Source organism: Mustela putorius, unplaced genomic scaffold (assembly GCF_011764305.1).
Source record: "Mustela putorius furo isolate JIRA1106 unplaced genomic scaffold, ASM1176430v1.1 tig00003858_pilon_pilon_pilon, whole genome shotgun sequence".
Lineage (NCBI taxonomy): Eukaryota > Metazoa > Chordata > Mammalia > Carnivora > Mustelidae > Mustela > Mustela putorius.
Window position 1 is genome coordinate 26,625,670 of NW_025422010.1, and position 144,179 is coordinate 26,769,848.

The 144,179-nt window shown below is 39.7% G+C and overlaps 2 protein-coding genes and 1 long non-coding RNA gene across 4 annotated transcripts; 2 read left to right on the forward strand and 1 right to left on the reverse strand.

The window, feature by feature from the left end:
- The first annotated feature begins 19,708 nt into the window (after positions 1 to 19,708).
- Positions 19,709 to 54,163, forward strand: DSG3 (desmoglein 3). Of its 2 annotated transcripts, none has more exons than XM_013051478.2 (16): positions 19,709 to 19,914; positions 31,869 to 31,904; positions 32,416 to 32,544; positions 33,925 to 34,080; positions 34,560 to 34,704; positions 35,585 to 35,751; positions 36,757 to 36,885; positions 37,147 to 37,332; positions 39,871 to 40,142; positions 40,978 to 41,117; positions 41,762 to 41,986; positions 43,571 to 43,831; positions 48,007 to 48,146; positions 48,457 to 48,520; positions 50,126 to 50,370; positions 51,556 to 54,163. In XM_013051478.2, the coding sequence occupies exons 1-16, from the start codon at positions 19,867 to 19,869 to the stop codon at positions 52,171 to 52,173; spliced, it is 2,961 nt and encodes a 986-aa protein (XP_012906932.1). In that variant the 5' UTR covers positions 19,709 to 19,866; the 3' UTR covers positions 52,174 to 54,163. The 2 variants fall into 2 exon arrangements, with proteins under 2 accessions (XP_012906932.1, XP_004742935.1); XM_004742878.3 differs by having other exon boundaries at positions 19,710 to 19,914; positions 50,123 to 50,370.
- A 5,694-nt stretch (positions 54,164 to 59,857) lies between these two features.
- LOC123387629 lies at positions 59,858 to 69,178 on the reverse strand. The gene is made up of 3 exons (XR_006602081.1): positions 69,059 to 69,178; positions 60,623 to 60,719; positions 59,858 to 60,529 (listed from the first exon to the last, which is right to left on the reverse strand). It is a non-coding gene; the product is annotated as an uncharacterized LOC123387629 (long non-coding RNA).
- A 71-nt stretch (positions 69,179 to 69,249) lies between these two features.
- On the forward strand, positions 69,250 to 113,813 carry DSG2 (desmoglein 2). Its single transcript, XM_045065486.1, has 15 exons — positions 69,250 to 69,320; positions 86,384 to 86,419; positions 88,010 to 88,144; positions 91,689 to 91,850; positions 91,984 to 92,128; positions 92,922 to 93,088; positions 95,072 to 95,209; positions 95,326 to 95,514; positions 99,548 to 99,813; positions 100,552 to 100,694; positions 101,286 to 101,513; positions 105,540 to 105,767; positions 107,613 to 107,734; positions 108,863 to 109,192; positions 111,016 to 113,813. Exons 1-15 carry the CDS (start codon positions 69,282 to 69,284, stop codon positions 112,024 to 112,026), a joined length of 3,339 nt encoding a protein of 1,112 aa, XP_044921421.1. The 5' UTR covers positions 69,250 to 69,281; the 3' UTR covers positions 112,027 to 113,813.
- Positions 113,814 to 144,179: the final 30,366 nt, after the last annotated feature.

Genomic DNA, 144,179 nt, shown 5'->3' on the forward strand with positions numbered 1-144,179 from the left:
TTTCACCTCAGGTCATGATCTCAGGGTCGGAAGATGAAGCCCTGTGTCGGTCTCAGTACTCAGTGCAGAGTCGGCTTGGGATTCTCACTGCTTCTCCCTCTGCGCCTCCCTCTGCCCCTCTCTCATCCCCCTCCCCTAAAAAAAATAAAATAAAATAGATAATAAATAAGTTAGTTAGTTAATTAATTCTATTTCATCTTATTTGAAATAACAGTAAGACTAAAGAAACGGAGTTCACACCGGGAAGGAATCCACTTTTTGTGGATTGCTAAGAAAATGAATAAACAAAAGATTGCGAGGTATCTTATCATTCTAAAAAATAATAAAGGAAAAGGCAATAAAAACCCTTCTCATAATTACACAAATAAATTCTCTTTTACAGATAAAGATAGCTTTTGTTTGGCACTCAGTCACCATGTGCTAACACAAAGGGCTTATGCATTAGCTCATATGCAGGTGGGACTGTGCTTAGACAGGCAATGTAAGGAAGGGTGGATTTTTTTTTTTTTTTTTTTTTTTTTTTTTTAAAGATTTTATTTATTTATTTGAGAGAGAATGAGTGAGAGAGAGCATGAAAGAGGAGAAGGTCAGAGGGAGAAGCAGACTCCCCAAAGAGCTGGGAGCCTGATGCGGGACTTGATCCTGGAAGTCCAGGATCATGACCTGAGCTGAAGGCAGTTGCCCAACCAACTGAGCCACCCAGGTGCCCAGGAAGGGTGGATTTTAAAAAAAGAGTTGAATAAAAGTGGAACAAATGAAAATTGAAGACTACTCGTATTTATTGTTGTTGGCATAAAAGATTAACTCTCAGCATCGAAAAAATTTTCTTAAAAAGAGGTTGGATTAGAAATCCATAAAGCTGAATTTCTCTGTGATTAGCAAGATGACTAAGTTAAAGGCAAGAGAGATACTGACTATGTGTTTAATAGGGAGGCAGTGACTATGCATGGTGAGTGACGGTGAGGTGTTGGTACAAAAGTCACAACACACACATGCGATCAGCATAAACACTGGTTGACTGGAAGTCGCATTATGTATTTAAATACAGAGGAGGTACTGACTGGGTGGGGACCTTGATATCAATGAGACATGAGCCATCAGGTGCAGGGAACATGAAACTACATAGGTATTGTAAAGAGAGAAGAATAAAGAACCGAATGTTTATTTATTATCATATGTAAAGGATTACACTAATTGCTTTTTCAAACATATTCTCATTTAATCCCCTTATGATCTCTCTTTCTAAATGGAGAAAATTGAGAAAAAGAAAACTTATGGGAACCACTGTGAGCTAGTGCCAAAGCTCATTCATTCATTCATTAAATGTTTTTTGATCATTTCACTATTTACTTGTGAACTAGCTGCTAGGGGCAGAGAGGTAAACTGAGGTCCTTGCCATCAAGGGCCTCACAGTCCAATGCAGGAAGAAGTAAAGAGTTAAAATGTAGTTTGGCAAGTGTTACCCAAGAGAATAAATAAGAGTGCTATAGGCAGAGACTGTGGGCATCCAGCCAAGTATGAAAGGCTTCCTAGAAGAAATGATCTTTCACTGAGACTGGAAGGACCCAATGGGAAAAAGCCAGATAAAGAAATGGGAAGGGCACTCAAAACTAGAAAGGATAGGAGAGAAGCACAGAAACTGAGAACATGGAAAAAGAGATTAGCTCCTCAGAAACCTGGAAGGAGTCTGGTAAGGCTGGGGAATGAAGGGAGACAATTGTAGAGACGAGAAGTCAGAAGCCTAAATATGTATGACATGCTAAGGAATTCTTATTTTAATCTGAAAGTTAAAAAGAGAACCATTGAAATACTTAAAGAAGAGTGAATTTGAAATCACTTGTAAAGTTTGCTCTGGTACAGATAGAAGGGGTGCTTGTCTATTGATAAGGAGATCAGTGAGGAAGCTGATTCAATGAACCAAGACAGTGAGGGAATGACTTGAGTTTCATCTACCAGTCATAATCCTTGAGATAATGGAACAATTAACTGCCCATATCACAAAATCATAGTATAAGTTTCATGGGGCGCATGGGTAGCTCAGTTGATTAAGTGTCCAACTCTTGTTTTTAGCTCAGGTCATGATCTCAGGGTCGTGGGATCAAGCCCCACATCAGGCTCCACGCTCAGCAGATAGTTTGCTGGAGAGTCTCTCTCTCTCTCTCTGTCTCTCCCGCTGTCCCACCCCATGCTCCCTCTCTCTAAAATAAATAAATCTTAAAAAAAAAAAATTGTGTATTTCACACCACTAAATGGTGGCCACAGTTATTATACCAGCCATGTCCCAAAGATGGCACTGTAACCTAAAACCACCAAGCCCAGTAAATGCCCTTGAAATAGTAACACTCTCCCTGGAGGACCATCAGCTAAAGGAGCAGAACATGGGCACTAAGACCCAAACTTTCACCTCAAGAATAATATGCTTTCTACATTTATAAAGGAGAGAAATGAAAAATTTTGGAACAGGTCAGTGTTAAGATTTTAAGGGCTTTTGTTTTTTGTTTTTTGTTTTTTTGTTGTTTGTTTGTTTGTTTGCTATTTGAGCAGCTTTCATTATTTTCCTAGTATAAGGCATGTGTAGTTATTGCAGAAAATTTAGAAAATACAAAAAGGTAATGGCAATCATATACCATCACCCAGAGACAACTACTGCTAACACCATGACAGTTTTCCTTTCAGTTAATCCTTTCCCAGCTCTACCCTTCAGTTGGCAGATTAATGCCCAAGAAATCCAAATTCGTGTCTGTTAAACTTTGTTTCTACAAAGTTTAGAAATAAGTGTGATCTCTACACCCTTATTTGTTGCATCTCACTTTAAAGTTGCAATTATTATTATAAGTTTGTTTCCATTTTTATATTTAAAATTATTTTATTTATTTATTTTTAGAGGGGGAGGAGCAGAGGGAGAGGCAGAGAGAGTCTCTTTTTTTTTAAGATTTTTAAAAAATTTATTTGTCAGAGAGAAAGAGAGAGAGTGCACAAGCAGGGGGAGCAGCAGGCAAAGAGTAGCAGGCTCCCCACTGAGCAAGGAGCCTGATGTGGGGCTCCATCACAGGACTCTGGGATCATGACCTGAGCTGAAGGCAGGCACTTAAATGACTAAGCCACCCAGGTGTCCCATATATATATATTTTTTTTAAGATTTTATTTATTTCTTTTAGAGAGAGAGAGAGCAGGGAGGAAGGGGCAGAGACGGAGAGAGAGAGAGAGAATCTCAAGCAGACTCCTTGCTGAGCACGGAGGCTGATGCAGGGCTCAGCCTCACGACCCTGAGATCATGACCTGAGCCAAAACTGAGTCGGGCGCTTAACCTACTGCACCACTAAGGTGCCCCTACTTAAAATTATTTATAAAAGTCTTTTAAGGGATATTCATGCTGTGAATGAACATTGAGGTTTCTTTCATTCCTTTTATATTGTAAATAATATGGGACTTTACATGCACTTTACATTATTTCCATTAGAATTGAAATGTCTGAGCCAAGACTATGCATATATTAAAGAATTTGTGTATTATGACACATTATTAACAAGGTAGTCCTGGATATTTCTGAAAATACCTTATATGCCAAAGTACAGCAATATATATATTTTTGACTTCTGGAATTCCAGTTTCCCCTTCCAGTACTCTAATGGAGACCATGGAATCTAACACATGTATTATAAAGTTATGAAGCTTATAGTTGTTTGTAAAGATGCCAACAATATGAAGGAATATTTGGATAGATGTGCCCTGCTATCAAGGCTTAAATTATCCTAGGTGCGGGGTGCCTGGGTGGTTTAGTCAGTTAAGCCTCTGACTCTTGATTTCAGCACAGGTATTGATCTCAGGGTCATGAGTTCACACCCTCCATTGGTCTCCACATTGGGTGAGGAGCCTACTTAAAGAAAAAAAAAATCCCAGGTTATTTTTATGGCCCTAAAACCTACTCATTTTTGAAGACAATATATCTAAGTATTCAGCCCTGATCAATGCACAGTATAATCCTAGAACCAGAGTTATAGGTAATAATTTTCTAAGAAAATACCAAATATTATCTAACAATTTGAGCCCAGGGGTGGGGGGGACAAAACAAAATGAAACAAAAAATGACTTTCCTCCCCAAAAGGTATGAGGAAACCTAAACCACAATGCCATACTGGCATCTCCCGAGTACTGCCTATAGGCTGGTTGATAGAACAAGGTTCATCATCCACCAAGAAAGATCCTTAGATTTAGGTATGAGCTTTAGAATAAAAGAACTACGCTCAGCAAAGATAGGACATGATCTGACATGATGATTGTAGATCCCATACTGAGATGGCACTTATTACTTATCTTTGTTCTTAATTTTAAAAAAAGAGATTTTTACACTGTCCAGAGTACAATTAAACTATGACTAATCTTCCACAATGTGTGGCTTTCAAGTATTAGCCTGTTCCTGACGTTTTCCATTTCCACAGTTTCAAAGCAACATTTCTCATCTGCCTCCCTTAACTTGGGAATTAACCTTCTCTGTGCCACCTGCACTGAGATTTTTCCAGGAGAGAAGTAACCATGACAAGGATGTTTTAAAAACTACCATAGGGCGCCTGGGTGGCTCAGTGGGTTAAGCCTCTGCCTTCAGCTCAGGTCATCGTCTCAGGGTCCTGGGATCCAGCCCTGCATCGGGCTCTCTGCTCAGCAAGAAGCCTGCTTCCCTTCCTCTCTCTCTGCCTGCCTCTCTGCCTACTTGTGATCTCTGTCTGTCAAATAAATAAATAAAATCTTAAAAAAAAAAAACTACCATAAAATATTTTGTTTTACCCTTGAACAGCGACGATAGAAGACCTGGACACTTAAGGGAACATCTGGCTTATTCAGTAACCACTGTCAAAACAAGTACAAGCCAACTTCCCCCCAAACAACGACCATAAGTTAATAAGATTTCATTAATTCCTGTTCACGGGTGTCCTCTATTTGACAGCAGCATACTCTCCCCGGCATGGCTAGAGCCAAGAGTTTTCACCAATTGCTGAAGTCAAGCAGTACCTTAGGACCATATCTCAAAGCAAGCACCACAAAAAGTCAACTGGAACCTTAACACTTTTTTCACCCACGGCAAATTCATAAAATGCGCCAGTGAAAAATAATTGATTATCGAAAGAAATGGAAAGGAAAATCCATTACCATATTTTGGTGATCAACTACTTTAGGTACTTAGTGCCTTCCTCCCTCGATCTTCAGATTTTCTGATTGGAAGACCCTCGGGCAGTCTTGCTTTCTGTTGGGAGGAAGCAAGCTGGAGAACCAGAGAGAGAGAGCTGCTCTTTAGTAGAACAAGACTACCCTCCTGAAATTCAAGCCTCTCCCAAGTCAACTGTGCCTTTCTGCCCTGCACCACAGGCTACCTCAGAAAGGAAAACTCAGCAGGTCAAGAAGAAAGCACACACTCCTCCCAGATTCCTCACTCCCCTAACAGAGCAAAAGAAAGGGAGGGGAAAAAAGACTACAGAAAACCCCACTGGGTTAGGAATTATGGTACCTGTAGCATTGAAAAGGGTGTCCTTTCTCTGAAATGAGGGTGTGTTCAGTTCATTGTATGTTTTGGCAGAGTACTTGTTAAGGTCTCTCAGCTAAGACAGAAAAGCATGTAGCTCAACAGGAAAAAGGCTGAGAAGTGAAATCTGACATTGGAACCACTAAGCTCATGATAGTCAGACTGATTAGCAGTGAATACATTGAAAACATCCATCATTTTGTCAACTGGAAAATCTGGCTAAAATTAAAAAATGCTTTATAATGAGTTTTGAAATTTGGAGCAGTTGGTGAATCTTAGGGTTGGGTGCATAATTAATAGTAAACTTACTTCCTGGATTTCCAGGACAGGTTCACAGTAATCACCATCCCTTTCAGACTTAGGTTAAAATCACCTACCTGTTATCCATTACCACTCCTTCTCGTTAGACAAGTTGAGTTTCAGAAAATGCAGTCACCATTGGAGGAATTCATTAAATATTTGTCAATTTCACATGAGTTAGTCACGTAAAATCCTTCACAGCATGAATTGAATTAGTCACTTTCTTCCTATGCAAATGGGCACACCCTGATCCAAGATTCTAACACGATCTCATTCATCTTTGTATCTCTAGGCCCAAACTGTACCTCGTATATACTAGACAGTAAATGACAGTGGGATGAGTACTTGTTGACTAAATCACCCTTCTTCGATTAATTTTTAATATCATTTAAAATATTATCTCTTCTACCAGCTGTAGATTATGGGAAAATCTATCTTTCTAAAAGAGAAATCATAAAAAGATACAAAAACAATTAGATAGTCACCTTCCACCTCTCAAGTCTTACCGCTTTGCCTAACTGGACTGAGAATTCTATTCATATTTGGGGCCAATTCTTGGATAAGTCATTTAAAGCTGTTCACCTTACTTTATTTGTAAAACTAGAGAACTGGATTACCAGTGTTCTTCACATTATGGTCACACTCCTAAATAACAGGTCTTTAAGTCAACTTTAAGTCAACTTAGTATACCTAGCTCGATGAATATTTTTAATGGAATTAAATAGAATATAAAAGGAAAGGTAATCGCAGAGTACTGCACACATAATAAGAGTATGTGTTTGTGCATGTGTGCACTGGTTGGTGACAAACTATATTTTTGACTTTGGTTAAAAGAAGTTTGAAAACCACGAGACTAGGTCATCTTGAGTTTCCTGAGGTTCTCAAAATGCTTGAATTTTTTTGAATAAGTTGAAAGAAATAAGAAGAGTTTTAGAGCTGGGAATAGGGAAGCCAGAAGGGGTGGTACCTCTTGGAGCAGAGCAAAAGGAATGCCGGCAAGAGATATTGTTGTGCCCTTAGGATTATTCACATGACATAAAAATAAGCACTAGGTAGATCTTTCATATAGAATATCTTTTCCTGGAAAGCACTAGGAAAACAAGGAAATTACCAAGCCCTGGAATACTAAGGAAGACTTTGCGAAACGAGCACTCGGTGATCCTCTCCTACCACAGACCTATTCTGATTGTAACTAAGGTAAGATCGATCATCTGCATGGAGAAAAGCCAGAGGGTTGTAAGTGCATCATATCTTTATTTAAACTGAGCCTAGCAACCTGCACTTTTGGCAATCTTTGCTTTGATCTTCAACTTTCAGGGTATGAAACAGATGGCGCTTTGTAGACGCTGAGGCACAAGCTCGTGATTCCTGCTCAGTGGCAATCTGTCATCCTAACCTGACCATGGGATGGGATTCTCGTCTACGCTGTCCCACTGATGAGCCATGAAACCGTAGGCAAGTCCCTTCCCTCTCCAGACTTCCCAGGAAGTTTCCCGCCTTCCAAATGGAAGTTTCTGGAAAAACGTATGTCCCTGGGTATGGAACTGTATAAACTGTTCCCGCTTAACCAGATAATCCCTATGACACATTACATCTTTCCTGAAATGAGAGTGACCCGAGGCACTCCAGGCATTTTGTTCAAAAACAAATCAGTTGTGGAGGATCCTCTGTGAGTAAAACTCCAGGTATGTAATCCCCAGATATTTTATGGTCAAGCGAGAAAATTAGGGATGAAGCCTCTTGGAGAGCAGTGAACTATAGTTTCCTGAGGATTAAGTCTTCCTAAGGAACCTCCAGAAATCCTTGAGATTTTGTTTCCCTTTCCCAGGGCCCCTCTTCTTGATGGGCAAGGGGGCTTCTGGGGGCTAACCTCAGTGTCTCCACTGCCTCCACCCCACCTTACCAGACATCCATGCTCTAACAGAGTGGCTTTCAATTAAATTTAAATGAGCAGTAAGCAATTTTATTCGTTGGATCTTTTTGTTGGTTTCTTTAGTTGGAGCTTCTTTTCAGAGTAAGAAAACAACGGGGGGATTAGTCTGACAAACAGAGTAAGACACATTTCAGATCTACCTTCTACCCAAAGGTGATGTATAGAGGGAAAAGAAAGAAGGGGGAAATAATAGAAAGAAAGGAAAGAATGGATTGGTGGCGGGGAGGGAGGGTACCCAAAGAAGCAGGAAGGAGAAGGATGAGAGGGAAAGAGAGGAACAAAAATGGAGAGAGCGCCCTGCACCCAGAGAAACAGTCTGGAGGCCTGGAGGAGGGACATATCCAGAAAGGGGATTCGGAACCTCTACTGGGCTCACAAGCCCTAAGATGCCCGCTGCACTTTGGAACCAGCTGCACCTGCCCAACCTGCTCTCTGACCTCACCAGGAAGCCCGCCCAAGGCAGAGCAGATAGAGCTCTTGTTCTAGGATAGACAGTCATTTCCTGGTTTGGAGCTGAACCTACTAGTTGCCTGTTCTGCTTCTTATTTTTAATTTGTACTCCATTGCTGCCATTGTTCTCAGGCTAATCCTAAATGCCAACTCAACTTTTATTCAGACCGCTTCTCTCTCCTACCTGACTTGGATTTCTGACTGCTAACATAACATAACAAGAACTTTTGCAGGCACTGAAACTTGCCTGCAACCTACGTGTGACCTGGAATCCCTGAACCTGCTCTTGACTCCCCCAGGACTCTCCGATCTGTTCTTGCAATGCAACATTCAGACGCATGATTCCCAGCCCACATTTTGCTGACTTCCAATCCACTGATCTCATTTTATTTCAACAAATATTTATTGAGTATCGGCCATGAACAGAGTAGGCACTGGGGCTACAGAGAGGAATAAGACATAGTTTGGCCCTTGGGGACGCTACTGAGTAGTAAGAGGGATCGACTCTTAAGCAAATACTTCAGTATAATCCTTAAGAAATCTCTACCCAAGTGCTACATATGGACATGGAGACACAAAGCCCCAGCTAGTCTGGGGGGTCAGATGTGGTACCTGAAGGGCAGGGGATGGATTCTGGATGAAAACGTGTGATTTGAATCTGACAAATCTGTAGATACAGCATATAAGGGATTATAAATACAAGGAGAGGGGGACGAGTTTAACACAAGACTGATACAAAAGTGGGACATTTTGAAGGATAACTGTCTCAGTCCTTTCAACAAGTTGGTGTCATTTTATTTATTTTTTTTAATATTTTTTTAAAGATTTTTATTTATTTGACAGACAGAGATTATAAGTAGGCAGAGAGGCAGGCAGAGAAAGAGGAGGAAGCAGGCTCCCCATTGAGCAGGCGCAGAGAGCATGATGTGGGGCTCGATCCCAGGACCCTGGGACCATGACCTGAGCTGAAGGCAGAGGCTTTAACCCACTGAGCCACCCAGGCACCCTGCTGGTGTCATTTTAAAAAGGGGGGTGGAGGGTAGTGCTAGAGTGAAATAAATTTAAGGTGGAGTTGTAGTCCCGAGTTAGATCTTAATTTGGAAAAATCACCTGTAAAAGCTTTTTTTTTTTGCCTACTTGAGGAAATTTGAATATGGACTAAATATTAGAAAAGATAAATGTTTATTGACATGAAAAGGCAGAGACTACATAGGGAAAAAACAAGTGATAAAAGAGCACGTACAGCAGAATCTCCTTTTGGCTAAAACAAAAAAATTGCAGATATGTAATTAGAAAAGTGAGTGGAAGAATTTCAAGCAGGAAAAGAGACTTGTATTTGCCTTCTAGGTATTTACATGTTATGCTAGGAATTTTCTTTTTATCAGGTATTTATTCTCCCAAACACCCTGCAAAGAAAATGAAATTAGCCTCATTTTCCGGATGAGACATGTATTTGAAAGGTGTGACTAGAACTAATCTGTGGGTGATTGAAATGTGGTGCCTTTATTTTCTTTTTGCTTGCTTGTATTTTCTAACTTTCCATAATGTATGTTTACTACTCACGTAATAATCAAAATATCAAGGTAATCAAAAGTAAACCATGTATGTTTACTACTCACATAATAATCAAAAGAAGAAAATGAAAACAAAATAGGCAAATGCAGTAGTTTTCAGCTTTGGTGAACACACATCTCTTTGGGTCCGTGTTTTTAGAGTCACTGGGGTTGTGGGAAAGACCATAAACTTTGAAGACAGGCCGATCTGGTTCAAATCCAGCTACAGCACTTACCAGAATCATCATCTTGAAAGAATTACTGAGTCTTGGTTGTCTGTCTCATCTGCAAAACAGGGTTCATAATATCCTCCTTGCAAAGTGTTTGGTGAAAATAAGTAAATAAATGATGTAAAGAATATACTTCATGCCACAATTAAGTATACAGGGGGTACTCAGTAGATATCAGTTCCCTTGGTCCCTGAAATGAGAAGTGTGTTTGGGTGTTCAATGAGTTTGGAGCTCCAGCCTCCTTAGGGGAGCCCTACTACGTATGAGCCATTCATTCCCCTTCCAGGTCCTCTGCTGCACCTGCCTCTCATCTACTTGGCTTTCTTGCTCAATCTGGAGCCCAGCTAGACATGACAAACCAATTCCCTTCATCACTACCTCCTCATCCAATCATTTATCCATCCACTTATTACTGAACAAGTGGCTGTTGAGAGCCAAGCGTGGACCATGTAGAGTAAGGACTCCTGCCCTTTCAAAGCTTGTGGTCTAGACCTTGTGAAGCAGGTGATAACTCTCTTGAACCATGTGTTGCTTCCTGCATTGCTTGTATTAAATTCAGGACTGCCTCGATTTACGATGGAGTCATCCACCTGAAGCCAGTGCCTCAGGGCTCTACCATCTGCCCTTGTGAACCACTGGATAGAGATACTGGCTCACAGCTGACTAGACTCTCCAAGAGTGTCCCCTTGGATCTGGTGATGAGGGCAGCTTCTCCCACTCTCACCTGTTAGGAGCCATCTACCTACTACAGGCCAACCCTATGACCAGGACATCAAGGATCAAGTTTTAAAACCTCTCATGCTTCTAGAAATTTCCAGCAAATGCCAGTGTAACTAGTGACATTACTTTTTTATTAATACTCCTTGCCGAAACAGTAATCCTCAGCCTCCATCTTCAGCATGAAAATGCTATATCTAAAATAATAAAATATGGGGTGCTTGGGTGGCTCAGTGGGTTAAAGTCTCTGCCTTTGGCTCAGGTCATGATCTCAGGGTCCTGGGATTGAGCCCCACATTGGACTCCCTGCATGGCAGGGAGCCTGCTCCCCGCCCCCAGCCAGCCTCCCTGCCTATTTGTGATCTGTCTGTCAAATAAATAAATAAATAAATCTTTAAATAAATAAATAAATAATAAAATAATGCTGCTTGGGTTTTTCATGCAAAGTGCCACAAAAAATCCATTATTTTGGCCCTATCTTTCCCAGTTCAAGTGCACATCTCTCCCAGTCATACCAGAAAACAGTGCACACCCTTGGTCACTATGCCACACCTTCGGCAGCATGGACACAGTTGATTAATGTGTTTTCAAACCACACTGTTCTTATTTAGGGCAAAACACATGACTCAAAGAAATTCAATAGTTCAGTATTTTATGCTAATTTTGTTACCAGATAAAGCCCTAAAATAATAATTATATATAACTCCTCCTGGTTTTGGCCAGGTTTATCTTTTTCCAAATGGTTTAAACATCAAATTGTAAAATCTCTGTTTTCTCAATAGCTAATGCTTTGAAAGGAAAAATATTAAACGTATAATTAATCAAAATATTTTTAAATGGAATGTTACATATATATTTAGTCTGACATAAATTAACAAATGTAATGTTACAATACATTTTCAGTGCATTTTTTTACACTTCCTCCTCAGCTTAATTACCCTTCCCACCCCTAAACACATAGTAGTGGCATTCTCTTGCTTGAAAACCTATGCTAACAGTGTCATATTGTGCTTCAGGCTTTTCTCTATGTTCAACTAATCATTTATAGTAAAACATACATACACACACACATAGACACACACACATACATGCATATTATACAAAATAATCTATATCTTGCTTTTTTTCACTCAATAGTACCTCATACAACTATCTCTAAGTCAACTGGTATATATAGAATTAATAATTAATTCTTTCTATTTTCTGCAGAATATTCCGTTTTCTGTGTTCTATTTATCTATTCCTAGACCAATACCATATTTGTTAGGATGTTAGAGAACCAATTTTGTCACCTCCTTATATCTAAAGCAATTGAGAAGTAAGGATAGGAGATACACACACAAAAATAAGCACGAGTTTTTATTATTTGTAGTAAAATAGATGTGGATGATGTGGTTGAGATGGACAGCCATAATAAGCACCCTTATATTTATTCCAGAATTAGACTCACCCACCCAGTCACAGACAACCCCCACTACCCGGACCAAAGGACAGAGCCTGCCCCAGAGAGCCTATAGCTAGAAGAAACAGAAAACGTGCCTTCTCAACAGGCTGGCTCCAAAAGAGAAAATCCTGCTGGAAACTGAGGGGTAGGAGCAGTAGGCTGAATCCACTGCCCATAATTCCTTTTCACAAGTTCATTATTCAGACAGTTTGTTCTCCATATAGATGGTTTGTTCCATATAGACTTTAAGATTTTTTGGTAACCTCCTCTGTCTCTATCCCTCCCATAAACTAAGGGTCAAATCTGAGGACTGCATTAAAATTTTTTTTTTCTTTGAGAAACTGACATTTTATAATAGTATTTCTTTTCATCCAGATAACATAATAATATCTTTTTATTTTCCTAGATCTTATTTTATGTCCTTCATTTTTTTAAAAGATTTTATTTATTTGACAGAGAAAGAGCACAAGTAGGCAGAGTGGCAGGCAGAGGGGGAAGGACAAGGGAGCAGGGACCTGATGTAGGGCTCAATCCCAGGACACTGAGATCATGAACTGAGCTGAAGGCAGACGCTTAACCCACTGAGCCACCCAGATGTCCCATTATTTTATGCCCTTCATTAATATTCTTCTGTGCATTTTTAAGAAAGTTACTTCCATATATCTTATAGGTGGTTTTTTTTTTTCATTTATTTATTTATTTATTTATTTATTTGACAGACAGAGATCACAAGTAGGCAGAGAGACAGGCAGAGAGAGGGGAAGGGAAGCAGGCTCCCGGCTGAGCAGAGAGCCCAATGCGGGCCTCGATCCCAGGATCCTGGGATCATGACCTGAGCCGAAGGCAGAGGCTTTAACCCACCCCACCCAGGCACCCATATATCTTATAGTTCTTAAATGAGACTGTGAAAGGATTCTTAATCTCGTTTCACTCTGTAGATCCTTACCATTAAGGTAAAAAATAGTTACTGATTTATTCTATAAAAATCCACTTTCAAATTTCTTTTAAAAAAGAAGTGCTATGTGAAAATGCATGTTAGTAAACTTGAAAACTGGAAGACAGAATCTCCTCTCCAAATGTAAATTAACAAAATGTAGCTCTGCAAAAATGGAAAACCTCAACAGACCAACTGAATATTGGGGAGCTTCAGACTAGTGAAATTTGGAGTAACTGGAGATAAATTTCATAAGCTCAAATCACTTCCTTCAAGTGTAGGCTAACCAGCCCAAATTATTAGGAATTGCATCACTTCCAAGTCTAAAGGAATAAAAAGGTGTTTCGAGACTCTGTCAATCCTGACTTTACATGGAAGATTGGCGATTAACGTTAAATCACCAAGTTACACAAGTTAATCGGCATGCACAAACATCTGTAAAATTGCCATTGTGTTTAACACATCAAAAATGAAGCCCAAAGTGACTCATGGATGTGCTGTACTAACAGGGAGAATAGAGTTTTCTCTACCTTTAATCTCTTATTAGGTGTAACCTTCCAGAAATGGACCAAATATGTTGCAGCTGTGCCAGTACTGGATCAAAGAATATAAACTCACACTGCAAAGATTGTGCTTTGAGAAATGTTCCGTGTAAAGGCACCCATAGGTATTTTCAGAGGTTTCACTAAAGGAAAGTAAATTGAATGATGTTCAAAAAAGTTAATGTAAATTGAAACGATGTTCAAAAAATTTAATGTGATACAACATAAAAAATAGAAAAAATTCTATAAGCTAGACATTGTTCTGTATGACATGGATTTATGACCAGTTCAGGTAGGTAATGGATTTGGATCCTCTTCTTAGGAATGTCAGTGAATAGAATAATGGCGTTTACTCAAAGGAAGGCCAATTAGACATGCCCAAAACTGAAGGAAAAAAAAAACATGTTTATGTGTTTGAACGGAAAGTTCAGTGCTCCCCTAAGTACTATGTGAATACAAAACTGACCCCCATGATATGAAAGTTATTCTGCCCCCAATAAGCAGCAGCAAGAAAATAAACTTGAAATTTCTGTTCTCTTTAGTTAATTGTTTCAGAAGGTTTTGTGGCTCCTCATCAGGACACGAATTGTAAAAGGACGGGACAATAAATTTGTATGAGTTTTACAGGTTTGCCAAACTTACCTGGAACTTACTAATCATAGAAGTATCCCTGCACGATGGCTCACTCGGTAAAAAGCTGGTAACACATGAGTCTGGTAGAGAAATGCAGAGCCCCCAAAGAGTAAAGAACAACCAGTTGCTCGTTTTTATTTTTTTTTTAATTTTATTTATTTTATTTGACAGAGAGAGAGAGATCACAAGTAGGCAGAGAGGCAAGCAGAGACGGTGGGGGGGGGGGAGTAGGCTCCCTGCTGAGCAGAGAGCCCGAGGCGGGGCTCAATCCAAGGACACTGAGATCATGACCTGAGCCCAAGGCAGCTGCTTAATCCACTGAGCCACCCAGGTGCCTCAGTTGCTCGTTTTTAGAAGCATCCCCTTTCCTTACCACCCAAGAGCTAGTAGTTCTCAACTGCAGTCTTTCCTGAAATCCTTGGAGATCATTTTTTTAAAGTGTTCCATGCCGTTTTCAGATTCCATCTTTCTACAGTTTGGTGTTGGCAGCAAAGCTGGGAGCAGGAAGGCAGTGTATCCATATCCACTGGCAGTCACACCCCGGGTGTGCCACGTGGTTTGAGAAGCTGGTGGGTCATTCCACGTATTTCTTCCCACGGGTGGCGTCGTGGGTTGAAATTTAAATGAAAACAACCACCATTTTTTTCCTCCTTAGGATTTACCAATAAGACCAGCACAATTTGATTACTAGAAAAACAGAAGATGTGGCTCCCGTGATACTTAAAAATACTTGAGAACATATGTGAAATGTACTATTTATCATCAAAAGGAAGATTAAAATGTATAAATAAAGGGACCGTAATCATAGCAACAGAGTATAGCAAATTACTATTTGACTGCATGTTTGTTTTCTCCTATCTTTTCCTATCCCATCATCATATCACCTGAAATGGTGAAAAGACCAGGATGATGTTAGATCCAGGAAGGATGCCAGGTCCTTGGGATCTAACCAAGGTCCAGAACTTGCTTAGCTCTGAGTCAAATACCTTAGATTACTATACTCGGAATCTTAACTTTATTTCAATTTATTAGAATCCAGTAAATTATTAGCATTTAAATACACATTTAAATCTCTCTCTTTAAAAAGATTTTATTTATTTATTTTAGAGAGAGAGCACAAGTAAGGGGAACAGCAGGCAGAGGGAGAAGCAGGCTCCCTGACATGCAAGGAGTCGATGCAGGACTCGATCACAACACCTGAGCCAAAGCAGGCCCTTCACCGACTAAGCCACCTAGGTGTCCCCACAACATTTAAATCTCTAACAGAGTTAATTTTTTTTTCCATAAAGGTACTATTTTCTCATAAAAAAAGCAGAAAAGATTTATCTGTGACAAGCGTTATGACTGGCATTTTCTTACACTATCCATGGGAATGCAAATTGGTATAGCCTTTTGGATGACAATCTATTAAGACTTTGAACTGTATGTGCCCTTTGTTCCAGCAGGTAATATCTGTACAAAATTCTTAAAGATATATTCATTTGTTCACTCTGCAAAGTCCTAGGAATATGCTATTAAATGAAACAGACATAATTTCTCCCTGATAGAACTCACAGTCTAAGAAATCCAACTAAGAAAAAGCAGCTGATACATGGTACTAGGCCTGATAGGCAAAGCAAATTGGGATGACTGATAAAGAGATATGAGGAAAAGAGTGCCCAACTGTGGGGAGAAGGTAGTAGAAGCTACCACCTGATGAGTGAGAAGAAGCTAGCCAGGAGAGAAAGAAACCGAGTGAACCTAAGGTAGGAAAGGAGCTGAGGGTTTCTAGAGAACAAAAGAAGACATATATGAGAGGGATGGAGTGTGGGATGTGGTTGGAAAGGAAAGCAGAGTCAATCAAGCAGTTCCTTGTAGGCCTTGCCAGGCAGATTTGCTTCTGGTCCAAGCACGCTGGAAGCCATGACCCTTTTACAGGTAGCAGTCAGGGTGCTGAGTAAGGGGTGAACTGGGTGAGAAGAAAAAGGAACAAGAGCTCAGTCATTGTCCATCGCCTGGTCTACATGAGAGATGTTAGGGGTCTGGCTAGTGCAAAAACCCAAGGAGGTAGGAACTACATGGATTCCAAATACACTTTGCAAATAGATCCCAGCTATTCAATTTGATCTCCAGCAAATCACAAGAACCAAATCAAAACGATTCCTAAAGAATAGTGGAGTGAGCACGATGTTCATTTGAAAAATCCCTCCTTCATGCTTATTACCTGACAAAAATACTCCCACAAAGAAGCAATTGCCTAATCAGATTAAATCCAAGCAAAAAGATATTGACCCTGGTCCGCAGCTTATGCAAACATTTTTTAGATATGCAGTCACCCATAATCACTCTTCTGAAGTTTGGACTTCAACCAATATATGGTAAGAATCACACCCATCCTTTTAAAGAAATAATCCCAGGAATTGCAGAAACATGGTGGACTATGTTACACACCATCTAAGAGCAAATTCGATTAACAGCTCTATTTTCACTAATTATTAAAGTGCAGACTCTTCTCTGCTGGTGCACAGTTATTAAATTCCCTGACATTTCTGCATGCCTGCAGGTATGATTGTAATGGAAGAGGTCTGATTTCCATGACCTTGAACAACGAAGGGTGATGGGTCACAACTTTTGCAGGTCATTTCAAGATGTATGTGTAATTCTGTTAATGCACGATTTATGAACTAGTATCTTAATTTCATGAATTTGTAGATATTCAAGAACAAATTAAATATCAGAAAGTAGTAATGTCTGACATATAAAATAAATTACATACACATTTCCAGTCAAAACAAACAAACCAGTGAAGGCTTGCCAGTGAAGGCAAAGTCTCATTAACATTCTCTACTTGGTGAATAATAGAACTGCTCTAGATAATGAGTGTTTAGAAACATCACAGAAACCTCAGAAGCTACTGCCCAGTTGAATAAATATTCATTCTAATTGCTTCACCTCTTAGGCCATGGTTCAATTTTTAGCAAACTGAGAAATGGTTTCTTTAACTTTTTAAACCTGTGATGTGTCCTACTATCCAACTGTTAAATTTTCAATATGGTGCCTCAGTTGAACCATAACATACACATACAATGAGCTCCCTTCTAATGATTATGATTATTATTGTTATTATCTTCATTTTTATTTCAGCCTCTGGAATAACAGCCAGTGTCAAGTTGGGCTTGGGTTTCCAAAGCCATTATTCAGAGAGTAATAACATAATCATGTGACGGAAACCCCTGGAAAATGTTCCCATATTTCCTTTTCACAAACAAATGAAATGGCAAGAGAAAACCCTTCTTAGTCTGAAGGTATTATGCAAATGCAGTCCCCAGCTGAAGTAACCACCACTCCCTTCCCAACACTATGCAAATCAGGCCCCAACAACATATTTTATTACTTTCTTGAGGTCCCAAATCTCCAAACAAACAAACAAAAAAGTTGTTGGCTTAAATCATTGTCAAGAGCACATGTAAGATCAGAGAGCACCATTTGCCTGTAGAATGCACAATGGGACTTGTCATGGATTTCTCCAGTCCTCCTTGACTGGGACATATGTGGAGCCTACATTGGCTGCAATGGGCCAAGTCTGGTATATTACTTCCTACAAGGATGTCCACAGTTTTTAGAAACCACGTGTAACTGGTATTTTAACCTGTACCTGGTATTTTAAAGTACTAAAGTAAAACACTTCCTTATCTCTGAAGAAGGAGTGGAAGCCCCTAATTAATTAAAGTTGTCAAAGAACTGGAATTTTAGAAAGGGTAAATCAGAACAAAGTAAGTCGTATCTAGAATCTAGATTCAGTGCAACTTATGGGTATGCCCAGGAATATCATAACTCACTGCTATCATCTTTTTAATCTCTTTTATCTTTATTAAGATTTTATTTATTTATTTGAGAGAGACAGAACCTAAGCAGGGGGAGGAAGCAGAGGGAGAGGAAGAAGCAGACTCCCTGCTGAGTCCCTAACCCAAGACTCTAAGATCAAGACCTGAGCCAAAAGCTAACTGACTGAGCCACCTAGGCACCCCTCTTTTGTCTTGAGTACAATATTTTGAAGGATTACAGGATGTTAAATTATGGAAAAGGAAAGAATTCATTAAGTCTTGCTCTTCTTTCCTGCCCCGAAGTTTACAGTGTTATTCATAAAAGGCTCCGCTCAACTCTTCATTGTACCACGAAAGCGGTCACTTATAATGCATAAATGGGCATGTCTATGTTCCAATAAAACTTATCTGCACAAACTTTATTACAAAAACATTTTTCTGGAGGTGGATGGTGGTGATGTTTGCACAGCAATATGAGCATACCACTAATGCCATTCAGTCTTACACTTAAAAATGGTTAAAATAGTCAATTTTGTTATGCATATTTCACCACAATTGTTTTTAAAACCACAAGATTTTGTCCACCCCCCCTAACTTTCAGATTACAAAATCCTTTCTGTCTAAAATACTCTGTGATTCATCAAAAAACTAATGATGTACTATGTGTTGACTAATTGAATTCAAATTTTAAAAATTCAAAAATAAAATAAAATAAAACACTCTGTGATTAAATGGTTTTCCTGAAACTAAAAAGCTTCCAAAACCTGATGCATAAATACTTATAAAGATAAAATTGTTCTTCTATCAAAGAAAAATTTCTTTAAATACTCTGGAATGTTTAAAAGTGTTTTTAACTCTAGTGTTAAAAGCTAACTAAAGTGGTGTTAGTAGATTTTCCCCCATCCTCTAACTTGAGTTGGCAACCACATATTTAGAAGTGCATAAATATATGACAGCAAGGTGGTTGACTTCTCCAGAGGAAATGTTTTGACTAATTAAAAGTGCACAAAGATAACCTTCTTCACTAGGCAACCTATCATTGAACAAACTTATAAATGAAAAGGAATACAAGAGGAAAGATGTCATCTGATTATTATCAGGGATCTGGTTTTGCAATGCATTATTTATATATTTCAAATATCCAAGGCACTAGGTAACTGTTTACTACAATTTTATTCCTAATTATTTTCAATTATTTCTACTTTCCCCCCCCAAAATCTGTATTAATAATTGCTTAATGTGATGATTTTCTTCTCCAAATTTGAATTACTTTCAATAAAATATATCATTACTTCACACTGACATTTCGCTTAACTTTCAATCCGCCCACATATACTCAGACTAAAAACAAATGCTCTTCTACAAGTTAGGTTTTGGGGGATTTTTGTATGTTTTGTTTTGCTTTTCAGTTTTTAATTGTAACCCTGAAGAAAAGCCAACTAGATTCTTTTTCAGGGTAGTCAGGACAAGCTTTTGCACTTCCACACAATGATGAATTTATTATTCATCTGGGACCTTCCTATTAAACCTGTCTTCAGCCTGTGAACTTTTCTTTCAGCCTCCAACAAAGGATTTCATTGCTTTTGGAATTGAGGTGTGTCTAAGTTTTTACCTGGGAGCAAAAGTGATGCAAGCGTTTCTGGTAAAACCAATCCTTGGTTTAGGGTGGGGAGGAGCTGCATAACAGACCATCTGTAAACTCCAGAAAGCAGAGACGCGACCGAAAAGCTTTTCTTAGACATCATATGCAGACAGTTGGAAGGACTGAAGCAGCAGCTTCCTTGGATTTGTCCACCAGGGAAGTCAGAGAAAATGACTTGGTTCCTTTTCAGAACACCAGGGGCTCTGGCCATTTTAATGGTAAGTCCATTTTTTTCTTTTTTTCAAATAATTCCAATTTTTCCCTGCTCCTTTCCGTGTTTTTTAATACTATACTTGATTGCTGAATCCCTCTTATAAGTTCTAAAAGGAGTGAAATGGAAATAAACATTTTAGAATAAAACCATAAAGGTTACCAATTTCCGCTTTTTGGTGGTTTTTAATGTACTTTACATAGAAAAATAAATCAGAGAAGTAGAATTTGAAAGTTGATACTTAACATTTCTTTGGTTAATGAATTTAGTAATCTTGATCTTAGATCTATTATCCACAACATCCTCACTTTCTTCAAAGTAATGTTTTTATCCATCTTTCCAATACACAAACTAAAACACATGAAAGAGAGCCAGGTCTATTTTCCAAGGTTACATATCTCTTAAGCATACAGCTAAGAACTGTACGTGCCTGGTCTTGATACCTGACGTGTTTTTAAAATAGACCGTTGAATTAAAATCAAAGCAATGTTTGACTCTAGCAAAGTTGAAAGGGGTATTAAGAAAACTATGTTTCGCCATTATGTGCAAAAAATATCCTGACTTTGCGGGGAAAAGACATAAAACATTTTAGAAGCCATTTTTTTTTTCAGAAGCATAATACTTCTGTTGGTTGAGAAAGATGTATACCATGTTACCTAAAAGAGAAGTGAGATCTGAAGCGCAAAGCACCAGTCTTTATGTCACAGACTAGTTTGTTCCTTAACTATGCTGTTTTAGTGAAGAAAAAAAAGGCCACAATTTTATCAGTTACATTAGGATATCAAAGTAGTGACATATACCATAAATTAATATTAAAGAAAATTCCTAATACTAATTCTCACTTCATAATAAACCGAATTGTCCAAGGCCCCAGTTTCCCTCACCTCCCCATCTCAAAAAGTTGAGATGATAATTGGACTTCAAGAAGTTGCAGAGAGGGGCGCCTGGGTGGCTCAGTGGGTTAAAGCCTCTGCTTTCAGCTCAGGTCATGATCCTAGGGTCCTGGGATCAAGCCCCACATCGGGCTCTCTGCTCAGCAGGGAGCCTGCTTCCTCCTCTCTCTCTGTCTGCCTCTCTGCCTGCTTGTGATCTCTGTCTGTCATATAAATAAATAAATCTTAAAAAAAAAAAAGAAGTTGCAGAGAAATAGATCTTTAGAAAGAACTTTCTAAAAATTAAAGGTGTCCAAAATTAGAATAGGCTGCCTTATGAGCGGGAGTTTCCCAGCTTTCCCTTTTAGGACAATGTCCAAGCAGAAAATTGTTATTGTCCCTTCTTTTAGAGTCTATTTTTTTAAGTCCTTTTTTTTTTTTTTAAGATTTTATTTATTTACTTGACACACAGAGAGAGAGAGAGAGAGAGCAAGCAGGAGGAAGCAGAGGGAGAGGGAGAAGCAGGCTCTCTGAGGGAGCCCGATACAGGGCTCAATCCCACAGCCCCAGGAGCCCAGGAGCATGACCTGAGCCGAAAGCAGATGCTTAACTGACTGAGCCACCCAGGCACCTCAATGTTAGAGTCTATTTTTGTTATAACAATGGAACAAATTGTTTTGGTTCTCCAAGGAGTCTGACCCAAGAATGCTGTAAAGAGAAATGAGACAGCTGTATGATGTTCCTACCTTTCCAAATGGTCATTTCTAGACTAAACCTCAGGTAGCCTGATAATCTCCATGTTCAAACCAATGACCAACTCAGGAGGCTATAGGAAAAAGTGGCAGGGGTGCCAGAAGGTGTCACAAGAACACAGAATTGGACGACCACAAGTGCAGGGGAGCTCTTTTCCCTGCGTTGACATAAACCATTCTCAAAAATCCCTCTAGTCCTAAAATAACAGTAAAATTGTTATATTAAGGGGTGTTCCATTCATCTTTATATTCCTAATGGCTCCTATAATATCTCTCTTACAGTGGACACACATTGTTTGAAAAATAGATAGATGAACATTTAAATGAGGCCTCTAAACTGTAGCCTCCCAGAGTGCCTCTATAATGCTGGTCATGAAGGAAACTATGAAAAGTAAAACGTTTTCTTCCCCTTAGAAAAATTTTACACACACACACACACACACAACCTATTTAAACAACACTATAACTTCATACGTAATTATTAAATTGAATAGTCTAGACCTGCTCTGTCCAATATGGCAGCCAGTGGACACATGTAGCTAATAACCACTTAAAATGTGGTTGTCTGAACTGAGATGTGCTGTTAAATGTAAAACACCCAACATATTTGAAGACTTTGTATGAGAAAAAGAATGTAAAATGTCAACTTTTATATTGAATACAATTAAAAATTACAGTATTTTAGATATATTAGATAAAAGATATATTGCTAAAATTAGTTTCACCCTTTTAAGCTTTTTAAATATATGAATATTTAGGGACATCTGGGTGGCTCAGTTGGTTAAGTATGCGCCTTTGGCTCTCAGATCATGATCCCAGGGTCCTGGGATGGAGTCCTGCATCGGGCTTGCTGCTCAGTGGAAAGCCTGCTTCTCCCTCTCTGCCACTCTCCCTGCTCACTCTCTCTCTGACAAATAAGACCTTTAACAACAAATAAATAAATATTAGAACATTTAAAATTGTATATTTAGCTCATATTTGTGTTCTTATTAAATTTCTATCAGTCAGAGCTTGTCTTTTATTAATGCTGTTAGTGGAATGCTGTATCAGTCAAGAGTGAGGTCAGCAAACAAGGTTCCATGGACTAGGTGAGATCTGAGCTGTTTTTTGAATAGTATAGATGGGCCAAAGGGGGATATCCTATACCCTTAGTTGTCAGACCAGCAGGAGCAAAGGAATTACAGCATTTACCTAGGGGCAATGGACATACTGGTTTGGCTAGAATGACAGTATGCATTGGACATGAATTGGAAAGGTAAATGAGGGTCAGATTGAAAGTCCACTCAGTGAAGCTTAATGGAATCCATTTAGAAGTGGGGAGCCACCCCACGTTTTGAAATAGTGTGGTAAGAGGAAAAAAAAACAAGTTTTTCAAAGCACTGTGGAGTGGGACTGCCCATCTTTTGTTGTTGAAGGGTGAGGTCTGGAAGTGGGAAGACATATTTGGAAGGCTGAATTAATTCCACCATCCTATGACCATAGAAGATTGCCTAGAGAAGTGAGATAGGATAGCAAAGTCATGGGCTTCAGTCTATGCCTGTAATGACTGACTCACTTTAGGCTTTGTTCCCTCAATTGTCATATGACAATAATCACAGTCCTCTGCCACAGTAAGAATAAAGCAACAACATGGATGTTGGGGCACCGTTGGTTTCACTCAGGTCATGATCTCAGGGTTCATGAGATCAAGCTCTGCATCTGGGTCCCCACTCAGCAGGGAGTCTGCTTCTCTTCCTCTCCCCTGGCCCCTCCCCATGCTCCCATTCTCTCTCTCTCTCTCTCAAATAAATAAATATGTCACTTACTTAAAAAAAAGCAGCAAAACATGCAAACAACTGCTCTGGAAAATACAAAGTGCTTTGTAAGACTCCTATCATTTGCAATGTTCACATTAGTAACACAAGTGATTCTTGATAACTTCTTAAAAGACTGCCTTACCATTTTAAATAACCACCAACACCAGTTTTAGTAAGTCCAGAAAGGACCTCGATTTTTCTTGAGTGAAAGAGCACATCAAACTATATCTTACATTCGTGTAATAGTGGGTATGAGAAAATAACATTTTCAAACTTGGAGCATTACTCAAAATTTCAGCTGTCCAGTCTTCTAATTATTTGAGAGGTGAAGGCATGGGGAACACCTGCCTATAGTCAAAGAAAAACGTAATAGTTATCAGCTTCCTGTGCATGTTTGATCCATTTCTCAAATAGAAAATAAACACTTGGGGAAAAATTTATGATTGAAAATACTTAGCTTCAGAGATTTAACCTTTTATTTATTTACTTATTTATTTATTTAAAGATTTTTTTATTTATTATTTATCAGAGAGAGAGGGGGAGAGAGCGAGCACAGGCAGACAGAATGGCAGGCAGAGGCAGAGGGAGAAGCAGGCTCCCTGCTGAGCAAGGAGCCCGATGTGGGACTCGATCCCAGGATGCTGGGATCATGACCTGAGCCGAAGGCAGCTGCTCAACCAACTGAGCCACCCAGGCGTCCCTAACCTTTTATTTATTTTTTTAAAGATTTTATTTATTTATTTGACAGATCATAAGTAGGCAGAGAGGCAGGCAGAGGGAGAGAGAGAGAAGCAGGCTCCCTGTTGAGCAGAGAGCCCGATGTGGGGCTCTATCCCAGGATCCTGGGATCATGACCTGAGCCAAAGGCAGAGGCTCTAACCCACTGAGCTACCCAGGCGCCCTGAAATTTAACCTTTTAAAAATAATGTCTATCTTCAAAGGAGACCACTGTTCAGTGTTTTATAGTCCACAAAACCTGCAACACAGTTCATCATCTAAAACATCTATTAGGGGTGCCTGGGTGGCTCAGAGGGTTAAAGCCTCTGCCTTCGGCTCAGGTCATGATCCCAGGGTCCTGGGATCGAGCCCCGCATCGGGCTCTCTGCTCCGTGGAGAGCCTGCTTCCTCCTGTCTCTCTGCCTATCTCTCTGCCTGCCTCTCTGCCTACTTGTCATCTCTGTCTATCAAATAAATAAATAAAATCTTTAAAAAAAATTAAAACATCTATTAGCATCTGGAAAAAAAGCTATTTAATTCCATGCCACTATATTATGTAAAACTTTACTCAATACAAAGCTAATAGTGATGCTGGAAATCCAAAGATTTTTAAAGCACAAAGTTTTAAAGAAATTAGTAGTGTTGGTGCTGTAAAAAAGAGAGTCATTTAAATATCAAGTTTGGCATTAGAATGTGTTCTAAACATAGCAGAACTATTTCAACCACCTTCTTCTATAGAACACACTAAAAGTAAAATTTTAGAAAAATTATTGTAAATAAATGGTCCAATTTTTTACTACTGAAATGTAATAGACATACAATATACTACTAGCTTTGGGTGTACCTCATAGTAATTCAATATTTTTATGCATCACAAAATGATCTCCATGATGAGTCTTAGTACCATATGAAGTTGTTACAACATCATTGACTATATTCCTTATGCTGTACATTATATTCCTATGACTTATTTATTTTATAGCTGGAAGTCTATACCTCTTAATATCCTTCACCTATTTCACCTGTCCTCCAACCCCTCATCTCTCTGGTCATCAACAGGTTGTTTTCTGTATCTATGTTTCTTTTCAGTTTTATTTTGTCTGCTTATTTGTTTTGCTTTTTAGATTCCACATATAAGTGAAATCACATGGTATTTTTCTTTCTCTGTCTGACTTATTTCACTTAGCATAATACCTTTTGGTCCATCCCTGTTGTCACAAATAGCAAGATTTCATTCTTTTTTATGGCTGAAATCAGGGAGTATGATATCCTTTATATATATATCTACATATATACACATATATATGTATATATCACATCTTCTTTATATATTCATCTATTGAGAGACACTTAGGTTGATTCCATATCTTGGTTATTGTAAATAATGCTGCAATGATTATAGAGGTGCATTTATTTCTTTGAGTTTATGTTTTCTTCTTCCTTGGATAAATATACAGAAATGGAATTACTGATCATATAGTAATAGTTCTATTTTTAATTTTTTGAGAAATGTCCACACTGTTTTCCATAGTAGTTGTACCAATTTATATGCCCACCAGCGTGAGAGTTTCCTTTTCCCCCACACCTTTGTCAACTCTTGTCATTTTTTGTCTTTTTGTTTATAGCCAGTCTGTTGTGTGTGAGGTATGAGATGGTATCTCATGCATTTCCCGGATGATTAGTGATTTTAGCATCTTTTCATGCCTCTTGGCTATCCGGATGTCTTTTTAGAAAATGTCTATTCAAATCTTCTGTGTGTTTTTTAATTGGGTTTTTTCTTATACTAAGTTGCCTGAGTTCTTTATATATTTTTTAATATTAACCCCTTATCAGATACATGACTTGCAAATGTCTTCCTGCATCCAGTAGGCTAACTTTTTGTTTCATTGGTGGTTTCCTTTGCTGTGCAAAAGCTTTTTAGTTTGATGTAGTCCCACTTATCTTAGTTTTTGTTGCCCTGGCCTGAGGAGACTGCTCCAAAGAAATATTACAAAGAGCAATGTCAAAGAGCTCACTCCCTTTGTTTTCTTTTAGGAGTTCTGTGTTTTCAGTTCTCACATTCAAGTCTTTAATCCATTTGAATTTATTTTTGTATATGGTATAAATTGGTGGTCCAGTTTCATTCTTTTGCATATAGCTGTCCAATTTGCCCCACACCATTTATGAAAGAGACTGTCTTTTCCACACTGTATATTCTTGCCTCTTCATTACGGATTAATTGACCATAAATGTGTGGGTTTGTTTCTGAGCTCTATTCTATTTGATCTATGTGTCTGTTTTCATGCTCAAGATTGCTTTGGCTATTTGGAGTCTTTTTGTGGTTCCCTACAAATTCCAGGATTCTTTGCTCTAGTTCTGTGGAAAAGGCAATGGCCCAAATTTTTAACAGAAGGAAAATCTTTGAGGTATCTTTCCTTCTCTTGATCAATGAAACAATCTAGTTTCCAGTGCTAATAAATACATGGAAATAAATTTGCTCCTGAACCTCTCCAAAATTTAAGATTCTAAATTCAGAATAAACTTGCCAAGCAATTCTGGCCAGTCCTGCCTGACTTGAGCAAATGTCAGGAAAGATGTAATTACATCTACCAATTATCACTCTCACTTGCTTAATACCTGAAACTGGTTTTCATTTGGAGCCTTTGGCTCTTCCTTTCTGGTTAAGATAGCCTAAGGTAAGGGCTTGTTTTGGGAAGTTCATTACAAGAAAATTATATGGACAACTGGTTACTATCCATAATTATACTATGAATAATTGAATCCATCTAATATGCACATTTTTCTTACATGGCCACTGCACTGTTGGCTAGGCTAAACACTGCACAACTCCAGGAGACACATTCACATAAACTACAATGTGAACAGTACCCCCCTGAAATTGTGCAAGGGGGAACCCACACAGTTGTATAGTGGAACACTGGTTCTTGATTCTTCCCGATGCTCAAAAAGAGAAATTCCAGTGTAGTTAACATACAGTGTCCTATTAGTTTCAGTCGTACAATATATGATTCAACAATTCTACACATTACTCAGCGCTCATCATGTCATGGTAAGTGTACACTTTAATCCCCATCACCTATTTCACCCTCCACCCCACCCACTCCCCTCTGGTAACCATCAGTTTGTTCTCTATAGTGAGGAGTCTGTTCTTTGTTTTCTTTCTCTCTCTCTCTCCCTCTTTCTCTTTTCCCTTTGCCCACTCATTTATTTAAAAAGAAAACACTCTTTTCTATCTTGACGTGAATAATAATAATAAAAGGTCACTTCATAGTAAAGTGGTTCTCTTACATCTTTTTTTTTTTTTAAGATTTTATTTATTTATTTGATAGAGATCACAAGTAATCAGAGAGGCAGGCAGAAAGGAGGAAGGAGGCTCACCGCTGAGCAGAGAGCCTGGTGCGGGGTTTGATCCAGGACCCTGAAGCCATGACCGGAGCTGAAAGCAGAGGTTTTAACCCACTAAGCCACCCAGGTGCCCCATCTCTTACACCTTTTAAAAAAAATTTGTTGACAGTGCTCGCTTTGGCAGCACATACATTAAAGTCTGATGAAAGAAATGATTGATACTTGGTAAGCACTTACTGTGGACTAGTGCTCTCATCTATGTGCTTTAGACTTACTAATTCATTTAATCCTCAAAACAAATACATAAAGTAAGTAGAATTATTATCTCTATTTTACAGATGAGGAAATTGAAAGATTAAGTAATGTTCCCAAGTTATACAACCAGTAAATGTTGAGACTGGGATTTAAATTCAAGATTCAAGATTTGGTGTCCAGTTTCATATTACTACACTTGACTGTTTCCTACACAGCATTCAAAATAAGTATTTGAGAATATCCAGTTTGTTGAGAATATCTAGTATTTGTTTTTCTTAGCATCTCTACCATGAGATGAGGCTTAACTTTTTAAATTGAGTTTACTCTTAAATCAGCTATTGAAAATTAAATTGTCTAAAATTAAATTTTAATCTCTAAGTAATTAAACATATGTCTTTTTTTTCAATTATGGGTTTGTCCTGATAAATACAAAGCTTATTAGAATGTTCTGGGGGTTTTACATTTTAAGTTTAAAAGGTCTATAAATATGTATGTATATATATAGAGTACATACACATACATATATGCTGTGAGATATAAAAGACAGACTGCTCATATTTTCTGCATTATACATATGAAATGTATTCTTCAAACATGTATTGAATGACCTCTATGATTGAACTCATTAATAATCACTGTATCTAACCAATTATAAAAATAATATCACCAGCTTATATTATGTTTCCCAAAAAAATTAATTAAAAAAATCACATTTAAAACATATAATGATTTCTTTGAATCATCTAATTCATTTTACAAATTTCCCAGAGGAGAGTGGATGTGATCTACTCCTATCCCATTCTAGAGATGAGGGAGAGCTACTCTAAGCCAGCCAGGTCTACCTCACTGGATAAATGCATAGTTTAACAGTCCATCTATCCCCACACAAAAGTTTGAGGTAACTCTACACAAAATCTTGGCGAAACTCAGGAAATAGTAGTTGTTATTATAAATGACTTTTCAAAAAACTGGTCACCCATGTCCTCAAAATATATGTATTATATATGTATTATATTCAATAGAAACCATAAGAATATAAATATATATATTTAATTAGCAAATAGGGTATACAGACATTAAATTACTTTATTCCATGTGTTATTTTATTAGTTTACTAGTCTGATTTGCTTTTAATAAAATATTTCTGATTCTTATCTACACAAGAGTACTCAGGTCACATCAATGCTTTAAATATCATATAACTAAAATTATCAAAATAACCAGGAGACCAGAGGAAGGAAGAAAAAAGTATAGGAATTCTCAAGATAAGGAGTGTTTTCTCCTCATTTGTATTTGCAATCAAAAGGCTATCAAAAAAGCCAACTTAGTTGATTTATATGGTCAGGAAACTATTGAAATATTTATTAAATACTCAAAAGAAGTATGTTAAAATAACTAAAACAACTAAGTAACTAATATACATATTAATTATCTTAAATAATACATTTTTTTAAGAAACATCATTCTAAATAACATAAGGCTATGATTATATTTCTAAATATTTAAAAAATATTGTAATATCTCAGAAGTGTTTCTTATTAACCTTCCCATATTCTTAGAAGCACAATTAACCACCACATTGCATTATATTCCCTAAAATTAGAGAACATTCTTGGTGGTCTGACTTTAAAAAAGAGGATGAGAAAGAGTGTAGGTCTGACTGAATAACTTGTAAGGGCTCTGATTCAGTGAAAAGACTGAACAAGTAAGAAACGACCATCTGCAATGTTCATTCTCCACAGTTTAGAGTTTGTCCTTTCTTTGCTTCCCAGGAAAACAGAAATTATCCCTTACTGTCTATTCGAAGAACCCTTCTCTGTCAGACTAGTGCAAACATGATTCATATTTTCTGGATGACTCTTTCCAGTTTTCCTGTAAAGGGAAGGGTGCCTGGCCCAACCCTCCCCTCACATGTAGCTGAGTCGTCCTTACGAATTGAGAAATTAGTGAGATAATGACAGTGCTCGAGTTTTCTCTCTCAGGTAACTCATGACAACATTTAATAAAGAGAAGCAAAGCTATAAAATCACTTTGAGACAGGTTATAACGATATGCAATGGTCCCTTTTCACAACAATTTGCAGACCCTTTGAAATAAGGATTTCAGTGAAAGTTTTAGAATGCAAGGGTCCTGGCATCCTATGTCTGTTGTAGTTACTTCTTTAATTCAGAGTTCCACCTGCCTCTTTATTATGGCCTTACAAAGTAAACAATTTAATAAATCTACATGTTTCAGCAGTAACTTTCACTGTTGCCAGGAAGAAATCTAAATTGAGTATCATATAACTTTCTCTCTACCACTAGTTTTACCTACTGACATATGCCAACTTTGGCTAAAATCTAGTTTAGTGATGATGTATACACTTTGGAGTCAGGGTGCAGAAGTTCAAATCCTGGCTCAATTAGAGCTGTTGGAGGAGACAAAGTTCTCATTGTCTCCTGGCTCCATTTCTTCATCCATAAAATAGACTATAATAATAGTATCTCCATCAGATGGCTACTATAAGTATTACATGAGATAATAAATATAAAGATCTGTAAATTGCAACTAACACAAAAACCATAATAAACATTAACTCCAACAGTTTCATGGCAATTGCTGAAACTTGAACTGATCATTACCAGTTAGAATGGCTAAAATCAAAGTGACAAGAAATAAAAAGTGTTGGCAAAGATGTGGGGGCAGGGGGAAGTCCTTGTACACTGTTGGTGGAGACTGAAATTGATACAGCCTCTGTGGAAAACAGTATGGAGATTCCTCAAAAAATTAAAAATAGAATTACCATATGGGTATGATCCAATATGATCCAATAATTCCACCACTGGATAATTACCCAAAGAAAACAAAACACCATATCACCATATCACAAAGACATATCCATCCCTATACTTATTTCAGCATTGTTTATAATAGCCAAGATATGGACACAACCTAAGTGTCCATCAACAGATGAATGGACAAGGATGCTGTAACGGAAAATTATGCAGCCATAAGAAGGCTGATATCAGGAAATCTGAGATGATATGGATGGACCCAGAGGGTATTCTGCTAAGTGAAATAAGTCAGACTGAGAGAACCCAATATGATTCCACTTATAAGATTCTTTTGAAATCCAAAAGAAAAAGAAAGGGAAAGAGAAAGGGAAAGGAAGGGGAAGGAAAGGAAAGGAAAGGAAAGGAAAGGAAAGGAAAGGAAAGGAAAGGAAAGGAAAGGAAAGGAAAGGAAAGGAAAACAAAAAGTAGAATCAGACCTATCGATACAGAGAACAAACTGATGGTTGCCAGGGGGGAGAATGGTGGGGGGCTGAACAAAATGAGTGAAGAGGGGTGGAAGATAAAGGCTTCTAGGTATGGAATGAATTAAGTCACAGGAATAGAAAGCACAGCAAAAGGAATAGTAATATTGTAACACTGATGTAACAAGACACATAGCAGCTACACTTGTGGTGAGCACAGCATAATGTATGAACTTCTCAAATCACTAAATTGTACACCTGAAACTAACATAACATTGTGTGTTAACTATATTCAAGTTAAAAAAAAATGCATTCTAGGTAAAAAAAAAAAAAAAAAAAAAAACAAGATGGAATGTGACACAAAAGAAGATCCCATATTCTTAAGAAAGTAAAGACCCTAGACTGCCTGACTTCATTTTATCCTCTTTTAATTTTTTCAGATCAGTGTGAAAATTAAGCTCAACATTTAAGCTGAAATAACAGGGCAGGGATTAGCAGGTACATATCCCACATACACCGTACTTATGATTGGAACAGCATATCCCCAACTTTTATGTTCCACTCTCTAAACCTGACTAGTTCTATTCCATCCTCTCCACTGTCATTCAACAAAAAAGTGCAACTGATAGCTTATCACAATGATGCTCACCACTGTTTCCCAAAGCAGTATCTCCCAGAGTTCTTAGAAAGTCTTTATAGAACAGACAGGTAAAATATGTCTGGTGTTGCAACTGTTTGGCACAGTTTTGCATAATTCAGTAGATTGTTCTGTATACCATTAAAACTCTAAAGTCAGATTAAAAAACTGTAAGAACTTATTTATACTGAGAATATTTTCTTTTTCCTGAGAGGATTTTACCCTTTGAATACTGCTTCAACAAATCCACTTCTTTTGAAATAGAAACAAACTACAGTATGAACAGGATTATCTTTGTAATTATTTATTAGAAAAATACACATTTAACTTGATTTTATTTAAATGTCTACAGGTGCTCATATTGGTTCATGGAGAACTGCGAATAGAGGTAAAGTATGAAAAAGTTTTTTGTAACTAAAATAATAGTTTAGTTCAAAAAATTAAAATTGTATTGGGAAAAGTAAATGTTTCTTTAATGTTTAAAACTATTAAATAACTGTGAAAATAAAATTAAAACCAGCCCAATTTTAAATACCAAGAATGTATAAATGTCATTATTGTACTTTATCTTATGTGTTCTTTCTTATCTTAAACAAATCAACAGGTTTTTATTAAACACATCCTAGGTACCCAGAGCAGTGAGATATTATGGAATATATAAAGGAAATACAAAATATGATTCAATGCCAGTATTAAAAATCATATGGTTCTGTAATTGTTTTAGATATTAAATGTTCTCTTTTTGCTTGACAAAGTGTGAGGTCAAGCAAAGTAGACTTTCGACAGTCCTAGATACTATGAAACAGCGAGGGCTCCTCAACCTAGGTGTTGATAAGCAATACTCAAATCAAAACTTTTTAACAATGTGCATAATAAAATGGGATGCCTTTTCACATAAGACAAAGGATCAACACGGAGAAGATGATACTGCTGTACAAGGCAAAAGGAGATACAAACGTGAATGGGTGAAATTTGCAAAACCCTGCCGAGAAAGAGAAGACAACTCGAAAAGAAATCCAATTGCCAAAGTAAGTCACATCAGCAGGGGCGATATGCAGTTTCAGAATAAATGTAATAGATATACATTAAAATGATATGGCAATCCATTTATCAAAATGCAGACTGGGGAGTCCATAGAACAAATAACCTGGTATCTTCAACCACATTAAAAAAAAAAACTAATAATAATAATAATATAGAATGAGATGAAGGCACTATGGCTTCTAGAGTAATAAAAAATAATTAAGAGACAGGGGGACCAAGTTCAATGAATATGCCTTGCTTAGATCTGGATTCTAGCAAACAAATAGAAAAAAATATATGATGAGGAATTTGAGAGGCAGGGCAGGGGGTCATGGGGGGAAGGGAGGGAAAAATGAAACAAGATGGGAATGGGGAGGGAGACAAACCATAAGAGAATCTTAATCTCAGGAAACAAACCGAGGGCAGCTGGGGGCCTGGGGGGCGAGAGGGAGGGATGGAGTGGTTGGGTGATGGACACTGGGGAGGATATGTGCTATGGTGAGTGCTGTGAATTGTGTAAGACTGATGATTCACATACCTGTACCCCTGGAGAAATAATACATTATATGCTAACAAAAATAAATATATGGATAAGACAATAAGATAAGTGGTTGGGGGTCCTTGTATTCATAATGATTAAGACTGGGTGATGAGATATATCAAGTTCATTATACTAATCTAACTTTATATATATTTGAAATTTTCCATATTAAAAAGCTTGAAAATTATAATAATAAAAATAAAATAATAATAAATAATTTATTTTAATAAACATGTTTAACACTTACTGTATAAGTAAGTGTTTCCCCTTTTTCTCTCCAGCTCCCTCTATTTAAACTAAAATAAATGTCTTTTTTTTAAGGATTTTTATTTATTTAATTGACAGAGAGAGCGAGAGAGGGAACACAAGCAGGAGGACTGGGAGATCGAGAAGCAGGCTTTCTGCTGATCCCAGAACCCTGGGATCATGGCCTGAGCCGAAGGCAGACTCTTAATGACTGAGCCACCCAGGCGCCCTTAATTAAATGTCTTTTTCTCAAAAAATGTTCTCTGCTAAGGAAAGGAGCATTCAGAAGTAGTCTTTTCAATATTAAGTATCCATGACTTTCTCTCAACATTTTAACATCGCCATGGTGGCCACAATCTGAGCAAACATTCTAGAGCCAAAATGATTAATGTGTGTTGGTCCATGCTGGTCAATAGATGCAACAGTTTGAAATACTTCACATTCCCAGTATTCATCAAGGCAAAAAGTAACCATCACAGGGTCAGAAAGAGTGAATAAAATAAAAAAAAAAAAGACTTAAGACTGTGAAGGTGGAGAAATAGGAAGGAAAAGTCCTGACTGATGATCACATTCACATTTTGGGTGTTTGGGGCTTCAGATTACTTCAGATTTCCAAGCAACCCAGAAAATTACCTACCGAATTTCTGGAATGGGAATTGATCAACCCCCTTTTGGAATCTTTGTTGTTGACAAAAACACTGGAGAAATTAACATAACAGCCATAGTTGATCGAGAGGAAACTCCAAGCTTCCTGGTAAGTTTGTGTCCTCAATATTGGGCACCCTTATGTTTGTGCCTGTTGGCTTTAGAATGTGCTACTCTTCTACTGGTTAATTTAGAAGAGAGATCAATGCATGAAAAATTCCACCACCAAATAACCATGTTCATCCCTCTTACAAAGAGCCTTCACTTCTGGATGTGCCCCTGAAGGAATTTACTAGGAGGGTGCATGAGTAAGCATTGAAGTCCAACATGCATCCTGCAAAGAGTTTCACACTCTTTGTATCACATGACAGTACCAGCCTGGAAGAAGAGGCAGCTTGCCTAACTGGCCTGCCCACTGTGGGTACTTTTACTTCCTTTGTCTAGTTTTGGGGGGAACATTTTTCTTCTGTGCAAAAAAAAAAAAAAAAAAAATCTGTATATGCTAGTAGGGGCTTTATTTCTACAAGTTTTAGTAGTATGCAAACTGAGTTTGTAGAGTATTAAGTAACATTTCCATCCTTTTTCTAGATCACGTGTCATGCTCTAAATGCCCTAGGACAAGACGTAGAGAAACCACTTATACTAACGGTTAAAATTTTAGATGTCAATGACAATCCTCCAGTATTTTCACAAAGTATATTTGTGGGAGAAATTGAAGAAAATAGTGCTTCAAGTAAGTCCCTTACAGTATCTACCACTTCTAATTTTTTTTATTTTAAAATATAGGCATCACTATAGTCATCATTTTATAAGCTAATTTATTTTCCTAGTTTTATCAGTAGTCTTGCAGAAAAATTTATCCAAATAACCTGGGTCTTACTTTCTAATATTTTTATTTGAGCTAATTATCCACTGCCATTGTATCTCTAGGTCATGGTCCTGTTATGAACTTAATAGTATCTTACTCTCTATACATAAGTCACATGAGTACCTGGTAGTCATAAAGCCACAGGGGTGGCTTTAGGTAGCCTGGATGCATCAGCTAGACTTTTTAGATTATAAAGGAGACACACTAAGTTACTTGGATAATCTGGGGAAAAGGGAGAAAGACAATGCCATCCATCAAGGGAAGAAATTAAGACAGAAAATAGTCTCAACTCCTACACAGCCAAGGCTTAAGGACAACAGGAAGTTGTTGTTGTTGTTTTTTTAAGGCTTTATTTATTTATTTATTTGACAGACAGAGATCACAAGTAGGCAGAGAGGCAGGCAGAGAGAGAGGAAGGGAAGCAGGTTCCCCGCTGAGCAGAGAGCCCCATGTGGGGCTCTATCCCAGGACCCTGAGATCATGACCTGAGCTGAAGGCAGAATCTTTAACCCACTGAGCCACCCAGGTGCCCCAACAGGAAGATTTTTATAGAAGGCAGCACAGTTCCACCTGATTAAGAAAGACAGTAAGAGACACTGCAACTGACATTTAATTCATTTTTGAGCATACAGATAGATTTAAGATTTTAAAAAACAAAGGTCAATTTGAAATTGTGTTGAATATATAATGTGAAAAGAATGTCAATTCTTACATATTCTTTCATGAGATTCTTCTGTATTTCTAGACTCACTGGTGATGATACTAAATGCCACGGACGCAGATGAACCAAACCACCTGAACTCTAAAATAGCCTTCAAAATTGTCTCTCAGGAACCTGCAGGCATACCCATGTTCCTCCTAAGCAGACACACTGGGGAAGTCCGTACTTTAACCAATTCTCTTGATCGAGAGGTAAAGCAAGGCATTTGGGAACATTCGATAATAAAAGATTTGATTGTAGGAAAGCTGAGAGAGGTGACCCCACTTTACCTGAGGATGAAAGGCGAAAGGAAAAGACGTTCTCCGTACTCAACTGGGCCAATCTAGGGAAACTGTTTGCATTTCAATATGATTCTAGTGGGGTGAGATGTGTACCTAAGAACTATACAATCAGTTGTACCCTAAACAAACAAATATCAGCTTATCAGTGGGAGGTCAAGTGGAGAGTAAAAGAAGGCATGGAAGCATACATGGACAAAGACTGAACTGTGACTAATTCCTTATTAGGTGGAAGAAAAATAAATTTCTTAGATGATACAAGAAATTTCTTTCTGGAAGAAATCCTTCTCTGATGTTACTTTTTTTTTTTTCTACTGACTAGTTTTAATTTTATCCCTGCTTCCAGAACACTAAAGAATCCTTGCTCTCTCTTCCCCATTATCCTACCACTATAACTACCATCACCACCACCACGGCCATCCTGATCACATACAATATCCTGTCAGACTTTATATTACTTATGCAAATGATTCTCAAATAGACCAAACACTAAAGAATCCTTGCTCTCTCTTCCCCATTATCCTACCACTATAACTACCATCACCACCACCACGGCCATCTTGATCACATACAATATCCTGTCAGACTTTATATTACTTATGCAAATGATTCTCAAATAGACCAATGGGAAAGCTCTATTAGTGAACTTCCCTCAAATAAGCATCCTACCAGTCTCACTGCCCATTTTTGCTCCAAGTGTAACTTTCTTGTCCTAAGAAGCTTACAAAAGAGAAACCTGGCTTCCAGGGGCCCACATGCCTCCTCCATGCTGGACAATGAAACAACTCATGTGATCCTTCTACAGAATAAACCAGGAGATTGAATATTTTCACCTCTTTACCCATAGGAAGCAGGTAGTTTTCTTTGTATTCTTGGCACTGGAGATAATTACTTTTCTTTGTTTTTCTCCAAATTTAGCAAGTTAGCAGCTATCGGCTGGTTGTGAGTGGTGCCGACAAAGATGGAGAAGGGCTATCAACTCAATGTGAATGTAGTATCAAAGTGAAAGATGTTAATGATAATTTCCCAATGTTCCGAGAATCTCAGGTACACCTTGTCCTCCTTGAAGAATAATGATATATATATTTTTTATTTTTCATTTTGTCATTCTAATTCATTATTTATTTCCCTGTTGGCTTCTATTCAAGTTCTCTGCACTTTTCTTTAAAATAAGCTTTTGTAAAATATAAGAATTTAGTAACCAGCAAGAGGCAACACATAATGTGAGAATTAATGATTAATTCTATTCAGAATCTCTTTAGATAAAACCTGACAATAACTCTAAAACTCTGCTTCTCTCCTTTTTAGTATTCAGCAGTTATTAAGGAAAATACTTTAAGTTCTGAGTTGCTTCGATTTCAAGTTATAGATTGGGACGAAGAATTCACAGATAATTGGCTTGCAGTGTATTTCTTCACCTCTGGAAATGAAGGGAATTGGTTTGAAATACAAACTGATCCGAGAACGAACGAAGGCATCCTGAAGGTGGTTAAGGTAAGGCCTATTTCCCTTCCACAGTAAAAATATTCCATATTAGCCCAACTATCATTTCTGCAGATAAACTTAATTCACTTATTAATAATAATAAGTAGATAGAATTTTTTAAAGACATGCATAGCCCCATTACCTAAGGGTAGCTTTTTAAAAAAATTTATTTCCTTCCAGGAAGAATGATTTATTTCCTTCCAAGCTATCATAGTAAACACAAATACACTAATTTATGTATATTTATAGGTGCACTTGCTTAACGCACAAGAATGTAAAACCCATTTCTTGACTTAATCTCGTTTTCTCTCTACAACTGAAGATGGGAAAGGACAAGAATACATGATAGTGTGGCTTGTGAATTTGTCACCTTGCTTTAAGTGGATTAGTTACAGTCATAAGAGGGGGAAAATACAAGTTTTTGGAAATTGGGCATATATAATTAAATCTGCAATACAAAAAAAAGAGCAATTGAGTAAACCTTCCATTTAACATGCTTGACTGTAACAGTCACCCCCCACCCACACACACACACATACACACAAATACAGAATCCAACCTTCAATAACATAAGGATATTTCTGCCTGGACACGATATAGACTAGAAAAAATAACCACTATTTGAAGACATTCCTTGGCACATACTGAACTCTACAGAACTTTCTTTATTTCCTTGAGTCCTGTAGAGTGACAGACCCATAAGAGATCCTTAACAAGGAAACTGCTGGAATCCCTGAATGCAGGAAGCCATGTGAACAGTTCTTATTACTCTGCTTTTCAGAGAGAAAGCTATAACCAACACTTGCAAGGGTGTGTTACAAACTCCCAGCAACTCCTTAAAATGAGGTCTTCCCTCTCTCCTGTCTTGGTGTCATCTAGTCTTCTAAACTAGATGAGAATCAGAGAAATTAGGCCTTATTATTCCATCATATCATTTCCTCACAACAAACAGCCAGTCATCCAATTCTGCCCTAGAAATTGTCCTTAAAGTCTGGCTCTGGTCTTCCTTTCTATGGCCTGTGATCTACAGGGCCTTGCCTTTTTGCTCCTACATGACTGTAATCACTCCTGAAAGATCTCCTTACCTCCTGTTTCTACTTCCCTTCATCCTCTGACTGCCACTAGTCTACTGCCATGTTTTTCTTAAAACCAATGTGAATTACTCTGTTCTTTAAAACCTTTCCTTGTTCTCCATTGGCTGTGAAAGTGGTCCTCCATTCATTGCTCATTTGCATCACCAGTGGGAATATAGGAATAATTGGTTCAGTTGGTCTATGAGGCAGCCCAGAAGACAGGAATTAATGGCTCCACAGAGAACTCTAATTGCAGCCAGGACTGATGACCAGCTTCTGGCCTTGAAAATGACCTTCAGCCTCCTCAGAACTGTGGACAAGGCCTCTCACCCTGTCACCTTCTGTAACTCTGGGCATTTGCAAATGTTTCACCTCTGCCTGAAAATCTCCTCCTCAACCTTCAACCTTCAACACTCAACTCCCTTGAAACGTCTCAGAAGATTTCCTAACTGTCCCCAGCAGAAGTGTTGACCCATTTTTGCACATAGACTCTATAATTTCTTCTGTCACTTACTCATTGTATTATAATTACCTATTTATATTTTCTCTTTCACTTACTCTTTCTCTTCCATATCACTGGAAGAGCTCACAAAACTAGTCATTGCAAACTTAAAAACTCAAATCCAGATCCCTTACCTTATTTATTTTCAGTAATATACAAATGTAACACAAATGAACATTTTCTTATCTCATCACACTCAGAAAAATATATTAGTGAAAGGAAAAAGCCCTCCCAGGATTCCTCAGGATTTGACTTGGACCACCCCAATTAAAGGGTCAAACAAATAGTTATCATACAAGACCATCTAAAAATGGTTCTACAAAGAGTTGGGGGGCCACCCCTCCCCACTGCTTTGCAGAGGCATATTTGCCAACTAAATTTATTACGATAGTTTGCCTTTGCCACCAAGGAATTTCCAGTCAGGAAAGACACTATTACACATGAATATAATAGCTATTCTGGAAATGGCTATAATTGCCATTTATAGGAATGTATTATGGGGCTAAATTTGTGCAGTCCTCACAACGATCTGATGAGGTGAAGTTTTGCAGTTTTTTTTTTCAAAATGAAAATTTGAGAATCACAGAAATTAAGTATTGTGCCATGAGTCACACCACTATGAGGCAGCAAAACTAGTATTCAAGCCATGCTATCGTAGCAAATTTGGGATTCTTTCCATTGTACCACACAGCCTAAAGAAACTATAATGATGTTTTAGTAGTCTAAAAAAAGAGGTCTGCCATTTTGTAAGTATCAGTTACCAAGCTGAGGTCTTATGAGTTAAGAATTTCAATGGTTTCTCCATCTCCACATTATAATGGCTTCTGAGGCTGTTTTGGTATATAGAAATAAAAGGGTCATTCATAGCATGGGACATAAGAGTTCTCTTGTCCTATTCTGGGTTTGCTGGATTGTATCTCTGTGATACTTCTTTCCTTCTAATTTTATTTATTTATTTATTTTTTACTCTAGGCTCTAGATTATGAACAAATACAAAATGTAAAACTTGGTATTGCTGTCAAAAACAAAGCTGAATTTCACCAATCAATAATTTCTCAGTATCGGGTGCAGTCAACCCCAGTCACAATCCAAATAGCCAACGTGAAAGAAGGAATTACATTCCGTCCTGCTTCCAAGACATTTACTGTGCAGAAAGGCATAAGTAGTAAAAAACTGGTCAATTATGTTCTGGGAATGTATCAAGCCATTGATGAGGATACTAACAAACCTGCCTCATATGTCAAGTAAGACTGTTTTTACATTATCCCTTGATGTGGTTTTAATTTATAAGCTACTACAAAATAATATAAACTTTTATATGCCAAGAATACAAAGAGACACAAAGCAGCCAACTCAAGGAAATGGCTAACTCAAGAAGAGACTTATAACCAAATCATTGGAACATCCTGGGCTATGAGCAAAGAAAACACAAGCATAAGTTAAAGTGGAAACTAAGAGAAGAATGCCTTAGCCTATGGAGAGGAATCAGGAAAAGATCTTACAGAAATTTTCAGTTGAGTTTAAAAAGAGTAGTTCTGGGTGCCTGGGTGGCTCAGTGGGTTAAAGCCTCTGCCTTCGGCTCAGGTCATGATCCCAGGGTCCTGGAATGGAGCACTGCATCGGGCTCTCTGCTCAGCTGGGAGCCTGCTTCTCTGTCTCTCTGTGCCTGCCTCTCTGCCTAGTTGTGATCTCTGTCTGTCAAATATATAAATAAAAATCATTTAAATAAATAAATAAATAGAAATAAAAAGAGTAGTTCACCAGAAGACTATGGTGCAATCAAATAAAACATCACATACGAAACAAATATGCCCCAAATATAAGAACACCAGGCAGAGTAGATACTGTAAGAGCAAGAAAGAAATTATGTTATTGCAAAGAGTAGAAAATTGAAAAATCAGGCTAATACTTAGGGATTATGAAATACTGCTTGTCCATGCTAATATGCTGATTTTCTGCCACTGTATATTTCCATGTCTTAAATTAAGTATAAGTACATTAAACATAAAATCAGCTATTTTCATTAAGTAGGTAAACATTCCATATTTGAAAAAAAAATTTTTTTTCTGTCATAAACAGGTATATCATGGGACGTAATGATGGTGGTTTACTATTTATTGATTCAAAAACTGCTCAGATCAAATTTGTCAAAAACATTGATCGGGATTCTACTTTCATAGTTAACAGGACAATCACAGCTGAGGTTCTGGCCATAGACGGTAAGAGAAATATTTCAAAATGGGGCTCCTGGCAATGCTCAGGCAATAAGCAAACATAAGAAAATAAAACAAAAGAATAAACACCAAAAATGATATCACCTGAGGAAAGAGCAAAAAGTACTAAGGGAAACAACAGCAATTATTCATAATCCTACAATAGAGAAATTTTTACTTTATTGCTTTATTATTTTTAATTGTCAACACTGAAAAAATTTTCTTCAATAAGCTTTTGTATCTTGGATAGTAAAAATAAATCATTGTTTATTCCAAATACTTTGGCTCAAGCCTTAGGAGCAAAAATCTTACACACAGTGCTGGGTTCATGCAGTAGGATACATTTAAGAAAACTTGTTTTTATGTTGATTTCATCTGTAATCATTGAATTCGTCACCTTACAGGTCTTGGTTCGAAGCATATTAAATTAATAGCCTATGCTACTAGAGACACCAGCCAAGTTAATAAATTTAAGCTTGCCCTTTATAAGATGTAGAAACAAAATGACATCTTTTCACTTGTAAGAATAACGAATATAATTTCTCACAAGAAGACATACTAAGTTGGCTGCATGCAAGTGACATGTAAAAGGTTTTTGGGGGTACAACGTATTCTATATATGTCCTTACCTCTAAAATGCTATCTTACAGAAAACACAGGTAAAACATCTACAGGCACCATATATGTTGAGGTACCTGGTTTTAATGAAAATTGTCCAACAATCGTCCTGGAAAAGAAAACAATTTGTAGTTCACAACCTTCTGTGGTTGTCTCAGCTAGAGCACTAGACAATAAGTATTCTGGTCCCTACACGTTTTCTCTGGAGGAGCAACCACTAAAATTACCAGTTGTCTGGAGTATCACAACACTCAATGGTGAGTAATAGTAAACTTGTTTTGTAAATGAAAAAGTTGCTGCTTCTTTATATTTTCAGAGGGATAAAAGAGTTCATTTGGGAGCAAGTCTTTTCCAAGAGTAACTGAAAAAGTTCTTTGCAATGAAGATGTGGTCTAGCGTCATGAATTTCTTCTTTCTTCAAAAGAGAAGAGGAACGATACAATATGTTCATTCTATTTAATATTTTTTTATGTGCAATCTAATTGTTTTGTATTTTTAATGTCTTATTTCTGCCTCCACAGCACCCCATAAAAAGAATAGAGTCAGCCATCAATTTTATTGCAGAGCTGTTTAAATTTCTAACTATACAAACTTTTCCTAACCGGGCAGACTGTGAACAGACATGAAGCACAGGAGGGGTCGCCTGTTCAAGGCTCATAGGAAGTGCTACTTAGTCTGTCACTAGTTAGGAATCTTGACAGCATGGCAGACTGAAATTCCTATTAGCCAGTGGTTAAGAGTTCATCATCCATCCTTCCCTTTCTTCTCACTTTTATCGTGCTAATTTTACATTTTTTTATGTTTTCTAGGTGCCTCCTAGAAATAGCCTTTGGACTTAATAAGAATCTTCTCACTTGTCTCTAGATCTTTGCTGAACCAATCTTGATTCCCTCCATGAATCTGCTCTCTTGTTCCCTAGTCATTTGCTAGAGTCACCAAAGCATTCTTGTTCTCTCTGGTCTTCCTTCCTAAGCCCTTACTGATCTAGGCGGAAGTCCCTAGTTTCAAAATATCCATGTAGCTTTTGGCTCCAAATGGGCTTACCAGCACATGACCAATGAAAAACCTGCAAAAAAAACATCAGACATAGACAGGACCTAGCATTGGACATGGCTGCTTGAGTGAAGCAGGACAAGGCAACAGTGGTTAGACTGAGTGGATCAGACATAACATCAAAGGGGTTAAGATGTTAAGAGTGGTTTAGTTGACACAGCTCTGCAGCTTACAAGAGCTGCTAAGGGAGCCCACTTAGAAAGGGACAACATAGGAATGGAGAAAGGAGAATAATCCATATTCACGAGTCAGGTGGGCCACAGGCTGTCACCTCAAAACATCCTATACCACTGGCCTTTGCGCACATGGATGAAAACTATCAGGATCAGCGGAGGTAGTGGAAGCCAAAGTAGAAGCTCAGTCTTAATAAGTCAGGCACAAAAACATGGACGTAGAGGGAAAGCATATGTCCAGAGGGCCACAGAAGCATTCAGGAGGTTGGTGCAGACATACAGGAGATTGGCTAAGTCCCAGGGGAGGGGGCTTGATATTGAAATGTTACCTGCCTTCCATCACCTTTCAGGAGGAAAACTGGGGTAGAACTGAGTCTTCATGGGAAGCTCTAACAGTCCCATGTGGGGCAGAAAGGACATGATGGAAGTGCAGCCCTGTTTACCCAACTGAACCCCAAATTCTCATTCCCAGAACTCCTCCAGCCTCACCTTATCAGCCTCCCTATTTGGGACAACAATGTTTAAGGCAACTCTGGGTCTGTTAATACAAATAAGTAGTTTTAAGGGCAAATGATGCCTGTCCTGCTGATAATTTGTGTGATTGTTTGTCCTCAGCTACTTCCGCACTCCTAAATGCCCAGCAACCGCTATCTCCTGGATCGCACAGTATCTCCCTCACAGTTACCGACAGTCAGGACAGACAGTGCGAGACACCAGAGAGCTTGACTCTGGAAGTCTGCCAGTGTGACAACAGGGACACCTGCAGAAGTTCGGAGAAGGATAAAGACCCTGGATACAAAGCTGGAAACAGAACATCAGGGAGGCTGGGGCCTGCTGCCATCGGCCTGCTACTCCTTGGTCTTTTGCTGTTGCTATGTGAGTATGCCAAAGCTGACTTCTGTTTTTGATAGGGAATCAGGCCTTCGGGCTGCATGGTAAATACCATCTTTGCAATGTACAACCATTCCTTAATGGTGTTACAGGCAAAGATGGGGGTAACATTTTCAGGAAGAACTGGAAATGTTGAAAGTTAATATGTCGCTTGCCAATAATCTATACTCATAATGCAACAAGGCAAGTCATATATATGTTAGACAGGTAGAAAACAGCCCAAGAGAATCAACAAGAAAAAAATTTAAGCATGAACACTTTCTATACACCGCCAGTAATGTTCATTCATCCTCAGAAAAAGGCTTTTACCCACAATGCAGCATCTTCTAAGATGTCTTCTCTGTAGACATAAAATAGAAAAAGAACCCTTGCCAAGTAAATCTAGAGAAAAATATAAAGGATATAGGCTTTGAACTTTATAATGAACATTATTAATACATCATAGGCTCTGAAAGTTATTGCTTAATCCAGCGCTTCTTGAAAATAGCTTACCACTACAAATACACCCTCTTAAAGGCTCTCACTTAATAAGATTAAGCTTATTAAACACATTTAAGGAATGTGGTTTTTATATATTTTTTTAAAAGATTTTGTTTATTTATTTGACAGAGAGAGATAACAAGTAGGGAGAGGCAGGCAGAGAGAGAGAGAGAGGAGGAAGCAGGCTCCCTGATGAGCAGAGAGCCAGATGCGGGCCCTGGGATCATGACGTGAGCCAAAGGCAGAGGCTCTAACCCACTGAGCCACCCAGGTGCCCCTTTATTTTTTTTATTTTTAAAATAAAACGCTTTATTTTTCAATAAAAGTAAAATTTAGTTATTCAATGGATAGGTTTCTAAAATGCTTCAATTAAATCAAAGTCTTGTGATCAAATAGAATTTTTAATGTAATAGGTCTCTATTTTAAGGAAATTCATGGCAAATTCTTATAAATAAGAAAAATCCTTGATAAACTCATATTCACTTCCCAAATTTATTATAGAACTGTAGGCTTTTCTTCACGATAAACAAGTCTATGCCAGCCCCTTCACTTAAATTTTTCTTAAATTTGCGCAGCATTTTTAAACCACAAAGTGCAGAAAATTACATGACGAGCACTCATATAACCAACCGTCATTCAGATTTAACAGATCTTAATATTCGCCATATCTGTTCAGATCTCTTTTTACAAAAAAGAAAGAAAAAGAAAGAAGTTGTTATTCATACACCTAGTAACCTCCCACACATGCCATATATTCTTCTTCTGCCTTCCCCCAAAATGTTTACTCTTCTGCAATTAACATGCATTGTTTCATTTCACAGCTGAAATTGACGCATCTTTCAGTTTTTCAATATTATATTAGTCAATTTCAAAACCAAAGATTTGTCAAGTACATGGATGTGAGTCTTAACACAAACAGCCAGCTGGAAAGGGAACTTGATTCTGGTTTTCATGTAGTTCACAGGTTTATGCATGTCTAACTCTATGGAAAAAACAATACTATGATGCAACTATAATAGAAATGAATACAAAAGGGTATTATGCAGGCTTTGTGGAGTAGGTGAATCATCAATCTGAGCGCTGGAAAGTGAGGAGGATATAGAAAAAAAGAGGGAAATTTGTTCCCAAAGGGTAACAGCATGGGCCAAAGCCAGAAATGCTTTGCATGTTTTAGGAATCACACCTTGGGAGGCTAACGCATAGGGAGACTGTGGACAGTCAAGGAGATGAAACTGGAGATGCACTGATACCAATTTGAAAGGGCTTACGTACATATGTTACAGTGTTTGTGCTTTAAGCTATGAGAAAAAAAGAGTTGCTATGAGAAAAAAGCCTAGCATGTTCATATTTATGTTTTAGAAAGATAACATTGGCCGAGCTGTGTACCATAAATTAGAAAGGAAATAACAGTTAGGAGATACTTCTACTAGTTTCAAAGAGATGATAGAAGCCTAATTCAAACATGAGACTAAAAAGGAAAGAAGAAGTGTGTAAGGCATTACACATGGCAAAGATTTGGAGACTAACAAATACGAAGAGTGGTTAAGAAATCCAGATGAACCATTGAATTCACTTGTCACTTAAACCATTAAATGAAACTGCAAATACTAGAGGCAGCACAGATACATGGTAGTAGGGATGAGTTTCATTTTGAAATACTGACTTTTAGGATGTTGAGATAACCTGAGGCAAGCCATTGTACATTTGGGACTGTGGCTCAGGATAGTAATCTGAGAAAGTACACCGTGTTAATCCCACAATCATATTTGCTTCCTGTGCTCCTACCATTTGAAAAAATGCCAGGCTTTGATTTTTGGCATGACAAAACATATATTTTTTAGTCTGCACAAATACACTCAAGACTTTGAAAAAGTTTCTCTGGATACATATATAAAAACCAAATATATATTGTAGATAACAATGATAGCAACATCTCTAAAAGATGATTTATGCCCATCTAAAAATACTCACCATACAGGTGTACATCCATCACCTTAAAAACTAATTTGTCAATGAGTAACATTCAATTCTTCCCATACACTTAACAAAGTCATAGAATTGAGAATGGTAATAAATTTTAAAAAACATGTAGAAGTATCATTTATATGAACATTACATAAATTTTTAAAAATACATCAATTATATGCAACCTATTTTATTTATAATATAGGACCAACCTAATTTGTATAACTGATATAGCCCTTCCAGACAATACTAGCAAATCCTCATCCCACTCACTACTGTCCTTTACTTATACTAACTCATTTAATCCTCATAACAGCTGGTGATGTATATAATATTTATTCTCCCATTCTCTGGATGAATTACGAGAGGCAAGAAAGGATAATATAACTTACCCAGCAGGTGAGAGGTGGAGCCAAAATTCAAACCCTTCAACCCCTAACTAAACTCCCTCTGGGTGGACAGAATTCAACACACGAGGATTCAATAGACCCTGATGAGCCAGAGGTGGGGGTGGGGGTCACTAAACTACCTAGCTTTCCAGAACTTCCTTTCAAGGGAGAGTTTAGTATTTTCCTCTTGATGCATTAGCATAAAAATGATGTTAATCTTTATTGCTGAGATGTGACAGATCTTGCAGATATGCACAGAAGAATGAAAATTACTCAGACAGGAAAGCCCCTCCGAGCTAGGGATTCTCGAGTCATAATTAAGAGTGCAATGGTATTAGCTCATCACTCTAGTTGCGGAGGGAGTTTGCTGGTTAATTGCTGTTTACTAAGAGATGACTAGAGTCCAGATTACAGGATTATCCTGCCCACCTAAAATCCTGACCATCCAGGTATGTATTCCCCTGACATAATACACATTGCTCAAAATGTTCAAATAAATTATATATATAATTTATATATATATATAATTTATAAATTATAAATTTATTATATATATAATTTATAAATTATATATATAAATTATATATATAATTTATTTGAACATATATCTATTTATATATATAATTTATAAATTATATATATAATAAATTTATAATTTATAAATTATATATATAATTTATTTGAACATTTAATTAATTTATTTGAACATTTATAATTTATAAATTATATATATAAGTTATATATAATTTATTTGAACATTTAATTATATATAATTATAATTTATAACATATAAATTATATATATAATTTATTTGAACATTTTGAGCAATGTTCAAAATGTTATATATATATAACAGAAAAGGATTGAGGAACTGAAAGACCATCTTTATCATTCAACAAACAGTGACTTTTTTTTTTTTTTTTGAGAGAGATACAGTGAGAGAGAACATGAGAGGGGGAAAAGGTCAGAGGGAGAAGCTGACTCCCCATGTGGGACTTGATCCTGGGACTCCGGGATCGTGACCTGAGCGGAAGACAGCTAGCTGCTTAACCAACTGAGCCACCCAGGCACCCCAAACAGTGACTATTTTAAGAAAATACACATATCACAAGAATGATCAGATCTGTATCCTCCAGTTCACAATCATATGAAATTTTAGGATGCTTAATTTACACTTTATTTTGTAGAAACTAGTTTTGCTTTCTATTAGATTTTCCATGAGTCCTGAAATATTGTATTTTCTTTGTAACGTTTCAGACAATTGTCATGTCTCATTGTTTCCAAATGATTCAAGTGTTCTGATATTTTGTTTTCCTTTATAACTAGTGGCCCCCCTTCTGCTGCTGACCTGTGACTGTGGGATGGGTCCTATCCGGGGAGTGACAGGAGGATTTATTCCAGTTCCTGATGGTTCAGAAGGAACAATTCATCCATGGGGAATTGAAGGAGCCCATCCTGAAGACAAGGTGAGGACCTAGTTTCTAAAACGTTTTTTTCAATCACATAGAACAAAATTAGATTTATATTCAGATAGGAAAGGGGGTGATAGGGTATAAAAATAAGACACTTCATGACCTTTAAAGGCCTTTGTGAGGGCTGAAATAAATGGAGCCTTTTAGAATCACAGCTCTTCAGATGTCCAACCATAAAAATGGTTACTCCTGTTAAGAATTTGGACTTCTTCTAAAGTCATCTTTTGCAAAGAGCCACATTTCACCCATAGTACCATGAAACTGGTTCATTTGTAAACATCTATTTCTTTAACATGGTTTACAGGAAATCTCAAATATTCGCGTGCCACCTATTACGGCCAACGGAGCTGATTTCATGGAAAATTCTGGTAAGTAAACATCAAATGGATTTTTTTTTTAAGATTTTATTTATTTATTTGTAAGAGAGAGAGAGTGAGAGCGAGCACAGGCAGACAGAGTGGAAGGCAGAGTCAGAGGGAGAAGCAGGCTCCCTGCGGAGCAAGTAGCCCGATGTGGGACTCGATCCCAGGACGCTGGGATCATGACCTGAGCCGAAGGCAGCTGCTTAACCAACTGAGCCACCCAGGCGTCCCTCAAATGGATTTTTGAAGGCAATACTGGGTTAAATAAGCAATACTGAAAAATAGGAAGTGTTCTAAATCATTTTTTAATAATTTGCATATATATATACACACACGCTGGGAGATGTTACCACTAAAATAGGGTTTCAATGAAATGATTTACTATTAGTGTATTAGTCAATTCCAGGGCCAAGCTTGGGTTTCAATAAGTTCATTGAAATTCATTGCCCACTGATGCCACATTTTTAATATCCAAAGATTTGTTATACATTTTCTAAACTTTAATAAACTTAAGTAGAGCTCTCAGTCACTTACTAATTTTTTAATTAAAAAAGATTTCACACGTGTAGAAAAATGTAAAGGAAAATATACTAAATACTATGTGCCTACCACTCAACTCTGACTATTTTTACCATTGGTAATATTTGCAGTTAAACCTCATATGTGCACATTCTCAATCTTATTGCCCTTCTTCCTACCCCAAAACTAACAATACCTAGATTTGAGTTCACGTATCAGTTTTATATTCAGTCATAATGGGACAAGATCATTTATGCTCTCATATAGGTGAACTTATTCATTTCTTTGGTTTACCAAATAATTATTTTATTCATCTTGTCTCAGTGCCACAATTAAGGCATAAACTACAGGAACAATATGACCTAGTGCCTATTACTAAAGTTTATCTTAACCCCATACCTAGCAATAGATTGTTTTTAAATGTCTAGCCTACAAAATCTGCATGAGATCACTGCAAAATGTCTGCCTTTATCAGCTAGCCCAATCCTCACCTGGTTCTCTGATTATAATTACATAGCAAAAACTATACTCAGAATTCTCTAGAAAAAAATTAACTTTCCATGAAAGTGTAATGTAAAGGTGATAAGGAGAATAGTCATAACTCTTTAAATTGTGTTCAGACACCAAGACACTAAATTAGCATCTGCTAATTTGCATGATTACATTATGGATATTTCCTCTTTGGTTTCCATATTGAAAGCAATGATAGCTTAATTTTTATTTCTTCTTTTTCCTGAAAACAAATAAGCATTGCATTACAAGTTTTCCATGGCTGTGTGCTGAATATTCTGTTTTTACTTTTCTATTTCTGGCTATTGTCACTGAAAATCTATTTCCTGTGTATATTTTTTAATTAGTATGTTTCCAGAGCTATTCCATCTGCGAAGATCCTCTGTACAGACTCACCTCCTCTGTTACTCTCTCATAACAGACCCTAGAATGTTCTTATCACCTCTAGTCATATAATTGTAATCTCTCCTACTTATTTGCTTTACTGGGTATCTGCCCATTGATACCAATAAACAGTAAAAGAAAAAAAAAAAACAATTACAGCATAAGATGCTCCAGAATTTTCTTCCCTGTTTTTAGAAGTTTGTACAAATACATATGCTGGAGGGACAGTGGTAGAAGGAACCTCGGGAATGGAACTGACCACCAAACTTGGAGCAGCTACAGGATCTGGAGCCGCTGGAGGATTTGGAGGAGTCACTGGACTTGGCATTGGTTCTGCAGGACAGTCTGGAACAATGAGAACAAGGCATTCTACGGGAGGAACCAATAAAGACTATGGTGAAGGAGCAGTAAGCATGAATTTCCTGGACTCCTACTTTTCTCAGGTAATGTGGTAGAAAACTCTGTGGCTTTGTTATCTTATGTACATTAGAGATCTTTTTTCTTTGCAATTCGTTGTTGTACTTACAGCTTGTTAAAATGTAAGAAAAAAATAGGGTTCTCTGCCAAAATAATGCAGATAACCTACGGTGATGGCCAAAATTGGGCCACTAGTCAAAAGGAAAAATGGTAGGTAGACACAAAGGGAAAGAATATAACAAGGGGCACCTCCTCCCTCTGACTGGAATAACAATGGAAAGCAAAATCTTTTGTGTGTCAGGATCAGCAGCATCCTCTGCAGAAATATACAAAGCAGCCTCTTTTGTGTTCCCTGTACCATAAAGTATGTCAAATGTGCATATTTTTCTGAGACAGAAAAGTATCCTTCACATTTTCAAAAGAGTCCATGCCCCAAAATGCTGAAGAACCATTAAATTAATGACCCAGAAATAAAAGTGGGAAAAAAGGGATGTGATCAAAGGTCAGAAGAAGTGTCAGGAAGCATAGAACTGAAACGAAAACGGTTTCAAGAACAGAGAGGACTTTAAGAGGCAGGTCTTGCCTCTTGGTTGGTGCATCAGTAGAAGAGATTTCCTATGGAGTTTTGGTATCAGACCTGGTAAATTCTGGGATCAGAACTGTTGCTGAGAAGGTATTGTCTTACACTGACTGGCAGGGAGAGCTTGTTTGGGATGGGTCTCTTGGGATATTCTGAGATGTGGTGTGGGCCCTCGTTATGGGTCAGGCTCCCGCATGGGTCAGGAAATCTAGACCAAGGCCCCAGTCTGGCTGAGAACTGGCTTAGATGGTGTAAGTGGGATGCCTGTCCCCACCCCTAAACACAAAGACATGCATTTACAGTAGCACATACAGGGACCCCCACACTGGGCCCAGTGAATAACCTCCAGGTTTTGAACACGTTGGTTTTGTAGGTCCAAATCCATGCCAGTGCCTTCAAAACCCAGACTTAAAACGTGAGCCTAGGCTAGATTCAATTCCAAAGGAATGACAGCTACACTGTTCTCCAACAAGTTTCTCTTACAAGATTGCTGATACCCAGAGTTTGGCTTTGTTTCTGTGGATTACCTAAATTAGGCATTCATGATAATTCTTGAGTTCTATGAACAGTGTTGCATTCTTCAGCTGAGACTCTTTGAAAATTCATTTTTTCCACTTTTCTCCCCCTTTAGAAAGCATTTGCCTGTGCAGAGGAAGACGATGCCCAGGAAGCAAATGACTGCTTGCTGATCTATGATAATGAAGGAATGGGTGCCCCAGGTTCTCCCGTGGGCTCCTTGGGTTGTTGCAGTTTTATTGCCGATGAGCTGGATGACAGCTTCTTGGACTCGCTCGGCCCCAAATTTAAAAAGCTTGCAGAAATAAGCCTCGGGATCGATGAAGAAGCCCAACAATTTCAGCCACCTTCCAAAGACAGCCATTTGGGCATGGAATCCTGTGGCTATTCCCTAGGAGTCCAACAGCCAGAATCTGTTAGGGGCCAGACTTTGTCAGGCAGTCAAGGAACCTCTGCTTTGTCTGCTTCCAGCTCTGTTCTGCAGCCAGCTGTTTCCATCCCTGACCCTCTGCAGCATGGTAGCTATTTGGTAACAGAGACTTACTCGGCCTCTGGTTCTCTCGTGCAACCTTCCACTACAGTCTCTGAGCCACTTCTCACGCAAAATGTAATAGTGACAGAAAGGGTGATTGGTCCCATTTCCAATGTTCCTGGCAACCTACAGACTCCGATGGAGATAAGGGGGTCACGTAATATGATCTGTATAGAAGATCCTTGTTCCCGTCTGATATGACCAGAATGAACTGGAATAACATATTGGCTGAATGTATTATTTGGACCAAATTGTTCAAAGGAGCATAGCAAAGCTCACAGTATTAGTCTAACTGGGCACTTATTTTGCAATCTCCTAAACCGAGCTTGATCAGTTTAAATTTTCTAGTTAATATCCCCAAACTGGGTCATGTTGTCACTCTCACTTCTCAAATACCATTCAAGTGGTAGTAAATCTGGATGTTTTTCCAAAAATCTTGAGATCATATTTAGTGGGAAAATTCCAATTAATAATTAACAACTTTTAAACTTCTCTTTTTGCAGTACCAAAGAAATGTATTTGTCCCTATAACTAAAATGCAGCGTGTTTTATTGGATTAAGCACTTGGAGTCAAGAGCCCGAGTTCTTGTCTCTGTCACCTTTTCTTATGTCACTAATAATGACGTAAGAGTCATAAGGTCTTTGCTAAAGCATTTTGAGCTGCTTGGAAAAGGGAAATAGTTGCAGCTGAGTTGTCATCTTCTCGGTGTTGGGAGACCCTAAGTGCATCTTTTGCTCAAGCTCAGGGCTACTGGCTTATGCATTAAACTTGCTATATCTATATCCTTCCATTCTCAAAATACAGTTTGATAAGAAAATATCATAGAGCATTTAGGAAAGTTTAGTATGGTGTAAATAATATTTTGTGTTTTTCTAAATTACTTTGAAAGGATCTATCCAAGGAAAATATCTTACTTTGAGCTCCTTGGTATACATTTCTCAGTACAAATCCTGTGTTAATAGTTCTTGAAAATTACTTTCTATTTTGTAAATGTCAGTGAGTAGATGTAATTTGCAGATGACAGATAGTGATGTTTATTACGTTAACAATGTCTACAGACTTTGTGAGAATACAAACATGGTTTTTCTCATAAGGAAAAGAGGCCTCTGACTAGATTAACATAGGGTGAAATTTTTGAATATGTATTATAAGCCCCGTTTCAAGTCAAAAAGGGAGATGGAAAGGGATTATCATTAACCTCTATTTTATTAAGCCTCCGTACTTTGAAACAGCTACAACAACTAAATTCTCTAGCAAAACAATAAAGATTTTGAATTCATTATTTCATATGCACCGATAGCAGTGCAGCTCTTCAAATCATTTCAAGTCATTCATCTTCAGCCTTTAGCCCCTAGAGAACACCCTACCTTCTTATCAAGATTCTTGTTTTAGCTGAGTCTTTACAAGGTCATTGTCCAGCTCCACTATCTCTAATTGTATATAAAAGACTTCTCCCTGTTTTGTTGCCAGCCATATTCAAAATCTATTTGTTTTTCCAGATGGAATGCAAAGTAATAAAGTATCTTTTAACACAGAAGGATACAATCCTAAGCTTCGCTGGGAGGAAAGAGACCTCCTAAATGTCCCTACATCTAACATCCTTCCCTCCCCCTGGTGCCATGCATGACTACCAGGAAGGTATGTGCTAGGATGGCCAAAAAGAGTGGGCAATCTGTTCTTTTAAGATAATCCCACTGTTTCAACAACACCTGCAGTGTGCCCATCTTGAGGTGAGGGGACTTAGATCCTGTGGAGCGGCTGCCAGGTCCTGAGGAAGCTGCCTTGCTATTATCACTGTGGCCTCTTCTCAACAGAAGCTTGTCCTGTAGTCTAGATCACACATGGTTGATGTGTGCCTCTGTGATGCATGAGAATTAAATTAATAATCATAATAATCCTTATTTCAAGTTCAAAAGTGTCTTCAGGATCCTGAAGAATTTTGGCGTTGCCTCTTAAAACCCAACTTATGATGAAATGGGAATTTCGCTGCATTGCCAAACTACAGAGGAAACTATGTCACTGTCGTAAAGGCTCTCTAAGGGAAAAATTGAAATTAAATGTGTTTTAAAATAAAAATAGACTCATCTTGTCTAGAAGGACCTTGAATTGCCATGTAAAAGTAAATTCAAAGCAAAAATGTATCTGTATTTTTTCACCAAAAATAAAAATTGTTTTAAGCAAAAAAAAAAAGAAAAATGTTTAAAACTCTCTTTTTACTTGATGTATTATAAATTTTAAACAGTATATGCTGAAACTTCAACAGTATAACACTGAGATAATAAAACCGTTGGCAACAAACATGAGTACTTCCTTAACCATTTAGTAAAAGGTGAGCTACTCTCTAGAATTAACAGTTACTAAGAAATATAAGGTAAGAAACTGACTTACATATGTATTTTTATCAGTATTTTATATATTTTTTCTAGCTAATACCTTTTGCCCATCCTCCCACGCAGGAAGTACCTGGGGACTCAGGATCTCTTCTTCAGGTGGAAATAGTGCTGGATGAGGTCAGAGCAGTCTTTTATTAACGAGATGTTTTAAGTCATTTATTATTTGTTTGGTAGTTTGGAATGATCTTTCAGGCAAAAGTTCTGACATGCAATGATGCCTCAGAGACAAAAGCTGAAGTAAAAAGAAGGTAAGGTTTCCAGCCTAACATGATGAAAAATGTACCATGGATCTGGGGACAGCTGTCAGCCCCAGCAGCTTGGATGTGTCTCCCAATAAATGTCTGTTATTTTTATGTCTTTCTTTAAAGGGATGCCACAAAAAGTCCCTTTGGAACTTCAAATCTTGCCTTGGCTGACCGTCCTTATTCTTTAATCCATACAGTTCAACTGGGATCTGGTGTATGAGAAGCAGAAACTGGGTTAGAGTGGGCGTAGAGTGAAGGAAAGGGGATGATTTGATTCTGACATTCCGAATCAAACCCAGGAAAAAATGAAGCCCCTGTAGGTAAATTCCAAAAATATCCCCTCATCCTCCAATTTATAGAAAGTTTGAAGAATAAAAACAGCAAGATCAATGTATCTTAATTGTCAAAATTCAAGGAAGAGCATGAAAAAAAAACACACTCAACTCTCAAGCTTCAATGCAACTAACAATTAAGAAACAAGTAAACGTTAAGGATCTCTCCTTCCTGTTATTGGCAATTCAGTGTTTTCTGCACGGAAAATACTGAGTATATTCAGACTCCTGCACTGGGTCTACAAATAACTCTGAGTCAGAGATTATATGGCTTAATACTTGTTCAACAGCACAGTCTGAGATCATTATTAAGTGGGAGGGGGGAATTGATAAAGAAAAGAAGATAATTGTTTGATTTACAGGTGCCAGAAGCAACACATTTTCCACAATGAAGACTGAGATTCCTTCTGCTCTGCTTGATCCCTCCGTGACAAGACATGGGCCCTTCAAGGTTGGTGTCTTTACTTTCTTTTTCCTTTATACATAGACTTTCTTTTCAACAAATGCAAAACAGAATAATCTAAACACAATGCAGATACAGTTAAAACTCAAGAGAATGATGGTCTAAAAGAACAAGTGCAAATGGATACATTTACCAGAGCAGGAAGAAACTAGACACAGGTAAGCCCCACCAGCTGGCCAAGACTGTTAGTTACATATTCTAATTTAATTCTTACAGTAACTCTAATTATAATGAGGCAAACAGAGATCCAGAGAAGCAAATTACTACCTCAAAGTCATTCAGTAAAGTGACATAAATGTAAAGGTTTATCTACAGTTATTCACAATAGAAAGCAATAATAATATATAACCATTACTCTGTCAAAATAATCTGCTTCCTTTCAGCCCTAAGACTTGAGTAGAGCATGAAAAATTGGAAATACAAAGAAAACAATGAAAATAATTTTTAAAAAACCAGAAATCTAGATATAATTCTAAAGATTAAAGAAGCAGTACATTGTAGACAAATATATCTATTTGGACATAGAGGACAGGGCAATCTATATATTTCTATATGTATCTAAGAATGAAAGATAGAGAAAAAGGTAGAGACAAAGGAATGGATAGAAAGAAACAAGTATATGATTTGTTGCTATTTTGAGGTATATGTGAGTTTATTTTTCAGGGCACAATGAACATCTCTTTCACATTAATAAGGAAAATAAACTCCCCAAAAGTCATGGAATCTTTTTTCTGGTCAACTCCTTAAGGATTACTTTGATAGCACACTATTTAGAAGGGGTCATGTGTGACATGTAGCTAGATGTAAAAGTAACTTTATATGGAGAGATTCTGATTCAATATTAATACATATTGAGAAATGATCAACACAATAAGTCTAGGTAACATCCATCACCATACATAGTTATAAAAATTTTTTTTCTTGTGATAAGGACTTGTAAGATCTACCCTCTTCACAACTTTCAAATATGCAATTCAGTATTGTTAATGATAGTGCCGTGCTGTATATTATATCCCCATGACTTATTTATAACCAAGTTTGTACTTTTTGAACCCTTTCACCCATTTTCCCCACCTCCCATGCCCCACGTTTGGCAATCACCAGTCTGTTCTCTGTATCTAAGACCCTGATTTTTGTTTTATTCCATTTCATTTTTTTATATGATAACTTTAAATGGGTCCCTCCACCTCAGTGTTTCCATGATTTGTAGAAAACAACACAACTGAACAACGACAAGTACTATTTTACGCCTTAATGCTATCTCTCCTTCCACATTTATTTCATGAAGTACCATCATATTTTTAAGTTTATGCCTTGGTACATCTCTGATGTTTTCTGTGCACTGAATTTGTCATTATTAAGTTAGCAAACAGTAAAAGTTGTGTGAAAACACAGAGTATGAAATCCTAATATAAGCAAAACACTCAGATTGAAAGAACATGTATGTCTTCCTTTCCTCAGAAGGCAAAGGAAGTATTTATATTCTTTCATAACCAAAAGAGGATTGCAAAGAACTCTCTTAATTATAAAGCAGCACAGAATCAGGTAATCTTGTATTTATTTAAATGGGATAATGACATGGTTTCCACTCCTGCAAAAAGGCATTGTAACTAAGCCAAATATGAGTATTTAAACACAAAAAGTGAGATTAACTTCAGTCATGTCTTCCCACGTCCAACTGACCATGTTGATAGTAAGAATTATGTGGTCCTAACCTGGGAGTAACACACACACACACACACACCCTCAGGTAAGCAAGTAGCTCGGTGTAGCTGAAGCAGTATCTTTCCATCATCAGACCCATGGAACAGACAGTGACGCTTGGTTTGTGTTGCAGATAGAAAGTTTCTGCATGCAGAGTCTGCTCTCCAGATTTATTAAAAAGAAAAGAACCACCCAGATTTTCCACCTAATTTTTCTTCAGGTAAAGCATAATGAAAAGACCTTGTTTGACCAAACTCTTAATTATTCTCATGTAGGGCTGACATCCTCAACTTTAGATTAGTAGGCAACTGTGTCATAGGAAGTGGAAGTATTAGTCAAAGAGCACAAAGTTTCATTTAGATAAAATGAATAACTTCGAGAGATCTACTGTACATCATAGAACCTATAGTTAGCAATAATGTATTGTATACATAAATTTTGCTAAAAGGGTAAATCTTGTATTCAGTCTTCTTGTCATTAATAATAAGAATAAGAATAATAGGGCGCCTGGGTGGCTCAGTGGGTTAAGCCGCTGCCTTCGGCTCAGGTCATGATCTCAGGGTCCTGGGATCGAGTCCCGCATCGGGCTCTCTGCTCAGCGGGGAGCCTGCTTCCTCCTCTCTCTCTCTGCCTGCCTCTCTGCCTACTTGTGATCTCTCTCTGTCGAATAAATAAATAAAATCTTTAAAAAAAAAAAAAAAAAAGAATAAGAATAATAAATAAGAGAGAGGGAGGAAACTTTTGGAGGGAATGAATAGTTTCATGGCATAGACCGTGGTGATGGTTTCATAGGTGTATACTTACCACCAAACTCATCAAGTTAAACACATTCATTATATACAACTTCTTATATGACAAAAAATTTAATATGTAATAAACAGTCTAATAAGTTCTGACAATATTCCTTCCTGCATCTTCCCTCTTCCTCTCCACTGTTATAAATTGCTATTAATTTTTCCTCACAAGTTATGGTTGCTACAGTTGAAATATAAGTTCATCTTCTAACTCGCTACTCTTCCTCCTTACACTTTCTCAGACTCTGCAACAGAAGGGTCTGTTGTACTGATCTTTGGAAATTCTGTCAAAGAGGCAAACCAGCCACATAGACATTTGCTGCCAAGATGATAGAAGCTCTTCTATTCTATGCAAACCTATTTCACACCAAAGCCTCCAGAACAAGCCAACACATGTTCTTGCTACTTCTGCCAGCTCTGGCTGGGAAAGGATGTCTCCACTGAAAGAACAAGTCAGGAGATGTTTTTGAATATTTTGATAGGAAACATGGATTTGTTGGGCAAAGGAAGCCTGCTAAACTTTGTACAAAATCAAAGTTACTACTCCAGGGCCCATGAGAAAATTCTAAAATGTCATTCTATTAGTCAATCAAAACAACTGTATTATGTTTTAATGATTAACAAAAGATAAATTTGAATTTTTTTAATGTGGTTTGTTTTTTTAATTGTGTGTTTTAAGTTAACAGTTAAGAGGTTAAGCTTTGTAGACAACTATTTGAGTTCAAACCCTAGCTTCACCACTTACTAGCTGTGTGTCCTTGGGCACGTTACTTAATCACTCTGCACCTCCCTGGACTTTTATTATGGAAATAATAGTCCTTACCTACATCAGGAGGTTTTTGTAAAGAGGTTACAAGCGTGCACTGAGGACAGAGTAAGTGCTCGTAAAGATTGTTATTTTTTATTGTTTTTATCATTATAATTTAAATCTTCAAAATGAACTCAACATAGAGTTAAGAGTACTGACATGCAAAGTATTAAAACCATACAAACTCTAAACATCTATATTATCTGATCCAAAACCTTGTTTTACAGATGTTCAAACATGCTGAAAAGCAACTTGTTTATCAAGGGCAGAGTTAGGAATTGACTAGGTTAATTCTCTTCCTGCAACTCCAAACTGCCACTACAATATTTCTTTTTCACTAATCTTTTGCCTCATTCACATAGGCCACTCCACACTGGAAACTCCTTTGAACACTTAAGCAAAGAGAGACGAATTTATTCATACCAAATTTTTATCATAGATAGCCAACATGATTAAAATCACCAGATGATTATAAGTTTTCAGTTGGGCTTCCTTGGAAAGGGCAGAGTGGAGAGGTTTTTCCTCTCCACTCTGAGTTTTGTTGTTGTTGTTTCAGTAGTCACCACACCCAGCGTGAAACCCAAGGCAGGGCTCAAACTCAGGACCCTGAGATCAAGACCTGAGCTGAGATCAAGAGTTAGACCGACCCAGTGAGCCCTCTAAGACCTCTAAGACTTTTAATTACATCATTTCCACCAAATAGAATAGGGCAGCCAGGTGGCTTTGGGGGAAAAAAGTTACTTGAAAATTAGCGTGAAAGGAATGATGCTCTTAACCCAACCTTCTGTAGTATCCATATGTTAGATAACACCAACAGAATAGCAATTACAACACACACAGAAGAGACCACACTTTATATTCAGTTTCTATGATATACGGTGCCAAGTTGCTAGCCACATGAAAAAGAGTTTCATTTGCAAAAACTAGTTGACCCAACATAAAATTGAAGGAAATGAAATTTATTTTCCTTTGCATGTTTTTTTACCTTATTTCTCAAACATGCTATGCCTAATGTTTTGAGAATCACTACCTCCTGATTCCTTTAAAAAACTGACCATAACTAGTTGATAAGTTTTTAATAATTAATAAAATAAGTAATAATTAATTAAACAAATTAATAATTAATAAAACAATTGATAGTTGTTTTGGTAATTTAATTCAAGATAAAGTATCAATCACAGCAGCACTTTGTTATTCCTCCTTGGAATAGATATCTTTAATACTCAATATCTGTTTACTTAGAAAACAAAGTGATTTCCATTATCATTAAGTCATAGGTCAGGAGGTGAGGTGTTTTAGGCATAAACACTTTCCAGGGTCCCTCAAATCACATATTTGGCATCTGTCCATGTAGGGCCACAGAGCATACCTGGGACTCAGGTTTCACATTCTGACAAACAGACCTCAGGCATCTAGTCTCTAAGAAATAAAAGTAAATGACATGTTCCATAGACGTCCCACCATCTTATTATTCCTGAAAACCTAGAAGCCCCAATCTTCCTCTGATTTTTTTGTTTATTTCGGATGGCTTATCCATACTCCTGAGGTGAAAATCAAAGGTATAATAAACATAAACCACACTCTGTAGACTTACGATTCCAACTACTGAAAATTCCACCATGTAGACGGATTCTCCCACAGTGCCAAACAATGGAAACTCAGAATGGCACTTTAATGAACCATAAATCAATCCTTTAACATGAGCTTTCACATGGGTTTTACTTTGTTCACCTCTAAGTCTTCCCTGTAATACTGCTCTGCTTAATTTGTTGACTTGTCATCAAATGTCCTGATTACTTCAGATGCATGCTCTAATCCTAAAATTAAGAAAGAAGTATGATGATACACTCTCTTCCTCTTTCAAACCCAGAGAAGAATTAGTCACAAGAAGTCTTTGTTGAATGACTTACCTCTATTGTAGCTGAGTCTACATGAAACGGGTGTGACTTTCCCAAAATGTATGACATCACTCAGTTATTGTTTCAGTAAACATTAAGAGAGGTCCGCCTAGAAAAAAAAAGTGTCATGGTAAATTAGCAGATAACTGCCCAGTCAAACAAGAGATCTGCTTTCAAGGCATATAGTAATGTTCATAATGATCTTTATGAATTAAAAAAAGTCTTTAACCACAAATGTACTTACAGAAGCTAGTATGGGTCACTGTGATATTTAAAGTTAAATTATCAAGAGAAATTTTTTCCCGTTGCCTTCTTTGAATCAGTGTTTTGCTTAACTGGTTTGCTTAGCATTTAAACATATTTCTGTCTAGTAAAATCTCTATGTGGGAACTAGAGAGGGGGATGAAATTCAAAATCAGTCCACTGCCAAAACAGATAGAAAAAGAAAAAAAAAAGTACAGCTCAAACAAATCAGGTTTAAAAACGAACATCTTCCTAAAATCCTCAGGCACTAGAGAAATTTTGAATCTCTTTTCTTATATTTGAAAGACCACTTTAATTCTCCAATTCCCTGGGTGTGTATAGATGTACCTGAGTTAATTAAATTATTATTTATCATATTAAGATATTTTCAATTACTTTTGTTACAAAAGTGAAGTTACTACACAGATATAATCTGCCATTCACAAAAAAATAATTTGGGACTCAAGAATTACATTATAACTTTTAGTCAGTACAGCTCATGTAAACGTGTTCCAAAACAGTGGTTCCCCATATTTTTTTTTCCCCTTCATGACACAGGTTACAGATGATATTCACAAGCTCACATCCTCCTGTGGACAAGATCCCCTAGAGGCTGCAAAGGCCTTCCCGGGGAAATAAACTCTCTCCACCCGAGATGGATGTCAAAATGCAAGTAAGTAACATCATTACTGAATAACTTTAGATGTGCTCTAATCATTTTAATAAGTAAGCCATTCACAAATTACAGAGCTTGATTATTAACAGATTATTACATTGACTGGTATGGTGCTGAAATAAAACACCACCATCACCAAGATGAATTCTGAAAGATAAATAAAAGAAATTTCATTTCCTCCAATCCTTGTTTTTTTCATTAAAATGAAAATCGTTCACTGTTTTTGAGATTCTGCCTCTCTCTACTAGAGTACTTATAATTATTACTCCCTACTATTTGGAAAGATCTTTAACAATCAATATGATACGTCCAAGTGTTCTTTCCAAAACTACTGAATCGCTTCTCTTTCACTTTTTCCTTAAATATAAGAACATTCCTTGTCTACGTGCAAAAGAATGAAATAACTGCCAAGAAACCAATAGTCTTTTCTGTCTTCTGAGGGTTTTTTCCTGTGTGTCTCTGTAGGCTCATTACTCACATTGAGTCAGCGTGATGATTTCTGCCTGACACCCTCAGTAAACTCTCCCAGGCCTGCCTGCAAGCCCGGCATGTCCTGTCACGTTGGGGATGGATTACAGTCCAGAGCTGTGGTTAAATACCAAGTACTCTCCCCCCATCTTCCTAGCCATGGCTATTTCCCTTATCTTTCCAAGAATTCCCATAAACAAATCAAACAAATCTTGGGGTAAACACCAAGCCCAGAAACTTATTCTGAAAATTTCTTTTTCAGAAACTATAGTTGCCGGGGGGACCTGGCTGGCTCAGTGGGTAGAGCATGCAACTCTTGATCTCAAGGTTCTGAGTTCAAGCCCCACATTGGGTGTGGAGCCTACTAAAAAAAAAAAACGAAAAAAAAAAACAAAACAAAACAAAACAGAAAATGTAGTTGAGGAGATAAAATCAACGTTCCCAACAATCCTGTTAATGAATGCTTGCTTTGTTCACCTCCAGAAGGAAAGATATTTTCCATATGGTTTATGGCTTTGCACTTTGTCATCCCTGAAAGAAAGGGAGTCTTTTTTTTTTTAAAGATTTTATTTATTTATTTGACAGAGATCACAAGTAGGCAGAGAGGCAGGCAGAGAGAGAGAGAGGGAAGCAGGCTCCCAGCTGAGCAGAGAGCCTGATGCGGGACTCAATCCCAGAACCCTGAGATCATGACCTGAGCCAAAGGCAGAGGCTTTAACCCACTGAGCCACCCAGGCGCCCAAGAAAGGGCGTCTTAACACAGCAATGTTCTCCACTGGCCTCTGAACTTCACTTTACACTGTTCAGCCAGGCTTAGCAAGGTCCATCCTTAAAAAAATGGTGAGGAAGAGTGATTTTTGTCCACCTTATTTTGGAGACATTTACTGACATCTTTCCAGGAATATAATTGTCTCTTATCCTTTCCCCTTTACTCTCACTTTAAAGGCACACCCACATATGCATGCATACACCCACACCCCAGCCTCCAAAATAACCTCAAAGATGTACTCACTTATTCATTCATGCATGTACTCAACTTACATTTACTGAAGACCTACAAGGGTTCAGGCAAAGTTCTAGGTGCTGGATACAGAGCAGTTCACAGAGAAAACTTTCAGCCCTTACAAAGTTTATGTTCTAGTAAATGGCAACAGATAATATATAAATGCGTAGTCTTTAGATTGCAATGTGCCAAGAAGAAAAAATGAAGCAGGGAAGGGGCATGGGGAGCTCTGGGGCTGGGAGTATTTTGATTTGTAAATGAGTGTTCGGAGAAGGCCTCACTGATAAGGTCTTATTTGTGGGGCACAAAAAGTAAAGAGTGAGGGAGTAAACACTGTACCGGTCTAGAACAGAACCTTTTAGGGAAAGGGAATGGAGAGTGCCAAGACTCAGAGGTGGAGCATACCTGTTCAATCTGTGGTGTCTGTTACGGTGTAAATGACTGACGAGAGATTAACATGCTGCCCTCCCAGTATGATGCATGTAACAGCTAAGGGCACCTTCAGCTAGAGGATTCCGGACGTTAGTCATTGGCAGGGAGGGGCTTCTGATGGGACACCAGCAGCTTGCTGAGCCTTTCTAGACACCACGTATTTGGGCACACTGTGATCCGGCATTATTATAGTCCTATCACATTTTTAAACTAGTGTGATTCATTAAAAAAAAAAATCTCTTGGGGCACCTGGGTGGCTCAGGGGGTTAAGCCTCTGCCTTTGGCTCAGGTCATGATTTCAGTGTCCTGGGATGGAGCCCTGCATCGAGCTCTCTGCTCAGTGGGGAGCCTGTTTCCCCCTCTCTCTCTGCCTACTTCTGATCTCTCTATCTCTGTCAAATAAATAAAATCTTAAAAAAAAAAAAAAGAAAAAAGAATTTCTTAAGATAACGTCAGTACTTGGGGCACCTGGGTGGTTCAGTGGGTTAAGCAGCTGCCTTTGGCTCAGGTTTTGATTCCAGGGTCCTGGGATCGGGCCCCTCATTGGGCTCCCTGCTCAGCAGAGAGCCTGCTTCTCTCTCTCCCTCTGCCCGCTGCTCTGCTTACCTGTGCTCTCTATCTCTCTGTCAAGTGAATAAATAAAATCTTAAAAAAAAAAAAAAAAGAATCATCAATACTCTACTTAGACCCAAGAGTGGGCAATTTTGGTTTTCTGGCTGAGCCAAATAGCATTTTGCAATTGCACCAATTGCAAATCCACCAATTCTCCTCTGCCCTGTGAACAATGTTAAGGATCTCCTTCCGCCTTTGCCTCCAGCCAGTCCCAAATATTGACTCACAAGGAGGAGCCTGGGGGGATCAGCTGTTAGACACTGTGCTTCTCACTGCATGGGGCTCTCACTCTTTCAGGGTGTTGGTGCCAGCAGCTGTGCTCTCAGGGCTGACTGCTCCTGCCCCAGAGTGTGGTGACTGTTCATTAAGGACATGCTGGCTTCTCCGTGCTAGACCACAGGGCTTGCAGTCTGCTAGGCTTTGATTATTATTCTGTTAGTTCTAGTTCAGAAAGGCAATAAAGCCATCCTCCACTCCAAGTTGGCCAGTTCCTGTCTCTCCCTGCCCAAGGTGTTGGTGGCTCTTGATCCATCTAACTGGGAAGTCCATGAGAATCTCAACATTCTGACTCTAGTGTCTGTGATGCCACTCCTGCCTTGTCTTCTGTGGAAAAGGACCAGGCCTCCTTCCCCAGGATTAAGGGACAGCGGGATCCTCTCCCATTTCTCCATATCCAATGTAACACACTGTCTTCTCAACTGTCCCCTAAACTCCTCCAGCTTCATCCTGTCCATCCCCTAGTGCCACACTCAGTTCCATGTGTATACTGACACACGTCTTCACTATCAGCCAGGCCACTCTGTAGCCCTAACTCACATCACCACCTGCCATCCTTCTCCTGTTCTTGAGCTGCAGTGTGTTTGGGGAAAACACACATACATAGACCAACACACATGTGTGTATCTGTGTGCATGCATCTATGCCTGTGCACATCACACACACACACACACAGAATCCCAGACCAACGTTTTCTGACCAGATCCACCATTAATTTGTTCACAGTGCATTCTTCAAAAACCTTCCCTTATAATCCTGCTTTTTACTTATAATCAGTTCCTTCTACTATGTGGGCTTAGTTAAACAAATCTTTATTGATCACTAAATATTTGCTGGATATGAGGGGTTGGGTCCACTATGAATAAGATATGACCTCTGCTTTCTAAGTACTAACAGTCTTGAGAGAAAGAGAAACACGCGGAGTAGCAGACATGGGTGAAATCAACAGGAGCCACAGTGTGATCGCTGCTGCAAAGATTGTATGAATCATTTCAAACAGCAGCCCAGAAAATGAAGGGAAAGGTAACTAACTGCAGATGGAGAGTATGGAAAAGGTTGAATTGGGAATGACTCTCGTGTTCTTGGCTTGGGTGGCCAAGCTGACAAAGCATGTGAGAGGCATATAAGGAAGTCATGGGCTTGAACTGGAGAGGTGTAGAGGGATTGCCAAAAATTTTTTTGGTCAGTATGTTAGTTTGACATCCCTACAAAATTATTATGGTACTTTGAGGTCCCCATGAAATATCCAGATGGTAATATTCCCATGTTAGAAGGTCAGGAGTGAAAGCTTGCACAGAGAGAGTGCCTATAGAATCATCTCAGTACCAAGTAAGAAGGAAAGGAAAGAACTCAAAAGCTATAGCATTTAACAGGGGGACAGACAATAAGAAAAGGATGGAGAAAGAAAGAAAATTAGGTGACTGTTTCTGCCTCCTAAATCTACCTGCAATTGCATTTTCCTTCTCATTTCAAACTACTTGCTAGTCTTTTCTAATCAGATATTGCTTTAATATCTCATACAATTTTCACTGGGGGAAAAAAAAAAGGTTTTACTTCTGACTCCCTTGTTTGTGTTAATGTGGTTAAAAGAATGGTTTCTTCCCACCAACAGTGCCTATGTTTTGAGTTACTCTGTCCTGGTGAGTTCAGTGCCTCCTCACAATTACTCATCCTTTAAGAATCACCTCACCACACCACCCCCACAGTTCCTACTGAAAACCTTCTCTAATATCATGGTTGTCAGTGTGAATTTGGGACTATGCAAATCCTAGGTTTGCATTATAACCTGCATATAGTTTGACCACTGCGTTTATAATAGTTTATAAGTTCTGCAGTTATATTATTTCATAAGTACTTATTTTTGCTTCTTGGGATGAAGAAATACTTATTTATCTTCCCAACTTATTTTATTCCCAATAAAATGCAAATGAAATGTTTGGTAAACTGGGACAAACTAAATGTTGAATAAATTGACAAATAAATGAGTGGAGTGATGCCAGGAAAGGGATTCCTTCTTTTTCTGCTCTTTTCACATTATGTAGCGGTATTTCATATTTTCTCTTATATCTACATAACTTTTATCTATAGATGTCCTGTTAGTAAGCCTCCTGATCATAAGGACTATTTTTATGTTGTAATGGCCATACATTATAATTTAGAAATCAGAAATTACCCAATTTAGCTTTCATCTTTTTGACATGAATTCTAATACATGCACTGAGATTTTCAGTAGATTTAAAGGGTCAGCCATCTGTCAAACTATTTCCCAAGAACGCCTGATGCATAAAGTGTTCTTTGATGCTACAACGTGTCGGGAGTAAAGAGCTAGTGATAGTAGATAAAGGACACATTAGTTTTTGTTTCTACAAAATTTTTATGTTTTAGGTAATATTAAGAGATGACTCTAATAAGCCAATCACTTGAAACTTATTCTCATCTCTGTGTGTGTGTAAACCAAAGTATTATGGGAAGCATAACTCAGGTAGGTATTTTGAGTATCTCTAGACATTAATTATTTGCACAAAGTATAATTCAAACTGATGCATTGTAAGTACATGTTTTTGTTATTTTTTTAATAAGTACATGTTTTAAGAAAAGTACATTTACTATATAATGTTCAACTAATTTAGGGGGAAAACCCTGTAAGTTAAATCTTTCACGCCTTGTTAACACTCAATTTATTTTAAGGCACTCAAGTGCTTTGTCGGTAATGATTATTTGCTCCTGTGTACAGAGATTTATGAAATAGATTTACTCTCATGCCAGGAGAAAGAAGTCAGGAGCTAGAGTACTAGCTGTGTTTGACTCTGAACAACTGCCTTTAACTCAATGAGTCATAAGTTTCAGAATTTTTAAAGGGGAACGATTTTAAGAATGACATACAATAGTACTGGATAATGCATGTAGTCACACTTTCTCTCAAAGCCTTGGAATAAATGTCTTAAAAAGAATACAATATTGAAACTGACTTTGTCGGTCTCTGAGGGAGCTGAACAATCCAACAGAAATAAAATTTGCTTTAGCTATTTCTTATTCTGGAAGCTACAGTTATGTTCATTACTAAACAGAAACCAAACTCTCAATACTTGCCTATAGGACTCAGGTACAAGAGCACTAATTTTAGGTAGGATTTATATACAGTCTCCAGGGTTGATTTGTGAAAGTGTTTCGGTAAAGCCTGCCTTGTTTATTTAGGAGTTTTCCCAGAGTTCTGGGGAATGAGAATTATCACCAAAGTGCTACCACCCACATCTAGCTCAAGAGAAAGGAATGGAAACTAGAAGATATAACTTCTCTCCTGATTTAATTATGCGCCCAATGCTTAAGAGTCTCCCTGGCACTTAGCACTGTTCTAGGCACTGGAAACACAGTGGAAAACTAAACACACTCTTCCTAGAAAGTTAGTCCTCTGCTAACTTAGTCACTAACACTTAAATAATACTATGAGAGAAGTCACTCAACAGTTAAGCCCTAACCAAACAGAGGAGAGTATGGTTTTCTCCATTCAAAGACGGAGTGGTCCTTGGCAGCTAGGGAAGAAAGGGAATAACGAGATGCCAAATCTCCTGAAAAACTGGCAAGAGAGGTCTGGGGAGAGAAGGGTAGGATAAACTGGGAGAGAAACAGGAGGGCACTTTTGACCACAGAAGGAACTCTGCTATTGTGTTCAAACGGAATGCCAAACTTCTTTCTAGCAGCATACCACATCCTTTATACTTTTATAGGCTCTTCCACTATGCCAACTGCAATAGTTAACCTTTCTTAGATGTTTCCTAGCCCAGTGCTGATTCCATTGTCTCTGTTTAATTAAGAAGAGTTCAACTTAACATTTACACTTGCAATTACATTACTAAAAACTACATTTATTGAACCTGATGTACTAAACACCACAGAAGGCTTCCCATGGATTTTCTGGTTTAATCTTCACAACAGTTTCTGCGTTGGGTGCTATTATTAATCCCATTAAACATATCTGGAACTAAGGCACAGAAAGATTGTCCAGGTCAAACGCTTAGTAACTACTGGAGAAGGATTCTGACCTCTAGTTATTTTTTGTGTAAGAGATTTTGTAAAACACATCGAAGTCTATCTTCCCCTTAACACCCCTAGAATATTCTCCTACCTGTGTCTAGTTAACAAGGAGTCAAAGGACTGTCCCTTTAGATCACCTGTGATTTTTCTGTTTCTCCCCTAACCAGATAAACTGCAAACCTGTTGAAACCAATGAAGGGGCATTGGGAAGAACAGAGAAGCCTTCTCGGAGCCAGCCACCTAAATCCTGCTCCAGAACCCGAGCTCTCTGAAAGCAGGCCCAGGCTCCCTTGGCTGCAGTGAGGACACAGGTGCCCGCGCTACAGTCTCCCTGGCGCCACCTGAGCTCCGGGCCCGCGCACTTTCACAAAGCGCTGGACCCCTGAGCGGCCTCGGGCGGCCGGGGGCGCGCGCTGGACACCGCAGGTCTGGCTGCGGAGAGCCGGCTTTGCCCTTGGGCCGGGGCCGGGGCCGGGGTCGCGTGGCCCGCGCTGCTCTGGGGCTGCTCAGGCCGAGTCCCACCGGGTGACCCAGAGCCTCCCCTAGTCCCGGCCACTCTCCTGAGAGGAAGGAACCGGGACGGACAGGACGGCGGGGCGGGGCCTGCCACCCAAAGTCCCCAGCCCCGGGACGTCACGGTCCCAGGTGCGTGTGCGACGAGGGGCGGGAGTCCACCGCGCGCCTCCCTCCTCTAAGGAATTCCCACCTCGGGCGCCAGCAGCTCGGGCGGGCTCACGGTTCCATTTTCCTCGCGGCGGCCGCACCTGGCACCGCGCCTCTGGGTAGGGCGGCGCGGCGGCCGCGGAGAGCGGCCCTCGGGGCGGGAGCTTCGGGGCGGGGCCGGGGGCGCGCCGGCGGGGACGCGGGGGAGCGGCGGTGAGAGCCGGGCGAGCGGCCGGAGGCGAGGGCGCGGCGGAGGCGGGGGCGCGATGGCGCGGAGTGCGGAGGGCGCCGCGCTGCTTCTCCTGGTAAGTGCGGGCAGCGGGGACGCGGCGCCCCGGGCGGGCGAGGACGAATACGCGGGCGGGCGCCGGGCTCGCGCCCTGACCTGTCCGCCTGCGCCTGAGCGGAGCCCGGCGCCGGGCGCTCCTTCTTTGCGCCCCGAGGTGGGGAAGGGCTGGGCAGGCTGTGGCGAGCCCGAACCTCGAGGCTTTGGAAAAGTCGCTGGGTCTCCGCGGGCGTGTGGGAACCCGCCTGAGGTTCTGCTTTGCTGGCCGCCACCCTCCGGCCCTAGCGCCTCTTCTGGCTGTGGTCCGTCGGTGTCGTGGGCCCGGAGCACCTTCCCTGGAGATCCGGGCTTTGTCTGCAGTCTTCTCCCTCCGACGGACAACATGGACGCAGGGGAGAGCGCGGCGGTGCCTTCGTGCGGCGTCGGGCGGTTCTGCACCGCCCGGTCCGCGGCAGTGAGCCGGAGAACCCGAGAAAGGCCCGGATTCCTAGACGGCTACAAAGGGCCCAAATAGGGTTTTCTAAAAACGCATCTTACGGAGTTTAATTTGTTGTTGTTGTTGTTGTTAAAGCCACGTTACTGTCAAAATCACCCACATAAAGGTAGTTTTAACCTAAAGTTCACAAAGTGGGTGTTCTAAAGCTGTTTCCGGGAGTTAAAGATAATGAACATATGTAATAGTTCGAAGATTTTTTTTTCTTCATTTTAAAAGGTGACAAACCGAAGTGCGGCGGCACAGTCACGTTAGATTTTCAGACTTTATTAACGAAAAGGGCTTGAACCACTGGAAAAGGTCTCTAGAGCTACATTTCTTATGCTTGGTTTCAGTGCTCCTATTAAGTTTTAAGTTTCTTTTCTCTGTTTGGTAAGGAATTGCACAGGGCTAAGAAATGTGTGGGGCTTTGCTAAATGGGTTTTGATAAACTGAGTTATTCTCCTGATGTAAGTCCTGAGACTTAAATGTTCAGAGAGATTAGATACAAAGCCATACTCAGTTTTCTTATATAATGGTTAAAATTCATTAAAAACAACACAAGTTCATTCTCTGTATTTAAATTTCTAACTTCCGGGGCACCTGTGGGCTCAGTGGGTTAAGCGTTTGCCGTGGGCTAAGGTCATAGGTCATGATCCCAGGGTCCCGGGACCCAGCCCCCAGTCGGGCTCACTGCTAAGCTGAGAGTCAGCTTCTCCTGCTGCCTGCGGCTCCAGACTGCTCATGCTCTCACACTCTGTCTCCCTCTTCCTCTCACAGAAATAAAATCTTTTACAAAGTAATTAATTAATTAATTAAAGTTCCAACTTCCGGAAAAGTATCTTCTCTCTCTCCCAGAATTGCAAATGGAGGGGGAAAAGAAAAAATACACACACACACACACGCACACACACACATATTTATTTAGTAGTATTAATACTAGTTAATTATGTTAATATATATTTTTTCCTGTTTTGTGTATGTGTGTATATCACAGAAAAAAAAAGATAACTAATCCAATCCAGGAATTTTAGTGAAGTCTCACTGGAATAACATAATTAAGACCTCCAGACCTTTGGCACACCAGTTCATTTTCAAGCTCTGTTTATCCATTTCATTTTGCTGAAGTCATTGAGGTAATTTTCAGTCAAGTTCATTTTGTTAATAAAACTTTACTGTGACTGGCCTCTGGAATAATAGAGCAACTAATTTTCTCCTTGTGATACCTCTTGGCTAGATAGAATACCAACCTAACATAGCACCTGGCTTACCCTGAGGGTTAAATATTAAATTCCTTTCACATAGGAAAAGAACTGCCTTAGTTCTCAAATGGTATACCAAGCAGGCCAAGTCATGTATATTTTTGGAGAAATAGCTCATAATTTATGCATATTTTCTGTTTCAGCAATCCAGTATTTTTACTCTATCAGGCAATAATTGACTTCTTTATGAAGTGATTATAACTAACTGAACTGGAACAGATTCTAGACTATTATTTGTATTTTCTGCCATTTTTAAAAAGATTTTATTTATTTGATGGACAGAGATCACAAGTAGGCAGAGAGGCAGGCAGAGAGAAGGGAGGAAGCAGGCTCCCTGCTGAGCAGAGAGTCTGATTCAGCCTCCATCATGACCTGAGCCAAAGGCAGAGGCTTAACCCACTGAGCCACCCAGGTGCCCCTGTTATGCTTTTTGTGATATAAATTTGAGTATGTTTACCTTTGGTCAAAGAACAATGGACAGTTCTCCCCACACCCCCACACCCCCAGCCCTGCCCCCGGGTGTTTGAAGTTGAAAGTTTACTCTTTGGTAAAGAATGGAAAGCAACTCATCTGTCAGAAGGAGTTCTTGAGAAAATGAGTCATTTATAGAAGGGAATATAAATTGTATTCTGTACGGGTCAGAGTTCAGTTACAGATAACAGAATTCATTCTAGCTAGTTAAAGCAAGAAGGGATATATTTCAGGGCACTAAGTTGATTGCGTGAGTATAGAAAGGATTGAGGAAATAGACTTCATTTTGAGTTGTCAGTAATGACTTCCAAGCCACACAGCCAAACCCGAGTACTTAGGGAGTTGCCGTCTCTCTTGTGATCAGAAACCACCAACTGCCAATCCCACAATGCAGAAATTGCCATGATCTGGATGCTACCTTTGCTGCCAGGTCCAGAACCATGCGTATTTACTAGGAGGCATGCCAACTAAATGTCCCAGGACCCTGCCTCTTGGCACCCATTAATCTAATGGTAGACACTGAGATAGTAATAAGATTGGGGCAAAAACCCAACTGCGTCCTACATACTAGGCTTGCCAGTATGCATATAGCTTCTACTTCACTTCCTTCTTTCAGATCTTATGTAAAAGCTGATTGGTTGAACCTAATCACGTTGAGAACTTTGTAGCTGCAAGGGAATCTAACCTGTGGTCTTTAGCTTTCCTTTGCAGTTCAGGGAGACACACAAGGAAGGAGACACTGAGTGGCCCCACACAACTATCACACAGTCATTTAGGCCAACTCTATCAAAATGGAAAATAGAAACAATTGCATGACAGTCTTTCCTCTTCGAAAGTGTTTTACCTGAGATCTACCCACTACCAAATGCTCCACAGATAGAATTCAGAGGGTCCTTAGACATGGCTGGGAATAAATTACATATCTATGTTTACTAATCTCTATCTGAAATTTAGCATTTCTTTAAATCATGAGTATAAGAAAGACCCTGCCTTAGCATTAGCAGTACCTGTGACTTTGTCACAAATATTGTCATATCGTACTATAGTTACCTGAAAATACCATTTGTTCTCATCACTAATAGACTTCTAAATCTTATTGTTAATGTATTGATAATGAAGAATGATGTCACTACATTGCAAATTGATGTTTCTTAAATTCTGACCATTTCAGTGTAATGGAATTCATTCATAATCCAATGGGTTTTTTTTTATTTTATAAATTTCAAAATATTATTCTGAAAAAGGGTCCATAGGCTTCACCAGACTGCTAAAGAGGGTAGACTGCTAAAGAGGGGGAGATTTTCTGATGGTTGCCTCCGTTTTGCCTTTGACTAATTAAGCTTGTTTTTAAAAACCAAACTACATTTTAAGGATTCGGTGATAAATTGTATTATGAACAGTCATATCTACTGGTGTATTAGTTTGCTAGGGCTGCTGTAACAAGGTACCAAAAATTGGGTGGCTTAAAACGGTAGACATTTATTGTCTCACACTTCTAGATGTTAGAGGTCTGAAGTCAAGGTGTCAGCAGAGCTATGTTCCCTCTGAAATCTATAGATTTCCTTCCTTGCCTCTTCCTAGTGTTTGGCGGTTTGCCAGCTATCTCTGGCATTCCTTGCCTTTTAGACACCTCACTGCCATCCTCCAGCTTCATGTCACATTCTTCTTCTATCTCTTCTTACCACCTTACCTATGCACATTCATTTGGCCTAATTCTCCCCAATCTTAGACATGCTTAATGAGCTAAATTAAAATCCCCATGGTTGAGGTCCAGAAATATGTATTGATAGAAACTTTGCAGCTAATCTAATTATTAGATAGGTATAAGAGTGGGAATTACTGGTCTAAGTTTTACAAAACAGTTTAATCATGAATGAGGCATACAAATATTTATATGGAAAAAAATTACACATTGACTGGGGATTTTTTTAAACTGCCAAATTATAGAAAAATCAGAAACCTTAACTAAAATCATAAATGAGCTTTAGATAAATTTGAGCATTTCTTAATCATAGCTTTTTCCCCCCTGTTTTTTAAAGTGCTACAAATTAAGAGCTGAATAACACTTTCCAAACATATTGTCCATATATAAGAGATTATTTTCTTAGTTAAGGTTATCTTAAAATAACAATTGTATACCACATATGACATTGTACTATTTTTGTTTACTTCAAATTATTAAAAATTATTGAGATTGTTATTAGATGCAAAGCTTAATGATTAAAGTAAAATAAGCTAAGAATATCAGGATTTATATTGTAGTCTAAATGGGAATATGGTAGTGCTCATAAGAAGAGGAACTATGTAGAAACTAACCATATAGGACCACTGTTGAGTAATGCCTTGCTCAATTTTAAGCATACTAGACATTGGGAGACCATGAAAAAGCCAGACATGTTCTGCCATCATGGTGTTTATGGTCTAGTAAACAAGTAAATGGCTAAATTCCAATTGGGTTATAGTAAGGAGAGTAATGATAAAACAACAGATAATACCAGGAAGCCTACAGAAGGAACTCCAACACTGAATATCCCACCAATATCTGAGAATACTTATAAATTAGTGAGAAGATGACATGAAGAGAAGAAAGGGGAAGAATTCTAGGTAGAGAAAAGAGTATATGCAAATATACTGAAGACATGGGTGCATGGTTCTTTGGAAGAAGAGAAGGAGTTCATTGTAGGTGGAACATACAATGTGAGACAAAACCCATGCAGAAAGATGAGTGCAGCCTTCTTGATACCAAGGGAAGCCACAGAAGGCAAATATACATATTTAGGGAGGCTAATAAGGCTAATAATGCTAGTAAACATATTTAGGGAGATGTTCAAATCATTAAGAAAATAAAACACAGATTTTGGTTGAGTTGGTCAGAAAAAGGTCAAGAAAGAAGTGATAGTAGTTGACTAGTTAGAAACAGTTTTTCCTTATTTTTCTTTTTTTTTTTTAAAGAGATGTTCCAAAATTTGGGGTGTTGTGATCCAAAACAGGCAGAAAAGTCCAGAGAGTACAGTGGAGGGAGGGTTTAGCCTGGCAGGAGGGTTGGCTTGGGAACAATGATTCTCAAGAAAAATTTGGGGGACAGGGGTTTGGAAGGTGCATTTTGGTTGTCACAAGGCCCAGGATTATATTGATGTTTAATACCCAAATCCAGGGATGCTAAGCCTCCAGCGTTCTTCAGAACCGTCAAGGAGAATTGGCTGCTCATAAATATTTTTTCTTCCTGGAAATGCCAATAGCACCCCCATTGAGAAGTGGTGATAGACAAATAGTGAGCTTCTAATGAGGGATTCATCTTACTTATCTCTATTCTCTTTTGAAAATCCAAATACTCTCTTATCAGTCAAGTGGGTACTGCCTGGCTGATTGGAGAATGAGAGGGGAGATTTGGGTAGAAATGAAATGAGAAAAGAGTTCAGATTCTCCCTATCCTAAACTACCTCCATCCCATTATTCTTTCAAGTTCCCTACAAAGCAAACCAATTAATCAGTCAATCAATCAATAAATAAAACTGGGAGGTGGCAGTGTAGGAAGATCCTGATCTCACCTCCTCCCACAGACACAACAAATCTGCGACTGTATAGGAAATAATTCCCTGTGAAGGGGGCCTAGAAATTAGGTCAACGGAGCCTCCACAACAGGGGACAGCAACAAGATAGGTAGAAGAGGACAACCGTAGTACAATCAGTCATATCTGTAATAGTTAGTTAATGAAAGTACAAAATAAGAATATCACATCAAAAACATAAAACAAGGGGGCGCCCGGGTGGCTCAGTGGGTTGGGCCGCTGCCTTCGGCACAGGTCATGATCTCAGGGTCCTGGAATCGAGTCCTGCGTCAGGATCTCTGCTCAGCGGCGAGTCTGTTTCCCCCTCTCTCTCTGCCTGCCTTTCTGCGTACTTGTGATCTCTGTCAAATAAATAAATAAAATCTTAGGGAAAAAAAAAAATAAAACAAGGAGGGGTGCAAAAGTGTAGTGCTTTTAGAAAGCATTTAAACTTAAGTGACCACCAACTTAAAATAGATGGCTATGTACATAGGTTGTTATATATGAACCTCATAGTAACCATAAACCAAAACCTATAATAGATACACAAAAAATAAAGTGAAAGGATTCCAAACAACACTAAAGAAAATTGCAAATCACAAGAGAACAAGAAAAGAAAGGAACAAAGAATTACAAAAACAAGAAAACAACAGAATGGCAATAAATACATACCTATCAATAATTACTTTAAATGTAAATGGACTAAATGCCCAATCCAAAGACAAGGAGTAGCTAAATGGATAAAAAAAAATACCAGTGCCTGCCCATATGCTGCCTACAGAAGACTGATTCACTTTAGATCTGAAGACACACACAGACTGAAAGTGAAGAGACAGAAAAACATATTCAATGTAAATGGAAGCAGAAAGCAAGCTGGGGTAGCAATACTTGTATCAGACAAAATAGACTGGTGTAACAAGAGAGAGAGGTGTAGCAAGGTGTAACAAGAGAGAGAGAAGGGTGTCACATAAAGGGGTCAATTCAACGAGAAGACGTATTGCTTGTAAATATGCATCCAACACAGGAGTACCTACATATTTAAAGCAAATGTTAACAGACACAGATTGGGAAATTGACAGTAATACAATAACAGTAGGGGATTTTAACACCCCACTTACATCAATGGATAGATCATCTAGACCCAAAATTAATAAGGAGACATTGACCTGGAATGATGCATTAAACCAGATGGACTTAATAGATTATTACAGAACATTGCATTCAAAAACAGCAGAAGACACATTCTTCTCCAGTGCACATGGTACCATTCTCCAGGGTGGACCACAAGGTAGGCCACAAAACAAGTCTCAGTAAATTTAAAGTTGAAATCCTATTAAGTATTTTTTTCTGACCACAGTGGTATGAAACTAGACATCAATGGCAAGAAGAAAACTGGGGAAGACACAAACACATAAACACTAAAACATGTCACTAAACAAGCATTGGGCCAATTAAGAAATCAAAGAGGAAATCAAAAAGTACCTTGGGACAAATGAACATGAAAACACAATGTTCCAAAATGCAGCAAAAGCAATTCTAAGAGGGAGTTTTACGACAATAGAAGCCCACCTCAGGAACAAGAGACATTTCAAATAGACAATTTAACCTTATACCTAAAGGAACTAAAAAAAGAGGGGCACGTGGTTGGCTCAGTCAGTTAAACATCTGACTTTGATTTTGGCTCAACTCATGATCTCAGAATTGTGAAATCGAGTCCTGCTTCAGCCTCTGAGCTGGGCACATAGTCAGCTTAAGATTTCTGTCTTCCCTAACCCCCTCTTCAAATAAATAAATAATTCTTTTAAAAAAGGAGGGGGAGGGGAAACTAGAAAAAGATCAGAGCCCAAAGTTAGTAGAAGGAAGGAAATAATAAAGATGAGGGCAGAAAAATAAAATAGAGATTAAAAAAAAAATAGAAACTGAGAGCTGGACCTCTGAAAAGAGAAACAAAATTGACAAACTCTCAGCCAGACTCATCAAGAAAAATAGAAAAAGGGTCCACATAGAATCAGAAATGAAAGAGATGTTAAAACCAGAAATACAAATGCTCACAAGAGACTACATGAACAATTCATATGCCAACAAATAGACAACCTAGAAGAAATGGATAAATTCCTGGAAACATACAGTCCTCCAAGACTGAGAATGTAAATTGGTACAGCCACTATGGAAAACAGTATGAAGGTTCCTCAAAAAATTAAAAATAGAATTAACTATGTGATCTGGCAATTCCTCTTCTAGGTATTTATCCCAAAATATATATGCACCCCAATGTTCATTGCAAGCCAAGGAATGGAGGCAGCCTAAATGTCCATCAATAAATGGATGCAGTGTGTGTGTGTGTGTGTGTGTGTGTGTAATGAAATATTACTCAGCCATACAAAAGAATGAAAGCTTGCCATTTGCAACAACTTGGATGGACTAGAGGATATTATGCTAAGTGAAATAAGTCAGACAGGTTAAGACAAATACCATATGGTCTCACATATATGTAGAATCTAAAAAATGAAACAGAAGCACTCTTAAAGAGAAAAACTGATGGTTGCCAGAGGAGGCTGGGAGGTTAAATGAAATAGGTAAGGGGAGGATTAAGAAGTACAGTCTTCTGGTTACAAAATACATAAGACTATATTCTCTACCCTGTACATAGAGAATATAGTCAATAATATTGTAACAACTTGTATGATGAGAGCTCCTAATTGCCTAGGCTTGTGATGATCATTTCATAATGTATATAAATACCAAATCACTATGCTGTATACATGAAACTAATAAAATATTATATTATCCATTATTCTTCAGTGAACATACTTTAAAAGCTAAAAATAAAAACATTAAATTAAATTGCCCTTATCCACTCTCTCATCTTAGAGATCTACTCTCTTTAGCCCCTGAAGGTGCTAGCTGAAAAGTTATGCAAGATACCTAAGTCAATCATCATATTTTAATACTGTAAATCATCTCTTCTTTCAAATATCTCCTTTCTTTGCTTCCATAATACTCTACTAGGAGTTCTGTCACCTCTAGGAAGCTGCAGTGGCTCTCAGCTCCATTTCTAGCCCGGCACTTTAGAGGGGCATGCTGTACACACATTACCGGTAACATATCAGATATGAGTGGGAGACAGGGGAGGTGCAGAGTGGGTGGTAACAGCTGAGGCTGGGAGAGTGCTGCCTTTAGGAGAGAGTGAGTGTAACCCTTGCCACCCTTTGAGCCATAGTGCTTTACTCTTTATTGTCTAATATCTTTCCCCAGGATCTAAGCCTAGCATGTCTACAAGCTATGCTCTGAAAATTGCATCCCTCTAGCCACTCAGACTTAAAATTTCAGTATCTCTGACACCTTCCCCTATCCTCCACACATAGGGCATTGCCAAGGATTAGTTGGGTCCTCTGGAATGTTTGGCTTTACCCATCCATCCTCCTGCCATTACCCTATGCTTGTCCTCATGCTATCTCCTCTGGCTTATTACTTTAATGTTCAGACTGTCTTTCATCTTACACAGTACTGCCAGAAAACTTTCTAGAGCTCTAGTGTTAGAGCATCCCTAATCAGCAGCTGTCGTGAATCGTAGTATAGGGGCTCCTGGGTGGCTCAGTGCGTTAAGCCTCTGCCTTCGGCTGGGGTCATGATCCCAGGGTCCTGGGTTCAAGTCCCATATTGGGCTCTCTGCTCAGCAGGGAGCCTGCTTCCCCTCCTCTCTCTCTGCCTGCCTCTCTGCCTACTTGAGATCTCTGTCAAATAAATAAATAAAATATTAAAAAAAAAAACATTGGAAAAGCAGGTAAATGGTTATGACAAATCATATAATGTATTGCATTCAGACTTAAAGTATGTAGTTTACCTAAAATTCAAATTCAGAATTGAAAAATTAAAGTTCAAAATACTGTTTTTCTTGGCTATTGAGGGTTTTTTAAGTATCAACTGTGAAAACAAATGCAGTTATATATTTAGTTTTTGAATAAAGCTACTCTAGGAATTGTGCTTACATATCAGTCATATATAAGTTGAATAAAATATCAACCAGTATGTTGTATATAAATATTTTAGCTGGGATTGTCTAAATAAAGCATAATATTTAACCATTAAAAAAGAAATTTTAGGGACGCCTGGGTGGCTCAGTGGGTTAAGCCACTGTCTTCGGCTCGGGTCATGGTCCCAGAGTCCTGGGATCGAGCCCCAAATCAGGCTCTCTGCTCAGCAGGGAGCCTGCTTCCTCCTCTCTCTCTGCCTGCCTCTCTGCCTGCTTGTCATCTCTCTCTGTCAAATAAATAAATAAAATCTTAAAAAAAAAAAAGAAATTTTATAAAGACTACCTCCCCTCAAGAATAAAAAATTTAGAAAAAAAGAAGATTAAGAGTATGGTAGGTGAAACTGTAACCTAAATCTAACCTACATCAGGTTGATCAGGGAAGTTCACCAAAATCACTGGTCCACTCTTATTGCACTGTGTCATTTAAACTTTTCTGAATTTATAAGTTTCTGCCACTACAGAGGCTCTGCCATGACTTTCTTGGGCCTACAAAGGCTGTACTATGAACCAGACCTCTAGCTTTAGTTTATATGAATAGAAAAGTCAGGGTATGGGGTCAGTGGAAATAAGCAAGTAGCATCCATGACCCTCATCTCTTTTTATTTCTTTTGGATTATTTTAGCTAAAGCTGCAAACACTTTAGGAATGGATTGGGGATAAACCAAGGATCCTTAGGGCAGTTTCTGATTTTGGCTTCCATATAGTAAAATGGAGAAATGAAGAATTTTAAAACATTTTTGCTTCATGGGAAGAGTGGGTGAGAAAGGGAAATAACACAGTTGTTTCTGTGGTTATCCAGGGGGTGGGCAAGAGTTTGAAGAACAACAGCAGATGCATGAGAGATCATCTCTATTTGAGTCCTAAAGATTGTCTACTGACCTCTAAAGTTAATTCTGGCTGAGCGAAAGTAATAAGCCATTAGACTGTCCCAGAGTTGAAAAAGCTTTTAAACTACTTTGTAGGGGCACCTGGGTGACTCAGTGGGTTGAAGCCTCTGCCTTCGGCTCAGGTCATGATCCTGGGGTCCTGGGATCAAGCCCCACATAGGGCTCTCTGCTCAGCGGGGAGTCTGCCTCCCCCCACTCTCTCTGCCTGCCTCTCTGCCTACTTGTGATCTCTGTCTATCAAATAAATAAAATCTTAAAAAATAATAATAAATGAACTACTTTGTATCCCTCTACAGTTCATCTGTAGTAAAATATTTATTGGTCTGAGTTATTAAAGCTTAAGGGGTCACCTCACCATTGACTTGGAAACATGGAAGAAAGCTTCAAGATCATCTCCTCCAGATCAAAAACATAGCAGTCAGGGGGAGCTGTCATCCCAGGACTCATAAGTCCTCCTGGATTCTGCTTATTATATCATCAAGGTGATTCAGAGCAGGAAGTCTTCTCTAAAAGTGCAAGTCTTGAGAACAAAAGTACATTGATTGATAGTATTTTTGCAGTGATGTTTGACTTTCCCTCGTCTCTGCCAAAAAAAAAAAAATTTCTTGCCAGATACCAGGTAGACCAGTTTTAACAAGTTGCACAGCATCCAATGGTAAAAATAAAAACTTGTTTTTAACTTCACTAAATTGTATTGGAGGATTTTTCTGTTTCATCTAAAAACACTAATTCTTCGGGTAGAGAAACTAGAAATTAATTTTTCATCTTCAGTCTTAAAGGCATGTTGCATATGACACTTTCCTGTCACCAAGTTCCTGTGAGAAAAAAAGCTATAGATTTCATACTTGGGAGAAACCATAATGATCATCTTGTCCAGACATTCTTCCAATGTTTGAAACCCTTTTATGACATCCCCACAGGACGTCACTCAAACTTACAGAGCTGGAAATGTTCAAAGTGAAGTAGGAAGGAGTGGGGATGGAGGACAGAAGTCAGAAAATGTCAGTTATTCCATTTATGTTCTCAGCAATATGCTACCAGTTGAGAAATTTACATAAATCTACAGTGCTCTGAAATTTGTAAAACTTTCTTGACTCGAGTATTAAGATAACTTCCAATCAGAGACCCAAGTTCTAAATCAGGGTTTCTGAACCTCAGTACTTTGTCATTTGGAGCCAGATAATGTGTTGGGAGAAGCTGTCCTGTGCCTTAGAGGATGTTTAGCTACATCTCCGGTCTCTACCCACTAAATGCCAGTAGCAGCTCACTCTCGTTTGACAATCTCTCCACCCTCCACAGGAGTTTGATGGCAGAAAATTGTCATGTGCTTGACTTCAAGGTGCACATCAGTTTCTGTAACTTTTTAGTGTAACCCATGGAAAAGTGTACATATCACAAATGTATTGAATTTTCACAAACTGAACACAGCGAGTGATCAGCAATCAGATCAAGAAACAAGATTACCAGCACCCCAGAAGCTCTGATATAATCTCCACTGACTCACTCCCCTCTTACAGCACCAGCCTTGATCACCAAAACCATTCCCACCTCATGCTTGGCTCTTCCATTTGCAGGAAAGTTGGCCTAACTTGCTCCCCCATTCTATTCAATCTCTATGAAGATAAAACCTCTTCTGAGTTCCTCCTCACAGTCCTAAATCACTCCACCACCCTGTTCCAGCTTTAATTTTCTTTACAGTTGTCACAACGGATTCTTGTCTATTTCTCCATCAAGTAAGAATCCAAGAGGATAAGAACATTGTATTAGCATATTATAGGAGCTCAAGAAATTGAAGGCATGAGTGAATCCAAATTTCAGAAATTTTAAGATGAGGAGAATGCAAGTCATAGAATTAAGGAAATCCCGTCATAGTATGCCAGTCACTGCAATAATTATAGTCCTATATTATTTCTTTTAGTAATGCACTATAAGCCTGCAACCTGGCTATATCATGTTGCTTTCAGATTCAAGTAAAAAAACCCAACTGAAAGTAGATTAAACAAAAAGAATATTTAATATAATAAAAAGTGGTGCAGAATTGGGGTGGCTCTGATTTTGACCAATTTTGTACCTCAAAGATATTACAGTGTCAGTCTCATTTCTCTGTCATTTTATCAGCCCTCTCCATGTAGTCACAGATGGCTCCATTCCAAATGTCATGAGATTGCTCAACAATCTCCAGAAGCAGGTAAAAAGAGAGGCTGTGCATTTGCATCTCTTCGCATCAATGAGGAAAGCCTTTTCCAGACTCTCCAGTTATTTCATTGGCCAGAATTCTATCACACATTGTTATAGGTTGAATGTTCTCCCCCTGCCTCCTCCCTGCCCTGAAGTCCTGTATTGATGCCCTACCTCCCAAGGTGATGGGATTAGTGCCCTTATAAGAAGAGACATGAGAGTTCAAGTTCAAGCTCTTGCTCCTTGTGTGAAGACATAGCAAGAAAGCTGCTCTCCACAAGTCAGAAGGGACCCCTCACTGGGAATTGACCCAACCAGTACCTTATCTTGGACTTTCCAGCCTCCATGACTATAAGAAACCAATTTCTGTTGTTTAAGCCACGCAATCCATAGTATTTTGTTATGGCAGCCTTAACTGATTCATACACACATTTACGCCTAGTCACCATCAAAGTGAATGAGACTGATGCTTTGGCATATACCAGTCATTACTCAGCTAGCAGGGGCTACTTGCTACCTGAACAAAATGGGGTTCAGTCAATGCTAAAATGGCAGGAAATGGCAATTAGCCATACAATTGAAAATGTCTGCCACCCATGTATTATGTTACAGATAAGGAAACAGATTAAAGCAATTTATTGATCAGAATTGGGATTTTAATCTAGGTATGACTATTTCCAAAGTCATGCACTTTCCACCAAGTGACACCACTTCCCAAAGATAATTAAAATAGTCACTTTTGTAATAACCAAGTTAAGAAAAGCTCTATCTTTATGATTCCCCTGATAAAAGTAACAGAGACAGGAAACAATTTTGTAATGTGTGTGCTACATCTGTATCCAGATCGTGGCTTCTCAATACCGTCCTCCCATATTAGAAATCAGGACTTCTTGGAGAAACGGCTCATTATAAAGCTGGGATGGGAGAAGTATAAGATAACCCTGGAGCATCTTGTGATGCTAGACAGTGGGGAAGAGTTAAAAAAACAGAAAGATGGGAACATGTCAAATGTAGGAACAGAATCTAACCTGAAAGATCTTCCAGTGCCCAAAGCTGGAACTATTTGAACAAAATAAAATAATATTGGTTTACAACCCACAGAATAAAATAAATAAATAAATAAATATATGTTTTTAAAGATTTTATTTATTTATTTGACAGAGATCACAAGAAGGCAGAGAGGCAGGCAGAGATAGAGGAGGAAGAAGGCTCCCTGCGGAGCAGAGAGCCCGACGTGGGGCTCGATCCCAGGACTCTGGGATCATGACCTGAGCCAAAGACAGAGGCTTTAACCCACTGAGCCACCCAGGCGTGACTATATTGATATAAATGATTAAACAGATAAAGACATGAGGGAAGAAGAGAGCTTTCTTGCCAAAGAATTCCAAGTAATATGTATACATGTCTGTCGTAGGAAGTGAGACTTAGTCTCTCTCCTCCCTCAGTCCCCAGCCCAAAGATGAGCTAGCTTTCGTGACTCACTTGTGTGGAATAGAGGAGGGAAGGGGGAAAGTGATAACTTAATAGTGGAGAAACCTGCAAAGTCTACCTTCTCCAATAATGTCGAATGCATATCATTTACCCTGATGTAATGTGATGACAAGGGCACTTCATAGCTCCATGGTATTCTTTCCAAAAACACATCCCTGATCTAATCATGAAATAAACCAACAGATAAAACAAAACTAGAGGACATTTTACAGGATACTTGGCCAATATCAAAACTGCCAGGATCATCCACAAGGACGGACTGAAAAACAGTCACAGACCAGAGTAGACATTCCAAATCCAGTCTGGGTTCCTAAATGGAGGCTGGAAGAGAAAGGACAGTTAAAGGGGGGCAGGATAAAATCTAGGTAAAGTCTGGAATTTAGTCAACTCTGCATTATATAAATATGCCAATGTCAATTTCTGAATTTTTTTTTAATTTTTTTAAAAGATTTTATTTATTTATTTGACAGACATCACAAGTAGGCAGAGAGGCAGGCAGAAAGAGAGGGAGGAGCAGGCTCCCTGCTGAGCAGAGAGCCCGATGCGGGGCTTGATCCCAGGACCCTGAGATCATGACCTGAGCTGAAGGCAGAGGCTTAACCCACTGAGCCACCCAGGCGCCCAATTTCTGAGTTTTGACAAGTGTACAATAGTTATTTAAGATGTCATTGGGGGAAATGGGTAAGGGAGCTTTGTACTACCTTCGCAACATTTGTGTAAATTTAATGTTAGTCCCTAAATTTCAAAAATATATTTTTTACTTTTTTACAGTTGTGGGTTTGTTTTTGTTGTTGTTGTTTTTAAAGATTTTATTTATTTATTAGACAGAGAGAGATCATAAGTAGGCAGAGAGGCAAGCAGAGAGAGAGAGGAGGAAGCAGGCTCCCCGCTGTGCAGAGAGCTCGAGCTCGACGCGGGGCTTGATCCCAGGACCCTGAGATCATGACCTGAGCCGAAGGCGGCGGCTTAACCCACTGAGCCACCCAGGCGCCCGTTGTTGTTTTTAAGTAGGCCCCATGCCTAGTGTGGAGCCCAGTGCCGGACTGGACTCACAACCCTGAGATAAGCCCTGAGCTGGGATCCAGCATTGGACACTTAACTGACTGAGCTATCCAGGTGCCCCTAAAAAATCCATCCAGATGATTGGAACTTGGTGTTGTTTTGTGGATGGTCATTGTACCATTCACTCTTCTTTTATATATATTTGCAGTTAAAATTGCTTCATGTTAAATGCATGAAATATAAGATTCTCTGCATTACATATTAGTAATTAAGAATGACAACATTTCTTGTGTTAATACTGAGACGGCAATGAATAAGTCGAACTTCATTGTCTTTGAACAAACACCTGATACTCTGTCACATTCTACAACCTTGCTGTTCAAGAACTGGCATGTCAGCATCCCCCGAGAGATGGTTAGAAAAGCAGAGTGGATTAATATTTTAATCTCAGTCAGATAAAAAGTGGGGTCATCTAAAAGTGAGTGGGTTCAGAGGTGTTGTCCATGCCATGGGGGTAGTCTGCTGAAGTGTGGAATGGTATAATAGGGCTACTATACAAAGATAAGGCAACTATATAATTTATGGTCTGAATGAGCACACCTTTGAGATTGAAGGAGTTACACAGGTGGGATGGCCACATGCCCACACAGCAGGCACCATCCAGATTATCCTGGGCAAAAGTAAACACATGGCCATCATAGAAAGAAGTCACCACCTCTGTGGAGGGAGCAGCTATTAGAAAGTGAATGGATGTATGGGTCCATTCAGCCTCTAAGACCCTATCTAGCATTGTTGCCAGTACAAGGCCAGAAGCAAAGAGATTAACAGTCTTACAGAGTTGGGGAAAATGTGAGGCAGTAATATTAGACAGTCAAGAGAATGAGGGGTCTGAGAGTCACTGACAATGTCAGTGGAATGTCTGACAATACTAGCATTGTTTAATAGAGTCGTCTGCAGTGTTGGGAATGTTTTCAAGCCACTTGCCTCGTGTGGATAATGAGCAAATGAATTATTAATTAAAAATAATTTAAATGTAAATAGCCACGTGAGGCTACCATGTTAGAAGGAACTGGTTTAGGGGTGTCTGGGTAGCTCAGTCAGTTAAGCATCTGACTTCCACTCAAGTCACGATCTCCAGGTTCTCAGATCAGGACCCGAGATGGGCTTTAACCCACTGAGCCACCCACGTGCCCCTCTTTTCTTGGTTCTTATCAAGCACTGTCACACTTTGGGATTAATCATCACACAGAACTAAATACAGTTATTCTTATTCTAAAACCTGCACAATACGGGGGCGCCTGGATGGGTTAGTCAGTTAAGCAGCCAACCCTTGATTTTGGCTCAGGTCATGATCTCAGGGTCATGGGATCCAGCCATGTCTGGGGCTCCATGCTCTGTATGGAACCTGCTTAAGATTCCTCAAGGCCTTTAATGGAAAGTTATGTGGGTCCGTGAGAACACAGGATGGAGCATTCTTGTTTTTGTTTTTCAACTACTGTGTTCTGAATTTCCTGGAAGAGGCAGTGTGGATCAAGAAGAAGTAGATTCCTGTCTCTGGCCCTGGTCATAGGGCCAGAGAAAAAAATTAATTTTTTTTTTTAACAAAAGAGGATAGTAATGGTGGTAGTTAAAGCTTTTTTTAAAATATTTATACTATTTTAGGTAGTAAGTTATTAACAAATATTTAAATCGAATTGAATGATAAACTAAACAACAAATAAATGATCTTATTTTCCAGATCTTCTTTAACTTTGGAAATGGACTCCATTTAGAGGTAAGGAACCGAGGGGATTATTTCTTTCTTTTGAACTCAGAGGCTTAATTTAATGGAAGACAGTTTGGCTATGCCTTACCAGATTAAAAATGTACACTCCCTTAGACTTAGCCATTCCTACTCAGTCGAGTGCACAGAACATATATCCAGAGATGTTCAATGCAATATTTTGTGACAATCAAAATGTTCATTGATAGAATGGTAAAACAACTTATGGTACATGAAGAATGTCCATGATGAGGTATTGAATGAAAGATCAAGGGGCAGAACAAGATGTATGTTATAATTCCATTTTTATAGGACAAAAAGCTTTATACATGTGCAACTGTATGGTCATAAGATAAGATGATCAAGCAGTTACCAGTGAATATGCTGAAGTGTGAGAGAAAAAGTAGAATAAAGTTTTATTTTTACACTGTAAACTATAATGTTATTTTGCTGTTTTGTTACATAATTTAATTTTTTGAGTTGTAGAAAAATGTTTTCAACTAAAAATAAGACAAAAAATAATGACCTAGTGATAACCATTATTTCTGGGGGAAAAAAATGTTATGTAGAGCAACAAAATAAGATGATAAATCTAGTATAAAAATGATTTCTGATCTTAGTATACTAGGTCAGTTGTATTGAAATTTTCCTTGCATAAATGTTTTTCTGTAAAGCCCAACTGAAAATATATAGAATAAATCTTTTCTACTCAAAGTTCTTGAAAACAAAAGATGGATAATTTTATCCTTTACGTCATCCTTCAAACAATAAATTCATTAACTGACAATTTCACTAGGTTTTAGTTAAATTGCTACCACAGGTTAGTTACTAAGATTTAGTTTTAAAACATGGGATAATTCATTTTTAAACTATAAACCACCACGGGAAAATGAAACTTCATTTTCAGTAAGGAAAGAATTTTGACACACTATATTATTTTTTAATTTGCCAATTTGTATGGTCGCTCAATTACTCTAGGCTGTTAAAAGAACAATCCAACAATCATAAATCTTGAAAAGATCTGGTTGGCTTGATTGATTGATGAATAGGGAAGCATCCAGTCTAGGAAACAGTTGTACAAAGCAGGAGGGTTTTATAGACTAAAGCCAGCAAGAATAGGAAGTTACATTGGGTATTTGTTGATTGGGTAGAGCAGAGTCACTCTGGAGCTGGGGCAGATGAGATAAGGTCCTGAGCAGGTTAGTGCTGACCGCTTGGCCTAGGCCTTCCTTTTCTGGGAGGGCCAAGCACAGAAATTTAGTTAGGTTCCAATGTATTAATGCAGGGCTTGTCATGGGTGACTCCATCGTGGGCCTTAGTCTGGACACTTTAATAAGCCTTTTTTACTCTTCAGTCTGGGAAATCTGTTGTAACTGATAAAAGCAAAACCATACTGTTCTACTGGTGTAGAGACGATTTCCTGAATGCCTATGGGGTTGGTCAGAGTATACGTACTTCCTCTTGGAAAATGAAACCTGTTAAGAAGTAGGAAATGTATACCTTAAGATTTGCATAACTCTTTTTAAAGTCTTAATAAATTACAGAATACCATACTGTTTTAGGATACTTAATAATTTTTTTGACAATATTTTATTGTTGTAGGTCTTAAACCCAGGAAATGAACATACTCGGCTTCCTAAACACACTCACTTAGGGCGGCAAAAGCGGTCCTGGATCACCGCCCCTGTGGCTCTTCGGGAAGGAGAGGATCTGTCCAAAAGGAATCCGATCGCCAAGGTACCTTCTACAGGAAAAGAGGAAATACATGTATATTACGGAAATATAGTGGGAGAAGACTTTTATGTTCATTTTTAAATTCCAGGAAAATGATACAGTGTACCTACTGAGTCTTGTAATATTCTATTGGATTATACAATGTGGGGCTTCAGTTCACCTAAGAGTCAGAGATCTGACACTAGTTGAATCTTTCTTTAATTGAGAGGGCTACAGTACTCAAAAGAGGGTGTTCTAGGGAGAGGAGGAAAGATTCTTTCACTAGATTCTCTGACTGGTGCCCTATAATTTGGAGTGACAGAAGACAGATTAACAGGAGAATAACAAAGAAGTTGATTAATGTGTGTGCTGCTCCTATAACACACGGGAGTACCCAGGGATGAATAATTCAAAGGTCTGGTTAGAATTGGGGCCTAGAAAACATCTTAGCAAAGCAACGGTAAACTTTTAGAGAAGTCACAAGACAAAGGAAAAGGTCCTTGAATCTCTACGGGTGGAAAATTATGGGGAACAAGTGATAGGGAAAGGCTAGTTAATACAGTTACTTATGTGGATGCGCCGGTGCCATCTCTAAGCTGATGAGGGTCTAACTTGTTGTCTCTGATAATTAAATTTTGTCCTTCCTGGTAGAGAAGGGAGGGAGAACTCCTTTACAAATGTATGGCCTGCTTTGAGGCACATAGGGGAAAGACCGAGAACTTCTGTTGAATCTGCTTTTCAGTTGCTCAAAATACTCCTACACTGAAGTGACACATTTGGGGACAGCATATTCTGCCACCCTACATACAAAAAGTAATTTTCAAAATGAAAAGAACTGGTATCTAATAGGGAGGGTGACCATACATCCTTGGAGGGTACCAATTTTCCTGGCCTAATAATTAATAGCCCTCTTTCACTCTCAAAGTGGCATATTTTTTGATAAATTAGATGGTAATCCAGCTAGTATATATCTCAAACTTAGCATGTGCACACCTGAACCCTTGGTTTTTTTCCCCTCAAGTTGTCAGTTCTACCCATTTCAGTCAATGGCACACAATTCTATCCAGTTTTTCAAAAATGTAGCAGGTACTCTCAGTTTCTACCTCCAGAATATATTCCAGATCTGCTCACTTCTCTCCATGGTCACCCCCATGGTCCAAGTCAGTGTCATCTCTGCCCTGCGTTAGCAGAAGGACCCCTGACCTTGTCCGCCTGCTTCGCTTTTGCCATCCCCCACCCTGCCACAGCCCATTCTCTAGAAGGCAGCCAGAGTGATTTTTTAAATAAAAGACAAATCAAAGCATGTTCACCCCCTTAGTGAAGGCATTTCAATGGCTTCCTGCTGCAGTGGAAGGAATGTTCTTTACTGTGACCTGTAAGAGCACTAATACAAGACCTCCTCTCCAACCTTGGCTCCTATCACCTGCCATCTCCCCCTCTCCTACATCCCTAAACCAACACAAACTCTTCCCAGCTACTCACCCTGTGCCCTTGCTGTTTCCTGTGCCTGGAATCCCCTCCGCACAGATACCTGCAGTATTTCATAGCATCAAGCCTCTGCCCAAGTGTCATCGCCTAAAAGATCTTGTTCCCGATTCTGCCTCACCCCATCTCTCTATCCCTTGACTCCCATTTCAGCCTGGTTATAGTGCATTCCACTCTATGTCATGCCATACATTCTTACTGGCTGTCTGGCTCCTTTGGTAGAGTGTAAGCTCCCAGGGGGCAAGAGCTTAGTTCTTAGGCTCACAGCTCATGCCCTGTACCCCAAGCAGTGCCAACATCCACTGGGGACTCAGCAAACATTTGTGTGAATGAATACATGTTCATACCCAAGTGTTATCTTTATCTTTCCAACATTATAAATATCGTGCATGAACAGCTCCTTCTAAGGAAAGGCAGCTACAGAAGACGATTTCCTCTCTCTAGCAATCTATGTTCTTTTCATAAAAGCCTTCTAAAATCCAAATTTTTAATTGTGGCTTTACATAATAGGATGTATATAAGCAACTAAGTTTGCTGGTTGGCTTTGGTTTTCTGAGGTGTTTGAGTCATTCATACATTTTCTCAATAAGTTTTTCTAAACTGCATTGATTTTTTGGGATTCAATAAGCATTAGTTGTTCTTAGTAATTTTAATTACATGAATGGTTACATATGTAAAATTTACATAAAAAGTTGTTACATATGTAGAAATTACATAAAAAGTAAAAGATCTTATTAAATTTCCTCAACTTTCCAAATTCTCTATGTAGAGATTATACTGTCAACAGTATAATATTCTCTAAATCTTAAAATATTCATAAATATGTGTATACTTACATACTCTTAAGTATATACATATATATATAAGCAAACCAACAGTTATGTCCACACACAGTTTTGCTTTATTTTTAACTTAAATAGCATGATGTAATATATAATTAGTACATGAAGATCTAGAATTCTTTAGAAATACTATATATATACACACACACACATATATTTATACATTTTTATATACATATGCATATACTTGGCAAAAAACAGAGACAGAGAGAAGAGAAAGAGAAAGACAAACAGAGACAGAAGCTCAGTGAAAGGTAATCATGGACTGCCCCAGGTTCACCATTCCACTTCAGGAGCAGAGCTGGTGTGGCAGGAGGTTGGAAGCTCCTGTCTGCTGTCTCCTTGGTCATTCCTAGCAGATGTTCCCCAGCCCTAGTGCATGTTGGGAAATCTAGAGGAAGGAAGTGTAACTATTCCGAGATTTCAGGACAAAGAAGTGACCGGGTAGGTGAATGGTGATGGCTTCTTCTACGATGTCTGAAGAAGAAAGTAAAGAACCAGTAGGGGGCCACAGAGACCCATTTACTAAGTATGAATTACAGACAGGAATGAAGTTTTTCTAGAAAAAGAAGATGACGACTACAGAAGGCATTTGAAATGGGTTAGATGCATGAATTTCCTGAGACATTCTAAGCAGGAAAGGCACTTGACTTTTTTAATCCTTCTATGGAAGGATGCCTTATTCATCCTTTCCAGATCGAACGGACTTATAGAGGTAATTTTGACACTGCAAGAGGCGGAGAGGGTCAGAGAGAGAGGGAGAGAGAATCTCAAGCAGATGTGTTACGTGGATGGAGCCCAACGTGAAGCCCAACACCGGCTCAATCTCATGACCCTGAGCTCATGTCCTGAGCCAGAATCAAGAGCTTAACTGACTGAGCCACCCATGTGCCCTTCCTCATGTGCTAAATTTAAAAATCTGTCCTCCCAAGGTATACCCTTAACGGTACCTTAGTTTTATAGCAACTGTAAGAGGTAGGCAGTGGTATCTCTCCACTTTAGTGAGAGAAACACTGAGGCACAGAGAGGTTAAGTAACTCTTAGTATCACGTAACTAGTAAGTGGCTGAGACAGGATTTGAACCAGGTTCTCTGACATCCGCACATCTTCTCTTGAGTGCTTGTATCTTCCCTTCCTATCAACATTATGACAACTTTGGAGGGAAATTTTCCATTAAAAATATGTGCATGTAAGTTACAGAGAGTTTAACTTGGGGTATTCTTCTGTTATTTTTATGTTAGATACATTCTGATCTTGCAGAAGAAAGAGGACTAAAAGTTACATACAGATACACTGGAAAAGGGATCACAGAGTCACCATTTGGCGTGTTTGTCTTTAATAAAAACACAGGAGAATTGAACATCACCAGGATTCTTGATCGAGAAGAAACGCCAAGTTTTCTGGTAGGAAGAATTATTTTACTTTAACTAATTTGTAGTTTTTCTTTGGTGTAGTTATGATTTGTTTTTATATTGTAGTAATTTAATTACCTTAGCTTACATTTAATCTCTTCTATTATTTATGTCATGATTTCAGCTAGTTGGTTATGCTTTGGATGAAAGAGGAAACAACCTTGAGAAACCATTAGAACTCCGCATTAAAGTTCTTGATATCAATGACAACGAGCCAGTGTTCACACAGGACGTCTTCGCTGGGTCTGTTGAAGAGTTGAGTGCCGCAGGTCAGAGTTTGTTAGTTTTATGAATGAGTATCACTCCACCCCGTCATTTTAACCCCATTATGTAACTGAACACTAAATCCTATATCTTAATGGAGACCCACAGGACACATGGTAATAAACCTATCGCTCTAGGTTTGCAACGCTTTTTCTGTGATAAGTTCTAAAGGCTTTACATGGCTTTTTTTTTTTTTTTTTAACCCTCAAAACAGATAGACGGATGGAACAGGTTAGGTTTCTGTAGCCACTATGCTGCCTTGTAGCTGGAAAGCAGCTGTAGGCAACATGTAAATAAATGGGTGTGGCTATGTTGCCATAAGATATTATATACAGAAACAGGTGGCTGTGCTGGCTAACAGTAGTTCACTGACCTTTGGCTTATGTTAGGTCTCTTGTCAGGTTTATTGATAACATGGTCCAATGCAGTAGTCCATGTGAAGGCTTGCAGGAGAGATTTCTCCTTGATCATAATCTAGAGAACAGCTGTTCTTTTCCTGAATTGTTTGTATTTTACTAAGCATGTATTTGTACCTGTTCATCCTTATTTCTTTGTATTAATCACTAGAGCTATTAGAAATAAATTTGCAGCCTTGCCCTCTTCTTATCTTTCTTATTTCTGCACCCATTCACACTTACTTTCTCATCCAATTAAAGTTTTTCATCTTGGTAAACTGTGATTTTTATAAGCACTTAAAATCCTTTTGTGAACAGGCTGAAATTATAAAGAGAATAATAATGTACATGACTTGTGCTTAAAGTTGAGTTTCAACTTGGACGCCTTTGTTTCTGATGCCAGATACCCTTGTGATGAAAATCAGTGCAACAGATGCAGATGAGCCCAATACTCTGAATTCTAAAATTTCCTACAGAATCGTATCTCAGGAGCCTGCTTATCCTCCAGTGTTCTACTTAAATAAAGACACAGGGGAGATTTATACAACCAGTTTCACTTTGGACAGAGAGGTAAGTTAGTATTTTATGTTGCTCATCTTTTAAATGCTAAGTTAGTATTTTATGTTGCTCATCTTTGAAACCCTTCTTTATCTCTCTAGGCTTTCCTTTCTGTTAATTTATTTTCTAATTTGCTTACTATCTTGTATATTCTTCATTTATAGGATAACTCCTACAAATACCCTCTTCTAGCAAGGTCAAACCGATATCAAATGAGCCATCTGTGGCCATTGATCACTTAAGGTGTGATTCATCCAAACTGAGATGTGCTATAAATATAAAAAAGTCACCAACTTGGGAAGACTTAGCCTGAATAAAAAATGTAACATTCTACCTTAGTAATATTCTGTTGATTACATGTGAACACAATATTTTAGATCCCCATAGGTAAATAAAATGTATTTGTTTAAAATTAGTAGTATCCCCTTTTTTAAAAACTTTTTAAAATTTGGCTATTAGGAAACTTAAGATTACATAAGGACAGCTCTGTTCTGGGGCCTCTCCATGCAGGATTCTGTTTGCGATAGCATCGTAAAGCAATGTTCTGTAATTTGTGTTTCTGTAAATAAGCATCAGGAGTCTCCTCTATTGCTAATACAGAACAGAGACTGACACAGGAGGCCTGCTCAGGATAATAGAAATAGTTGTAAAGGAAAGAATTGTTGTAAATCCCAAACTGGAGGAAATTTTCAATAGGATTCCTGGACAGACTATTCTCAAACATTTCTCTTTTTTATTTCTAACTGAAAGGGAAAATTTTGGGTCAAAACAGGAAATGGGAGATTTTTTTAAATGCTACATACATGAAGGTTTTAACAGTGTGTACGAGGAGAATGTGGATGATCCTAAGAACACTGTATTGTCATCAGACATAAATCGTCGTCCTGGTGCAGTCACTGTATTTTGTATTACTTGGGAAAATCATTTCCTTTTGCCCGGAGAAGGAGAAGATTGTGCCCAACATTGCTGACCAGATCTTTATGAAATTAATATTATTATTCCTGAAAGTCTACTCTGTACCTTTTCACATAAAATTAGAATGGAAAAGTATTATTTTTAACTATCCTGATTTGTGATAAGCTGTTATCTTTGAAATAGGGCAAGTTTAGCCAATAACGATGCCTGTCACTTATTGGGCATCTACGGTGTGCCAAGTGCTATTCGAAACCTTTTACATAGATTAATCCATTTAATCCAACTAAAAACTCTGTGAGGCAGGTCCTTCCTATTATCCGCATTTTACACAGAAGGAAACCAAGGGTCAAAAGGATTAAGTGTATTTACAACACAGCTAGTAAGTGACAAAGTCAGAATTAGAATCCAAGCAACTGGCTCTGGGGCCTCAGTTGTCCTGACTCGCACTGGGCGGTTCTGTCCCACACAGGACCCGCATGCACTGGACCTGGCTGTCCCCGCTTTTTCTTACACTCTAGCTACACCGAATGGAGCCATCATAAGGGGACGGTGGGGAAGAGAAGAGCTCATTTTGGAGTGGCATGTGAGACACCGTTCTCCAAGACAGGTTCTCTAAGAATCATAGCTCTCAGAAAGTCTGGATAAAGTCAACCACATTTTTTCCTCGCAGGCCAAGTTTTCTTGGGGACTAGGTTTTCCTTGCTTAAATCTTAGCTAAAAATGAAGAACCAATTTCTACTGCAGTCACCCCTGCCCCAATCACTTTCTTGTAGGGCAGACTGCATTTTGAATGGCACTTGCTTGCACACAGACTATTTTAAGGAGAGACTCATTCCCTGATAATGTCGCCAATGACACATTTAAGAATTTGACTACCAGCAACTTGTCTAGGCTTTTTCTGGCCTCTAGAAATGCTCTGACGGCAAATCAACAGCATCTTCACATGAATAACAGATCATAAAATGTATTTGTGAATAAAATATACTGTGGTTCCTTCTTTTGATGATGAAATGAACTAGAAAGACAGATTTGGGAGTGACTCATTTTCACCCCAGATGGATATTTTTCATTGCCTTGCAGGAACACAGCAGCTATACTTTGACAGTAGAAGCAAGAGACGGCAATGGACAAATAACAGATAAACCAGTAAATCAAGCTCAAGTTCAGATTCGTATTTTGGATGTCAATGACAACATACCTATAGTCCAAAATGAAATGGTAACCGTTATTTTTATAACAGATGTATTCACTTCCTCGTATTTTAGTCCTACCTAAAAATAGATCATTACATTTGTGTTACACTAAAACAAAAACCCTGTGTTCATGTTTTGCAGGCTGAAAAGGTAGAAATTGAAGAAAATCAAGCCAATGTAGTAGTGATGCGCATAAAAGTGTTTGATGCAGATGAAATAGGCTCTGATAATTGGTTAGCAAATTACACATTCGTGTCAGGAAATGAAATGGGTTATTTCCACATAGAAACTGACACTCAAACTAATGAAGGAATTGTGACTCTTATCAAGGTAAGTATTTTGTGTTCAAAATTGGAATGGGAAAAGTTGGTGCAGAGGAAGAAATGATTGTATTTTGAGCCTCAAACACTTATGAGTGCTTTTTACATACTCAACCGACACCACGACTGTTTGAGATTGGAGACCCCCTATTTGCCAAAGTTCTACAGTTACTAAATGGTCGCACTACAGTCCAAATTCAGATCAGGGGACTTGAACCCTAATCTGACAACATGTTACAGAATCATTATTGCTCAACACACTTACCGTCTTGCTTGCAGCCTGTGTCTGACTAGAGCTTCCTTACCTCATGACCTCTTCTTGCCTCTACAAAGTATCCCCAGTTTACTATGTCTTTATTGATCAACGTAAAGCCAGACCTCACCAATAGTGTGTAAAAACAAAAGCTCTAATTACTTGACAAAGCTCAAATCCAGTTGTCATTATGCTTAAATATGCCTAAGAGTCACCTTGTAAAGAGTTACATGTCCCAGATACAGATTCCTGGGCCCTGCAATCAAGTCTGATAGGATGGAGCTCAGGAACTTGCCTTTATAACAGAAATCCACTTGTGATTCTAATGTTTAGTATGAGGGTCACATTTTGAAACACAGTATTCTAACTTCTAGTGCTTAATTGAATCAGTGAAAGAAAAATAGTCCTATTAAGCATATGGGTCTTATACATTTGAAATTTATTACCCTCACAGAATTTTTTTAAAGCAAATATTATAATTATAGGATGGATTTTTATCTAACATTATAAGTAAGAAAGAATATCAGTGTATTTTTAAATGGCTTATGATAGAATCACCTTATCAGATTTTGAAATAAAATGCAAAGCTATAGCTTCTAAAATACTATCCCATTAATCACACACAGACAAAAGTTGATCCCCAAAGTTCTAAACTTTTACAAAAACTTAGTATATGAAAGAGTAGATAAAGTCTAACCATAGGAAGAGGAATAATGGTAATAATGGTAATATAAATATATAACCGAATAGAGAAATATTCACTTGAATTTTCATGGTAATAATTATGTGTACCATTTATTAATAAGCTATTATATGCACTTACTTAGACTGCCACTTTGTAAAGCAAAGGAAAATAGAATAAGATTACCTCGTGTTTAAAGGGAAGACACGTTTTATGATTATGTAAGAAGTGGATAATAGCATCAGATTGGTGCCATTCAAATAAATTTGCCTACTTATAAAGAAGTAAATAATCCTCTTAGTCATAGAATGTGAGTATAACCTTGCTAGATGCCTAAGACAAAAAGCCAATAACACATAAGGAGAAAGTCACTGATGAATGATAGAAGTTCTAGAAATATTCTCACTCCACCATGGTAGCACAAAGAGGGATGCTATGCCAAAGGGGGCATAGCAAAAAAAATAGTACAATGAGTAGTAAAGTGACCACAGCAGACTGAGAAAATTATAAATTTCCTGTCTCAGTTCTATGAAGAATTGCTTCCAAATTTTAAGAGCAATAATCAGAATCCATTCAAGGAAGTTAGACAAAGAAGGTATATAGTTGGCAAATATGGAAATAAAGGATACTCAATATCATTAGTCATTAGGGCAGATGTAAATTAAAGCTACAAGAGATAGCACAATGCCTCTACTTAAGGGGCTGTAGTCAGACTGACAACTCCAGGCATCGGCAACATTATGCAGAAACTGGAGCTCCTATCTCTTGCTGGTGAAAACGAAAAGTGATACAGCTAGTTTGGCAGTTTTTTCAAATGTTAAACACCAAGGAGTTGGTGACCCAGAGATTTAGTCCTCGGTATCCACCCACAAAAAATAAAAACATCTGTTGTAATAACTTGTACGATGTCAGTAGTAACCACTTATCATGGTGAACATTGCATAGTGTGTAGAATTGTCAAATCCCTACATTGTACACTAAATACTAATAAAACATTTGCATGTCCAGAAAGAAGCATATCTATACAAAAACTTCTATGCAACTTCCAAGCAGTTTTTATTCATATTAGTCAAAAACTGGTAACAGTAAAATGCCCTTCAGCTGATGAACAGATAAATGCTGTATATTCACAAAGTGGAATATTCTTGGTTAATGAAAGGGAATGGAGTCCTCATACTTGCTACTACGTAGATAAATCTCAAAACCATGCTTTGTAGAAGAAGCCAGACACAAAATACTACATATCGTATGATTTTTTCTGTGTGAAATTTCTAGAAAAGCAAAACAATGGATATAGACAGGTGCTTAACCAACTGAGCCACTCAGACACCCTGGGAACAGATACTTTAAACTGTGGAAATACAGATAATAGTTCATCACGTAAGAAAAAGTCAAGGCTTTGTTAACAAATTAACAAATACATTTAAATTCTTTAATGCTATTCAAAGTAGCAAAAATGGAAATGATAAAATATGTTGACTGTTTTAGAAACAGAGGGGTATTTGTCCTCGCTCAATGTTCATGATGCTGAAAACTTTTTTCATGCTCTCTGGCGACCTATGGCTATTTATAATATATGGCTATTATACGAAACAGTTTTTATGGCCCTAGTACTGTAGCATTGCTGTGGCCTTCCATGGTCTTTGAATACTAATGACACCTGGCGGGAATATTTTCTTTTGCATCTAGCATACGTCACGCTATTAAAACAAGCATGTTAAGTGCAAGGGCAGCTTGAGATAACTCTCACAAGGAGCATACAATCGTAAAGACTATGTTCTCTCTAGGTGTTTCCCTTTGAATCCTTGTCTCAGCATCCTAGTGGCTGATTTTACAAAGAGGGCAGAAGCTGTTATCCATCCAGAACCCTGCAGAGAAGAAAATGATTTTGTAATAAGTCGTCAAAAAACAAAGTGAATAGCTTTGCAGTAATTCATGTGAACACATGTAATACATTTAATATTATACCAAAGAAACAAGCAAAAATGCCCCCCTGTGTCTAAATGGTCAGGGCCACTAGAAACAAAAATCAACAAGACCTAAATAAACGTTGACTAGGTATTTCTTTTCACAGTGGAATACAGCTCAACAGAGGAAAAGTGATTTGTGCAAAAATGTTCACAGCAGTATTAATTATATTTAAAAATTACAGGTACTCCAAATGCCTAATAATCAAATGGTTAAGTAAACTAAATACATCTAAATGGTAGAATACTGTAGAAATGTTTATGAAAAGAAAATGGACAAATTGGAACATAAAATATGTATTCAGTGAAAACACTATCAAATATACTTTATAAATTTCACAGTTCACAAAGAATCAATATTTGGATTTGGAGGAAGGTTAATCTTTTATGGCATTAATAGCAAACCAGATAATGATAGACATTATGCTAAAAATGGTGTGGAGGATAGGTTCTTTGTCTAAATAAATTTGAAAACCCTTGGGCTTAAGCAAGTTCAACCAGGAGGTCTCAGCTTTTTGATATGCTCATGTGCAGTAAAAGTATAGACTAGGGGGACAGCCAGCTGCTACCACTAGGCATGTGACCTTTTTCACCAGAACAAACCCACAGAACACGTTTTAAGGAATATTATATCACATGTCCATTAACTTTTTTCAATAAAGTAAAAGAAACAGGTTGTTAAATATGTGTGTGTGTCTATATAATATATTTTCAATGATCTGGACTTTAAAAAGATAAATGGGGGATGTGCCCTAAATCATCCTTAACATTGATGAATATCCAAGCTGAAGACTTTTTTTTTTAAATATTTTATTTATTTGACAGACAGAGATCATAGATAGGCAGAGAGACAGGCATAGAGAGAAGGGGGAAGCCGGCTTTCTGCTGAGCAGAGAGCCCGACGTGGGGCTTGATCCCAGGACCCTGAGATCATGACCTGAGTGAAGGCAGAAGCTTAACCCACTGAGCCACCCAGGGACCCCAAGCTGATAGACTTTTTAATTGCTTGGTATTGTTATGAGTTAGATTACTGAGCACTAATGTATTTCGCATATGTTAAATTGTCATATTAACATTAAAATTATACGTGCTCTAGTTGTTTTCTCTTTTGAAAGAATTCCCTTTGATTTTGTCTTCCTAGGAAGTAGATTATGAAGAAATAAAGAACCTTGATTTCAGCATTACTGTCACCAACAAAGCAGCTTTTCACAAATCAGTTAAGAATAAATATAAGCCTACATCCTTTCCCTTCAAAGTAAACGTGAAAAATGTGAAAGAAGGCATTCATTTTAGAAGTAGCACAATCTCCGTTCATGTTAGCGAGAGCATGGATAAGTCCAGCCAAGGCCAAATAATTGGGAAATTTCAAGCTTTTGACGAAGACACTGGACAAGTAGCCCATGTAAGGTAAGAGACAGTTATGAATATATTTCCTTATTTTAAATGACTTTAAATGCCTGTGTTCAAAAAATCGTAATGAAATTGAACATTTTCTTCCTTCACTCCCAGTATTACAGCCCCCCAAAAGGTCTGGAGATTAGATTAGATCTGCAACTGACAATCACGGAGAAATTTCCCCCCAGACCACCTTCCCTCCACCAGCTGAGTGTGAGACAGATACTGGGTGTTTCACCTCCAAGTAATTCTGGCTACAGAAAGCCGAAAAGCAACAAAGAGAAAATTAAGAATGAAATTTACGGTCTTTTTCTGTCTAAACCTGTCTTCTTTCCTGATAAAAAGTACTAGAGGCAAGAAAGTAGCAAATACATTTCCTCCACAAATTGCTGTTGGGTAACTACGTTACTCTCCAGAGGTTTATCCCAAATTTAAGGGAGACTAGACCAAAGGCTGGAGAACAGACTAGAGAGCAACTTGCAAACTTCCTGGGTTTGTAGGCAAAAAGGATCGCCCTTGTTTATGTCTTGGGTAAATTACAGAAATACGGAATGTTCCAAATAAGTGTGATACGCTGTAAAGAGAGAAGGCTTTCAGGACAGTTGCAAAAAATTAAAATGATTTCAAACTAATGCCTATTACAAGAACATAGAGAATGAACCAAAAATTAACCTTGAAAGAGTTGTGGATTATTAGAGATTATCAATTTATCCAGAAGTGAGAATTATTTTTATGTTTGTTTTATAACAGATATGTGAAATTGGAAGATAGAGACAACTGGATCTCTGTCAATTCTGCTACATCTGAAATTAAACTTGTAAAAATTCCTGATTTTGAATCCAGATATGTCCAAAATGGTACATATACTGCAAAGATTTTGGCAATATCTGAAAGTAAGTTATTACATATGTATTTCTTCTCATTATGTGTATCTGAGTATGTTTTTAGTTTTTTTTTTAACTTATATCAAATATTTTTAATTTTATAAAATACCTCTTTAAATGGAACAGCTTGTTGTTATGTAGAAGACCACTAAGCAGACAGGATGGTATATGTGACTTTGGAGCAACATGGATTTGAACAGCTCAGGTCCACTTACACACACATTTTTTTGATACAGTACTGCAAAGGTATTCTCCCTTCCTTATGATTTTCTTTTCTTTTTTTTTAATTAATTTTTTTAATTTTTTTATAAACATATAATGTATTTTTATCCCCAGGGATAAAATTATTTTGGAACATCCAAGACCTTCATTTTGTTCTTGTAGGGAACTCAGATCTCTCCCATGGACAAACCTTCGCATTTCTACTCATTTAGTGGATTAAAAGACATGACTTGATCTGAACCTTAAGACCTATCTAGGATGGAAAGCGCTCCAGTTTGTTAGTACCTTCTCCGTACCAAACTGGAAAGAGAATTCAGACTGTGTCTGTTGTCAGCAATAGGGGCAGCATATTCATATTTATTCCTTCTCATTTTTAAGGTTATCCAAGAAAAACCATCACTGGCACCATTGCTATCACAGTGGAGGACATCAATGACCACTGTCCCACACTGGTCGACCCAGTGCAGACTGTCTGTGACAACGTGCCGTACGTGAATGTGACCGCAGAGGACTTGGATGGGTCCCAAAACAGTGGGCCTTTCAGTTTCTCCATCATCGACAAACTGGCTGGAATGGCAGAAGAATGGCAAATAGTACACCAAGAAAGTAAGCAAAATCCGTGGACTATATGTATTGAAGTATTGAATCTGAGAGAAATCTAAAATCGTTAAAATACTGGCTGTGCTTTTTTTCATAAATTATATTTCTGATACAGTTTTCTACAGAAGCTTATAAAATGAGGTTCTGAAGCTCAGCTGTAGTGTCTTTCGTCAGCCAAGAGTAGATACCCCTTTGGAGTCACAGAACAGGGAAAGAAGAGAAACAACCTGATGTCTTCAAGATAGCTGGGCATTCTCTAAGTGGCTCCTGAACTAGTTGTTTTGCCTCGTAAGGTGAGGAGTAGCCTGTCTAAGCACAGCAGAATAGATACCTTCTAAAGTCTTAAGATCTGATCACAATTCCATTAAAATAATATTTATGAATGACTTCCTGAGTCCTAGACACTCTGCTCGCCCCTCATAGGCATCACCGCATTTAATCCTTTAATCTATAACATGATTCCCTGATTGCAGCTGAGAGATCTTGGCTTAACTAGAATTAAGTAGCTGTTCAAAGTCACAAAACTGGTCAATGATAAACACAGTATGAAGAAGGGCCTGTCTGACCTCCCCATTCCAAGTGACCCTGTGCGTGTATCCATGTCTTAGACATAGCCCCTTGTTGATAGGAGCTTCTGGGTGTTCTCCAGGGTGGTTTTGAATACCACGAACTATCCAGAAGACTATTTTGTTTTAAGCAATTAGTGTTCATTTTAGGAAAGTTTCAAAAATAATACCCAAGCTTTTCTTCATCAACAAATTTATTGTTATTTTAAGTCTAACAGAATTTGATCACCATTTTAAGAAGCTTTGACTACAAATTACAGAGTAAACAAAGACCTTCAATGTCTCAAACTACGTTTATAAATTTAGCATATTTCATTTTTTGCCTATGTACGTCCACCATCTGAATTAACAGATCAAATGCACTGTCTCACTTCTTGTGATCCCTGTATTCGAAAATTCCAGTAAATGGGACTTATAAATGCACTGAACCTGAAGCCCTCTTCAGTGGTCCAATACTGAACAAACCAGTGATATTTCAACCAACAGCTACAAGGCCAAATCAGTAACATAATCACACATTTTAAATTGGAATTACAAAGCTGTCATGTTAACAGGGCTAATTTTCCTAAAAATGATGCAAGTGTAAAAGCACAGTAATGATTACAAATAATTCCCATATGATACAAAAATATTAAAATCATGTCTTTAATTTGTTTGAATATCTTATAACTAATTTTTAAATCTTAGGGTTTATGTACTCACTAGCAGAGGATAGTTACGCTCTCAGTTAACTAAAGTTGCCTCCCCTCTGGGGAGGACAGTCACCATCCTGATTAACGGAGGCTACTTAAGATCAAGTTTTAAGCTAGCAGGAGGCCTGGGTGGCAGATGTCCAGATGGTTCCTCTTAGGGTAATTAAGTCACAGGCCTCAAAACTTGAAAAGTGGTTGGTGTCCTTGTTCAGTTTCTAATTCTGTACTCACAGAAGCCTGGGACTCCCACCCAGGCTGAATGCATAATTGGAGCTGACCTTTCTTTGTCTAAGATGTGTAAACATGTTTTACATTGAACTTACTGGGTTTCCAACTCTTACTTACCTTATCTAAGAAACATACGATGTTTGGGAGGTGCCACGCACTGTCGTAAGCACTCTACTAATGTCAATCACCTTACAAGTTTGGCCCTACTGTCATCAACATTTTACAGATGAAGAAACAAGGGCAAAGAGAGCTTTCTTAATATTCTCAAGGTCAGGAGCACCTGGGTGGTGCAGTGGGTTAAGCGTCTGCCTTCGGCTCGGGTCATGATCCCAGGGTCCTGGGACTGTGCTCTGCCTCAGGCTCCCTGCTAAGCAAGGGGGTCTGCTTCTCCCTCTCCCTCTGCTCCTGCCCATGTGCACGCATGCTTGCTCTCTCTTTCTCACTCTCTCTCTCAAATAAACAGAATCTTTAAAAAAAAAAAAATTCTCAAGGTCACAGCTAGTTAAAAGCTGAAACTAGGATTTGAACCCAAATGGTCTGTCTTTGGAGTCTTTCTGGATACATAAATATATTTTCTATCTAAAGATCAAGATGTTTGAATTTGATGGGTCCTTGAATTTTTCATAGTCTTAGGAACATGAAACTCTTAAGGATATGCATGTTGGACTGTTACAAGCAGAAGTCTTATAAAGTATAAAGACTTGTACTTTACATACCTAGACAATTTAGAGAGGATTCTGTAAACCAATTCTCTTCTCCTTAGTTACATAATAAGGTGATCAGCTAGATGTCATGATAATAAATAACTCTCATCTATTTTATTTATTTGGGAAAATTTTAAAGCACAGAAAATTCCAGCAACATAGCAGACGCCTATGTACCTACCACCTAAAAGGAATTAACAATTTCTCATATTTGAATTAGACCTCTTTTTTTAAATGATAATGGATAAAATTGAAGTCCTCTTTTTGCATTTTCTCCCCTCTCGGCTTGCCGCCTTAGAGCCAATCATGAATTTAATTATGTTCTTCCAGGCCATGTTTTTATGGATTTTTTTTTATGAGTTCTTACTCCTTTAAATGACTAGATGCTTTTTTCCCTTCTCCAAAGCTTTGAGAATGATTTAATAAGTATATTCTAGCTATGCAGATCAAATTCCATAAAATTTGGACCCTAAATGAAAAGAGGCTATTTTTTTTTTAACTTCCAAAAATAAACAAAATTAACCCCAGACACTTCATTTTTATCTTTGTGGTCATCCAAGTCTACATGTCTTGCATTCATAAAACTCTTTGTGTCATGCTCTGCCAAAAATATTTAACCTGAATCCAATCATGAGGAAACAATCAGACAAATTCAAACTGCAGAGCATCCTTTGAAATAGGCAGCCTTCAGAAATGCAAGGTCTTGATGGCCAAAAAAATTAAAAAAAAAAAAAAAAATAAGGGTGGGACTGACCTAGATCATTCATAGAGATCAGAGTGACAACTAAAGGCAATGCATAATTCTTGATTGAATCCAGAATCAAGGGAAAAAACAAAACAAAACAGGTAGAAAACTATAAAGGGCATTATTGCAACGCTGAAAGTTTGACTGTGGGTTATATCAATACTAAATTATTGAAGAGGACTAATGTCCCTTGGTCTTAGAAGGTATATTCTGATACATGAACCATAATATCTGCAACTTACTTTCAAATAGTTCAGAAAAAAGTGAGTGGATAGAAAATATTGTTATCAGGGTGCCTGGGTGGCTCAGTTGGTTAAGCGTCTGCCTTCACCTCCGGTCACGATCCCAGGCTCCTGGGATCAAGCCCCATGTCGGGCTCCCTGCTCAGGGGGAAGCCTGCTTCTCCTTCTCCCTCTGCTCTTCTACCTGCTTGTGCTCTCTCTTGTTCTCGCTCTCTCTCTCAAATAAATAAATAATATTTTAAAAAAAGAAAATACTGTTATCATATGTGAACAAATCATGAAGGGTAGGTTGTAATTCATTGTAATATCCTTACAGTTTTTCTGTAGATGTGAAATTTTTCAAAATTTTGGATATATCGTGATACAGTGTCGGGAACAAAAAGGAGGGGACTCGGTGAAATGAGATTGGCCCGTTGCTGAAAATTAGTAAAGCTGGGGATGGCTTAACTATACTCTTCTATTATTGTCTGTTTGAAAATTGCCTTAACAAAGTTTTTTTAAGATGGTGCAATAAAGATCATTTAACGGAAATGTCATTTAACTCCCCACTTGTTTGTTACTGTATTCTTAGTACCTGGAATGGTTTCTAGCATTTGGTAGACATCACACACACACATTTGTTAAAATTAATCATCATCAAAGAAAGATGCTTCCAGACCCAGTGCTTTGCTTTCAACCTGCCTCCTGGGGGAATCTGGAGTAATTGTAACAAGTCCACAGTGTGACTTCAATCGAGAAGCAACTATAAAGCTTCTCACTGGAGCTAAATATTGTTGGCAATTCAAGAATGTTTCCATCCACGCCTCCCTCGGTGATCACGCATTTCTATTTCCATTTGCCCCCCTCCCCTTGTAGGTACCAGTGTGCTTCTGCAACACAAGGAACTAAAGCCTGGAAGACGTGAAATTCAGTTTCTGATTTCGGATAGTCAGGGCCTCAGTTGCCCTGAAAAGCAAGTGCTTAAACTCACCATCTGTAAGTGTCTGGAAGGTGGCGGTTGCGTGGAGCCTCTGCAGGACTCCTACGTTGGCCTGGGACCCGCAGCCATTGCGCTAATAATTCTTGCCCTTCTGCTCTTGCTACGTAAGTATTTGAAAAGCCGTTCTTTAGCTCAGCTAGTCATTTTCGGTGCCCTACCAGTGATTTGTTGCGGTAGCAGTCATTGATTTCGTAACCGTGATGCTTTAACCCCACTGGAACCCTTCCGAAGGTGGTCAGGGAAACAAGAAGTGACCATTAAAAATTTCGCCAAGATAATTCTAGCCCTCTTCAGAATTTTGTTTCATAAAAATGAGTTTTTGTTTCATAAAAACATGTCATGTCCCGACTTAAATGATCAAGCTTTCTAGACAGCCTCGTTCATGAGTGCTCTGTGATGATGGATGTTGTGTGTCCACGTTCGTCCACACCCAGGGCTCAGAACAGTGCCTTGCCCATAGCAGGCTCTTGGAAAAGATGTGTTGTATGAATTTGGATGATGGATACAAAGTTAATGCAATTCTTGCTTTGCACCTTCAACTTGTCGGGGCTCAGCCTCCTCAAACCCTCTTCTTAGCTTGCTCCTTCCCCGGCGCCAACAGTAGCCCTACCTCTGAGTCCTTGGGTGCTTCCTGACAGCGACAGCCTGTCCTGCCTTCCCTGCATGGCCTCTGAAGAGCTGCGGTTTCCTTTCACGAAAGAGCAGAGTACTACAGTGTGGGGTCGCGTGGAATCCCACTCCACTTGCCACTGAGCAAGGGGGAGGCTCTGAGACACCCCCAGTGATTACGGTGATTAAGGAGGAGCTTGTCAAAGCCCGTAGTAGATGTGCAATTGAATGCACAGCATTCAGCAGTGTATAGTGTACCTTCATATCATCGTCTCTGTTTTACTGGCAAAAATATAGACGTGTATGGAGAAATGACTTGTCTCAGCTCACCAGGTCTGTAGGTGGGTACTGGAGCTGGGACTCTATCTTTTACCCAGAGACTCCTTACATTGCCTTTTCATCTCACACTCCCCAGGGCCCCATGTGAGGCTTGGTGCCTGGTAGACACTTGATAAGCCCTTGTTAAATCTGTTGAGATGGTTGAGTTGCCACTGGTTAATTTCAGTTTTTAACTCAGAGTGGCTATATTTGCTGAGCTGTTAGCTCTTTCACACAAAAGGGAGTGGAGAAAGTAGTCAGTTCAATGTCCGAAGCTGGTGAATAGAAGTGGCATAAAAACTAATTTGGGAAGGACTGCCTGCAGGTGTAATTAATTCTTTACTACCTTGATCAGGAAGACAGCCTTGGCTTTCACTTCCTCCCCAAGGTAGAATAAAATGTAAGGAGGCAGCTCTGAAATTTCATTGAATTCATGATGAAATGTTATGTATATTTTAAGGGCTTTTAATGGAGAGTCGTTTTTGAAAATAATACTCGGGTCATTCAGATGTTAATTTGAACCTGTTTGCCATGCCTTCTGCTAAATTCTATTCCAGGATGAAGTGGTAGAGTATTTAGAAGTTCCAGTGTTCTAGAGCATTGGAACATACTAAAATTTCCTATCCCCAGGAGCTTTGATCTTTTAGAATATATGTTTTTGGGGATAGTGAATTTTCTCCTATTAAAAAAAGTGATGAAAAAGAACAACAAAAGATTTAAGTCTCCAAATTGGTCTTGAAGATTTATATGCTTTGAATCCAGCCTTGGTGCTCCATCTAAGAACCACACACAGCATTTTAGTGATGGATGAGGACTCCCTCATGCTGCATTTAGGCTTTGATATGAGTCACCAAAACAAGCGTGGCGAGGTCGAATCAGAGTGAAGACAAATGCAAAGCTAGGGCTGTAAATAAGTGAACAATGAACTCTAAGAAGCAAGATACAAATTCCAAAATCATGCGGTATCAATTTAGAATATGTTGGGACTCACCCTCTCTGGACTCCATTCTGTTTCTGTCCAGTTGTACCACTTTTATTGCTGATGTGCCAAAGTGGAGAAGGCGCCAAAGGCTTCACCCCGATTCCTGCCACGATAGAGATGCTGCATCCTTGGAATAACGAAGGGGCGCCACCTGAAGACAAGGTCAGATAATCAGATGTCCTTGGAACTTGTTTTCTTTCCTGATTTTAAAAGGCTTTGGGGCACTGTTCTGAACAGTCATGAGAAAGTCAAGTAGTCATTCTAGATTTCATTCACATGTGTTTGTTCAACAGGCTTCAGATGATTTTGTGTTTGTTGCCAGGGCAAAGTTGAAGTGGTCTTGTTCTACTGTGGTAGACCTTGTGTTCCAGAGAATGTTAAAAAAGGATCAGGGAATGAAGGATGTGCTTCTCCATTTCTGTTCCTCCTAGTACATAGGATTGGGAAAGGGAAGCCCACCATCCCCATAACAGTTATAAAATCTTGGCAAAACCTCCCCACTTCCCCTTCTCCCTACTTAATAAAAGGAGGTCCCATCGCCTCTCTGTTGCATCTTCCCCCCGGGTCTGTCAGCACCATCTGCAGTAAGCATTGTGTTCAGGGGGACACTATTTAGCATCAAGGGTCAGAGGACTCAGAGAATAGGGGCTTAGATATGAACGTGGGCAGTCAAGGATCAGCCTGATGATTCCTCTACAGGCTCCGCCTTCCTTGTCGTTACTCCAAGGATGAGTTCCGTTCCCATGCTGTCTTCGTGCTCCCCACACTAGCTGCTGTCTCCTCATTCCAAAGAGCAGGTTGGGAGAAATGTTCTTAAAGAACACTTTCCAAAAGTTGCCTACCCCACTTCTGTTTGAAATCATGTTAAGAAGAACTTAGGTAGCTATTCCGAGTAGCAGTGGAGGCTTGCGAAGACAGTCTTTATTTGGAGCAGTATGCGTCCACCTGCGGGGCGGGGGGGTTAGAGAGAGAAATATAAGAACTATAGAAGGAGGCATTAAACCCTAAAGGAAAGTCAAAGTGGCATTGATGCCAATAGCGTAAATGAACTAAGACCATACTTAATTAATTTTTGTTTTCTCCCTGGGGTATAATCAGTTGACAAAATAAGAAGCTGGAATGGAGATCTTCAGATGATTCAAATACATGTTATTCAAACCAAAGTATTGTTCCTAATTTGCCTCCGTGGAAGTAGCTTATTCCCTTTGCCTGCCAGCGTAGCTCAGAGCCCTTTATCGCCTATACCGACCCTATGTCCTTCTCACTTCTCAACTGTCTTTACTTTCACAGGTGGTGCCTTTGCATGTGGCAGCAGATCATGGAGTGGGTGTAGGAACAGACATGACAGTGGGAGGTGCAATGACCAAGGAAACCCCCAAAGAAAGTGGGTCGGCCTTCCTCAAAGGGCATCATGAGGTAACTGAGGTGGATGGAAGATGGGAAGAACCCAGAAGTCTGATTTCTGGTCAAGTGACCGAAGGGATAGGGACAACAGGAGCCAACATAGGTGCTGATGGGACAAGGGTCATGAAAGCCACAGGATCTTCCAGAGACCTGGTCGGAGCTCGAGCAGCTGCTGTTCCAGTCAATGAAGAATTCTTAAGAAGTTATTTCACTGAGGTAAGGGTTGGTTTTTATAGGTGCTGGGGTGGGGGGTGGGGGGGCAGACGTTTATATTTGAAAGTCATATTATTCGGGTAATCATTGCCTTGGATCTAAGTAGGATTTTGTCATTTTTTAAGAGAATGCCTATAGGCTGTGAGGAAAGACAGAGGAGACCCATTCAATCAGTCAGCTCCACTATCTAGTGATAATGAATGACCCCACAATCTTCCTTTTTACAGAAGCTTATCTCTCACATTCCTGTTTTTGTCAGTTGACACAACTCTCCTTTTCTCCATGTTGCCTTTGTTCTGAGACACAAACCGAGAGAGCTCACTGGACTGGGCAGGGGCCGTCCTCGGGGATCGGGTTGCAGAGCCATGCAGAACCGGGCAATGACCGACTCCTCACACAGCTGCCTTTTCTGTGCTCACATTTCAGTAGTCAGAGCAAGTCCCATGACGGAGCCAGATGTCAGTGGCTCAGAAAGTACAGTTCCTCCGCGGGAGCAGACTTGATAGGGATGAGCGTGCGGGGAGCAGAGAGAATACCAGACCTAAAAATCCCAATCTATCCTGTTTAGATGTTCTCTACTTGGCCTCACTATGGAGGCAGTTCATAAAAAATCAGGAGGAGAGGTGCAGGAGAGGTGATGGATGGAGTCAGAAACCTCACGCCTGGAGTGAGGAATTAGAAGCAGGTCTGGGTACCTTTCTTGAGAAGAAGGCCATGGGCCCCACACAGGGATGGGCAGAGTCAGAGTGTTGGGCATCTGAAGGACACTTGAGAGGAGCGGAGGCATGGGCTTCTGAGGAGGCCAGTTTATTTCTGTCTGCTCTCTGCACCATAGCCCATTACCGGAGTGCTTTTCCCCTTCCTGTCTCCTACCCCCTTCCTTTCTTTCAGACCATCTGCCCACCTGTTGGCTTCACGGGAAGATGGCGATGTGGTTCGTGTTAAGAAAACCGTTTCTCCTCGTCCCCTTTCAGTCTCACTGCAGACTCCACTCTGGGGTGCCCTGTTAGTTTCATTTTGGTTTTTCCTCTCTGCTCTTACCCTGCTCCAGTCAGAGTTGGTTGTGTATGTATGTGAGCAATCTTTTACTCTTATTCAGAAATCTCTTCACACTTCGCAGAAAATTTCCAAGAATCCTATACATTTTGAACTCCTGTGTATTCTTTATCCACATTACCCAATTATTAACCCTTTGCCATATTTGCTATTTGTTTTCCTAATCTCTCCCTTCTTCTGTCCCCCTCTCTCTCTTTGTCTCACACACACACACACACACACACACACACTCAGGTACACACGTGCACATGCACATTTTCTTAACATAGTATAGTGAACAAATTTAGAGATTTAACAGTGCCATATTCCGTATTTAATTTTGCGAGTTATCACAATAATGTCTTTCTGTAGCCATTGTTTTTCCCATCCGAGACCCAGTCCAGAGTCCTGCCTTTCTTTTCTTTCATGATAGGAATTTTTTTTTAAGAATACAGGCCAGCTGTGTTGTAGGATGCCCTTCCATTTGTGTTTCTCTGATGTTTTCTTATAAGGAGACTCTGGTTACGCATTTGGGGCAGAAATATTGCCTTCTTCTTTTTTTTTTTTAAAGATTTTATTAATTTATTTGACAGAGATCACAAGCAGGCAGAGAAGCAGGCTTCCCGTGGAGCAGAGAGCCTAATGCAGGGCTCGATCCCAGGGCCCCGAGACCATGACCTGAGCTAAAGACAGAGGCCAACCCACCGAGCCACCCAGGTGCCCCGAAATATCGCCTTATTCTTAAGTGAAGCTGTCACTAATTCGCTGCCTCTGTTTTATTTCCATTTTAGAAAGCTGCCTCTTACACTGACGAAGACGACATTCACGCAGGCAAAGATTGCCTTCTGGTTTATTCTCAGGAAGACACCGAGTCTCTCCATGGTTCCATTGGCTGCTGCAGTTTTATTGAAGGAGAACTCGATGATCGTTTTCTAGATGATTTAGGGTTTAAATTCAGGACACTAGCTGAAATTTGCTTGGGTCAAAAAATAGATATGGATGGGGAAATTGAGCCGAGGCAAAAACCTGTGGGAGCATCAAGTATGACGGCAACTTCCCATTCATTCAGTGAGCAAACTAGGATTAATTCGGAGAATGCCTACTTCACTGGTAGTAGCTTTCAAGTTCCAAAACCTTTGCCTGAAGCAAACACAGAGAAAGTAACTCAGGAGATAGTCACCAAAAGTTCTCAATCTTCCAGGCAGAGTCAGAAGGTAGCTACAAGGCTCCCTGATCCACTGGCTTCTGGTAACGTTGTAGTAACAGAAACTTCTTATGCCGCAGGCTCCACGATGCCGCCGAGCACTGCGATCCTGGGTCCTGGCCAGGCCCAGGCCCTTATTGTGACCGAGCGGGTATACGCGCCGGCCCCTCCCTCGGTAGAGCGGCAATATGGTAATGACGGTAGCGTCGTGGTTACCGAGAGAATCATACAGCCCAACGGGGGCCTGCCTGGTTCTCTGGAAGGCTCTCAGCCTCTGCCAGACGCACATTATGTTATGGTGAGGGAGAGAGAGCGCTTCCTGGCCCCCAGCTTGGGGCTGCCGTCCCCTCTGGCCGTGTCCGCTGCAGCAGCAGGAGGGAACGTGACAGTGACAGAAAGGGTGCAAACCTCTGCCTCCGGTTACCGATTTCCTACTGAAACCTCACAGATGGCCAGAAAGACAGAGGTTTCTGGAGCCGCGGTCCGTGGCCCCCTGCCAAATTTCAGTTTAGAGGAGTCTGGTCATTTGACTTCTACTCGCACCACCCCTTCCACCAGAGTCTCCAAGCACAGCATCGTACAGCATTCTTACTCCTAAATCGTAGTCCTCCAGAGTCTGACCCAGGGTCTCATTTCATGTGTTCAATGGGCCAGTCTTTTGATGAGCCTGTAGACTTAAGAGACCTACACATTGGGCTTAAAACACTGCTCCATCACTAATCTATCACCGGCCTCGCTGCCCCATCCGCCAGGAGTGGGCTTCAGAGAGGCCCCAGGGTTTGCTGAGGGCATAAGGACGATGCTGTCTGTGTCTTAAGTGCCTTTTAGTGAGTCAGAGCCAAACAATATTCACAAAGCAAATCAGGGAGTCAGTCTGTCTTGTGAGAGTTTACCAGATCGACACAGGGTAGCCGGGGCATCAGCTGTCCAGTCCAGCCACCCATGAAGCTGACTGGGCCTCTTGCCCCCCTGTATTCACCGTGAACATTGCTGTTCTGTATCCCATTCTTGATCACTCCTAGTAGATTATCAGCACCTCGTTTCTCCAAAACTGTGTGCACGGTCTAGACAACGGTTTTCTTTAAGTTAGAAGACTGGCCTTTTAATCTATTTTAGGTTGATTGAATTTGGGAACATCAACATGGTAAAGAACACACATTGTATGCTTCTGTGAGTGTGTCTTATATAACTGTAAAAATAGCATGATTGCTTCCCTGTGTCTCCCCAAAATCATGAAAATAATGAACACTTCCCGTTCAATTGAATAATCCAGGGCAAAATTCATAAATATAACATCACTTTATGTTTTAGAGTAATATACTATTTTTACAAACTCGGATACACTGTCTTCTAATTTTGTACAGCTGAATTAACCATCAGACTGGCTTCTCCACTGTGATAAGAACCTGGCTGTTTCCCTGCTATATATCCTCAGTACATAACACGAGTGCCGAATAAATGTTTGTGGAATCAAATCAAATTTTAGAAACCATCCTCTTTTGTTTGTAGTTGAAAAAAAATACTGAAAAACCCTATACTGTCAGTAATTATGAGTTTGAAATTATGAATTTATTCTACATCTCAAAATCACTGACTGGCCAGTCCTAACTACGTGAATATTAAATATTAAATATTCAGTTGAACAATTGGGGCTGAAATTGGACAACACCCTTGCCTTTCATTTTGCAAAGTTATTTGGGTATTTTGGCTTCTTAGTAGATTATACTTTAATTGCTCCTTGAAAAAACAGGGCATTTAAAGTTTCAAAGCATACATGCACATCAGTAACAGTTTATGTGAATATTTCCCACAACAATATAATTTTCATAAACTTTAAAGACTATGTAATATTTTTATTTTTCAAGGTATTTTGCTAGGGAAATGAATCTTCAAGAATTATTTTTTTAGGCGTGTTTTTTACTTGAATTATGCTATACAAAAGATTGATACGTTTTGCCCCTACTTACTGTATATATGGGTAAAAGGCAGATACTTTTAAATATCATAAGTATGTGGCCAAGATGAAGGTCAATCTTCTATGATCTAAATTTTTTACTCTCTACTTAGCAATTGTTGCTTTTTTTCCTCCCATTATATACTTAATAGTTCTATTTTGCCGTGTATGCAACAGGAATTTCACTACTGTGTGAAATGTGAGTACGACCTGCATACTCCAAAAATCCAAACTTGGTCTTAATCTTCCTCCTTGGACAGACTTGGAAAACCTAACCTGTCTCTTGTATGTAACATAATCACATTTTCTAAACGGTTTTTTTGTACCTGAAATGATGATTTGTTTTAAGTTTTACATTTGTTCCTTGGGAGATTATATTTGTATGGGCATCATCATAAAATATTTAAATAAAAAGATGACCTTGAGAGTGACCCTTTTCCATCATCTTTTTATTGCTCCGTCATAGTTTACAAGGACTATAGTTCTGCATCACAGGAGACAGCTCCCCGAAAGAAGGCGTTTGACTTCGGTATTTGAATTAGAACTGCTTACAACCTTGGAAAAGCATCATTTCCAGAAGGCCTGCTGAAATTTTAATTTCAGATGTATTTTAATATAAATATGTCCCCTAGTAAAAAAAAAAAAAAAATCTCTGTTGTTTAGCTGAAATTCAGATTTAGCTAGGCACTCTGTATTTCTCTTTGCCAATTCTGGCAACCTTGTTCCTAAGGGACTGGAGTTCGCTCTCTGCCCCCAAAGTAACATTGGAGGAAGCTGTTGAGTTCAGCTAAAGCAAGCTCACACATCTAACTCAAAGAGATGAAATCATTCAATCAGTGTTAAGAAGCTGCTTTAGTAACTTAGTATAGTTTATAAGAGAAAAGATCAATGTTTCTGCCTATACTATAATGCAACATCAATAATAAATATTTCACAACACTGGCACAGCAAGACTTCCTAAAGCACAAAGACCATGCAGTATTTCTGTGACCTCAGAGCTCCTATCCCAAATGGCACATGGGAGCAATATTTGGTTGATCCCTACAGACCATATTCCAACCACCACCGCATCAAAATGTTTACAGTAAGATGTTGCTTATCAAGTAACACCTGGAAATGAGGTGCTTCCAAAGACGGTGTTAAGGTAATTAAATCTTAACTTCTTTAACATACCAAAATTTCTTGGCTTTGCTATTTTAGTGGAGTTCAAGTCCTCTATCATCATTGATTTTTTTTTTGGCCTATTGTTTCTATTAACTGCTGAGAGAGGGATATTAAAATCTCTGGCTGATTGTGGCTCTGCCTACTCCTCGTTTAATTTTTTCCAGTTCTGCTACCTGTATCTTGAAACGTGTTAGACCTGTGCTAATGGGTACAAATATATTTAGCATTATTGTGTCTCTTCAGGGAATTGACCCTTTTATCATTATAGAATATCTCTCTTTCTCTCTGATTATATTTTTTGTCTTGAAATCTGCTTTGCCTAACATTAATATTGCCATACTGGTTTTATTATGCTTAGTGTTCTCATAATTTATATCGGATCTTTTTGCTCTCAACTTTATAATGTATTTCTTATACATAGAGAGGTGGGTCTTATTTCTTAACCATTTTAACACTTCCTGACTTAGAATGCTGGGGGGAGGGTTTAGTCTACTTGCATCAATTATTCATATTGATGAGCTTAAGCCTGCCATCTTGGTATTTGTTTTCTCTTTGTCCCATCTGTTTGTTTTTCATTTGTCTGCTCCTTTCCTGCCTTCCTTTGTGTGTTGAATGTTCTAGGATGCCACCGTACCTCCTCCATTGACCTTTCAACTGGTTGCTCTTGTGGAAATTAAATTAAATCCACATTTTAAAAAATCCAATTAAAAAACTATCTCCTGCCAACCCGAAAAAACTCTCTGCATGAGTAGAAGAGAAAGAAAACAGTTTTATTACTGAACAAGCATTATGCCAGAATGGGATGTGCATCACAGGCCACCCATTAAGAAATTGCAAAGACAGAAATCTCACTTTTTTATATAGCCCGGCAGACACAACCCATTACATGTGTGTTCACAACATAATGAGATCTTGTCGTCAAGCAACACTTGCCAGCACCATTGGTCATACACAGTGTGTCTTAAATTCACCTGGGAATTGAGGTAGCCATTGTGTTGCTGACTGCCTTTATCCAAAGAAAGAATAAGACTACTATCTCTGTGATAGGTAGCTAGTTACAATCTGGAGCCAGATGCCATGGAGAAGGGGAGATCGAGGTTCTCTCTTCCTTGATGTTCTCATCTTTGATGTTCAAAGAGATGACTCCCAGGTCTTAGAGAAAAACATTGCTCCTTGGAAATTTAACAAAAAGCTCATTTAGTTTTAAAAAGATTTCTATAGTATCTGAAAAGGGCAGAGAAAGAATTAGCAATGATTAAGTTTTCTAAAGTAAATGCTCTGAGGAAGAGGAAAGGGGAGAGCAAGTCTCTCTCTTTTTGTACCAAGAAAAATTTAATTTGTTTCTTAGATTTGTTCTTACCCTCACAGTTTAGGGCTATGCTCCCTGTGGCAAGTGGTTACCAATTGGATGGCACAAATTTAGGCCATTTCTATCTTTATCATAGTCTACCTTCAACTCTTCTACTACTTCACAGACAATGCACATGAGCCTTGAACTTCCACTTTGTGGATGCTGCCATGTCACTAGATCTTCAACTGCTGTCTCCTGTCCCCCACACCTTCCTCCATACCCACGTATCCTCGGCACAAATATTCTGAAACCTGTATCAAGTCCATTAGTGAATGGAAATGGGCTCTCGTTATTCCACAGCTTCCAGAACGTCGACCAATCCATTAGCCCAGTAGAGACAATGAGATGAAGCAGGTATGCCTCTGTTAAAAATCCAGATATGCACCTGGCTGGACATTTTCCATTTGCCTCTTTATGTCCACTCTCTAGTCTTCTTTTTCACGTTGCTCTGAGACCTGGAACTTGTTCTTCCCAGAGGCTTCAATGGGCATCCTTGCCCTCTGCCTCTAAGGTGGGTATGGTCGGGGGGGGAAGCCTTGGCTGGAGAATGTCCAGAAAGAGAAATACAAGATCAGGGCATGTCTTCCCCTCTCTCCCTCTGTGGGCACCTGTCAAGCACCTCTCTCTTTACAGAAACTCCTTTTCTGAGTTCCCAGACCCACTCCCTCTCCTTTCTCCTCGAGGCTTGTTGGTGGTAATGGCTCCCTCCTCGACTGTGTCAGACTCAGGACCCTGGCCTTTGCCTTGAAGTTTTCCTCACCTGCCTCACCATGTGTATATGATCCACTAAACTCCCCTAACATTCATCTGCTTCCCCCTGGGACAGTCAGTGACACAGTACAAATTTTGCTGCGTTAGTCTGTTTGGGCTGCCACAACCAAGTCACAGAGACTGGGGGCCTTAAATTACATTTATTTTCTTACAATTCTGGAGGCTAGGAGTCGAGGATCAAGGTGTCAGCAGGGTCTGTTTCTTCCAAGGCCTCATTCATTGGCTTGTCAAGGGCAGTCTTCTCCCTGTGCTTTCTCATGGTCTTCCTTCTGTCCATATCTATCTCCATACTTCCCCTTCTTATAAGGACACCAGTCATATTGAATTAGGACCCATCCTGATGACCTCTTCTTAACTTTATTCCCTTTGTAAAGACCTTATCTCCAAATATAGTCACATCCTGAGGTATTGGCGGTTAGGATTTTAACATGAATTTTGAGGGAACACAACTCAGCCGGTAAGACCTGGTGAAAAACCAGCCTTCACTTGAAAAGCTGTACTATTTTTTCCACGAAATGCATGAATTTCTTCATCCCATTATTCGGTTAATTATTAGTAAAATGTGCTTGTTGCAGTAATAAAGTTGAAACCTGGTTGAAAGCAGCCTAAATGAGGAGCCTGCAGAGTATCCATGAAGCCTACAGAGAAATTTCAACGGTAATCAAAGCAAAAACACATCCGGTTGTCCCAAGCCATGGACCTAAGTACTGTTGACAGCAGCTGACATTCCCAGCTCGGTGGCCCTGGCCACATGCTTTGCATTGCCTTTCAGTTTCCTCAGACACTGGCAATACGTGCACCACCAATGACTCCAATAAGCTAGGGGAAGCATAATTATCCTTTCCCTCGGAACTCATTCTAAGGATTAATTTTTTTTCTTACTCAATTCTGAGGCTTCTATACATAGCACAGTGACCTTTCCTTGTTTTCTTTTATATTTTTAACTTAAGTCTGTAAACTATTCTTTCTGTCTTCACACCAAATTTTTTAAAAATGTGGCTACAAAGACCTTAAGATAAAATGTATTGATCTGCTTCTTCATTATGACTTCTGTTGTCATGTCCATGAGGTAATTCATTTCAAAACACTTCAGTATCAGGTATGTGATAAACATGTATTCAAATTAATTCTAGTGTTTTCCCACTTAACAAGAGTGGTGTTTGAGGAATCTTAATCAGAAATTGAAATTCCAGGGGTGGTTACTTAGCTCTTCAAATATCATTATTAAAATCCACTATCAGAGGGTTTGCTAATTAACATAAGGGATAGAAATGATTTTTCATTGGTGAAATGACTAGACGTGTCCTGAGCTACAAAATCTGGTTATATAACTGTGTTCGTGCTTGTCTGCTCATAAATATTTATACGTTTTGCGGAATTGGTTTAATATTTGTTTGCTTTATAATAAATCACTAGGATAGCACCCATCTATCCCTAACTAGCCAAAAATATCAATATTTTAAAATTTTTAAATTGTCTTTTGCTTAATGGTCAGATGGCTTAGGAAAATTAGCAATGAGGCTATTTAATTATTTTTCTTGGAAAGATGTACTGCCTGGGCTCAACCCCTTCTTTATTTTGTTCCAATTTTTCTTTTTAAAGTGATATTTTATCAAAATATTTTGTTGAATTACATGTACTTTGTTGGAGAAAAGCAAAATACAGATGAAAGAAGAAAAAGCAAATGATTTTCTCTATTTCTTTAATTGTTTCCTGTATCTTATTCTTGCTTCAAATCCCCTTGCCCCTTGCAACGGAGGTCACTGAAGGCAGGAATGGGCTGTTTTGATCTTTGTCTCCTCATGATACACCCAAGCAGGACAAGTGTGAATTTTGAAAATCCAGCCAAGTTTTCAAAATGGATTTCCTAAGCCTGTGTATGATGGATGATGTCAGCGCCCCATCTGTCAATACTTCATTAAATTTGCAACCTCTAATTGGTACATCCCAAAACAAACCCAAGTTTTGTTCTCATTATGAAGTATTAATCAGTGGACTCTGAGAAAAGATTTGAGGGGTTTGGGTGTGAAGAGAACTATGAGATTTTAATGCATAGTGGAAACTATTTGCAGGGGCTCAAAGACTCTTGTTTCTTTCAGAGTTTCTACGTGCTGACTGCTTGGACTGTTTTATTGTTCTGCCCTTTTACCCAGGGCCCGTGTTAGGATGGAACCCCCACATCCCACCTCGTCTCATCTGCGGCTTCTTCTAGTAGAAAGTTTGGTCATATAACCGTCTTGAGGTGAGCTCTGCTAGAGATTTATTTTACCCCTCCAAGAACCACTGGTGCTGTGGCCCCAGTTTTCCAGGGCTCTCTCTCAAAGGACAAAAACCAGGTTGTGGAGGGGAAACAGCCCTTGGGGGGAAACTACGAAAGAAGTGAGACAGGGCGCAAAATACAAACTTCCCGAACGCTTCTAAATATACTCCCACTAGAAAAAGACCATGTTGAGTTGACTTAGCCTTAAACTATGTGTACCGTTCACCTAGTAATAACTCACATGGAGGTCCTCCGGACTACAGAAACAGAGGGAATAACAGAAGCATAATTACCCAAGCCTGGGCACATCCTAGAGCCATTGTTTCAGTCGCTGTCGGAGTCAATGAGTGTTATATGTCCCCTGGTCACTAGATGGCACTATGCACGCAGCGAAAGAAGCAAAGTCAATCAGCGTCAACGCTTAAAAGAAAAAGAATTAAGCAAATTAATAAGTTGATTTGCAGTGCAAACCCACAAAGGCCAATACCTGACATTGCGAACCATGCTCCTCCCAGATAAAATATGGTATGTTTCAGGATTACCTGGGAGACTAGGCCCAGACTTATAGAAGCCAAATAGTACCCATATGGTTCCTTTGGTGGTGAAATACACAATGTCTAGCTGAAGGTCATTCATGAGCCTTTGTCTCTGTTAGAAAGGCTGTCCTTTAGGGATGGCTGGGTGACCAAGTCAGTGGAGGGTCTGACTCTTGGTTTCAGCGAAGGTCACGATCTCAGCGTCCTGAGGTGGAGCCTCTTGACAACAGATGACCTACTGTGCCCTCAGCAGGGAGTCTGCTGGAGATTCTCTCTCCCTCTGCCCCTCCACGCTTGCTCACCTATGTGCTTGCATTCTCTCTCTCTCTTTCTCTCTCTCAAATAAATAAATAAATCTTAAGGGCGGGGGCAAAGGCTGCATTTTGGAAGAAATGATACTGGCTGATGCATTTACAAATAATACACTCAGCCTGGTGCGGGTTAATTTTAAGAATAAATGTTGAGATTCAATTAAACAATGCATGTTGAATTCTCACTATGTGCTGAGCACTGTTCAGTGACTTTAAGTTCATCCAAAGATGAGTAAGGCCCAACCCTTGCCCTCCAAGGGCCCCCACAGCAGTGGAAGTGATAGTTGCAAGCACCTTCTGAAAATCAAGACAATCTGCAGTAAACCAGCCATCAGAGATAGAAAGAAAATTCCAAGACTGCTTGCAGATATTAATCGCTCTGTGAGGTTGGGGTGGGACTATCTAAGACGCTTTCTTAGAGAGATGGACTTTTCATGAAAAAGTGAAGATCTGTAAACAGAGATCAGCTGGACCAGAGGCTCACCTCCAACCAGTGAGAGTGGCTAGAGTCTGGAGAATGACAATGAGTGGGCCCAGCAGCAGTCTGGTGAAAAGGCAGGTACAGACCACAGGCTAAGGTTGTAGGACTACATTACGCAGTAGAGAGCCAGAGAAAATTTTGGAGCAAGATGATGGTATGATCAAAGAGCCCTTGGGCTATAGAGGAAGATGGACCGCAGATGGGAGATATCAAAGGAGCAGGGTGGGGAAATTGATAATTCCAACCCATGAGAATGTCTTTTTTTCTGAGTTTCATTGAATTTTCTAAGTATTCTTAGTACCTTTTTCCTTGCATGTTTCCTTTTAAAGATTTATTTATTTATCTGAGAGAGAGAGAGAGAGAGAGTGGTGGGGGTGAGGGAGGAAGGGGAGGGCAAAAGGAGGGGAAGAGAATCTCAAGCACACTGCCTTCTGAGCACAGAGCCGTAGGTGGGTCTGGATCCCATGACCCTGAGATCATGACCAGATCCAAAACCCAGAGTCCAGTGCTCAACCTACTGAGCCACCCACGCGCCCCATAAGTTTTAAATATTATGTAAACAAGGTCACGGAACCAACAGAGAAGTAGGGTACAGTTATGGCAAAAAAAAAGGTGTGCTAAACAAAATAAAATACAGCATTTGACAGGAGGTTTTTTTTCTCTGATTTTTATTTTATTTATATTAAAAGTCTTGCAATGTTAAGCAATCAAAGTGACATTGGCCATTTACTTAATGAATCCCTTAACACTTAAAAAGTAAAAGTATTTGAGGGCGCCTGGGTGACTCAGTGGGTTAAAGCCTCTGCCTTCGGCTCAGGTCATGATCTCAGGGTCCTGGGATGGGGTACTGCATCGGGCTCTCTGCTCAGCAGGGAGCCTGCTTTCTCCCCTCTCACTCGGCCTGCCTCTCTGCCTACTTGTGATTTGCCTGTCAAATAAATAAATAAATAAAAATCTTTAAAAAAAAAAAAAAAGTAAAAGTATTTGAAATTAGAGTATTCCAAAAAATGGTTGACATATGGTTTCTCCCATGATAGTTTGATTTGATTTCACTTTGGTCTCCCTTACGAAATTGTAAGGTTTCTGAGCCAAAAATTTAGTCTGTATTTATTCTTGTATCCTCAGTATATAATAAAACATATATGATGCTATGACAGATGCTCAATCATTACCATTTGTTGTCGAGTTGCCTTGAAAACTAAACTAAGTACTATCAAAATTAATTGAATGGCATATTTTGCTTTGCTAGGCATTCTTCCTGAAATACTGTTAGGAAACTTTTCACACTCACAGCAAGTTTGAAAGAATTGTAATGAAAACCCACAGTCCCTCACTAAGATTTCAGTGTTAAACATTTTACTATTCTTGCTTTATCACATCACCTACCCATTTCTCTATCCATCCATCAATCCATCTTTTTCATGAATTTCAAATTACGTACTAGCTATAATTACACATCACTCTAAATATGTCATGCCCATATCTTTAACTAGAGCTCAAGATTTGATTATACTTTTTCCTCCTAGAAAAAACTGCACACAATGAAAGGCACCAGTTTTAAGTGCCCATATGCTAAGTTTTGACAGATGCATACACTTTTGTCACCCAAACCTCTTTCAAGATATAGTCATTACTATCACACCAGAAAATACTAATGCCTCTTTTTGTTCAGTCCCAGTCCCAACCCCCAGAAGCAACCAATTGTTTTATGATATTTGTATTATTTTGTTTTGCCTCTTCTAGAACTTCATGTAAACGGAGTCATCCAGTGTGTGCCCTTTGGGATAAGGCTCCTTTCACTCAATGTAATGTTTTTGAGATTCACCTGTGTTGTGTCCGTGATACATTCCTTTTCATTGGCATTAGTGTTCTATAGAATAATGATCTCAAAGTTGCTTATCCATTTTCATCTTGCTGAACATCTAAACTGTTTTACAATTCTGTTATCAAGAATAAAGCTATAGGAACATTCTTATTCAAGTCTTTGTGGCTGTGTGTTTCCATTCCCCTTGGGCATATAACTAGGATTGCAATTCTTTCATCATAGGGTAAATACTTAGATATTTTCAGGAGCTCCTTTTTTTTTTTACTTTGTTTTATATTTATTTATGTATTTTAAATAATTTTTTTAAAAAATTTATAAACATATAATGTATTATTAGCCCTAGGGGTACAGGTCTGTGAATCACCAGGTTTACACACTTCACAGCACTCACCATAGTACATGCCCTCCCCAATGTCCTTAACACCATCACCTCTCCCTACCCACCTCTCCTGGGCAACCCTCAGTTTGTTTTGTGACAGTAAGAGTCTCTTATGGTTTGTCTCCCTCCCAATCCCATCTTGTTTCATTTATTCTTTTCCTAACCCCCAACCCCCCATGTTGCATCTCCACTTCCTCATATCAGGGAGATCATATGAGAGTTGTCTTTCTCTGATTGACTTATTTTGCTAAGTATAATGCCCTCTAGTTCCATCCATGTCATCTCAAATGGCAAGATTTCATTTATTTTGATGGCTGCATAGTATTCCATTATATATATATATATATATATATATATATATATATATATATATACCACATCTCCTTTATCCATTCCTCTGTTGATGGACATCTAGGTTCTTTCCATAGTTTGGCTATTGGGGAAATTGCTGCTATAAACATTAGGGTGCACATGCCCCTTCAGATCACTGTTTGTATCTTTAGGGTAAATACCCAGTAGTGCAATTCCTGGGTCGTAGGGTAGCTTTATTTTCAACTTTTTGAGGAACCTCCATGCTGTTTTTCAGAGTGGTTGCACCAGCTTGCATTCCCACCAATAGTGTAGGAGGGTTCCCCTTTCTCCGCATCCTCACCAGCATCTGTCATTTCCTGACTTGTTAATTTTCGCCATTCTGACTGGTGTGAGGTGGTATCTCATTGTGGTTTTGATTTGTATTTCCCTGATGCCGAGTGATGTGGAGCACTTTTTCATGTGTCTTTTGGCCATCTGGATGTCGTCTTTGCAGAAATGTCTATTCATGCAGAAGCTCCTTTTTACCAAATCTCCTCACTTGATATTCTAAGAGAAATCCCTGAGTAAGAGCATGCATACAGGTTCATTAAATGCTATATGCCCCACTCAAACTTGCAGAGCATCAGTGGGGCCCTTCCACTCCAAACAATGCACATCTGCTGTAGACTAAGTGTGTCCCCTCAAAATTCACATGTTGAAAACTAACCTTCAATGTGATAATGTTGGGAGGTAGGGGGCCTTCGGGGGGTGATTAGGTTAGGTGGGTGAAGCAGTGGCCCAAATGGATGAAGACAACACACACACACACTGATGAGAGAGAGGGATGCTTGGCCCAAGAATAGTCATCTATAGGGTGCCCAGAAGCCCGAGGGTTAGACAAGTTCGAAGATCTGCCCACAACATAATGATGGTGAATACCTGGTCCAGTTCATTCCTTTCTCTGAGAATTGAAAGGGAAACACTAGAAAGGGGCCTTTAGTTAGAGGTGAATGCAGAAGAGAAAAGACATAGAAACAAAGCATTCTTCAGATTTCTTTGAGAGCCGCTAGATCAGAGATAGATGGGGATTCTTGCTTTTCCAAGGGATGAGCTTGTCCATGCAGGAGCTTCCTTTGCAAATGAAGAGAAGTAAAATTCCCACACAACATGGACCGACCATTCTCGGGAAAGATAGTGTTATCCACTGTGTTGTTCCTAGTACAGGATTTAGTCTTAAAAATTAGGAAGGTGGTTTAGCGATCTATCTACCCAGTTCAGAGTCAAAAGTAAGGAGGAAACAGAAATGAAGATAGGTAATGATTAAGAAGAATATTCTTTCTCTCTCTTTCTCCAATATTTGGCTATAAGTAAAAATCAGAAAGTTAAAATTAGTGCTCTTTCTGAACATAGAGGCAAACAAATTCTCCAGATCTTTCCCCCAACTCTCACAAGGCCCTGGTAATGGGAGATGAAGAACATTTACTACCAGATGCATCCAACAATCATTCTAACAACCCATCAAAAGGTCATCAGATTCTGCAGCTCAGCTTCTAGATTTTACTTTAAAAGATAACCTTACAATTATGATACGATGGATGTATAAGGATGTTCATCACAGTGTTGTTTATCGGGTAAAAACTGTAAACAGTAGGTTACTGGCAGAGTTAATAAAAAATCAATTCTATGTAATTTTTTTTAAAAGATTCAAATTACTAAATAAATGAAGGGCAATTCTGTGCAGTGCCAGATGTGGATTAAGGAAGCACTTGAAAGTGACAGCACAGAGATGCTCCTAAATTACTTTCAGTAATTGCAAGGAACTTGGGACAGGTCTTGACCACTACACAGCCCTTCCTAACCACATGTGTCAGCTACAAGAGGCTCAATGGCCCACTTTTGAGACAAGCCACGGAGGTGGGGCTCACAGGGGTGCAGCTCCCAGGCACACACGGCAAGGTAAAGCTTTCGGATAGGAAAGGCCTTTCATTCGGTGGTTCTCGCTCCAGCCAAAATTGCAACTGTAGGTAGTCTTTAAGAGCAGAAAATAAATGTGCATTTCACTTTGGAATAATACTACTCTGGAGCCACACAGAGACACGGATATATGATAACATTGGTGGTAATGAGTTAGTTCGTGTTATATACTGGCACTTTCAATCTGTAGGCATGAGGCTAACTGAGCATTTCTCCTACTGTTGTCTGATTTTCTCCTCACAGCAATCTTAGAGAAACATCCTATTATTTTCTCCCATTTTATGGAGGAGTAAGCTGAGGTGAGAACAGGGATATAATAGGTCCTGCTGGGTGATCTCGTGCCTTCTCCATCATTAGACGTGTAGCCAAAGAAATGGTAACAAGCAGGAGAAAAACCAAAAGTGAGGGGTGCTCAGGAAGGCAGAATACCATTTATTGCTTCTTCCGGCCTTTGAGTCTGTTGAGACAGAGAGGGGCTCTTTAAAAACGATTCAAAAGCCAAAGACTTAGAAGAGGGTTTTTTTCCCCCCTCAAATACCCTAAACTATTTTTCATCACTGCAAACAAAAGCCCAGGGCAGAAATTTCCATTCACCTATGATCTATGATCGCTAATCTTCTTTAGCTATCACTTAGCAACGGGCAACAAATGGAGGTTGGCAAAGCCGAGCTGATTAGCATTCTTCTTTAGTCAAAAGATCAGAGTTTTTACAAGGTACAGCCAACTGCCCTCAGGCTTATAGGGGTTTTAAAGGTCAGGCAAAGTTGTCGTTGCTTTGGTTTGGTATTTTCCTTCAGTGCAAAACAAGTTTTCTTTGTTTGGTTTCTAAAACTCATGTAGGTCTTTGTAAGAGACCAGATTCTGGACTGTTGGCAGGGTGAGTAGGGTGGGTAGGTGGGGTCCCTACCTTGCTCAGTCTCTGAACCCCTGCAGACATCCACACCAGCCCATGATCATGAAGATCAGCTGTGAAATGCTCTGAGGACTACAAAAATATTGGCCAGGGTCACTTTCACCAGTGGAGAAAACAGCAATGGTTTGCAGCAAGTGAGAAAAACCACTAAAAAAGGAGTAGTCTCAAAGAGAGATGAATCAAGCTTAGAAGGTCAGCTAGTTCTGCCCTCCCCTTCAGGGGCACCTACTGACCAATGAAAGGAGGGCGGCCACTATCGTTCTTTGTTACTAGCTCCCATTCACAGCTTCTGCGTCAGAAAGTTCTTCCTTGAGTCTCACTAGAATACCTCATGCTACCGTTCCAGGCTAATCTCTTCTGATAACAGAAGCATCTATCCTTCTTCGGATTTTTCTTTATCTTTCATTATCTTGACATGCATCAGGTATCCATGTGGACCTTTCTCTTCTCCAGGTTCAACTTTTAAGTCACTCACTAGGATGGTATTTACTGAGCCTGACACTAGACAGACTGAGTCCTGGGCGCACAACGATCATTAGGACACATTCCTTGCTTGCAGGGAACTTACAGTCTCATGGGGTGAAGCAGATATTTAAAGAAACGATGGCAGCACAGTGTGACGTAGGAGGTTCAGGACTTCTCTATTTTTAAAACTCGGTATTTTGAAGATTGCCCATTCAAAGCTACAGTAATTTTTCCATTTCAAAGTGTTAGCTATATTTTTTCATTAAGCGGCAGGGGGTAAGGGTAGCAATAGGAGAATGGACCCACCATCCAATGACGAAATGAGGGAAAACACAAGAACACCAAACTTGTATCTTGTATCCTTTGTACCTACATGGAATGGAAGCAAATAATATATTTCCTCAATTCAAGGTACTATAAATTATAAGATGCACCATGGTTTTGATAAAAGAACAAAAAGGCCAAAATGTAAGGTATATTATATCGTGTATTTATATAGATATATTATATATCCTCTGGATTCTAGAACCCAATGGGAAGTGCAGGCATCTTGAGGAAATACAGTGATGTGTTTTTAACTATTTCACTTTCTAGCAACTGAGAGCTAATGACGAGTAAGAAATGTGCCTAGTGCAGATTTACTGCACCAAGCACCCGCTGTATGCTCAGTATTTCACAATCGTCCCGCAGAAGAGCTATCACCGTCCCCATTTAGCACCTGAGGAAAGGAAGGCTTGAAGAAACAATCGACCTTTGACCCTAGATATCCAGGTTTAAACTCAGGAGGCTGGCTAACCAAATCCACGATTAGTTTATTCTCCTAGACCTCCTTCTGCTTTTCCCCAAACCCTAGGGCTTCCATGCTGCTCTCCTTGAACCCTTGCCAAAGCACACTCAACAAGATCAGATTGCACGAAGGAAGGTGACTTTCCTGGTACTTCATTTCTGGTCTGTCATGCTCCGGCTCCCGGGGAACACTCCTGAGGCTGGCAGCTCCTAGAACTGCTCCACCTCAGAAATCTTGACCTCCATGCCCTGCTTTCCCAGGGCACATCTCTGTCCCCATGACATCTTCCCTTCAACCTTCTGGAGACTTCTAGGAACCTTTTCCTCCCTGCTTGTGGATTCCCCCTTTCCATGTATAAACCTCCAGATTTGTTCTGGCATGGCACCCTGCTTTCCACACAGCCTTGTGACAGAATTCAGGAATGCAGGAGGCCCCAGTGGAGGCATGTGGAGATGCTGGGAGGCCCAGTGAGCTGACGGAGACGTGGAGTGAGGAGATGAGGCCAGAGCAGGTGACCACCTGGTCAGTGAAGGCAAATGTCAGGGGCCTTGGAGTTCAGCAGCAGGTCCCAGCACACTGGCCCAAAGGACCACGTGGAAGTCGCCACATGTCAGGGGAGAGCCGAGCAGGGCATCCGGCTAGCACCTTGCCACACTACAGCAGAGCTCAGTGAGCCAGGAGCGCCCGGAGGATGGGTGCCTTTCCCCTCACACCCAGGAACATGGCCCCTAGAAAGAAGAGGAGGAAAGGAAATGCCAAATGGCGTGAATTAACCCAGAAATGATGACTTTGAACTATAAGAGACAGAATTTCCTTACTTTGGCAAGTGTAAATCGTATCCTACCGCATCTTATCATTGGTAGAAATAGGGGTTTTAAACGTGGGTTAGAGAAAATAACTGAAGGGTAGTTTTACGTATGTTTGAGGGGCCGTATCTCTCAGTCAGGTTGTGCTCAGGAAAGGAGAGCTGCAGTGAGTACCATGGGATGAGCTTTAGTGTGGGGTTAGACCTGACACAATGGCGGGAGGAGTCTGGAAAGGAAAAATCTGGAAGGGGAAGTGAGAGAAATCAGAGAAAACTCACGGTCTGGTCCCCCTCCTGAAGCACTAGCCACGCGAACCAGTCAGAGCTGGCTGGGAAACGGGAAAGCCGGGTGCTGTTCCATCACTGAGGCTGATGACAATGGGGTGGCTTTTTGGTGGGGGGGGTTGGGGGGCGGAAGGAACAGGGTGTTAACCACTGCAGATCCACAACCATGTAGCTGGTGGAGGACTGTCCCTTAGCTGGGCCAACCATCCGAAAGAAGAGCTGGACAGGGGTGCCTGGGTGGCTTAGTGTGTTAAGTGGCCAACTCTTGATTTCAGCTCAGGTCATGATCTCAGGGTCCTGAGATCAAGCCCAGTGTCAGAATCTGGGCTCAGCAGGGAGTCTGCTTGAGATTCTCTCTCTCTCTCTCTCTCTCTCACTTTCCCTCTGGGCCACCATCCCCCCTCACGTTCTCTTTCCAAGAAAGGAAGGAAGGAAGGAGGGAAGGGCAGGGCAGAGCTGGACAGTGAAGAAGCAACAAGGAGATTCTGGAACCTGCCAGGCGCCACCCATCTTGCTACCACCAATTCAGGCTACAAAGAGCTTCAGAGAAAAATGGCTACTCCTTCCCTCTGTCTCTCAAACCTCACGCCGGTGTCTGTGTTGGCCACCTCTAAATCCGAACCACAGAGGGATCGGGGATGCTGGAACACACAATTCTTCAAGCAACTAAGCCAGATATAGAACAATCCAGCCCCTTGCATATAAACTGTGATCCTGCGACAGGATTATTATTAGACACGTGCCCACAAAGCAGTGCCAAATAAAGTCAGCTGAATTCAGAGAAAGCCATGGGAAAAGTCGACTCTGAGAGTGGGAACAGATCTTAAAATTCATTTCATAGCTTGTATATTTGTCATATGCTAGCTTGTGTGTGACAGATCCTTTGATGAGCGACACGGTTTATGACCTACACATTCCATGCCTGATACCAGCATTTCCCCCAAACCTTCCTTCTTCCTCAGTGCAAGAGTTCTCGATCACAACCTGCCATCTCCAGTTATGTCACCAACAGCGACAGGATATAGGCAATGACAGGCTAGGAAACACCAGCTTCCTGTTTGTCTCACATTTAGAGTTTTCAGGAGTAGTTGTGGGTCATCCGTGACTGTTCTTTCCGCCAGGACCAAGAACAATCCAAAATGGGGGCTGAGATGTGAAACAGCAAAGAGGTTGAAGTTTATATTATCTGAACAAGACCTTAAAGACCCCAGGGCATGAAAACATGAAAAATACCAGACCCTGGCTTTATAGTTCCCTCCCTTGCAGCCAGGATCTGGGTTTGTGGCCCAGTCCCGGCTAACAGATTCACATGGGTGTAAGGCTGAGCAAAGATTTTTCTCCCTGAGCAGAGATGCCCTTGGACCTCAGGCTGCTCCTGTAGAAAGGCACGATGGGGACAGCTGTTTTGGCTGTCGTGAAAGCCTACGGGGAAAGCCAAGAGAATCACAGAGAAGCTGGACTCACAGCTGTGACACCCACTGAGCACCTGTTACTCAAGCCACTCTTGCCTCAGTTCTGTATTATACTCAGACTAACTCTCAAGCTCGGTACAGTGCTTATATTCCAGTTTTGCAAGGAATTCACGGCCCCTTCACAGCCCCCTATCTGAGCCAGCCTACCCAGCGGCCACACACAGGAACCCGGATGGTCTGCTTGGAACCTCCCTGATTTCCTCAGAACCCCCTCTTGCTCTCCCTGTCTGCCCGCTTCTGGCTGGCTGCTTGACCTTGCCGTAGAGTTGGCTTGGGCTAGCCACCGAGCCTTTTGTTTTACATGGATCATCAAGCCTTGAATGTATTGATACCACTTTGACCTTTGCTCTCCTTCAGAATGACTTCCGTTTCCAGTTCCACTCAGCCTACCGCTAAATAAGCTCCTGCTCCAGTCCTGATGCCACCAGGCTAGGCCCATCCCATACAGTCAAAACCTGGCCCACTCACACTTCCTCTGGGCCATAAAAAGGATAAAGTGGGTACACATGGGGTTTTGTCCAGATTATATATAGTAAAGTCTCATGGAAAATTTTCTTACTTATATATACTTTCCCCTATGTGATTCCTTAGAGTTGAACCTATATAGACCATAAAAGGGGAAACTTTGAAAATCAGATATAGTACTAAGAAGAAATCAATGCCCAGAGAAGTAATAATACCAAACTCTTCAGAGTCCTACACATTCTTCTATCAATTCTAGTTACATATGTGTTTGTGTGGAGGTCTTTTGCAATAATTATTACAGCAATACTCAGTATAGCAATACTTACTGTGGGCCGCTCCCCACACACTTACACACAGACACACACATGCACACACTGTAGCCTCATGTTCTTCGTTTGCTCCCCATTGTGCTCTGGAGAGCCACAGCTGTTGAGAAATCGTTCTTTCCCAGGCCAACTTTAGGAGAAGGAGCAGTGGGATTGAAAATTACTAAGAATCTTGCCCATGCCCAAAGCACCCTGAATGGCCAGCAGTGTGTCAGAATCTTCCATGTGAGATTTTTCTGTAGGCTAAGACTCCACAGTTGCTGACTGTTTCTAAGTTCCCCTAAATCTAATTAAGCCTGAGAGTCCAAGAGGACATTGTGAACTTCAACCCTGAGAGGGTCCCAAGCCCCGGAGTTCTGCCAGTTCTATGATGCAGGTTGTTCCTCTTTCAATAAAGGAGCATGAGCTAGGAGAAATGAGGAATCCTTGTGTGTGACAACGGAAGCAAACCAGATTGAAATAAATAAATGTAATTGGAGAAGTTGGGATTATTCTTAAAGCTAAGCCTGTCATTCCAGTTGCCAAATCGAAGACCATTTCTATTACAGAAAAATCTGCAACAACTCAGAAGCAACCAAGATGTCCTTCAGTAGGTGAATGGATAAACACATCCAGGCAATGGAATATCATTTAGCCATAAAGGGAAATGACTGATCAAGTCACAAAAAGACCCGGAGGAACTTTAAATGCTTATTGCTAAGGGAAAAAAGGCAATCCAAAAAGGTTACAAATAGTATCATTCTAACTATATGCCATTCTAGAAAAGACAAAACTATGGAGAGAGTAAGGGATCACTGTTGCTATGGGTAAGGGGAAGAGATGGATGAATAGGAGGAACGCGGAGGGTTTCAGGGCAGTAAATTCATTCTGTGTGACACTACAATGATGGATACATGTCATTACACCTCTGTCAAAACCACAGAATGTACAACACGAAGAACAAACCCTAATGTGAACTATGGGTTTTAGTTAATAATAACATATCTGTGTTGGATCATGAATTATAAGAAACGTACCCACTCATGAGTTGTGGGGTAGGGCAACTGAAGGGGTGCATGGAAATTCTCTATACTTTCCACTTGTTTTTCTATCAACCTGAAAACTGCTGTAAAAAAAAAGAGTCCTTTTTTTTTTCTTTTTTTTTTTTTTTGACAGAGATCACAAGTAGGCAGAGAGAGAGGAAGGGAAGCAGGCTCCCGGCTGAGCAGAGAGCCCAACACGGGGCTCAGGCACAGGACCCTGAGATCATGACCTGAGCTGAAGGCAGAAGCTTAACCCACTGAGGCACCTAGGCACCCCAAGTCTATTCATTTTTTTTTTTAATTTTTTAAATTTCTAGATTTTTCTCAGTGGATGATCCTCTCAAAGATTTCATTAAGGACTTTTCCTGACCTCACAGAAAACATAAAAACCTTGATGTAGACCATCCCATTCAGGTGTTGGAAAGGCACCCTTGAGTAGAAGAAGGTGAAACCCAGACCTATTTCAATCACAGCTCTGGTTTCCTTGCTGAAGGTTTGTGTGGCCTTGACTTGGTAGAGTGCAGGTTAATTGCCCAAGTCTTTCTCCATTTGTCGTCTGTAAAATGTAGATTTAAAAAGCATCTCACAAGACTATTGTAAGGATAAAAGGTACAATGCCTCGCACATAGCAAGCCCTCCACTGATGCCTGCTGGGTACTACCCTATGCCAGCTGCTGCACTCTCTGGACCTCGGTTTTCGAGTCTGTAAAGTGGGAAGTTGTACTGGGGACTACTGAGGTTTCTTTACTGGAGCAGCTAAAGAACAAGTCCTGGCTGAATGAAGACAACACACTGAAAATAGGTATTATGATCAGCCATTCAAGTGGAAAAAAAGGGAGGTGGGGAGGAATAGACATTTACACCAAGAGCTGGTTCTTTGTTAAACCAGTACTTTCTACAACGTGTCCCTCCAATCCTTACCAATCCCCTTGATGTAAGCACTATTAACTCTTGCTGAAGAGGAATTGGAAACGTCTCTACTCACACAGCAGGTAGTAAGGGCAGGGTTTGAACACAGGGCTGTCTGACCCAAAGCTTATGTTCTTTCCTCTACAACATGCTATCCTTATCTACTTCTGGGAGACCCCAGCTTAGCTTCCACTTGGGGCAGGAGGAGGCATAGAGATAATGGGAACAACTTCCCAATAACCTGTGGCTGCCTACCGAGATGCTCTCTGCAAGAACGGAGTGTAATGAATCCTGCTCATGAATAAGAGAAATCCCTAAGGTAATAGAGATACAAATATCCAAAGTTCACAGCCACAATGATGCCCCAGTAATAGAGCATGGAATGAGTGTCTGCTCTGTCTTTCCTGAGGAGTGTTTTCCCAGCACCTCTCACTCCCCATTCCCTGCTGATCCAGCAGCTCCAGACCTAGAGTCAGGAGAAAGCTGGGATGAGAAGCTCAGTTTTCCTGAATTTGAATGGCCACACATGCCTCCTTTTGTGCATACATCATTTCCCTTGCAGCCCCCAGCTTTCACTCACCTGGCTGGCCCCCTGTGGACTTGAAATTGCAAGCCTCACACATTCATGTCCAGATTATCCTTCTCAAAGGAAATCCACCCTTGTCAAAATCCCCAGATAAACCTTATTTTTTAATACCGCTTTCCCAGAAACTTCAAGCTCTAAATTAAAAGAGCGTGCAAAGTAAAGTTGGTGGCTTTGAATAGCGAATCTCAGCCAAGAATCCCACCAAATGTGGTACCAGGCCTCCAAGGATGTCCTCTGTTCCCCAGTTCCTAGCTGCTCCCAACTGCCAAGCCCATTCCTCTTCAGAAAGTCCCGGGCGCGTGCAGACAAGCTCCAGAAGAAGCAAGGAGACCACTCTGGGGCAAGAGCAGCCCCTCTCCTGAGCCCAGGTCGGAGCAGACTAGCAGCCTCAGAGGTTTGGGTCTTAATCTCAGATGTGGCTTAAAAGGTGCATGGAGGGAAGCATCTAGCATAACTGTAGGGCAAAACCAGGAAGTAAGCAGCAAGAGGAAGCCAGAGTGGGTTCAGAGCCACTGTGCCTGTGGGTCCTAAATCCTGCACAGTGAGCCTGGGGACTTTGGACCCTGGACGCTCCACAGTACCCTTCTTCCCAGGATGCCATCTTAAGCAACCTCCCAGCTAAGGATAGGGCATCCTGGGGCTGACTCAGTATACCCTCTTGTGGAAGAGTGACCCTCCTCATTCTCTGCCAGATGTACTAGCAAGCCACAAAACAGAGACACCAAACTAGCAGGATGGACAAAATGGGGGCATAAGGGAAGAAAGGAGAGGTAAGAAGGGAACGTTGAGAAGGTGAAGCTGTGGTCCAGAGAGGCAAGGATTCGTGGAAATTCCCCTCTCAATCCTGTCTCTTCTGGATTTTCAGATCTTCTCTTTTATTCCAGCACTGCCCGCCCCAAAGCTTCCCTTCACGGAGTCTTCTTCAACCCCTCAACCCAGCATCAACATTTCTCCTTTTCCCGAGCATGTTGGCAATTTTAGTGTGAACTTCCTACCGAGTTCTTTATACCTACTTGGGGTTTCCAGTGTGTAAACCTGGTTCCTAACACTCTGCCGGCAAGAGGTTTTAGATGCCTGAGAGCAAGGTGACACTTGAAACTTCGTCTGCAGCTTTGCCATAAGTAAGATCTGCGTCATTCACTGAATTCCCTCAGCCCTCAGGCTGTCTTAGATGGGTGTGTGGGGGGGATGGGGCATTAGCAGAAGAAACCTCAAGAATCCCCTCTTTAGGACCACCCACTGTGGGCCTTGTAGATCAGGCAAAGGACCTGTCAATCCTTGGCACAAACTACTAAACGTGACTGAAATGGTTATGTTGTCCAGAAATGGGTTACCATTGTTACAAAAATACATGCACATTTGATTTATAAAATATAAAGTCTTTCTGAGGCAATGCTGCATTTTTAAAAATTATTAACATATAATGTATTATTTGTTTCAGGGGTACAGGTCTGTGATTCATCAGTCTCACACGATTCACAGCACTCAGCATAGCACATACCCTCCCCAGTGTCCATCATCCACTCACCCATCCCTCCCACTCCCCTCCCCTCCAGCAACCCTCAGTTTGTTTCTTGAAATTGAGAGTCTCTTCTGGTTTGTCTCCCTCTCCAGTTTCATCCTGTTTCATTTTTCCCACCCTTCCCCTAAGATCCTCTGTCTTGTTTCTCAAGTTCCTCAAATCAGTGAGATCATATAATTGGCTGCCTTTTAATTAACCTTTGTCATAGACATTTTTTTTTTCTAAATAGAGGTTCAGGTGCAAGAAAATTTTTTACGTGAAAAGAAAAAAAGAATTTCTATGTCCTATTAGAAAAGGTTCTAATGACTGAACCACACGCCAAAGGCTGCATTTCTCCCCCAGTCGGGCAACATTCAGCTAACCGGAGCCCAGGGTCCAGATTCCCCATTTCTGAGCTCAGCCTGCTGCAGAGTCAGTTCCTTTGAATGGATATTTTTTGAGCCTGCCAAACAGAAGCTTCTGAAATCACAGAAGCTCAAAGCGTAGGACAAAGTTTAAATGTTACTGATGCAACTGTCACCCTTTACCTATTTGCTGGAAGCCACGATCTTAAGCAATATGATTTAACAGTTCTATTTTAGCTGACAATAAACAGCGAGGCCGATTTCCAATCACTGTCCCTCCATAATGCTGATTATTCAGAGTCCCATCCTTGCATGGCTGGGAGGAGGAGACACCATCAAGCTTCATCATGTTTCTGGCATCAACAGAAACAGTAGGGCTCCTCTCCTTCCTTGCTTCACTCCCTTTATTTCCACAGACTATCTGGAGCGATAACCATGTAGCACAGTGAGCCCCACAAAAATGATCAGACACCACTTGAGTGCCCTCATAACTACTTACATTTCTACATGTGTCGGAACCCAAGAGGCAACCACCAAGTTAACTAATATTCCAAGTTCTGACAGGACTTCCACACTTGATGATAACAGGGATGGCACTCGGGGCAAACATGAAATGTGTCTGAGTTGTGAAACCATGATACCTACCCAAAAAGCTAGGGCCCGGAAACAGACAGCCACGGGCTTCCAACATCTCTGTAGAGTATCCACAACAAACAGAGTCAAAGATTAAATTGCTTAAATAGAAGATAAGGCAAACATGCTGGTCTCCCCATCCACCTCTACCAACTAGACCAACATCATGAATTACTGTGTGCCCATAACTGTGCTGTGCCTCTTACCACCAGTGCCTTCAATGCACCTTACTGGACAGCGGCCAGTCACATCACTACTCAACAGGGAAGGACATCAAGCCTCTTGGGTTGTGTCAACAAACCCGGGTAAAAGGTGTAGCAAAGTTGATGCAAACCAAGATTCCCTGACCCCAAGGCCCATGAATTTTTCACTCCACCCTACTGCCTCTCAAGAGAAATACTTCTTTGCCCAGCAGCCCTCACAGCCATGGTGGGTGTGGACAGATCTGAGAAGGGCCGTAGTGCAGGAGAGTGGGGAGATACCTGGAAGGCTTTAAAAAAGTGGTGGCACCAAAAATTCAAACTGCCTCCTTCACATGAGAGTCATCAGTATTTCCTCAGCTGGCACGGCCACCAAAGAGATTTCAAAAATGAACTATGAGTAGGCATGTCCCATTTACTCATATTTGTAACCATCTCTAGAAATGAGTGGTGAGTAGACAGATGCCATGTCGACAGGTCTTGAGGTCTCCAGGTGGAAGCTATGTGAGTGAGGGACTCTGGGGGATGGGTGTGATGCCAGATGGGGCAGCGTACTTATCTCAGGAGCCGGTTTCAGCCCCACAGACCCTCAGGAATGGGGACAAGAGATTGCAAATGCTGGGGGGTGGCTGCAACTGTCCTGTTGGGAAAACTGCTAATCCAACTCCAGCAGCTACAGCCGACCTATCTTCACTGGGACTCTGGAGCAGGTCTCAGAGCTAAACAGTGGGAAGAAGGCCAACTGGGGTTATACGTGACTCCAATAAAGCTATGGATATATTCATTTTGTTTCTTTATGCAGACATTTGTCCCAACTGAAGAATTATAGTGTTGGCATGAATATGCATTAAAAGAATAGAAGCTGAGTTGTGTTCCAAGGGAATTGTATTGACTATACAGGCAGCTAATGACATGGTTTACTTCTCTAGAAGAATCAGCACTCATTCTCAGAGTGACCTTGTAGTTTAAACTCCTTAAATTGAGAACACATTGAACAAGCTCCTCTGCTGAATTCATAAGTAACTAAAACACAGCAGCAAGCAGCCCTAAGCCACTATCTGGGTATTCCTTTGCCTGTTGATCATTGTTCATGCATCTGTCTCCCTAAACAACTGATATCTGCAAATAGTTCCTTCTATACTGGTGTAGGAGACCCTGACTCAATAGAACCCATATGTCATAGATTATTTGCTTAACCTCTCTTAACATAGAACTTTGGCAAAGAGGTTCTTATTTGCCTCATGGACACCTGGCCAAATGGATTTGTTTCTGAACAAGGTTGGAGGTCAAAGACAGCAGGCACCTGGTCACTGGCCAGCCTGTCCCTTTTAATGTAACTAGTCAGCCCTGAAGCTCTACCCTGTTAACTGACACCATGAGAATTTGTGTTGTTGTCTTTGTGGTGTTCAAAGATTCATAGAGCACTATGACTCCAATCTGTGATCAACTGACTCAAAAATTTTATTTTATAAAGAAAAACAAAACCTGAGGTCTGGAAAGTTTAAGGAACTTGGCCAAGGTTACCCACCTAGGGGATGGCCGAGCTGTTAAAGAAACCAGACTTTGGACTCCAAGGCCCAACCTCACTCCTGAACATGAGTTGTACCAAACTTCAGAGCACATCCTAACCACCTGGAGATCTTGTTAAAACAGATGGTTGGGCCCCACTCCCAGAATTCCCAATTCACTATGCTGGGGGTGACTCTCTAAAATTTACATTTTAACAAGCTCCCGGGGAATGCTGACACACTTGGTCTGAGACCAAACACTTTAGAAAACACTGATCCAGGATGTATGGTAGGGATTCTTCCTCCCCTGACCCCAAAGACACAGATTTCTTTAACAACTCAGAATAAAGCAGTTTGCTCCCATTTCCCAACCTAACTAAAAAGTGAGGTGAAGTTGTCTTCTAGAGTGCGTGTTCTAGAGGCAATCCAACGTCAGGGGAGCTGCCTGTTGTGCTGAACCATAGTAAAGACGTTTTGGATTTGAGTCCATCAACAAAGATGAAGAAATGAATCCTCAGGCAAGTACAGAAGCTGGTTAGAGGCCCATGGAAAATCCCCTGGGTGAAGATGGGCCCAGGCGACCAGGCAGGGAAACAAAGGTAGGGGTCAGGGGGTGCAATCAGGAACGCGGGAGCTCAGACTCCGCTTGGTTCCATCTGGCCAGAGCAGCCCAGAACATAGGCGAATGACAGTTAGATTGTTCAACCAAGATCACAAATGGCGAAAATCAGTCAGAGAAGACAATGCAAGTGTTGATTCACTGAGAGAAAAAGCAAAGCCAAGCTGCAGCTGGAATTGACCTCGTCTGTTTATGGAATCACTCGAGAAGCATTTATTAGACATTTCCTGTGTATCATGTTCCACACGAGGGACTGTGGATGCAGAGTAAAAAGGTATTGCCTCTTCTTTCAAGGCACTGTCGTTTCCAGACAGGGCAACGGAGTACCAACAAGTCTGGTGAGTGTCATAAATGTTCAAAAGAGATAGAAAGCACTTCCCAGGACAGAAGTAACTTCTGCCTGGGAAAAACCTGTTTCAGGCTTTTCTTGCTTTTATCACCAACTAACTGTTTGACTCCAGAGTTCCATTCTCAAACCTCCATTGTTAATGGCTGTCAGTGACCTCCAAATGCTGGAATCCAACCTGAATGCTCATGACGCTGAGTCTCCAGCATCAACCTGAGTCCCACCCCCACCAAGCCCCATCTCCCAGGCTCTTCCCAACCACAATCTGGACATGGATGCCTGGTTCCCAACCCCTGAAGCTCAACATGCCCCAAACTAGATTCACTTTCTTTCGTATTTTTAGCTGTAATGGTAAATAATTTAATCACCTAAATAACTTCTCAAAATAAAGTACTCCAGTCGCCCTTGATTCTTCCTTCTCGTTCACTTTCCATTCCTAATGGCACCAATCCCTTAATTCTACCTTCATAAGCTTTCATCTGTTTTTTTCTCTCCGTGACCATGGCCTTCACCAGCACTTTGCTAGGCTCCCAAAACTCCCTCTTCTCTGAAAACTCCTGCCTCAAGCCTCATCCTCCATACAGGGTGGCCTTTTGCACACTAAAAAACCTCTGGGAGCTTTGTTTGCCCCCTCAGGCAATTAGCAGTCTGCAGGAGAATGGACAAGGAGGGGGTAGAAGGGCACAGGGTGGCAGGTCCCAGGTGGCAGGACCAGTGCTCAGCTGGTGTTTGAGGAACCACAGCAATAAATGACGATGGAGAAGAGCTAAGTCTTGCCCATCTCTGAATGCCACACAAAGGACACTGGACTTTATTTAGCTGACCATGGAGAGTGAGAGAAAGCTTTTGAAAAGACATGTGATGTAATCAGAGGTATGCATTAAGATGATTAGCTTGGCAGGAGCTTATAGAAAAGATTGCATGGGAAATGGATGAGCAGTGATGTTGCTACAGAGCCATAGGAGTAGGGTTAAACTTGAACTGTCTCTTTGCCCTCTGCCTTTAAATATGCAAATGCTCTCCTTCCATAAATAAGATCTTCGGTTTACTACACTGTTATTTTTATTCACTGCCTTATGTCTTTTCTGTCAGAGAGACACTCTCTAATCTTCTGAAATTTTAAAATGGAAAATCATTTTTACCCCTCCATCTTCCTCAACACCCTATCCCTCTGGTATCCTCCTGCTTAACTCTGTCTGTTGAACAGTGTCCCTTCCTTCTAAACCAGTGACACCACGCCAGCCTGATGATGACTGTAACACTGCAGGAGGTCCGTTTTCCACGTGAAGCCCAGCTGGCCTTCTCCCTCAGGGGTATTACCTGGGTGAATTTGCCAATTCACGTGGGCCAACCAACATCCAAAGTCAACTGTGGAAGCTTGGAACCACTGTTTCATCTAAAATCTCAGAGATCGGCCTTTTGTTGACCAAGCTCACAAATGCTGAGGTGTAAATAAACATTTCAGAGTAGTGATTTCCACAACAAACCCAATGGTACATAGGTCAGGATGAATAACACGTCTTCTATCTCCATGGAGTGTCTCCAGGGCACTCTTCTTTACCCCAGGGGAAATCCTGTCCATAAAACTACAAATCTTCCATCTAAACAGCCAACATTACAATTTCCATCCATGACTAACCAGTCCCAGGATGACCACCAATCTCTTTCTCCATGTATGCCAGTGAACTCCATTAGATTACAGCCACATGGTGCTGGACTAGGACTCATTCTGTCTCTTTGCCTGAGTTCTTAACCTCATTGTGCATAAAATTAAATATAGAGGATTACAAAGGAAGTCAATGACATTGAACGGATACTTGTGACTAATGGCCAGTGAGCTTTCCCATGGACCTCCTAGTGACAATGAACTCACTGACCTCATGAGGCAGAGTGTCCCAGGCTCACTATAATCAAACATCTGAAGGTGAGCCAAGAGGTCCCAACATAGTGGGAACTTCAAGTTGCTTATAATTTAGTTATTAAGAAAATATATTTGCCCATTTGATGGGAAACAACATCATTATAAAGATTTTCAAAAATTATCGGGAGAGTTTATGTTCTCATGTCTAATAAGTAAAACTCAGACTTCTCAGGAAAGCACTGAAGAGATTGCACAATCGAACTCCTAACTGTGTTTCTAGCTCATCTGCTTAGGCTTACACAAGCCATCATCCATACAGTAGACATGACTCTACCCTTTGTCCTCAGGCCATACCTGATATTTTTCCACTTCTGCTCTTGGGCTCACTCTGGTTTCCATGGCCCTCTGTCCCACCAACTCAGTGCTCAGACCAGCTCCCTTATCCTTCACAAAGCAGGCTTGAAGGGCCCAATAAAATCTGTACTAGCAACAACAAATATAACCAAACCCCTGTAACTGGGTCTCAATATGTCATTGCTGAAATTTCTGATCCATGCACAACAAACGCAGTGTACAGGTTGTACAGGGATATTCCCCTCTGCCCTTGGAGTTGCCAGGTAAGGCTTGGGGTCTGGGTTCACTAGGCTCATAGCCTCCAAATGAAACAGACTTTTCCACTTACCCTAAGTACTGTTACAGATCTTATCATTCTTACAGGAGTGGAAATTTCGGAGAAGCACAAGCATCCAGAATCCTCTTCAGTCCAGACTCCATCAGGCTTCAGGCTCTGGACTTCTTCCAACCTCTCCTGACCTGCTTGCTTTGTTTTCTCCATCACTGTTCCATTGTCTCATTCCTGGTCTCAACCTGTCTAGCCCTTTAAAACAGATGCTTCCATCAGATGCTCAGTTCCTAATCCTGGATTTCAAAGTTTCCTCTATTCTGTGTACCCTAGCAAGCATGCCTTTAACTTCTCCTTCTGCCCTGTCCAACATCTGCCCCTCAAAGGCTTTCTTACTTGTATGGGATAGAAATCTCACACACTGCTCCTTTTCTCCTACCGAGCTTATATTTATCTTTGATGATAAGCTTAAATCTCACTTCTTAACAGAAGCATTCCATGAGCCTGAAAGTGACTTCCTCCTTCTCTGAATAATTACCTACCTCTTCAACTATTTCCCATTGAAAGGCAAATATATTTTCTTAATAATTAAATTACAAGCAACTTGGAGGGAGTGCCTGGGGTGGTTCAGCAGTTAAGCATCTAACTTGAGCTCAGGTTGCGATCTCAGGATCCTGGGATCCAGCCCCATATACGTCCAGTTCCTCACTCAGCAGGGATTCTGTCTCTCTGCTTCCCCTCCCCCCCAATTAGCACTGTTTCTTTCTCTCTCAAATAAATAAGTAAAGTCTTTAAAAAAATAAAATATAAAAATAACCCAATTATAAGCAACTTTGAAACTTGTGCTTCTTGATATTTCTCATGGTGATGGCTAGTGCATGGCACACATTCAGAAGATACCCAAAAGTTGCTTGTTTTTTATTCAGTTGACGAACAGAAAATATCCTTATATTAGTCATATTTCTAAAATTGAAAGATACATAAAAGTCACCAAAATATGGATCCTGAGCCACGAATCCTGGATGATGGTTCTAAGCTGATTCTAGAGGCGATGTGAGTTAAGAAAAAAAAATCAGTAACAACGGACAAATGGATAAGGAAGATGTGGTCCATATAACTATGGAGTGTTATGCCTCCATCAGAAAGGACGAATACCCAACTTTTGTAGCAACATGGACGGGACTGGAAGAGATTATGCTGAGTGAAATAAGTCAAGCAGAGAGAGTCAATTATCATATGGTTTCACTTATCTGTGGAGCATAACAAATATCATGGAGGACATGGGGAGTTAGAGAGGAGAAGGGAGTTGGGGGAAATTGGAAGGGGAGGTGAACCATGAGAGACTATGGACTCTGAAAAACAATCTGAGGGTTTTGAAGGGGCGGGGGGTGGGAGGTTGGGGTACCAGGTGGTGGGTATTATAGAGGGCACGGATTGCATGGGGCACTGGGTGTGGTGCAAAAATAATGAATACTGTTATGCTGAAAATAAGTAAGAAATAAATTTTTAAAAAATCAGTAACAAAATCTTTTTAAATTCTAGCTGGAACAATGGACCCAAGCCCCAGAGCAGTCTCTTGGTGAACTGAGCTAAGCTATCAGGCAATCATGAAGACATGTTTGGAGAAGAAAGTAGTCTGTTCCATCCTATCTCTCCATCGGGACATACCCTGATTCTTGCTTATCACAGGATATGGTCACACAGGCCCATCCAAGGGACATGCGATCTCAGGCTTGTTTTGCCATACCAGGGACATGAGAGCTGCAGAAGAAAACAGAAACACAAAGAAACCTGCAGCTAGATGAGAATGGAAATCTCCAGTTGGATTCCTCTCTCCTGTCTATACCTCTCTCCATTCTAAGAAGGGCTGGGTGAACTTTGAGTGGCTCCAGAAATCAAAACTCTAACTTTATCTAATAACTACCTATGGATAAAATCCTTAACAAATGTGTAATTGCTAGGACAGATATGAACTTGGCCCTAGGCATGGGTCTCTTGACTTTGAATCATCTGGGCTACTGACGTAAGGTAAATTGAAGTCCTCCAGATAGAGACAGGGTCAGTTTTCTAACTTGGTGTGAGGCCGTGGTTGTTGCTTTCCATGATACGGTCCCCAAACATGGTAGCATGCAGGATAAGAGCTGTGGAAAATTCTTATACTGGGAAGTTCCCAGCTGTTTTTCCCAACAAGGTTGGGCCCTGAGATTCAACCATGAAACTAAAATTACAATTAATAAAAAAATAAAGTGAGGTCTAATTAACGTGTCCTAGCTAATGTTTGCCTTTACCTGCACGGTTGTCCATATGGACAGTGAAAGAAGGGAAGACAAAGGAAAAGCCCTTTTTAGTGCTTATTCAGCAATCCCTGAGAAAAGACATGCCAGATAAGGTGGACACAAGCATTTTGAGCGCCAGAAAAGCATACTTATGGTGAAGTAAAGAAATGTTTCTAGTCTCAACAGTAGTTTGGATAAAATGTTTTCAAAGAACCAGTCAAGTTCCTTTGCTCTAATTCCTTGCTTACTCAGCAAGCATCTGACTATTAATTAAATTGGTATTATGGTTTAAAATGAATCTTTTATGATTTGCTTACCTTTAATCAAACCCACAGGGCTTATTCACTTTGAGAGGAACTAACAGAATTGAATTCTCTACCCACGCAAAGATCCAGGGTCCAGCCCCACCCCCACTGCTTCCACGGAGGCCCATTCCAAGCACTTGGCCAGCCAACTCTCCACTCTGGCTAATCAGCTTACTTGCAATAATATTAATAAGCATTTCAGGGTCAACAGACCCCCCTGGCTAGCATTTCATAGGCACCCTCAGAAACTAAATGAAGAAAAAAAGAGTTAATCTATTGTACTTTAAAAATATTGGTAAGTTTGTTCGTTACAAGGGAGAGAGCAGAAGGACCTTAAATTAAGGGCAGGCCCTTCCATTACCCACCACGTCTTCCGTAGTAGGAAGAGGAATGTTGTCATCAAATTAGTCTATTTTACCTCAACTAAACATTTAACTATAGTCCCATGGTCAGAATGGGAGGAAAAACAAAATATGGCTAAGAAAAGAGACAATTGTAGCATAAATGTCTCAATAACGCACCTTTTGTTTTGGGCAATGGATCCTTATTGCCGCTAATATTTGCCCTAGAGCACAGTTTCTACAGCAACCACTTAGGACTCCAGGAATGTGGTGACCTTTGACCTTAACTCATCCCTCTTGGTGATCCCATGTAACCATCTTTCTCAAAGAGCTTTCACAAACTCAAAGGAACAGGGGAAAGGCAGGCCCTCTTATCTTAGGGTGCCTGTGTTTACCCAAGTGACCCTCAGTCATCCTCACAGATTGCCTCTCAGGCAGGAAACACTGGATTTTTCTTGGATTAGTCATTGCCACTTGGTCCAACAAGCGTTCCTTTGACCGAGAATGCATTTCCCCTCCTTTTCTCTTTTTCCTTCCTCCTTGCTCTCCCCTCACCTAAAAGGCACTGAAAGCTCCTTCTCCTGAGCTCTCTTACATTTACCTTAGACCATCTCCCTTTGATCTTTAGATCTCTGCCAACGTTTTTCTCTTTATGTTAAAAATAACCTCTCTCTCTGCAAATTTATGGTTGATTCAACAATCAAATGCAGCTGCTCCTTGTACTCTGCATGACTCTGCTTTCCCTCCACCTCCTTGTCGTGTTCAAATTCAAATTTTATTAATGATTTCCAGATCAATGGCAGTTCAGAAGGCAAGCAAGTCCAAGCAGCCAAGGACAAGGC

Bases quoted from the DNA above. Each gene is read 5' to 3' on its own strand.
- DSG3 (XM_004742878.3), top strand. From the start codon at position 19,867: ATGACTTGGTTCCTTTTCAGAACACCAGGGGCTCTGGCCATTTTAATG. The intron at 40,143-40,977 runs GTAAGACTGTTT...TGTCATAAACAG, and splicing joins AAACCTGCCTCATATGTCAA to GTATATCATGGGACGTAATG. The intron at 48,521-50,122 runs GTAAGTAAACAT...CCCTGTTTTTAG, and splicing joins TGATTTCATGGAAAATTCTG to AAGTTTGTACAAATACATAT.
- DSG2 (XM_045065486.1), top strand. From the start codon at position 69,282: ATGGCGCGGAGTGCGGAGGGCGCCGCGCTGCTTCTCCTG. The intron at 88,145-91,688 runs GTACCTTCTACA...TTTTTATGTTAG, and splicing joins AAAGGAATCCGATCGCCAAG to ATACATTCTGATCTTGCAGA. The intron at 95,515-99,547 runs GTAAGTATTTTG...TTGTCTTCCTAG, and splicing joins GAATTGTGACTCTTATCAAG to GAAGTAGATTATGAAGAAAT.